Source organism: Canis lupus, chromosome 8, assembly GCF_003254725.2.
Source record: "Canis lupus dingo isolate Sandy chromosome 8, ASM325472v2, whole genome shotgun sequence".
NCBI lineage: Eukaryota > Metazoa > Chordata > Mammalia > Carnivora > Canidae > Canis > Canis lupus.
The window spans coordinates 72392106-72514001 of NC_064250.1; the positions used below are offsets into that span (position 1 = coordinate 72392106).

Genomic DNA, 121896 nt, shown 5'->3' on the forward strand with positions numbered 1-121896 from the left:
TCCGCCCTGCTGCACACCTGCTGCTCCTGCAGCACACACCCCGCACAGGTCCCCTCAAATGCCAGCCTGACCCCGGCACCACCCTGCTCAAAGCTCACCTGAGCCTCCCAGGTCTCCAAAGAGACAGCAAGGCCGCCCGGCCCGGCCTGGCCGCCTACTGTCCCCTCCTCCCCTCTGAAGGCTCCTGGAAGCAGGCACATCTCGGGCCTCAGAGCTTCCTGACTTGTTCCCTGCCTGGAACCGCGCTCCCGTCCCTTCACCTAGGTTCCACTAGCTTTGGTTTTAGAGCTAAGTCGCTTCCTCCAGCAGGGGACGGCCCTGGGGAGGCCAGAGGTCCTGAGCCCCGTCCGGTGAGACACGACACGAGGGCTGCAGGACACAGGAGCACGTGCTGTGGGCAGCCAGGCTCCGGGCACAGAGGGGGCCACGGGCACACCAGGCAGGCCTTGCTTCGGGCCCAGGCCCTGTGCTTACAGGCAGCAACAACTACGTGCACCTGCCGGGACCCTGGTCCTGTTTGCTGCCCAGGGCCAGGCCATGATTCTGGGAGGGCCGGAGGGAGCCCACGCGGCAGCCGTACCCGTGATGCCGTTAGCGATCAATTCTGACCAATCTAGTCCTTTACTTACTAATACAGAGGGCAGCGCGGAGACGGGCTGCAGGCGCTGTCCCCACGGTCACCAGTTCCTTTCTCCCTGCCCACCTCCCACTCTAGAGCCTAAGAGCGTCAGCAGTTCATTTCCCCAGTCTCTCTGGAAGCAACGGTTGCCACGTGACGTGCGGACATCTGCCGAGGGGCTCCTGGCCAAGAGCTTCCCTCTCCCATGAAAGACATAAGGCTCCCAAGGAATCTTCTACACCTCACTGGCGTCCCCTGCTTCCTGCCTTCAAACACAGTGTGCGTGGACCTGCAGCCACTTTGTGACCAAGAGGCAACAAGTCTACACACAGGATGGCAGGGCAGAAGGATACAAAAGCCACGGATACAAGCCACTGAACCCACGCTGGGGCCACTGTCCTTTGGCTTCTTCGTAAATAAGTGGCAGGTGTCCACAGGGTAGTGTGGCACGTGTCCATATGGCTAAGGCCACTTACACTCGAGGCTTATTTCCTGTTGCTGGGCAAACTGTTCCGGAAAGAGTAAGATAAGCTACAGCAAGAGAAGGTCCAGCAGCTGTGCAATAGATGCGCTAGGAGGACAAAATCGGGAAGACGAGACCGAGAAATAGGGAAGAAAGGTTGTTAAAACCAGTTTTCCTTGTAGCATGATTCTGTCCCGAGCTCATTTTACAGCTTGGTGACTACACTTAATGGGCCTGTGCTGAGTACTTCAGGTGCCCTCGATGTGACAGCGTGAGGAGCTCAACCACAGTCATCACTTCCTGGGTTACACACATCGGGTCATCATGTTGCTCACTTTACATATAATTTTTTAAAGACTTTATTTATTCATTTGAGAGAGAGAGAGAGAGAGAGCGCACAAGCCGGGGGGAAGGCCGAGGGACAGAGAGAGGCAGACTCTCCGCTGAGCAGGAGGCCCGACTCGGGGCTTGATCCCAGGACCCTGAGATCATGACCTGAGCCAAAGGCAGATGCTTAACTGAGCCACCCAGGTGCCCCACGTATGTATTATTTCGTTTTAAAATAAAATACATTTTACCCTTTAAAATGTCTTATTTTTAAAATTACACATTTAAAATAAATTACATATTTAAAAAATAACAAAAAAGACAAAAAATAACAGAAAAAGAAAAAATAAAATAAAATAAATTACACATTTAAAATAAATGTTTTAATTTTTTAGATCAGAACATTTTTCTGATCTGAACAAAGACTTAAGGTCTTGCTCTGCCAACCAAAGGCCTGGTCGCAAACCACAGAACGTCAGGCAGGAAACAGTTAAAAGAAACAAAAGGTCACATACCCCACACGTGCGGGTGACAACTCTCAACTCCAGAGTTGAAAAAGACAAGCTGCCGCTGGGAACAGGCAGGTGCTGTGACGTGCCGGACGTCAGGTGGGCGTAGGTGTCTCCCTCACAGACGGTGCCGGCTCTCGGGGGAGACTCTGAAGCTCCGTGGCCAAGCCGGTCACCGTTCAGACGTGAAGGGGACACGTGTTGTCCGATATGCGGAGACAAACGAGCCCCCCGGACCCTCTCCGGGAAAAGGAAGCCATCAGGTGCGCACAGCAGCAAAGACGAGGTGTAAACTGAAGAAAGGGGGTGGGGGGAGAAATGAAAATCAAGAAATCATGATGAACAAAGAAGCCATATAACATCTTTTTAAAAAGGGGGGTGGCACCTGGGTGGCTGAGCGGTTGAGCACCTGCCTTTGGCTCAGCTCGTGACCCCGGGGTCCTGGGATCGAGTCCCACGTCAGGGTCCCTGCAGGGAGCCTGCTTCTCCCTCTGCCTGTGTCTCTGCCTCTCTCTGTTTGTCTCTCATGAACAAATAAATAAAATCTTTAAAAAAAAATATGTAGGGCTGACCACGAGTAAAATACACTGGGGATGCCGAACTCCCCGCCAGGTGGGGTCTGTCCCGACTCTACCCCTCACCCGCCCTGTGACCCTGGGAACTCACTTCATTTCTCCAAGCTGGGAATAGGAACCTGTGGCTGCAGGATGGTCGCCAGGAGGGGACGCATCGCGGGGCGCTCGCCGCAGTGTCAGGGGGCCCACGGCGAGGCCCGCGGAGCCACAGGCTGGGATCAGATACCCGCCTACGCGGCCGGTGCCATCAGCGTCCTGTGCGGGGAGCTCCCGGGGAAAAGACAAAAGCTCTCGGGGCGCCTGGGTGGCTCAGTCAGTCTAAGCGCCTGCCTCTGGCTGGGGCGCAATCCCAGGGTCCTGGATCAAACCCCGCATCGGGCGCTCTGCTTCTCCCTCTCCCTCTGCCCCTCCCCCTGCTGCTGCGCTCGCTCTCTCCCTCTCTCTCTAATAAATACATAAAATCTTTAAAACAAACAAAAGCTCTCAACATGGATCATTTTTTAAGTCCTGCTGTGTTGTTGACGAGAGACACACCAAACACAAAATGACACAGCTTGAAAACATTCCGAGGAACGAGATGTACCAGGTGAAGGGGGTTTTTTTGTTGTTGTTGTTGTTGTTTTTTTTTAAAGGAAGGCAGAACCAGCGGCGGTATCATTATCAGACAAGGTAGGATTTCAGGGCAAAAGTACTCGATGAACTAAGGAGAGCATATTTGGATGAAGATCGCCCTCCTACCTGCTGCCGAGTCCGGAGGGTGTCGGCCTCTCGGGAGGCAGAAGCCCCCGGGACCCTTGTGACTGAGCAGCCGTGCCCTGCACTTGCACACACGTCGTCGCGAGGTCCTTCTCAAGAGGGATGGGGTCCGGGTGCCGCGCACCAGGCTGGGCGTCTCAAAAAATAAATAAATAAATAAATAAAAATAAATAAATAAATAAATAAATAAATAAATAAAAAAGAACAGGAAGACGAGCTGAGGGGGACCAGCGGGTCAGAATGCAAGTGGCGCGTGTAGGTAGAGTAGAAGTAGTTCTCCGGAGGGTTCTCCAATACAGGGTGTGTGTGTGCAGAGTGACTTACCCGCAGTTACAGAGGATGACAGGTCCCGAGGCTGGCAGTCGGCAAGCTGGACACCAGGAGAGCCAAGAGCGAGTTCCCAGGTCGGAAGGCCTGACGACCGGGGGAGCTGACGGTGAAGTCCCGGTGTGAGTCCAAGTGCAAAAGCAGGAGAAGACGGAGGTCCCAGATGGAAGACAGGCAGGCAGAGGGAGAGTTCAGGCCCTTCGACTGATTGGGTGAGGCCCACCCACGTGGGGAGGCCCGGGCTTCCCTGCGTCTGCCAGTTCCGATGTTAATCTCATCCAGAAGCACCTGCATAGACATGCCCAGAATCCCACTGACCCCGGAGCCCAGTCACACACGAGCTAACCGTCACAGGTAACCGGCCCGCCGTCCACCCCAGAACACACCTGGGGACAGCCTCACAGCTTCTGAGCTCCTGGCATCTCATCCCCGAGCCTGTGACCCCTGAGTGACACAGAGGCAAAGCTGCACGTCACGGCTGTGGCCCACGGATTCCCCCATCACAACGTCAGAGCCACCCCAGCAGATACCGCGTGCTCTGGAGGCCCCCAAGGCCCAGCCCACGGCGGCCTGTGCCGTCTCGGGGGGGACACGTGCCACCTGGCTCGGCCGCAGCGAGCACCCCGGTCATCACATCAAGAGTCCCAGCCCAAGAAGGAGTCCCGGCTGATGACCTGTGAGCCGTGAGCCTACCTCTCTGCCCGCCCCGCGGCTCCCGGGAGGGGCCAGGGGACCCCCACGTCGGCTCAGCCATCCCTCTGTGCCCCGTTGCTTCCTGGTCTTCGTGTTTCCGTCCACTGGTCCGGGTCTGGGATGGTTGATTTCGTCCCCCGGAACCCCTCTGGAGCAGAGCCCTGCAGGCTCGCAGGAAGTCAGATTTGGAAATGAGGTTCCAGGGTTGGCAGAGAGCATCGCAAGCCCCCAGCGGAGCCAGACTGACACGTCCACGGAGCCCACATCACAGTTATTAACCTTTTGCTCCCGAGCATATGGAGAAAAGCTGCCAGAAAGCCAAGGAGAATCTGCCCGGATGGCGTCTCGGCGGGAGGCCGACGTACCTTGCGCAGCAGGTGCCAGAGAAAATGAGTGAAGGAAAGAGGGAGAGTCACAGAAGGTGAGTTAGTAGGTGTGCAGGACTTGGCATTCAACAAAGACTGCGTTCCTTTCAATGCCAACCAAAGAAGCGCAGGTGAGGGAACCCCCAGGAAATCTCCGTGGGTTCCCCAAAGGGGAGGTGGCACCGGCGGTGGTCCCTGACCGGCGCAGCAAAGCCCGAGGCCAACAGCACAGATGTGGGTGTGAAGGTGCTAACCTCCCGGCCTCCTGGACCGGCAGCGAGCACCCGGGGGTCCTGGACGTGCACCTGGGGGTTCTACACGTGCACCTGGGGGTCCTGCGCATGCACCCGGGGGTACCTGTGCGTGCAACTGGAGGTTCTACACGTGCACCCGGGGGTCCTGTGTGTGCACCCAGGGGTTCTGCGTATGCACCTAGAGATCCTGAGTGTGCACCTGGGGGTCCCGTGCATGTACCCTGGGATCCTGCATGTGCACCTGGGGGTCCTGTGCATGCACCCGGGGGTCCTGGGTGTGTGCACCTGGGGGTTCTGGGTGTGCACCTGGGGATCCTGTGTGTGCACCTGGGGGACCTGCATATGCACCTGGAGGTCCTGAGCACACACCTGGGGGTCCTACACGTGCAGCTAGGGGTCCTGCACATGCACCCAGGGATTCTGCACATGCACCCGGGGGTCCTGAGTGTGCACCTGGGGGTCCAACACGTGCACCTGGTGGTCTTGCACGTGCACCCAGGGGTCCTGTGCATGCACCCGGGAGTCCTGAGCATGCACCAAGTGGTCTGCACATGTACCCGGGGGTCCTGCGCGTGTACCTGGGGGTCCTGCACGTGCATTGGGCAGTGCTGCTGCTGCTGCGGGGGTGGGGGGAACCACGCACCTGTGACCTGAGGTTAAAGTCCCTGAAGCATCCGCAGACGTCGCCCTGGACAGCTCGGCTGCCATGACTCGTGCCCACGCGAATCCGAGGTCTTCGAGTTGCAGGGGCAAGGAACTGTGGGATCCCAGAGCCTGATGAGCTTGGTGTCGAGGACTCTGGTGCCACAGACCGCGGTGCGGCCGCAAGCGCTTCCGGCAGAGGTAAAGTGTGAGGCTACGCTCTCCCTCACGAGGCTGGACGAGGAAGGAACACGAGATCCACAGCCAGGCCCCGGACCCCCGCCTTGTGCGACATTTGAGTGACACTTGTTGTCTTGCCGTCTGGGTTTTCACAGGGAGCACATGACTTCGAAACCACGCTCCACGTGCTGGGGGTCACGCCAGGTCTCCACGGCCCGAGTGTCCAGCCACGTCACCGTCCACCCTCACGGGGGTCCCGGGGCCCAGGCAGCAGGTCCTCGAGGTCGGGGGCGAGGGGGGACAGCCGGCCTGTGCCTGCAGCGCGGGGCTCCTTCCCCAGGACCCTTCAAACACTGCCCCACACAGCAGGCGGGCACCCCACGCCCTCCCCGCCGGGTGGGCCGCCCGCGGTGCCCGGATCTCTCCCCACCAGCTGTCCACCCCTCAGCTGCCTCACGGTGGAACACATTTCCAAACAAGCTGCAGACACCTGCCCACCCTCTGGGAGCTCCTCAGCAGACAGATGCTTCACTAACTAGACTTGGGGATTTGTTTACGGTTCCTTTTTCTCTTGAGGAAAGATGTGTGCTACGTGCGCATTGCTCAGCCGCGGAAGGGACCAGGGCACCCTCCCTCAAAAGCACGATGCTCAGGGGCAGAAGCCAGTCACAAAGGGCCACCTGCTATGAGATCCTGTTCATATGAAATGTCCAGACCCGGGAAATCCGCACAGACAGCAGCTCGGGGGTGCGGGGGCTCGGGCACGCGGGCAGGGAGGGGGTGACCGTCATCCTAGGGTACCTACCGTGGATTCTTTTTTTTTAAGATTTTATTTATTTATTCACAAGAGACACTGAGTGAGAGAGAGAGAGAGAGAGAGAGAGAGGCAGAGACACAGGCAGAGGGAGAAGCAGGCTCCATGCAGGGGCCCGACGCGGGACTCGATCCCAGGACCCCAGGACCACACCGAAGGCAGATGCTCACCCGCTGAGCCCCCCAGGCGTCCCTGTCCCCCTACCGAGGATTCTAACCAAAGCAGTCACCGTGTGAGCCACCCCGGCCAAGACACAGAGCAGCACTGTCACTCCAGAACATTCCATCCGCACCCGCAGGTGCAAATGCTGATGGACCTCTGGCCAGCTGTCCTAGAACCCGGCGCAGCGCGGTCACGCAGCAGCGACTCCACCGCATCTTCCGTCAGCATGTTTGGGTTTCACCCACGTCGCCTTGGACCTCCTCCATATATCCACACGACCCAGCTCTCCCGATGCCCACCGTCATCAACGCAAGAAAGACAACGTCACCTGTACTAGCAGCGCGCTCTGCCCGCGGACTGTCGCCTAACGTGATGCGTGGCGCCCGGAAGGCCCGCCGGTCACCGTCACCAACCCCGCAGCTAAAGTACCTGTGTGATCCGCAGCGTCGCTTTTCCTCCTGCACTTTGGAAGGCCCTTTGTTCTCTCCGGATTTATTTTTACAGCTGTTAGCTCACAAAACCACTGAGAAATAATTTATGTTATACTTTTTGATAAGCTTTTCGGCAGCAAACGGATACTGGGATTGGAAATGCATCGCTGGAGGAAATGGGGGGGGTCCCACGTAATCCCTGTTTCCACTCCAAATATTACTGATTGTGAAAAAGATAGTGTCCTTGGGGCCCCTGGGTGGCTCAGTGGTGGAGCACCTGCCTTGGGCTCAGGGCGTGACCCCGGGGTCCTGGGATCGAGTCCTGCGTTGGGCTCTCCGCAGGAACCTGCTTCCCCTCTGTCTCTGTCTCTGCGTCTCTCTGCATGTCTCTCATGAATAAATAAATAGAATCGAAAGAAGAAAGAAAGAAAGAAAGAAGAAAGAAAGAAAGAAAGAAAGAAGAAAGAAAGAAAGAAAGAAAGAAAGAAAGAAAGAAAGAAAGAAAGAAAGAAAGAAAGAAAGAAAGAAAGAAAGAAAGAAAGAAGGAGGGAGGGGGTGAGGGAGGGAGGGAGGGAGGGAGGGTCCAGAGCCCAACTTCCCCTACTTGGGGTTTCAAAGATGTCAGCTCTGAGCCCCTCTGTCCACCTCAGCACCCTGGGGGACAAGAGGCGCTTTGATCCCGCGGGCACAGCAGCCCGTTTGCATCCTCAGAGGCGGGAGCAGCCAGGTGCCTGCAGGCCAGCGGCCCAGGGGTGGCGTCACCCGCCTGCACAAAGGCAGGGGAGGGCGGGGGAGAAGCGGCCCCTCCATCGCGGGCGCCCCTGCAAGTCAGGGCGCTGGACCTCACTCCCCCAACCTGCGTGCCCCCCCACCGCTGGGCCCTCTGACCCGCCCCCGCCCCCGCCCCATGCGGGACCACCAGTCAGCCAAGACAACGGAGGGTGGTGCCGCCTGTCGACACCAGAGGGCGCGCCTCGCTCCCAAACGGACAGGGGTGGGGCGGGGGCTCCCAGGCCTGCCGAGGTGGCTGGTGGCAGAGGGGGCGGTGGAGGGTCCTAGCTCAGCGCCCCCCCCCCCCGCCAGCTCCCCATCCGCGCCTTGAGGGGCTTGGCTGGAGGCACTGACCGCCCCCCTTCACTGGCCCCCACCCTCGGCAGATGGACTGGGGACGTGACGATGTCATGGGGCTCTGGCACCAGTGAAGGCTCCTCGCAGCTGGGGGACCCCCAGCACCTGCGCCCGAGCTCCAGGGAAGGTGGTGCCGGGCACCCTCGGGGATGCCTGGGCTGCCGGCGTGGTGGAGGGAGGACCCGGGCCCAGCGGTCACCCAGCGCCGGTCCTGATTGGCCAGCCGAGAGCTGCATGACCTGCCCGTGGTCACGGCCTGCGAGGGTGTGCTTGGCACAGCCCGAGTCCCCTTGGGTGCCCCGTCCCTCCCACGTCAGGCTGGTAGACGGAGCCTCAGCCTCAAAGCCCAGAACGAGGAGGGCACACGGGGGGTCCAAGGCTGGGTGGGTGCGGCCATGGCCGTCGGCTGGTGTGGGTGCTCAGGTCAGGGCAGGGGACACCTGAGGGCCATCCTTTCCTCCACGTGGCAGGTCTGGCCTCCACGGCGCTCACCTCCTGGCTCCCAAGGCCCGGGCCCTCCTGGAGCCACCTCGCCTCCCTGGGCCTCAGGTCTCCCCCTGCAAAGCAGGGGTGTGGCTGGCTCCTGCCTGGTGCGTTCTGAGTGTCCTCGTGGTGCCAGCACACAGTAGGGCCACAGGACAGGACATTTCCCGCCCTGCCCTCCCCTCCACTAGCCGGGGACACCATCCGGCAGGCAGCAGCAATGCTGGCCGCCCGTGGCAGCAACGACAGGCTGTTGGTCCCCTGAGCAGGCCGGACCCCACAGGGCAGGCCCCGCGTGCAGCCCCCATGGAGCCAAGGCCCCCCTCAGCGGTCTTCAGGGGTTGACCTTGAGGACCCCCTCTGCCCCGAGCTTGTGCTGTGCAAAGGCAGCCCGGCGTCCTTCCTTCCTGGTCGGGGTGGGGAACCGGCACAGAAGGGTCTCCGGCAGGACTGCGGGGCCCTTAGCAGAGGCCCCCCAGGCGGGAGGCGCCTGCTCACCACGGAGCTCACCTGGCCGAGACAGGAAGCCTCTAAGAGGCCGCAGGGCCAGGAATGAGCTCCCCGTCCTGCGCGGGTGAGCAGGGACGTGCTCAGAGGGGCTGCGGAGGGCCCGGTCCTGGAAGGGGCCTACCCGAACCTCCAAAGGCCCCTTGGGCCAGGGAGGCGGCTTCCCTGTCCCCAGAGGCCTCTCCCGGCGGTCCCGGGACCTCGAGCTTGGGAGCACCCCTCGGCGCGCGCACCTGCACGGCCTCCGCAGACACCACCTCCCACCACCTCTGGGAGAGCAGCAGCCCGGCCAGGATGGTGACTCGGTCAGCGACCTAAGTCGCCGCGGGCAGCCCCAGCCCCGTCTGCCTTCTGGGAGGAGCCTGTCATGTTGCGAGAAGGAGTCCTTTCAGCCCCAGAGCCTGCAGGGCCCCTGGCCCTGTGTGCGCGGTGTCCTCTGCCCGCACGTGTCGCGGTCCCATCCCCCTGCGCGCCTGTTTTCCACACTTTTCCTTATGTATTTTAAGGCCTAAGAGTCCCAGGATTTAATAATTTTACAAAACTATGTCTCAGGATTAGTCATCCGGGGTCAGTTTCCCCGAGTGCGTGACGCGTCCTTTCAATATATTAGCTTCCGAGGTGTTGGCTCCGGGGAAGCTGTCTTGATCTTGGCTCCGTGTCTGCTCTGTGCCAGCGCTTTGGGCTTTTCCCCAGGAAGTCCTATTCCATGGCTCTTGGCTCCTTTTCTTTCTTGTTTAAACACCTTGGTGCAGACACAGTTTGCATATTACAAAATTCACCCGTTTCAACTGCACAGTGCGGTGGTTTCTAGCGTCTCTGCAAAGTTGTGCAACCGAATCGTAGCCTCCATCCACTCTCAGGACATTTCATCCCCCCTGAACCGAAAGAAACCTCACACCCCTTAGCAGTCCCAGGTCCTGGCCACCCAAATGCTCCATCTGAGTCTACAGACTCCCCTACTCTGGACATTTCCCATAAATGGGCCGTACAGTTCGCGGCCCTGCTCGACTGGCTTCTCACAGCTAGCGTAGTGGGCTTTTTTTTTTTTTGACTCTTTCTTTTAAAAGATTTTATTTATCGATTTGAGAGAGACCCAGAGAGAGCGCGAGTTCACAAGGGGGGAAGGAGCAGAGGGAGAGGAAGAAGGGATCTCAAGCAGACTCCCCACCGGGCGCAGAGTCCCACGCGGGCTCGATCCCTCGACCCTGAGGTCATGACCTGAGCTGAAAGCAAGAGCCAGAGGCTGGGCGACTCCGCCACGCAGGCGCCCCGCTAGCGCTGTTTCTAACTTCCACTCCTGTCCCCGTGTCACGCTTCAGTCCTGGTTACAGTTGAACATCATTATACGGGCACCCCGCGTTTTGTTATCGCGTGACGCGTATCTGGGCTGCTTCTCCTTTCGGCTGTTGTAAATAATGCTATCAACGGTCACGGACAAGTTCTTGTGCGGACAGAGCCTTCAATTCTCTCTGTTCTCTTGGGTGTGTGCCAAAGGGCGCAAGTGCCGGCCATTCGGGAGCTCCATGTTTCACAGTTTGAGGAACTGCCAGACTGTTTACCCAGGAGGCCACACTCTGTCCCTTGTCCCCAGCAAGTCCCGTGGGTCCAGTCCCCTCCGTCCCCATCACGGTGCCCGAGGGTCCAGCCTCACCTCCTCGCCAGCTCGGCTGCTCACCCCTCTCAGTGTGACCATCCTCGTGGGCATGAAGTGACCCCTCCCTGCAGTTCCCACTGGCCCTTCCCAAGTGCTGATCGTGTGTTTCTGTGCTAGTGACCCCTGTACCTTCTCTCCGAGAAACATCCACCAGGTCTTTACGCCTTCTCCGTATTTGGCACGTTCTCTCGAAATCTTTTCACGTGTCCGTACTTCCTTTTCTCTTTCTCAAAATATTTACCTCTGTGTTTATGTGTATCGCCTCTGGTTTCATCTGCATTTCCAAAATAATTTTCAGTTTTTCTCTAATTCTGATATGGGTCATATCTTACTGTCTCTAAGCTTGTTTTGAAGCGATAGCCAACCTCCAAGAGGGCCTGGGTGTCCTTGGCGCCAGCACCCCTGCCCCTGTGTGCTCCCACCCATGTCACATCATGCTCATGGGGCTCGCAGAGGCAGCGGGGGACCTCGCAATGTTGATTTCTGGGCTGAGGTCATAAATGGGATTCCAGCCTCCACCTTGATTTCCTGGAGCACTTGCACTGGGGGAGTCAGCCACCACGTGGTGAGGATGCTCAAGCATCGGGCACACATGGGGAGGCGAATGGGAGGGGCGCACGGAAAGGCATGCACGGGGGAGGGGTGCACAGGGGGGCACACGGGGTGGTGCACGAGGAAGGCAAGCACAGGGGAGGCAGGCACGGGAAGGTGCGCACAAGGAGCACGCATGGGGAGGCACACACGAGGAGGGGTGCACGGGGGAGGCAGGCCTGAGGGGGGCAGGCATGGGGAGGGGCACACGGGGAGGCGCGCACAGGGGACATGGCTTGCTCACCATGTGAATCTGTCTCTGTGGAAACCAACCCAGAGCCCCAGTCGCACCTTCAGATGACAGTAACCCAAGCAACACCTGAGCCCAAGTGAAAGCCAAGCCCAAGCTCGCAGAGTGTGTCAGAAAGCAACTGGTGGTTGTGTTTTGCACCACTAAGTGCTGGGGTGCTCTGTTGTGCAGCCTCCAGTACCTGACACGGGGAGGGGTTCGTGGGCCTCTGCCTGGGCGCCCCCGTGCCCGCAGGGACGCTACACTCCGCTCTCTTCCTTCCAGCGTCTCTGTACAGCATCCGACTGTAACTCATCTCTCCTGCTCCCTCTAGGGTGAAGTCCAGCTCCTGTGCCGACTTGCACAGCTCTTTCCGCCTGTTCCTTACGGCACCTGCCCCTCTGCCCACCCCCTGCTGTCCAGAGGGTTTTCCTGGACTCTGCTGACCCCACACTTCCCAGGTGGGTTCTATCCCCGCTGAGAGATCTGGGGGCCTGACTGCAACCCTGGTGCTCCCCCTTGTGAGTGTGGCACCCTCCCGGCCCCCCGCACAGCCAGGGCTCATGGCACTGGCACCTTCCCCTGCCCTCGGGGGCTCCTGTGTCCAGGGCCACCTCCACTTTGTCCTCTGCGTCTTTCAGCTTCTCTTCTGCATCTCCAGCCTCATCTCGCTGTGGTTTCCTCCTGCCCCTCCAGTGCTCCCTCTGCCCTCACAACTTGCCCCCGGTCCAGCTGTCCCCGTCCTGCTATTTCTCATCTATGGTCATGCTTATCAAACCTAATGTTTCCACTAGGTCCCTTTTTCTTATTATTTCTTTCTTGTTCTTTTTTTTTTTTTTTAAGATTTTTATTTATTTATTTGAGAGAAAGTACGAGAGAGCAAAAGCAGGGAGTAGGAACAAAGGAACAGCAGACTCCCCGCTAAACAGGCAGCTGGACTCTGGGCTCCTTCCCAGGACCCCAGGATCCTGACCTGAGCCGAAGTCAGACACCTAACCCACTGAGCCACCCAGGCGCCCCTCTTCTTTCTTATCAATAATGTACTCCTGCACCTACTTAAATAGATCTAACCCATTTGCTGTATTTGATTTTATGTCTTCTTGCTTGTTTACATGCTCGGGCCGTCCGCTCCCGGGATGGTGCTTCACATGCTGCGCTTAGAAGTAGCTGTCCTCCTTCCCCAGGCTCTGGTCCAGCGCCTCCGGCTACTCTGGCCTGAGGAAGTGTCTTCTGGTCCTGGCTCTGGTCCTGGCTTTGGCTCTGGTTCCGGTTCTGGTTCCAGTTCTGAATCTGGTCCTGGCCCTGGTCCTGGTCCTGGTCCTGGCTCTGGTCCTGGCTCTAGCCCTGGCTCTGGCCCTGGTTCCGGCTCTAGTTCCAGTTCTGGATCTGGTCCTGGCCCTGGTCCTGGTCCTGGTCCTGGCTCTGGTCCTGGCTCTGGCTCTGGCTCTGGATCTGGTCCTGGCCCTGGTCCTGGTCCTGGTCCTGGCTCTGGTCCTGGCTCTGGCTCTGGCTCTGGATCTGGTCCTGGCCCTGGTCCTGGTCCTGGTCCTGGCTCTGGTCCTGGCTCTGGCTCTGGCTCTGGCTCTGGATCTGGTCCTGGCCCTGGTTCTGGCTCTGGTCCTGGCTCTGGCTCTGGTTCCGGCTCTGGTTCCAATTCTGGATCTGGTTCTAGCTCTGGTTCTGGCTCTGGCTCTGGTCCTAGCCCTGGTCCTGGCTCTGGCTCTGGTTCTGGCTCTGGTTCCAGTTCTGAATCTAGACCTGGCCCTGGTCCTGGCCCTGGTCCTGGCTTTGGTTCTGGCTCTGGCCCTGGTCCTGGCCCTGGTTCTGGCTCTGGCTCCTGTGAGCTGCCCAGCCTGGTGGTATTTCCTCAGAGTCCGAGGAGGACAGGTCACCCCACCTGGTGATGACAGGTGCTCTCACCTGAGTTCTGGCACAGGGTTCCTAAAAACCCCGGGGATTTTCTAAGTGCTGAGAGCCTTTAGGGTGTCTTTTGTATGATAATGAGGTGATGTTGGAAAGCCCCTAGGTTGGGACTGCTTGCTCAGGAGTCCCACCCCTGACCTCTGGGGAGGGGCAATGGGTGGGGATGGGGGGGTTGTATCAATCACCAATGGCCGATGATTTAGTCCATCACAGCTGTGCAAAGCCTCCATAAGAAGCTGAAAAGGATGAGGTTGGGGTCGGAGAGCTCCTGGTGGTTGAAGTCTTGGAGGTTCCGGGAGAGCCCTGAGCTCAGGGGCCTGACGAAGGCCCGCCCCTTCCCTTCCCTCGCCCTCCGCACCTCTTCAGTCGGCTGCTCCTGAGTCATACCATAAATAAACCGGTGATCTAGTAAGTAAAATGTTTCTCCAGCTTCTGTGAGCAAATTAATGGAACCCACAAAGGGGGTCCCTGAAATCTCTGACCTACAGCCAGTTGGTCAGAAGCACAGGTGACAACTGGCCATTGGCATCTTGAGGGTGGGAGGGGCAGTCTTGTGGGACTGAGCCTTAACCTGCAGGGTCTCTCTCTCTTTTTTTTTTTTTCATTCGATTTGCCAACATACAGCATAACACCCGGTGCTCATCCCACAAGTGCCCCCCTCAGGGCCCGTCACCCAGTCACCCTCACCCCCCGCCCACCTCCCCTTCCACTACCCCTAGTTCATTTCCCAGAGTTAGGAGTCTTTATGTTCTGTCTCCCTCTGATATTTCCCACTCATTTTTTCTCCTTTCCCCTTTATTCCCTTTCACTACTTTTTATATTCCCCAAATGAATGAGACCATATAATGTTTGTCCTTCTCTGATTGACTTACTTCACTCAGCATAATACCCTCCAGTTCCATCCACGTCGAAGCAAATGGTGGGTATTGGTCGTTTCTAATGGCTGAGGAATATTCTATTGCATACATAGACCACATCTTCTTTATCCACTCATCTTCCGATGGACACCGAGGCTCCTTCCACAGTTTGGCTATTGTGGACATTGCTGCTAGAAACATCGGGGTGCAGGTGTCCCGGCGTTTCACTGCATCTGTATCTTTGGGGTAAATCCCCAGCAGTGCGATTGCTGGGTCGTAGGGCAGATCTATTTTTAACTCTTTGAGGAACCTCCACACAGTTTTCCAGAGTGGCTGCACCAGGTCACATTCCCACCAACAGTGTAAGAGGGTTCCCTTTTCTCCGCAACAACAACATTTGTTGTTTCCTGCCTTGTTCATTTTCCCCATTCTCACTGGTGTGAAGTGGGATCTCATTGTGGTTTGGATTTGTATTTCCCTGATGGCAAGTGATGAGGAGCATTTTCTCATGTGCATGTTGGCCATGTCTATGTCTTCCTCTGTGAGATTTCTCTTCATGTGTTTTGCCCATTTCATGATTGGATTGTTTGTCTCTTTGGTGTTGATTTTAAGATGTTCTTTATAGATCTTGGAAACTAGCCCTTTATCTGATTCGTCATCTCCAAATAGCTTCTCCCATCTGTAGGTTGTCTTTTAGGTTTGTTGACTGTGCCCTTTGCTGTGCAGAAGCTTTTTATCTTGATGAAGTCACAATAGTTCATTTTTGCTTTTGTTTCTCTTGCCTTCATGGATCTTGCAAGAAGTTGCTGTGGCCAAGTTCAAAAAGGGTGTTGCCTGTGTGTGTGTCTCACATTTAGATCTTTCATCCGTTTTGAGTTTATCTTTGTGTCTGGTGTGAGAGAATGGTCTAGTTTCATTCTTCTGCACGTGGCTGTCCAATGTTCCCGGCACCATTTATTGAAGACACTGTCCTTTTTCCAGTGGGCAGTCTTTCCTGCTCTGTCGAATATTCATTGACCATAGATAGAGTTGAGGGTCTACTTCTGGATTCTCTAATCTGTTCCATTGATCTGTGTGTCTGTTTTTGTGCCAGGACCACACTGTCTTGATGACCACAGCTCTGTCGTACAACCTGAAATCCGGCATTGTGATGCCCCCAGCCTGCAGGTTCTTGATGTCATTTTGGAATGTGGGTGAGGTCCAGAGCCGATGGCCAAGAAAGAATTCTTGAGATGTCTTTGGTGCAAAAAGGTGGTTTTATTAAAGCACAGGGACGGACCATGGGCAGGAAGAGCTGCAGCCCCGGGGCTGTGAGGTGAGCTGATAACATACTTAGGAGTTGGGAGAGATCAGGACAGAGGGGGGTGTCCAAGAGGTCTTTGATATGCTAAAGAGGACTCTCAGGATCCTGGGGGCCTGGCCGTGGGCAGGCTCCGGTGGTTTTCCCTCTAGTAAAGCATTAACACTGAGACAGTGGGGAGCTTCCTGGAGGAATGTTCTACTAGGCCTGCCTCCTGTGTTTGTCAATGGGCTGCAGGTCATAAGGAAATTTTATTTTATTGACATTCCCTTCCACCTTTGTTTTCCCACCTCACCGTGGAGGGGAGGGTGATGTTAGGGCTCCAGGAAGTTCGGCTATCTGCTATTGATAAGAGTGTTTTTCCTTGTAAACCCCTAAGACACTGGTGCACTGAGGGAGGCTCCTGTCCTGCTGGGCTGTGGTCTCTGACCATTCCCCTAGCCTCAGGGCAGGCAGGAGCACCTGCGGGGTGGGGGGGACCCCCTCCTGTGCCCTGCCTTCGCTCCCCCATCAATCTGAGGCCGGCTCCAGGGGGACAGTGTGGGACAGAGGTGAGCGAAGAAGGCCTGGCCGGTGCGCAGGAACTGGCATCAGAAGCACATCCCGTCAGAAGTGCCCTTAGCAAGCCCCCCCACCGTCAGAGCTTCACCTTCAACCTCCCCCCATCCACCAAGGGCTTCCCAACTACTGATCACTCACCCACCCAGCATAGAGGCTGAGGGGGGAGGTGGGTGCCAGGGCAGCCATCCTTCTGTTCTCAACAACCCCTCATCCCGGCAGGTGCACCACCCCTGCAGCCTCCCCTGGGGGCCAACCCCCCACCTCCTAGTGTCCCCTTCCCGCCTCCCTGCAGGCCCTCTCCTCCCACGACACCCCACTCCTGTCAGGACAATCTCAGTGCCCGGGCTTTCCCACCGGGGTCTTGTTTGGTTTTTCTAGTTCCCTAAATCCAACCTTGCCTGCACCTGTGGCTTCCCCAGGTTGAATGGGGAAGAGCTCGTGTAGCCACCAACGGGGACAGGACAGAGAAAACAGGCCCTGGAGGTGCCCTGGTGGGAAGCCGGCCACCGAAAAGCTCTGCTCTCCTCTCTGCCACCTGAAAGTCACTGTGTGATGAGGTCTTTGTCTCGGAGAGTGGGGGCTGTTCCAGGGGCGCTGGGAGACCTGCCCACACCTGGATGAGGTCACTCCTTCATCTCTGGGCAGGGCCTGGGCGGGGGGACTGGGGAGGCTGGGACCACCCTCTCCCAGGGCACATGTGCGTGCGCGCACACACACGCGCACACACACTCTTCACCATCTTCTCCAGGGGCATTGCGAGCTGGGCAGGAATCCAGGCACAGGAAGTGTTTGATTTCTCTTGGACCAGAGGAGTAAGCATCGCGCTGGGCAGGTGTGCTGCTTTCCAGTCCTCCAGCGGCCCGCATGCCTCACGTCCCCACGTCCCCGCCGAGGCCCCCCGAGGTCCCGCTGGTGCAGGAGAAAAGAAGCCGGGGCATTCCTGGAGTGGAGCCAGGGGCCCGGGAGGGCGGACCTGGGGCCACCTGCGGAGGAAGTGACAAGGAGGGTGGGGAGCACCTGGTGGGGTAGCTGTTGCTGGGGCTGAATTGTGTCACCCCCAAAACTCCCCCGTTGAAGTCCTAATTCCAGGGTGACTGGACCTGGGGACAGGCCAGGTGGGGTGGTGTTGGTGGTGACAAAGGTTAAGTGAGGTCGTGAGGTCCTGACCCAACTGGGCTGGTGCCCCTGTAAGAGGACAAGGCCCGGGTCTCGCTCGCCCTGGACGGCCCCACAGGGAGGCGGCCTCTGCCTGGTCCCCGGAACCGGCCCTGCGGCGCCGCGATCTTGAGCCTCAGCTTCCAGAAGTGAACGAGCTCCTCCCCGGGCCCTGCGGCACTGGGCCCCACCCTCGCCCGCCACTGCCTGGGCCGCTGGTTAGAGGTGTCACCCCACGGCCGCTGAGGCCCCAGCTCCGTCCTGAGAATGGTTGACAGGTGCGCGCGGCTGAGAAGGGAGGACCTCGAGTCCTCACCCTGGAATGCGGCCGGTTCTCCCTCCCTCCTGTGGGTCACAGGGCAGGTGACAGCCCAGTCAGGACAAAGGCCTTCTGTGCCTCGGGCCAGGTGACCGCGGGGTCACAGCTGCAGGACTGGCAGCCCGGGTCCCTCCTCGGCACCTGCGGGGCGCCCGCCCGGCGCCGCCTCCGTGACCCGGGCCCGCCATGCAGGACGGCGGCCGACTTCTAGCTCGAAACACGCTCCTCGGATTAGTGTGTTGGCCCCACACCCCGGGGAGCAGCAGGAGGCGGGGAGCTCCCTGAAGGAGACATTCTCCCCATCCTGTTCTGGGTGTGGGTCGCGCTGGCTGTCAGAGCTCGCCAAGCTGCACACCTGCGCGGATGCATTTTACTGCACATACGTCGTACCTCAAAACACGGCCCAAAAAATAGTCATTCTCTTAGAAAGTCAGAGAATAGGAACAACCTAAAGGTAGCGAATACTCAGAGTGTGACGTGGACACAGACGCCGTCAACACCGCTGCTTTGGGTTTTGCTGACTTCCATCAACCACAGAACATGATCCCATTTCCGCCAAATGTGCCGCAATGTTTTTTTTTAAGATTTTATTTATTTATTTATGAGGGACACAGAGAGAGGCAGAGACGCAGGCAGAGGGAGAAGCAGGGTCCACGCAGGGAGCCCGACGCGGGACTCGATCCCTGGATCCAGGATCACACCCTGGGCTGAAGGCAGGCGCTCAACTGCTGAGTCACCCAGGTGCCCCTGCTGCAATATTTTTAACAACCGTGTGACTTAATACCGTTTGCAAAAACCCAAATGTTTTCTTCAACCTACTGTGGGGAAATCATTCTTTCTAGGGTTTTCCTTTCAACATTGTAAACAGCACTGCTATCAACCTCCTGGAGCTCGTTCTTTTTTTTTTTTTTTTAAGATTTTTATTTATTTATTCATGATAGACACAGAGTGAGAGGCAGAGACACAGGCAGAGGGAGAAGCAGGCTCCATGCAGGGAGCCCGACGTGGGACTCGATCCTGGGACCCGGGGATCACACCCTGGGCCAAAGGCAGGTGCTAAACCACTGAGCCACCCAGGGATCCCCTGGAGCTCATTCTTCACGCACATTCTAAATCATCATCTTGGGATCTCTGGGTGGCTCAGTGGTTTAGCACCTGCCTTCGGCTCAGGGCGTGATCCTGGAGGCCCTGGGATCAAGTCCCCACATCAGGCTCCCCGCAGGGAGCCTGCTTCTCCCTCTGCCTATGTCTCTGCCTCTCTCTCTCTCTCTCTCTCTCTCTCTCTCTCAGGAATAAATAAACAAAAATCTTTAAAAAATAAAAAGATAAAAAAAATAAATCATCATCTTGCAGTAAGTCCCAGGATTGGTATTACTGGGGCCAAAGGCTCTCATGTTTTAAAAGTTTGGGCTTTTTCTTGTTGTTGTTTAATGTCATATGGAAAACGGTGATTTCAACAGACTTTCAGGTCCTGCCTCTCATCTGATCTTTATTACCTGGGAAGGCTGATGGTGCTGGGCCTGAAGGGGCAGGAATGGGTGGGTCTCCCGTGGAAGGTGTCACTCCTGATGGAGATGAGAGGGCCCACGCACACTAGAGCCTCACGGCTGAGTCTCAGAGAGCAGTGGGGCCGTGGAGACCCATCCCCAGAGGGGAGAGCCCACTCAGCCAATGATCCCGGGCATCCTGCTCACCAGGAGTGTTTGTGGGTTACAGGCACGGGGCCGAGGACAGGGCTGGGCCCAGGCAGGGAGCCCCCATGACAGAAAGAGAACCCAGAGAACCTTCCCACACCCACGGGGGTAACAGTGACAAAACTAGAGGCTTCAGGGTCCTCAGAAACACCGTTGGTCCCACACACTCCAAAACACTTGTGAGATGTTGGTGCTGTGTCCAGCAGGAGGCTGGGCTTTAACCCAGGCTCCTGGTTAAATCTCTGATGAGAAAAGCCCCCGAACCAAGGCTACCCAGAGCAAGAGCGAGTCTCACCAAGTGACACCCCCATCCTGCCCCGGTCCACCCCGACTGGGCCTGGGACCCAGCCCTACTCTGTCCTAACTGCCCCAGCATTGCTCAATGGCCAAGTGGCTCCAATTGGACCAGCTCTGGTGCAGCAAAGTCCACGATTGCTGGACAGAGACAACTATCCAACAGCGTGGAGAGCAGCCACAACCAGACAGAGGCCGTCGTGCTCAGAGGCTCAGGAGACGGGACTGGCTGGGTCAGCGTCCCACGCCGTGCCTCTACATCTGAGGGCAGGCCAAAACCCTGAGGGAACCCACGGTCCTGCTGGCTTCAAGAACCAGAGGACGGGTGGCTCAGCGGTTTAGCACCACCTGCAGCTCAGGGCGTGATCCTGGAGTCCCAGGATGGAGTCCCGCGTCGGGCTCCCTGCATGGAGCCTGCTTCTCCCTCTCCCTCTGCCTGTGTCTCTGCCTCTTTCTCTCTCTGTCTCTGTCTCCCATGAATAAATAAATAAAATCTTTAAAAAAAAAAAAAGAACCAGAGGACAGAGTTGGGGTGACCACAGCAGATGGAAAGTGAGGGGCGACCCCAGAAAGGGAGCCTGGAATCCTCCCTGATGAATTCCGCTCAAGCCCCTGGCTGCTCCGTGAGCTCTGTTTGCACGGGACAGATTCTAAGCAGCTCAGCTAACAGCACAGAGATTTACACAGAGGGCGCAGTGTTTACAGCTTGAGTCCAGTTCAGTTAACCCCTCAATAAACAAACAACAACATAAAAAAAAAAAAAGAATGCTCTGAAAGAGAACCCCACAGAGCCCCAAGCCCCTGCAACATACCAGCCACGATGTGCAGGACACAGCCCCAAATCACTAGACGTGCAAAGTGCAGGAAATGTGACTGACACCCAGGAGAAGCGGGAGACAAGGAGGAGCTCCTCGGAGTGCAGGCGGTGGGGAAAGGTCAGCCCAAAACAGCGATCCGAGGAGAAGGTGAGACAAACACAGAGTCCGTCATCTCCCCGGCCCTGCGCTCAGACCAAACGCCAGAGGAAAAGGAGCCCGGGTGTAGGCGTGAAAATGTAGGAAAAGGTGAAGAAGTCCTGAAAGGATGACGTTTGTGGACAAATTCAAGCAAAGATACAGCGCACGACAGTGCCTTGGCACCTCGCGGAGTTTAAAACACCAGTAAAACTATGCGCGTCACAGCCGGTGGGGCATTTGCAATACGATGTGCAGCAAAGCATCAAGGACTTATGTCCAGGACGCATAAATATGTAAAGAACTCCTGCAAATCAACAGGAAAAAGATCAACTCCACAGGGAAGTGGGCAGACTACATCACAAAGTGGGAGTGTCCAGAGGTCAGTAAACATGTAAAAAGGCGCCCATTTCACTAACCAGGAGGAAAATGCAGATTAAAATCACAGCATGAGGGGCGCCTGGGGGGCGCAGGGGTTGAGCGTCTGCCTTCCCCTCAGGGCGTCATCCTGGGGATCCCGGGATCGAGTCCACATCGGGCTCCCTGCATGGAGCCTGCTTCTCCCTCTGCCTGTGTCTCTGCCTCCTTCTCTGTGTCTCTCAGGAATAAATAAAATCTTAAACAAAAATCACAAGGTCATACCACAAACCCACAGGAGGGTCAACACGAAGACAAAACCTTCCAATTATTGGCAAAGATGTGGATTAACCGGAGCTCTCGCGCATCTCCGGGACAGCGAAAGCTGGCACAACCAACCGCTTTGGCAAACGTGTTTGGCGCGATCTGTGAAAGCTAAACGTACGCAGACACGCAGCTAAGAGTCACGCAGCAGAAACGGGCACACGCGTGTCCCACAACACGTACTAGAGTGCTCAGGGCAACACAGAGGCCAAAAGCTGGAAGCCTCTCCATCAGTGGCAACACCGGTGAATAAATGGGGGCCGGCCGCCCACTGGGATGGCGCAGACGACGCAGGAGCCCCCGGACCTCGTGCTGGACTGAGCAAGCAGACGCCAGGGAGCTCACGCTGGAGGCCCCCCTTGTAGGAAGACCAAAGCCCAGGAGACAAACGGGACGAATAGCACTCGGGTATCCTTGGGTAGGGGTGCGGGCAGGAGGGGAAATGAGGGGAGCTCAGGGGCAGGGCGGGGGGACGGTCGCCTCCCCCGGCATGTTGGTCACAGCGCGGTTCAGGTGGTGCCATCAGATGCTCCACTTCGGTGACCCTGTCCCGGGAGGAACCACAGGTGCCGTGCATTCGGGAAGCAGAGGAGGAAGCCGGGGACGGTGCCGGGCCCGCGTCCACAAGGGCATCAGTGGGCGCCCACCGCGGCAGCAGAGACAGGACCGCCGTCCCTGCGCGCTCTCGTGTCCGTGCCTTTCAGTCTAGGGAGACGATCTGAGAACCAGGCTCCTTTGTGGTCATAAGACATTTCCCTGAAATTCAGCAATTCCTTCTGTTTAAATCCAAATGAGACAAATTTGATGTTTGATTTTAGGGTAAAAGCATTCCAGGATTATCCCATTCTGCGTTTCAGTGACTTCCAACCTCCTTCAGTCTACATTGTATTTGCAAAGCACGATGTCTGGAATAAAGCTCAGCAACTGAACAATGGTGGTCAGATTTAAAATGACTTCCACAGACTCTTTTTGTAACTTCTTTTTGCCTGGCTTGATATTTTAGTAACAAATACTTTTCAAAAAAACCCAAAACATCTCTTTTGTGTTTCTGGCTTAGCCATCACCCACTGGGCAACTCTCTTAACCTCTCTGAGCCTCTGTATTCACAATTTTAAAATGGACATAATATCCCCAAGTTCATAGATTTTGAAAAGGATTAAGTTAGATCCTTCACGTGGAATGCGGATGTGTGTTATCACCCCATTGTTTCATGAGCCGCCCAGGGCAGGGCTACCAGATAACGCAGAATGCCCAGTTAAATCTGAATCTCAGACAAACAACAAGTAAGTTTCAGCCTAAGTATGCCCCGTGTAATACGTGGGACACAGTTATATACTTATATCAAAACAGGATTCATTGTTCATCTGAAATTGAAATTTAACTGGATGTCCTGTATTTTATTTATTTATTTATTTATTTATTTATTGTCCTGTATTGTTATTTGCCAAATTTGGCAACCCAACTCAAGGGTGTTGCTGTGCCTTTGCTTACCTGGTTGAACAAGTACCAACCCTGCGCCCAGCACACAGTAGGCTCTCAATAAATATTGGATGGATGGTGGGTAGGTGGGTGGGTGGATGGATGGATGGATGGATGAGTGGATGGATGGATAAGTGGATGGTGGGTGGGTAGGCAGATGGATGGATAGATGAATGATGGGTGGGTAGGTGGGTGGATGGATGGATGGATGGATGGATGGGTGAATGGATGGTGGGTGGGTAGATAGATGGTTGAATAGATGAGTGGATGGATAGATGGATGAGTGGGTGGGTGGGTGGGTAGGCAAATGATGGATGGATGGATGGATGGATGGATAGTGGATAGATGGATGGATGCATGGTGGGTGGGTGGGTCGATGGCTGAATGGCTGAATGGGTAGATGGTGGGTGGGTAGGTGGATGGCTGGATGGATGAGTGGATGGATAAATGGTAGGTGGTAAGTGAGTGGATGGGTCGATGAGTGGATGGATGGGTAAAAGGATGGTGGGTAGGTAGGTAGATGGTTGGATAGATGAGTGGATGGATAGATGGATGGATGGATGGATGGATGGATGAGTGGGTCGGGGGTAGACGGATGGATGGATGGATGGATGGAGGATTGACAGTGGGTGGGTAGGTAGATGGATGAATGGTGGTGGGTGGGTAGGTAGATGAGTGGATGGATGGATGCATGGATGGATGAGTGGGTCGGGGGTAAACAAATGGATGGATGGAGGATTGACAGTGGGTGGGTAGGTAGATGGATGAATGGTGGTGGGTGGGTAGGTGGGTGGATGGATGGATGGGTGAATGGATGGTGGGTGGGTGGGTGCATGGATGGATGGATACCGGATACTGTAATGGTTTTAACACCAAGCAGCCTTAAGTATCCCATGACAGAGCCAGGGCAAAGCAAAAGAAGTGCCTGCTGACAGGAAACCCCCAGCTCAGACACATCTTACCACCCCTGGGGTTAATCTGCTCAGACTCTATCTATAAAATGGAAATGCTCTGCTGTGCCCCGGGCAAGAGGAAGCCCCGTGTGCCGCCCTGTAGGCCTGACATGGGAAGGAGGGAACCTGACTACCGGCTTCTAAGTCTTCCAGCCTCTTCCTGATTTCACATGAAAGGTGACCTCTCAATACCCAGCACCAAGGAGCCGCTGCCAGATAGCTGACCACCCCTGTGGCCAAGGCCAAGCTTGCCAGCCTCTCCCGGCAGCCCTCCAGAGGCTTCCTCAGTGCGGATGTCCAGTCCGGGTGGATACGTCTCTCCCACCTGGGGTCCTGAGCCCTGGGAGCCACATCTTTCCAGGGAGGCCACCTCCATCTGTAGGGAAGGGGATCTTACCAGTCGGGCCCACAGCCCCTGCAGACGTCTTACTAACCGGCCCTCCTCTTTCGGAGAGCCGCCCCCTTGTTGAACCGAGGCCTTGTAGAAAGCAGCCCACACTCCTCGCCCCCAGAATGTGGGCTGAGAATGTCCGAGGGTGGGGGTCGTCCTCAGAATTCTCCCGGGGGTGGGGCCCCTCATGACCAGCATGGCCTTCCTGCAAGGGCCCCAGGCAATGAGCCGTAGGCCGTGAGCAACAGGCAGGCATGGCCAGAGCAGGGCCGCGGGGAGGGAGAGACAAAGCTGACGCCAACGCTGAGACAGGCGCCGGGAAGAGGAGACTTTGGTGGGACAATCCCTCTTTCTCTCCTGGCCTCCATCGGGTTGGGTTTCTTGCAACCAAAAGACCCCTGCCTACTTCCGCATCTCTGAACCAGAACCCTGGTCGCGGGGCTGGCCCTTACCAGGACTGGGCGTACCCCTGTGGGCACCCCCACCAGCACCAGGGGCCAGGGCGCCGTCCCCCACCATCCGGTGGCTTCCTGCTGGCTCTGACAGGTCAGGAGCAGTGCGCCATCACCCTGAACACCCCTGTCCCGCCAGCCCCAAGAAGCCTGAAACCCAGAGAGGCAAAGCACGAGTGTAGGAAGCCGGAGGAGGGGCAGGGAGCACACCCGCTCGTTGGCTCGGGGGCATGCGGGGAGGGCAGCCGGCCAGCTCCCAGCAGGTAGTGTTTGCACGAGCCTTCATCCGAGCACATGGCACTGCCGGGATATGCCCCATATTCCACACTCCGGAACCCACGGACGTGGCCCAGCTCCAGGTTTGCAGCCTGGGGGGGATCCTCGCTGAGACTAGGGGTCCAGGACCCCCTTTGCTCTGGGGCCTCAGTTGTCCCATCTGCACGTAACGTGATGGAAACTAACATAACTCCAGAGGAGCAGGGAGGCAGCCAGCCTGGGGGTGGCCCCAGCCAGAGGGAGCACCCCCCCATGCCGTGGGGAGCAGGAAGGTGGGGGACAGGGGAAGGCCTGAGCCCCGTCAGAGCCCCCGCAGGGTTCTTCCCAGGGCTGCAGCTGGTCTCCCAGGCCCGCCCACAGCTGCCCGCGGTGGGGGTGCCAAGGTTCCCAGAGCCCCAGGGCACATCTGGGCCACTACAAGGCTTGGGGGAGGGGTTTGGTACTTGATCCCCATGCTGTGCTAAGCTCAGGACCGGCTTGCAGGTTCTGGGGTTCCTGAACTGGGGGAGTCCCCGGGGGGAATCCTGAGAAGCTCCTTGGCAGGAGCCCCTGCTGTGACCTGCTTGGTTGTGCAGAGCATGGGACCCCCCCACCTCCGCCCCTTGATTCAAGGGCCCTGTGGGGGCTGAAGTGAGAGCTGCTTTGGGAAAGACCCCACACCCCCCACATGCCCACCGCAGTCAGGCCCAGGGACCGGGTAGGAAAGGCCCAAGGTGAGAAGCAGCCCCTCCTCCCCCCCAGCCCTCCACCCTTTCCTCCTCCTCCTCTTCCCAAGGAGACAGATGGTGATGGAAGCGGCCTCCTTCGTTTTCCGGAGGATGACTCAGACCGCAGCTGCTTCCTCAGCCCCACACAGCAGCCGCAGCCTGCCCTCCCCCGCCCGGGAGCCCCCTCCCCCCACCTGCCCCTCCAGTCCCCAGTCCCTGGGGACAAGGCTGGGCTGGGCGGAGGGGCCGGGACACCCCCTTCCCAGGCCTGGCCGAAGAAGGGCTGCCGGTCCCCCAGCCTGGGCTGACCCCAGGCGGCCCCAGCTGCACGCCCTCTGCCCTAGGGGAGACCCCTCCAAAGCCCCTCACTTCCTGCCCACCTGCTGACGTCAGCACCCCTGAGCAGCAGGGAGGACCCTGTGTTCTGGGCTCCCCCTTGGTGTCCAGGGAAGGGCAAGGGCTGGGCAGCCCCGGCTGAGTCCTGGTTCTCAGGGACACTGGGAAAGGGCCGAGCAGAGGGGGAGGGGAGGGCTAGGAGGAAGTCCTCAGGGAGAAGAACGAGAGAAGTTTCCAGAAGGAGATGCGGAGTCACTGTGGAATGCTGCAGGAACCAGACAGACCAGCCTCCTCCAGGGAAAGTGTGAGCCAGAGCCCAGCAGGGCAGACCCACCCGGGATCACCAGGCCCCTCAGCCCAGAGACGCTCTCCCTGCCCCCAACCCTCCCCTGGGAGTCCCCAAGGGCCCTTCGGGGGGGCCCCCACCAGCTCCTCTCTGCCTCCCCAGCTTCCCTTCCTATCCCCCTCCTCCCTGGCCTTGCCGCAGAGCCGCCCCAAGACCAGGGCACACACGGGCACACACTTGCGTGCACACCTGTCAGAGGGCCGCGTGAGAGCCCCCCGCCCTGCCCCCGAGAGAGCGGCAGGTACCCCACGCCCACCCCGTCTCGTCCCGCCCGCCCCCCCACACACCAGGACTGCTGCAGACACTGAGCTCGGGGAGCCTCCGGGGCCAGGGATTGGGGCTGTCCAGGACCCTAGACCCCGGGCCACCCCAGGGAGCTCCCTCGGCCGCACACCCGCTCGAGCCAGGCCCCGGGCTCCTGCTGCCTGACCGAGGGCCAGGGAAGTCCGAGCAGGGGCTCCCGAAGGCCCTGACCCCCACGCAGACACTAGCGCCCTCCTGGCTTCCTCCTGTGGGCCTGCAGGTCCTCGGAATAACCAAAGCTCCCTGGCCTCCTACCAGGTGAAGGGGAGAGGAGGAGTGGGGGGCCGTGGGTGGAGGGGGCTGCGGTGCTGAACGGCTGCTTTTCTCCGGGGTGGAGCCTTGCTCCAGCAGGGGACCCCCATGTGAGCTTCGAGCCGGGCCATGGCTCCTGCCCTCTGTGTGGCCTCAAACGAGCTCTTAGCCCCTGGGACACGGGGCGCCCATCTGTCGACAGGTGGTAACGCCTGCTGCTCGAGCCCCCGCTGTGTGCACCTGCTGCTCTGAGCGCCCTCCCCAGGTGGGGCCTGGGGCTCCTCCCACACTCTGCCACTGGGCTGCCCACTGCACGTTCTGGAGCGTGGGCACTGACCCACATCCACACGACGAGCCGCCCGGAGGGCCAGGGGCACAGCCAGGCTCCCAGGTCCCAGGCCTGGCGGGCCCGGCCAAGGGCTGCGGGGCGCCCAGCCACCCCCGGAGAGATCCGGCTGTCCATCTTTCTCTTGGGGTCCCCGCAGAGCAGAGCTGAGGCCCCAGAGGGAGGCAGCGCGGTGCTCAGGAGGGGCTCCTGAGCTTCCCCAGCGTTCGCAAGCACCGCGTGCCCCACCGGCCTCAGCTCACCTCGTCCGCAGCAAATACGGGGGAACCTGGCTGGCTTCCCTGTCGGGCACCCACGTCTCCCACGGCCTAACCGACAGATGGCCCAGGGGTGGCCCATGCTCCCAGCGGCAGAAACCGGAAGCTGACTTCTGATGCAGTCACACACGTGCAGGCTCACACTCACACTTGCACTCCTGGCTGCTGCGACCAGCTCCTGCCAGCCTGGCCCTGCCCCCGGCTTCCCCCCTGACCTCGGGGCTGTCCCCCATCCTGGGTCAAGCCCACTCTACCCCTTCCCCTGCCCTCCTTGCCCTGCTCCGCGGCTTGTCTGGAGGAGCCTTCCGGACCCCCAGCCCCGCCCCTCAGCCCCCAGCCTACAGTGGCCGGCTGTCCCCCCGGGTCACCGAAGGGCTGCTTACCCCTGGGCCTCACCTCCCACCGCTGCATCTACAGCCCGGCTCTCATCTTCACACACAGTGGAGGCCACTGCTCAGAGGAGTTCGCACAACTCACACTACTCGACCCTCGGGGCAGCCCCGGTGGGACCCGAACCTCCACTGGGGCACCAAGGGGGCCCTCTGGCTCCAAGCGGGCAGGGTGCCTGCCCAGGACTTGGCAGCAGACAAGCACAGAGCCAGGATCTGGGCCCGGGGCTGACCATTGGGCCACACGGCCCACTGTCCCCAGGCCATAACTGGCCTCCGGGGGACCCTCGCCCGGCCTGTCAGGCCCTACCAGGCCTGCTTGCGGAATGCGTCTCACATGGCTTCACTCCCTGCCTGCACAGGGCCACTGGGGAGGTGGTCAGACGGCCCCTGCCCCCCCCACGCCCAGCCCGCCCAGCCCCCTCCGGTCCACTCCCCCCACCGGCAGCCACTCCAGGGAAGCGCGTGATGATTCAGGCCTGAATCAGCAGCTTTGGGAGAAGGACTTGGCCGCCTCTTCCCTGGCACAAGGGGGGAGGGGGAGAGAAGAGTCCAGGCTCTGCTGGCTGGGGTCAGCAGGGTCCCCTGGCCGGGACGAACCAGCCACAACCCCGCTGGGGTGCTGGAGCCCTGGAGCTCTTCCTGCGGGAAATGTAGACACACAAACCCATCGTGTGGGAGGTGGGCCCGAGAGAGGGCCTGCCCTCGGCCAGGTGGGGTCTGGCTGGAGGATGCAGGAGCTGTTTTCTGGGCTCACTCGGACTGCAGCCCACCCACGGCCCCCCCCACTGGAAACTGAGCTCAGGCTGACGCACTCACTCAGCAAACCTCCCTGGGCCCCCTCCCCAGCCGGGTCCAGTGCCCGAGGAGCAAACGCTGGGGGTGTGGGGTGGGGACCAGGCGCTGGGGCCGTTCACAGCCTGGACCGTGCAAAGAAATAGCTCTGGCTCCCGCGGGAGGGGTGTGAAGGGCTCCCGAGAAGCTAAGGCAGGGAGGGGGCCCCTCGCCGTCCCCCTTGCACGGGCTTTGAATCGGGATCCTATGATGCATCTGTGCTTGGTACATAAACAACGGACACGATTTAAAATGGGAAAAAGACAAAGGACATCCTCGTGACAGCCATGGGCAGAAAGTCTGGCGCCACGCTTGTCCCTCGCCTCCGTGGCCTCCGCGTGCGTTGGTCGCTCCCAGAGGGGCTGGTAGGGCTGGGGACCGACTCTAGAAGGGCCCTGGCGGGCGCTCCCACAACACTCAGCTGCCCCACCTGGCAAAGGGCGCGGCCGTGCACACAGTCGAGTGACCACCCGCCAGCGGCCGAGCCCTGCCACCGCTCTGCTCATCGAATTAGAGCTGGATTTCCAGTTCAGTTTTAAAATATGACCAAACTGGGACCCCCGGGTGGCTCAGCAGTTGAGCATCTCCCTTTGGCTCAGGGTGTGATCCCGGGGTCCGGGGATCGAGTCCCACATCGGGCTCCCCGCAGGGAGCCTGCCTCTCCCTCGGCCTGTGTCTCTGCCTCTCTCTGTGTCTCTCATCGATGAATTAAAAAACATATATGTGGCCAAAGTCATAAGGAATCGATGCATGAAAGGAAAGAAGGGTGCCACCCGGGGGGGAGGGGGGCCCAAAGGGGAGAGCCTGGTGGGACAGCCCGGGGTTCGTGCTGAGCCATCCCTGTAGAGCTGGGGCGGGGGAGCTCGCTCCTGGTGCACCCCCTGGGCCACACCTGGCCAGGAAACCACAGGCTAATCACACACAAGCCGTGTGGTGCCTGAGAGACAGGTCAAAGTTCAGCCGGAGAGCAGGGCCCACTGGTGGGGAGGGGCAGAGACTTCCCCTGGAGGGAGGGCCTGGGCGTGCCAGAGGGAGGGGGCGGGGCCACCCCGCAGAGCCAGCACCCTGCACAGAGGTCTCAGGCTAGCGACTGGCGTGACCAGTGTCTGCGGAACAACCACATTTGGGCTTGAACTTTCTGGTTATCTGGAACTCCTAAACGTCAGCAGCTGTTCAGGATACAAACAGGCCCACTGGGCACTGGGGCGGAGGGCACACGAGGGGCGGGGAGGCCCGGGAGGGGCTGGGAGCAGAGACCTGGGCTGGCCTTTTTGTTTTTTTTCTAAAGATTTTATTTATTTATTCATGAGAGACACACAGAGAGAGGTAGAGACACAGGCAGAGGGAGAAGCAGGCTCCATGGGACTCCGTGGGACTCGATCCCGGGTCTCCAGGATTGCCCCCTGGGCTGAAGGCCGCGCTAAACCGCTGGGCCCCCCTGGGATCCCCTTCGGCCGGCTTTGAGGGTGGAGCAGGCCAGCGGGGACGCACAACCGAGTCTCCACCTTGTTGTGAATCTGTCAACGCTCTCCACGGACGGCGGAGGTGCACGAGTGGATTCTTGTCTGTAAAGGCCAAGAGGCTCAGCGCCCAGTTCAGGGACGACAGGGGCAAAACGGAGGCCAGACCCCAACTCGGGTTACTCTGGGACACTGGGGTCCCTGGGGCAGGGTGAAGGCCAGTGGCTGGGCCCCAGTGAGGGGGCGCCGGGCCACCAGCCGCGACTCCATTCATCAGTGCCTCTGTCAGCAGGCTTCGTCCCTGGAATGAAACCGTGGAGACCTGAGACGCCCGGGCGAGGCGCCGTGTCTCCAAGGAACACGGTCCAGGAGCCAGAAACCACCAGCGAGGGATTCCCGACCCGGTTCCCGACTCTCCAAGAACGCCAGGGAGAGTCGGACCCATCGACCCCCTGCCTGGACGCACTTGGCCCTGAGCCCCGTCCCCTCTCCCCGCCCCAGCCCTGCCTCTCTAGAGGGAAGAGAAGTCCCACCCTTTTTTTTTTTTTTAATTTTTATTTACTTATGATAGTCACACACAGAGAGAGAGAGAGAGGCAGAGACATAGGCAGAGGGAGAAGCAGGCTCCATGCACCGGGAGCCCAACGTGGAATTCGATCCCGGGTCTCCAGGATCGCGCCCTGGGCCAAAGGCAGGCGCTAAACCGCTGCGCCACCCAGGGATCCCTGAGAAGTCCCACCCTTGATGTGCAACGGCAGACCCTGGGCTGGGGGCACAGTGGGCCCCAGGCGCCTCCTCACGCTCGAAGCCCTAAGGAACCCCCCTGGAGGGACTCCATCTGGTGCGCCCCCAATGACTCCCTTCCCCACTTCCCAGGACCGAGGCTGTTCATCCCAGGGGTGCCCCCTCGTCGACTGCAGAAGCCTTTCTTTGGACAAAGGGGCACAGCCCCCCAGTATACAAACCAGTCAGGGCTCAGCTGCTCTCTGCCCCCATCACACTGAGCTATCTGTGCAGAACCATGGAGAAAACCGCTTGCCCGTCTACACCTTCTGGGGCAGCTGTGGCCACCAAGAGAAGGGGAGGCAAGGGGCATCCTGTCCCCCTGGGGGTCTGCAGAAGCCCCAGGCTGCTCCCTGCTTGGCAGGCTGCATCTCCAGCCATGACCCTGGGCACCCCGGCCCTCAGGGCAGGCCACAACTGCCTGAGACCCAGGGATCACTGGCCTGTCCAGCTCAGAGAGGGGCCGGAGGGAAGCAGGCCGGGGACAGAGGGACCACAGACCCGGACACTGGCCAGCTCCACCAACATGCCAGTGTCCCTGGCCTGCGGGTGCAGAGGACAGTGAAGGAGCAGGTGCCGTCCGCACAGTCTCAGCAGCCTGGGCCTTGGTGGTGGTTGTCCCCGGTCACCACGAACGCCGAATTTGCTCCTAGGGGACGCAGGGTCAGGGTCCACCAGCCTCTGGCTGATCACTGGCTGATCAACACACAACCCGGTTCCGTGTGTGTTTCTGGCTACAAACACCTTATTTAGTGTAGAGTTGACCCCTGGACCTGCGCTAAGCCCCACGCGGTCAAAAATCCCCCATGCATGGGATCCCTGGGTGGCACAGTGGTTTAGCGCCTGCCCTTGGCCCAGGGCACGATCCTGGAGACCCGGGATCGCATCCCACGTCAGGCTCCCTGCATGGAGCCTGCTTCTCCCTCTGCCTGTGTCTCTGCCTCTCTCTCTCTCTCTCTGTGACTATCATAAATAAATAAAAATTAAAAAAAAAAAGATATTGTGTTTAAAAAAAAATGCCCCATGCAGCTCTTAACTCCCCCAAAACTTCACTGGTAACATAAACTGCCAGTTCATACGTGTCTTGTGTGCTACGTGGATCATCCGCTGTGTTCTTACAGGAAGCCGGAGAAGGGAACACGTTACCGGGAAAATCATAAGGAAAGTACAGTCACGCACCGGCCGGATCTACTGAACAACAGCCCCCGTCTAAGCAGACCTGCCAGCCAAGGGTCATCCGTACACGCTCACGGGCTCCCTCTGAGCTCCGGGCCGGCTGCTTGGTAACCGGCACCTGACGGAAGTCTCCCCACACAGGTGTGTGCGCGGGAGGCGCATCCCCACACTGGATAGCCATTTCAACAGCGAAATCTCCAACAAAAGGACAAAAATGCGGAAAATGCGTTACTGGATAGGCCCGAGAAGGACCCCCACTCACGGGGTGGAGTGAAACCAGGAGGCAGGGCGTCGCCTCCTTGGACCTCCGCTGGGGGGCCTGCTCCTGGGGGACTCAAAGTCGTTGCCACCCTGGGGATGCTCCCAAATGGCTGCGGTTTTAAGGGCCCAGATGCGTGTTAAGCAGTGGACAAGGTCGCAGATACAGGCTCTGCGAACCACGAGCGTGTCCTATGAGTGTGTGCGTGGGTGTTCAAACGAAGAAGGGAGAGGCCCCTGCCTGGCCCAAGCCTCCACTGACCCGCCCAGCCACTGTCCCTCCTGGGAGCCCCTGTCTGGTCCCACCTCCTGGACCCTGATCCTCCACCAGGGGTGGGCCCCGACCCACGCCGACCTCCTGCCACCAGGCACAACGGGCAGGCACCCGGGGGCTCCCTGCAGCTTGAGCTGGGAAACTCTGAGAGGCTGCTGTGAGTGGGCGCTCAGGGAGAGACGGGCCCACAGCCACCCCCCACTGCAGCTCCCCCGTTTGGAGGTGCTCAGAGGTGCTGTGTCCTTATGAGCAAGCACAGATGCAGAGCGGCTGCCCGAGGAGTCACAGCTGTTCTGTGGCAGCGCTGGGTACCCAGCTTCTCACTCACCAGGTAGAATGAGCCCTGAAGTGGATGGCTGGATGGACGGGCGGGCGGGTGAGTGGGTGCATGGGTGGGTGGACGAGTGGACACGGAGATGAATGGAAGGGTGGGTGGATGGATGGGTGCATAATGAGCAGATGGACAGGTGGGTGGACAGGTGGGTGGGTGTTTGGGAGTGTGTGTGGGGTGGGTGGGTGGGGAGATGGACAGATGGTGGGTGAGAGGAAGGGTGGGAGGGTGCGGGGGTAGACAGGTGGGTGGAAGGGTGGGTGGGTTGCCATGCTTTTGCTGACTCCATCCTGTGGCAGTGTCAGAGGTCATCTCAGGGCATCCCACTAAGGAAGCAGGTTCCAAAATGAAAGCGATAAAAAGCACTCGGGTGCCTGTGCAGGGAAATGAAACCGAGGGCCAGGCTGCTGCTCGGGGTCTCTGGGCCCTTGGGCGTCCACCCCCCACACTCAGGGCTGTCCTGGCTTTCACCTCCGCGTCACGTGTCAGGCCGGGAGACTGCTCTCTGAGAAATGCCCACGCCTGCCTTCCTGCTCCCAGCAGAGCTCACGCTGGCAGAACCAAAGCCTGTTCATCCCAACCTCCGAATTCTGCTTCCTGACAAGGGGTGGCGGCCAGCTCTGTGCAGGCCCGGGGCGGCGGGGCACCGTGCTATGCCCGAGCGTGTGCAGGGGGCGCGTGCTCCCGCAGCGTCAGGCTCAGGTGGCACACGAACTCCGGCCCACGTGTTAGTCGGTTGACCACGGGTTAGAGCTCCAGCGTGTTTCTTGGCCTCAGGCATCCGGGTATCCAGAGCTGGGAGTGTGCACGGGGGCACCCCCAGCTTCAAAACAGCCCCAGCCCCAGGAAGGGCCGCCGGGTAGACACAGCTTCCAGAGAGAACGTCCATCATCAGTGTGCTGGACGGTGTGGCTGCAGGAAGTTTCTGAGGTGGGACAGGAAACCAGGGCGGAATGGGGCCTGGACGGGGGCATGCTTGGGGGTCAGAGGCACTAAAAGAAGTGGGGAGCAGGATTGAGGGGGCCCTTATATGTCCCAAGGCTAGGCTGAGGCCTGGTGGGTCGGAGCCCAAGGCCAGGGGAAAGGCATCCTGAGGCCAGTGTCCGCAGCCACAGCCTGCCCGACCCCGGGCCTCGGCCACCCACCGCACACGGACACACTCCCTGCCTTCTTCATCCTGCTGGCCGGTTACCCATTGGCCTGCGGTGACCGACTCAGGCCTCGGTGGTGGGTGGGGGGCATGACGCCCCTGCCCTGGGGCCCACCTGCACCAGGCAGGTGTAGCGGGGAGAGCCCTGGGCAGGAGTCCACCTTGCAAACTCCCTCTGCTCCACCGGGGCAGGGGACCCGACGGCTGAGTGGGCCTCAGAAGGGCCGGCACGGTGGCTGCGGCGCAGACCGAGGCCAGGTCAGGCCTCCGTTCCAGTCTCTGGGTGAGGCTCCGGATTTCTGCGCACGCCCCAGGCCGCAGGGGTGAGGGGTGCAGAGAAGCTGCTCAGCTCCGGTCCGGCTAGGCCATCCTCCCCAGCCCAGGCTCAAGGCTAGAAGGTTGCTCTTTCCTCCACTGCCTCCTTCCATCCACGAGGTCAACAAGCACCCCCACTGACCGCAGCCGGTAGCCGCCAGGTGCCAGGCGCCAGCTCGGGGTGGCAATGAGTCAGCCGGCCCGTGTCTTACCCCACCTCCAGGCGCCTCCAGAGCCGGGCATCGGGCTCCGGATCCAGGAGAGCATCCAGGCCTGACACCCCGCTCTGGGGAGGGCGGGGAGGCTTCCCGGAGGAAGCCCCAAAGCTCAGAGGGGCAGGGAGAGGCGCAGGGGGTGGGGAGGAGTGGCCTGGTCAGCCTTCCAGGCAGAGGCACACTTGCCCGTGCAAGGACTCGCTGCATTCCAGGAATCGCTGGGTCCCCATCCAGGGGTGGCCATCACATCCCCGAGTCTCCCGGCTGGAGAGGGTCCAAGCGTCGGCAGGCACCTTTCCTGGCTGGCTCCCCTGGGTACTCAGGGGCCCTCATCTGGCAATGGCCTGTTGCCAGGAGCCACCCCTGCACGGGGGGCGGACCCAAGACGGCTTCCTGGGCTGAGCAGGGGTGCACACGCCCCTGGGAGCGGGTATTTACAGGCCAGCCCTTGTCCCCACCGAACGGGCACGCGGTCCTGGGCAGAAGCAGGAGTGAGCCTGAGAAAGCCCGTGGGCCCGGCCCTGGCACCTGCACCGGTGCCCTGCCCTCTGCCCACCGTGCCCTCCCGCGGTAAGTCCTGCCCACCCCGCCTGCCTCCCCGGGGCCTGAGCACCGCAGGTCTGGGGAAAGGCTTGTCAGGCAAGACCGGGGACGGGGCTGCTCGGTCCGCATCTTCTCCTCTTGCCCTAATTACGAGCTTTAGAGGCTGCCGTCCTTCTCCTTCACAGGTGGGACCTGGCAGTTCAAGCAAGTCCCGGCCTGACTCACACTGAGCGTGCTGGGGCCGGGCGTCAGGGCTCTGCCCCCACCTGCCCCTGACGCACCTGTGCCACCCCCTCCCCCAGCCCGCAGGCCTGGGGCCATCGGCTCCCTGTGAGCTCCAATGAGGGTCAGATATCAGAAGGGACTTCCAGGGCTGGGGGCCGCCTCTCCCTAGCGACTCAGCCAGGTTTCCGAGCCTGCTACGGGCGGGGGCGGGTCGGGGTCGCCGTCAGGGTGCAGCAGTCTGGAGGGCCTGATGAGGCAGGGCAAGAGGAGGGGGCGCTCCCGGAGGCGGCCGCGGGTTGGAGGGGGGGGGGCAGGCGGTGCTCTCCATGCAGGGGCGGGGAAGGTCTCCCACAGGGGTCCTCGGACGTGGTGGGGGGCAGATGCGCGTCTGCAGGGCCCCCCCCGCCCCGAGCCCTGTGGCTGGGCCGTCAGCTCGCTGCAGGGGTGCTGGGGGGGGACACGCGCGCGGGCGGGGCCGGGCGGCCACGGGGAGGTCTGGGGCGCCCCGCTCCGCGGCTCCAGCAGCGCCATCCCCGCGCCAGGAGCCAGACCCGCAGGGCGCGGGCGGGGCCGGGGAGCCCCGGACCCCCCGGCCCCGCCCCGGGCCGCGCCCGCCCCCCACGTGGCCGCCGGCGGGCGGGGCGGCCCCTCCTCTTCCGCGCGCCCCGCGGAGGGAGCCCAGCCCAGCCCAGCCCGGCCCGCAGCGCGCCCAGCCGAGCCGAGCGGAGCCCGGGGGCCCGGCAGCCGCGACCCGGCCCGACCCCAGCGAGCGCCGCGCCCCCGCCCGGTGAGTCCACGCCTCCGCGCCCCGCGGGAGCCGCCGGGGAAACTGAGTCCCAGCGCGGGGCTCTGGGGCCGGGGAGGGCCTGGGGCGGCGCGGGGTGCGTGCTGGCCGCGGCCCCCCCGGTCGCCCCCACCCCGGGACCCCCCCACCCCCCTCCCCGGGCCGCCCACCCGCGCGCAGACGCCGCCCGCGCGCCCTGGCCCGCGCCCCGCCCGGTGGGGGCTGGATTCCGCGTCCCCGCGGCCGCCACCTCCATCCCCTGACCGCGGATCAGCCACAGTTGGGAAAATAAACTTCGGCTCCGGGTCGGCGGCCCGATCCCGCCCGCGCCCTGGTGTCCGTGGTGTCCGCGGGGCCGGGCGCGGGCCCCCATCGCTGCCCCGGGGCCCCCGGGTGGGGCTGGAGGGCTGCTGTGCGCTCCCCCACCCCGGAACCCGCTTCCCGAGGAGGGACCCCGGGATGAGCATGACCTCAGGAAGGAAGGGGGGTTACCCGCGGTGCCTGCATCAGCCTCCAGCTGTTCCTGGGGAGCTCAGGGGGCGCAGGGGGGCTGCTGTCTGCCTGCCCTGGAGGCTCTGTAACCCAGGGCCCCGGGCTGCACGGTGACTGACGTCCGTTGGTGACCACGGCGTTAGTGCCCTGTCCTGGCTGGCCACGCAGGAGTCATTGTGGCCGAGAGGGCGGTGGCCCTGCCTGGGTCCGGCACACACACCCTCGGGGGAGCTGGAGTTGGGAACTTCCCTTCTTCCCACCAGCCCCACCCCTGCTTCCCCAGGCTGTGGGACCTGGGCAGGACGCTTGCCTGCTCTGGGCCTCAGTTTCCCCATCTGCACCTGAAGGATGGGGACAGGGTTCAGGCATGGCAGGGAAGACACCCAGAGCAAATGCCTCAAAGCCCCGCCACGGGGCTGCCCGGGACAGGGGGCCTGCGGGGAGAGGGTGCCGGGTCTGGGGTCCGGGGCCCCAGACTCCCTCACCAGGACGGCATCAACTCTCGATTTAAAAAGCCAAGTCGGGGCAATAACCGCCCGCTGATCGCTGCCCCGGCCCCATCCTCGTCTCGGCCCAGGAGCAACGGGCCCTGCTGGGGGGGACCGAGGGGACCGGGGGCGGCCCTGCTGGGATGCACCCAGGCAGCCTCTCTGCCGGGGTTCCGCTGCTTTCCCGCAGAGAGTTAACTCTCAGGTGAAGCCCCCCCATTTTGTGGAGGTGCTGACAGCTGTCGGAGCTAATTGCACACACCTCACATGCCGGCCCCCGGGCGCTCCTAACCTCACGTACACCCTGTTCGCCTTTCATCAAAGTGCAGTGATTTTCCAGGCTGGAAAAGTTAGCGGGTTCCTAGGGCTGCTGTGAAGAGGGGCGCTGCTGTGGGTGCGGGGGGCGCCGGCCTGGTTCTGCACTGGGGCGGAGGGTTCTCCGGGGCACCCAGAGGAACCGGAAAGCAGAGCCCCCCCCAGTCGGAGGGATGCGGCCTGACTCGGCTGCCTGGCTCCCTCCCGCACTGTGGGCTTGCATACAGCAGGTGTCTAGTAGTTGCATGGGTCAAGGCCCAGTGGACACAGCGGATTGGGAAAGGCATGTCCGCTTCGATTTCGGGACAGTGAACAGGAGTGAGTCTAGGGGAGAAAGGCCAGGACTGGAAGGTTGAGGCCAGGCAGGAGCCGGTCTCTTCCGGGCTGTCCCCAGACAGAGCCACCACGCCTGGGAGCCCCTGGACGTCCGAGACCAGGACGCTGGTTTCAACCCACTGGGGAGGAAGGAGTGCATGTGAGGGGATGAGCTCCCCATCACTGGAGGTGTGAGAGCAGGCTCTGACACGTGGCCGCCTACCAGCCTCACCCTAGTCAGGAGGGTCCTGCCCGCCCACCTCTGAACACCGGACAGCCGGGTCCTGAGCTGGTGTGGGGTCTGTCCACACAGCTGCCCCGTCTACCCCGCCCGCAGAGGTAACTGTGAGGTGGAGGGAAGCTCTCATGGTGCCCGCCAGCCGCCTCCCCAGCCAGGCAGGGAGAGGGGGGCGGGGGGCCTGTCCTCCCAGGAGGGGCCGCTGCTGCTTGTCCTCCCGAGGGGTGCTCAAGGAAGGGAGTGGGTGGGTGCGCGGGCTCTCCGGGCCTCCTGAGCGGCGTCCTGAGCGGGGTCCGTGTGCAGAGGAGCGAAGGACTGAGCCAGCCTGTCACACCTTCCCGCCCCACGGCTTCCGACCCTGGCGCCTACCCAGCCAGGCCTGGGTCCTATGGTCATCATCTGTTTCAGGAAGAGGAAACTGAGGCACAGAGCTGCTGGGTTGTAGTGGTGCCGTTTTGGCAGGATGCATTTATAAAGCCCCTACTGTGTGCATCTGCTTCGATGCTCCCCTCACTGCTCCGGTGGGCCAGAGGGCGGGCGTACAGGGGTCAGGGTGAGCACTGGTGGCTCCAGGGGAGCACATGGCAACCGAGGCTGTCCCCGTGTCGCTCGGCACCATCACAGGACCCTCGGGGTCGCGGCGCTGGACCAGTCTGGGAATAGGAGAGCGTGGTCCAGGCCTGGGAGCACCCCCGGGGCTCCAAACAGGGGAGGGGGCAGGCACCGGGGCACCCGGTGGCTGCCATAGGCCTGCTGAGCTGGACCCCTGGGCCGGCGGCCCTTCCGGCAGTGTGGGGTGGTCACAGAGGTCTCGGGTGCCCAGATGACGAGACCACACAGAGGCCACTCCCCTGGGGCCACCTGAGGACAGAGTGCCGTCTCCTGCCCGCCCCCCTCATGGCCACTCTCCCACCCAGCCCCACCTCATGCCTGGCGCCCAGGTCGGGGTCCCCTCCCACCCGTGTGCTGCTGCAGCACCCTCCACCGCCCCCCTTCCCGTGAGCTGGGCCCGAGCCAGAAGAGGGGCTGGGAGGTGGGAGGGTGGACCGGGGCCCCCTGCTCCCACAGGGGTGGCCCGGGCCGACTGAGCAGGGTGGGTGGCCAGGGCTGCTGAGGGCTGCAGGCTGGAGCCCTCCGTGGGTGGGAGACCAGTCGGGAAACACTTGGGGAGGTGGAGGCAGACCCACTGAGGCCTGACCTTCGAGGCTAGCCCAGGGCGCAGTGGGTCAGGGCGGAGGAGGCCGGTTCCGGACACACACGCGGCCCTGGGTGATGGCTTCCCTGCACTGGCCCCGCGCCCAGTCTGCCCTACACGCTCACTCACGCACACTCACGCACACACGCAGCCCGTGGGGCAGGGGTCTCTGAGCTCCACCTCGGCCCTGCTGAGTGCTGGTGGACGTGGGTGTGGATGCCCGCGTGGGCTGGCCACCTATGTCAGAGGACCTCGGTCTCCCCATCTGCGCCTGGTCCTGGGTCCTCTTGGGCCCTGGGTGTGGCCTCAGTGTGCAGCCTGCTTCCCCCGCCACCCGGGTCCCCACTTCTGCTCCCAAGTACGGCTTGGCTCGGCGGCCTGCACGCAACAGCAGGGAGGCCGGCGTCTGCTCTTCACCCCGCAGAGGTGGGAGGGCACGCCCCCTCCCCTGCCCGTCCGTGTCTACCTTCCCACGTGTGCAGACGTGAGCGCCGGAGAACAGGAGCCCCACGTGCCCAGATGGGCTCCTGCCCTCTTGGAGGCACCTAGGGCCCTGCCTGGTGCTCCCAGGCTGCTGTGGGGGTAGGGGCGCAGCCCGGGAGGGACCCTGCAGGCCAGGCAGGCCCTGTAGCCGGCAGGTGCACCCCTGGAGAACGTCCTGGCCACTCCAGAGATGAGAAAACCAGGTCCTCGATGGGCCTGGCGGAGGCAACTGGCCAGGAATGGCTCGGGGCGTCCCCTGCTGCACGCCGAGGTCTTGCTCACCTGGCGGGTCAGGCTGCCGAGCCAGGGGGTCCAGGGACGGAGCGGGCCTGCGTCCCAGCTCAGTGTGGGCCCCCGGCAGCCTGGCTGAGGAGGAGGAGGCGCGGCGGCGGGCACAGGGGACAGGGGGCAGTGGGCACAGTACTTGCTGGCATTTCCAGGGCCCGGTTGACCGATGGCGCTCCGTGGATGGGTTGGGTTGGCGCTGAGCAGCTCATCCCCACTTGGGGACTGGAACCCGGGCCCTGGGAAGTCCAGGGGACAGAGCCAGCCAGCGGCAGAGCCTGATGTCACCCAGAACCTGAGCTGTGCCCTGCCCCCTGCCCCCCACGGCCCCTGGCACAGCCGGGCGGCCCCTCCCCCCTCAATCCACTGCTTTGTTCACCCGCCGGCCTCCAGCTGGGATGTGGGACGGGGCCAGGGGCAAGGACTGCTGGGGCAGGCAGGGGGCAGACTTCAGCCCCACCCCAAAGCCTGAGGCCTACGCGAGCAGGCATCAGGGTCCTCCCAGGCCCAAGAGGCCTCCTCCCAGGACAGCAGGGAGACACGGAGAGAGACACAGAGGGACACCGGAGGGCCTCCCGGAGGAGGCGTCTCTACGCTGCCTCTGATCTGGGGGCCGGAACCCGGGGAGGAGGGATTGGGGCGGCCAGCCCGAGGTTTTCCGCGGCCACTGGAGGCCCTGCGGGTGGAAGCCGCGGCCAGGTGCCTGCGGTAGAGCAGCACCCGATTCAGCCGCCGCCCCGCCACCTTCCTCGCGCTCCCCCACACCCGACCACAGGTCTGCAGCCATCGCTCCCCTCAAGCATCCGGCCGCGACTGGCTCAGCCCCCCGTGCCACTCTCCTGTGCGCAGGGTGGGCGGCCCCTGCCCGCCGCCGGCCGCCAGACTCAGGACCAGAACCCTGCAGATGCCCCCAGACCCCCAGGGAGGCCCGCGGGCCGTGCCCCTCGGCGGCGGGGAGGCGGAGGCCGGGCCGCAGCAGGTGGAAGCGAAAGCTCAGCTTCCTGGCGCGGGCGCCGCCGCCCTTCCTGTCCTCCCCGTCAGCAGCCCTGACTCCCAGACCACCCCCAGCCCTCCCGGGAGGTGCAGCCCGCAGCGCCCAGCCCGGGATGTGCCCTGGGGCGGGGGTTCCTGTTTGCCCAGGTGTGTCCTCCTCACCAGGGCAGCCCCCTCCGCCGCTTCTCGTCCTCAGCCTGGAGGGTGGGACCGTGGAGGACCAGACAGGCCGTGCGGGCGCCCCAGGTCTGCCATCACCCCACCCGCCCCTGGACCCTGGAGCCAGTGGCCCAAGCCCAGGCCTGGCCTCCCAGCGCTCAGCACCCGCCAGCCCAGACCCCCCTCCACTCCCCGTCGCTGCGGGAGGGAGCCCAGCGCCGGCTCTGCCCTGCCCCCCGGCGCCCTGGGCTGGTGGCCGGCTCCCCCACCCGAGCCCAGGTCCCCTAGGGACGGTGGGCCTTTTCTGTCTCTGCTCTTTTTCTCTTTCTAATGATGAAAATGACCACATTCACCCCAGACGCAACTTGTGCTGGCGTCTGGGCGTGTGTCCTGCGTGGCGTGTCGCTGCATGGCTGAAGTCCCACACGGTACGGCGCCGTGTCCTACTTCCCGTCTCTGTTTTTAATTCAGCGCTGCTGTGGAAGTCTTGATGCCCCCCCGCCCCCAGGCAGCCCCTCTGTTTGCTGCCCGATGCCGCAGTGGCCTGGCCGGCCTCCTCCACGGGGTGGGGGTGCGGGGCCAGGTGAGGCCTCGGGACACACAGGCCCTGCTGGCCGTCCTGGGACCTGCGACGGCAGGCAACAGGGGGCCGGGTACCCCTAGGTAACCAGGACAGCGCCCTCAGCCGAGGCCCTGTGCTCCGTGCCTGTGGGTGAGTGGGCGGCGGGGAGGCACTGGGTGGTTGGTCCTTACCCAAGGCCCACTGTGCACAGCACCCCGACCTGGGAGGCGCCCACGGCGGGCGAGCCCCACGAGTCCTTGGAGGGTTTACAGCCTGGTGGGGAAGGTGGTTCGAGCCCTGGACGCCCAGGGGAGCCGGGGCTGGGGAGCCAGAGGAGGACTCGGCTCCAGGGGCTTCCCCCAGTCACGCAGGGCCCTGGCTGCCCCTGAGCTCCAGGGAATTGCTGCTGGAAATACAATACAAGGGTTGCCAGGCAGTGGAAAAATTTGGAGCTAAAAATACAGTGTGGCAGCCCCGGAACCCCGCTCCTGCCATTTTACCCGCCTTCCCCAAGGAAGACAAGCTCCCTCTTTGCACCCCGCCCCCGCGCCCTCGCTGGCTCTGGGCCCAGAAGCACCCCAGCCCCTGTGTGATGCTGGCAGGGCCACCGGGAAGCCGCCTCCCCACAGCAGCCCACCCCCCTCCGGGGGCCCAGGTCCCCAGCCTGTGTCTTCCTGACGCCTCACTCCCACCCCTAGGCCCAGTCCCCCCAGCAGCCCTCGCGGGGGTCTAGGAGAAGGCCAAAGCCCTTCCTCGCCGGAGCCGAGCGGTGGCACTTAGTGTGGGAGTCTGCACCCGACCACACGGTTCAGAGCCCAGGGGGCCCAGGGGACCTAGGCCGGGGCCGCCCAGCAGCCATGCCCAGGACCCGCGCTCCCTCTCTGGCTGTTTCCCCATCTGCATAGCAGAGGTTGGACTCTGAGGTCGGGGTGGGGGGGCAGCTTCGCCCGTGCCCCTGTGCCCCCCGTCCCCCTGTGAATACACTCAGAGCACTGCCAGGCAGGGGCGGCGGTTTCCCATGAGTCAGCACAGCACAGCTGCCTGGGCGTGTGGTGCCCGGATGGAGCGGCCGGTGCTGCTGTGCGGGGCCGGCCGCGCGTGGGCAGGAAGCAGATGGGTGACCAGCGCAGGGTCTCCTCCGGTCCTCGGGGCAGCCCCGACGTGGGCTGGCTGAGCATGGGCCAGCAGCACACCCCGGCCAGTGGGCTGACCCCGGAGAGCTCTCGGGGTGGGGGGGGAGGCATGACCCCCTGCAGCGGGAGCCCCACTTTAGTGCAGAAAAGATTGACCCCTGAGAAGCATCGGGGGACGGACGTGCCGCTCATGTCTGAGCCCCAGCATCTTCGTCTGCAGAGACCCCTGCCCATCCGAGTTCCACGGGTGCAGGGGGAGGCACGGTCTGCCTGCGGGGCACGTGGGGGGTGCTGAAGCTCCCCCAGGGTCGGGGTAGGGTCTGAGTCTCCGGATACTCGGACCCTGGGAGACAGTCCGTGCTTTTCAGCAGGTGGTGCCCACTGCAAGAAAGGCTCTGGAAATGCGGAATCCTGCGCAGGCCCCGCCCCCGGCAGGCCGGCCCCGCCCCCGCGTGGGGTGGGGAGCCCCGAGGTCACATTCCTGAGCTTGCGGCCCGCCCCGCCAGGCCGGCTCTGGGAGGGTCCCTGCCACCGCGCCCTGTCTGGGCGCCAGGCCTGGCCTGCAGCCCGGCGCTCTGGCCCCGGGAGGCGGTGGACGGTATTACAGCAGCGCGGGGTGCTCCGGGGTGCTCCTGGGTGCTCACTGCCTGCTCCCGGGTCCCGTTCGTCCACTGGGAACCCACAGCAGCTGTCCCTTTGCCGCCGGGGAGCCCAGGGCAGCGTGACTTCCCCGCGAGCACAAGCAAGCCCAGGAGTCTGGCTCCTGCCTCCCACGCGGGTCCCGGGTGTCGCCGGGAAGGCTTGTTCCCCACGCTGTTCTCCCGACAGCAGCAAATGCCTGATTCCCTCGGGGGCTCCTGGCAGGAACGTTCAAACGCCCCCCCATGGGAACAGGCAAGGGCTGTTTACCCGCGGAGCCGCTTGGATCCGGCACCAGCACTTGCCTTTGGCAGCGACTGCAGGCCGCGGGAGGGGGCGCCGGCTGCCTTCTCGTCCCGTCCCCGAGCGGGGATTGTTCCTGCGGTCACACGGTGTCGTACGCGGGCGTGCGGTGTGCGCACGTGGTGCCTCTGTGCATCCTGCGATGCACGTGTAACGCCATGTGCGTGTGTGTGGGGCGGTCACGTCCGTGTGTACGTGTTACATGATGTGTGTTCACACGCACGTGCATGGGTATGTGCACGTGTGCAATGTGTACAAGGAGGGGCATGACCAGCTTGGGAGAGTCAGGGCGCACAGCTCAGGATCCCTGGCGGACGAGCAGCTGGAGGGGGCTGGTCTCCGCCTGCCCTGGTCCCAGCCCCCAGTGCACCGAGGGGGCCCTGGGGGCTGGGGTGCGCAGAGAGGACCTGGCAGTGTCAGGTCGGGGCGCTCTAGCCCACGCACGCTGTGCCCAGGAGCTTGTCTTCTGCAGCCAGGGACCCCTGGGGCTCTTGGCCAGAGAAGGCCCGGAGGATGCTGGGGGCCCGGCCTGGGAGAGTTCTAGTTCCAGCTGCTCAGCCTGTGCCAAGGCAACAGGGACTTGGGCCAGTGGGGCGGGGGCGGGGCGGGGAGGGCAGGGTCAGTCCTGGCTGCGTCTTTAAGCGGCAGCACCCACGGCGGGTGGCAGTGTGAGCAGAGGCCCCTCCGCTGTGCTCCTCATGCTGGTGGGAGCGGCCCTCTCCCCGGGCAGCGTCCCCGTGCGGAGCCACCGCTGGCAGCCGGGCGGCTCAGCGGTCAGCGGTGATGAGAAGCCAGGACAGCGCGCCGGGCAGCCCGAGGCAGGGCCTGGAATGGGTGGGCAGAGGCAGCCGGAAGGTCTTGCGCATCTGGGTGAGTGGGTGGTGGGGCAGGGGGCAAGAGGGTCAAGGCCTGAGAGGGACAGGGGAGGCCATGGGGTCACAGGGAGGGCTGACGGGCACCCGGCACGCCGCTGCAGCGATGCCCACACCCACTGCCTCTCCGGGTGCTCCCAGAGGCCCCGGTGAGGACAGTGGGGCCCTCGCGGGACCCGCAGCCTGCTGAGCCGCTTCCCCGGGGGGCTGGGTGGGGGCTGGGCTCCTGGCCTGCACCTACTGCGAACAGAGGAGGGGCTGCTGGAGTGCCAGGGCATCGCATGCCTGGGGTATGGGGAGCCCGGAGAGCACAGGGGACGATACCCAAGAGCTCCCCAAGGCACAGGGGGTGCGGGGCCTCCAGGAGAGCCGACCGTGGGCGCTGGGGACCCCGGGCCGGGCCAGCGATGGGCATCTGGGCTCTTGTCCACACTCAGAGATGCCCCCTAACTTGATGGGTCGGGCAGCCCCGAGAGCGGGGCCGGGCTGGACAGCCTCCCCCTGACTGGGGTCCAGGCTGGCTCCGTTCTGCGCTTCCCAGCGCTGGGGGTGGGCTCGTGACCTGGCTGCTGTAGGTGCCACGGCCCTTTCTCTCCTGTATCCCTGGGGTGCTGGGGTGCTGGGGTGCCGGGGTGCCGGGGAGCTGGTGGCGGGCCGGGCCCGGGGCACGAGGCAGTGGTCCTCCGGGCTCTGTCTCAGCAGCTCCGAGCTGCCCTCCTCACGGTAAGTACGAGACCCGAGCCATACATGGTTGCAGGAGAGCCTGGGCTGCCCCTGACCGTGAGGCCAGGCCCCAGGGGCTGTGGCTGAGGACAGCGTCACTGCCGAGGGCCCTGCGGGGGGGGGGGGGGCACTCGGTGGGTGTGGCGAGGGCACAGAGGCTCAGCGGCCTGTCCTCCTTGGGGAAAGGCCTGTGCTCAGGGGCATGCAGGGTAGGGGTCACACCTGTTGAGGCTGCACATGCTCGGCCTAGGGGGACGCCCGGTCCTCCGGCCCAGAGGGATGCTGAGGGCCCCAGAGGCCACCGCCTGTCCGGGCTGCTTCCCCACGGGGCCCGGGCCTTGCTCGCGATCGGGGTGGGCACTGGTCAGCCCCCTCCCCGGCCACGCGCCCGATGCCTGGGCAGCCCAGAAGTGCCCAGGGTCTGGACCTGCCGCACCCTGTTGTCCCTATCTGACCCTGTCCCTTGGGCAGGGGAAGTGCTCTGGGACGAGATAAGGGAGGGAGCCCCAGAGACACCACTTTTGTTGCATCGTCACCGTCACCGCTGGGTCAGTGGTGTTCCTAGTACCCAGGGGGGACGGGGGGGGGGGAGGGGGCGGTGGCCGCTGTGGCGGCCGTCGGGGGTGGGGAGGAGCGCCTGGCCGGCACAGGGGAAGCCCGTGGGCAGTGGTGGCCCTGACTGGACCAGGGCACAGCGTCCCCCCCTGCCCCCAGGGCAGGCCTGGGGTGAGCGGGAAGCAGGGCCACCCCGTGCGGCGGGGGGCGGGAGACACCGAGGACACTGCCCCGCTGGCGCCCCGGCCTCTCCCCGTCCCTCCACCGGCGGGGCGCCCCCGTCACCCCCCCGACCCGGGACTCACGCCCGCCTCCCCCGCCCTGCAGTTCGGCAGGATGTCGGTGAAGGAAGGTGCGCAGCGCAAGTGGGCGGCGCTGAAAGAGAAGCTGGGGCCGCAGGACTCGGACCCCACGGAGGCCAACCTGGAGAGCGCGGACCCCGAGCTGTGCATCCGGCTGCTGCAGATGCCCTCTGTGGTCAACTACTCGGGTCTGCGCAAGCGGCTGGAGGGCAGCGACGGCGGCTGGATGGTGCAGTTCCTGGAGCAGAGCGGCCTGGACCTGCTGCTCGAGGCGCTGGCGCGCCTGTCCGGCCGCGGGGTGGCCCGCATCGCCGACGCCCTGCTGCAGCTCACCTGCATCAGCTGCGTGCGCGCCGTCATGAACTCGCAGCAGGGCATCGAGTACATCCTGAGCAACCAGGCCTACGTGCGCCAGCTGTCCCTGGGTGAGCCGCGGCCCGCCGCGGGGGGGGGGGGGGGGGCTGGCGCGGTCGCCCCCTTGGTCGGTCAGGGTGAGGCTCCGGGCCGGGGAGGGCCGAGGGAGGGCCGGGGTCACAGAGAGGACTCACGGGCCAGGCAGGGAGGGCTTCCTGGAGGAAGAAGACCTCCGGGTCAGCTCAGCCGTGGTCGTCCAGCCGCTGCACCTGGTTGCCCCCTCTGCTCTGTGGCCTCGCCTGGCCTTGCCCCACCCTGCCCCCCTCTCCGGCCTACACCCCTCCCTCCGCCCCGGAACCTGCCACCCTGGTCAGGCCCTGGCAGCCAGGCTCACCTGAGTCCACCTGAGGAGCCCCGCTTACATTCCCCTGGCCCCAAGCGCCTTGAGCTTCGCGGGCCGCAGCCCTGCAGTTCTGGCCAGCACTGGCGGCTGGCGGCGTCCTCTTCCCCCTTTCCCCACACCCCTACCCTGCCCGTGCCCTGCTCCCACCCCCGGGGGGCTTCGCCTTCCAGCACCCATCCGCCACTCTGGCTCAGGCTGCTCTCTGCCTTCGTGCACCTGTTGACTGCTTAAGTTCTGAGTCACGGTCACCTCCTCCAGGAAGTCTCCCCAGGCTGCTCTGTCTTCTACCTGTGGGAGTGACCTCAGGCGGCCCTGAGTGAACAGAGGTCACTGTGCGTCCCTTGCCTGCCAGGCTGTGCCGCTCTCTGGCAGCAACCGCATCTCCTTGATGCTTGGTGCTTTGTTGGGGAGCGCGGGTGGGTCGGCCCGTGGGTGGGCGAGTGCCCGTGTGGGTAAGCAAGGCAGAGGCTACCTCGGGCCTGTCCTATGCAGCCCGGGCCTGGCTGTGCCCATGTAGACTCCTCTGTGGCCTCTCAGCAAGGCCCATAAAGGACACCCCCAAAACTTGCCCAGCTCAGGGGATGAGGTGGGAGGCAGGAGCTCAGCCCGGGGAGCTGTGCCAGTGTGGGCCTTGGGGCCAGGGCCAGCAGGGGCCACTCTGAGTGCGGCCCAGCCCAAGAGACCCCCGCCTCCGAGCCCCTCCCTGTGGCACCTGCCTCTCTGGTCCCCTAGTAGAGGCAGGTCAGCACCCCAGAGGCCAGCCCACCTGAGGCCAGTCCACCCCAAGGCCAGCCCACCTGAGGCCAGCTCACCCCAGGGCCCAGTCCACCCCGAGGCCAGCCCACCCCAGGGCCCAGTCCACAACCCCCACCCGAGGCCAGCCCATCCCAGAGCCCAGCCCACCTGAGGCCAGCCCACCCCAGGGCCCAGTCCACCCCGAGGCCAGCCCACCCCAGGGCCCAGTCCACCCCGAGGCCAGCCCACCTGAGGCCAGCCCACCCCAGGGCCCAGTCCACACCCCCTCCCAGGCCAGCCCATCCCCAGAGGCCAGCCCACCCCAGAGGCCAGCCCACCTGAGGCCAGCCCACCCTAGAGGCCAGGCCAGCCCACCCCGAGGCCAGCCCACCAAGGCCAGCTCACCTGAGGCCAGTCCACCTGAGGCCAGCTCACCCCCGAGGCCAGCCCACCCCTGAGGCCAGCCCACCCCCAGAGCCCAGCTACCCGAGGCCAGCCCACCCTAGAAGCCAGGCCAGACCCTGACATGGCCAGTGGGCTGGTGCAGAGCGCCCCCTGGAGCCCAGCTGCAGGCCCTGCCCTTCCTGGTGAAGTGTGAGTCAGGTCAGCCAGGCACAGGGTTGGGGGGGACAGAAGAAGGAGGAGCCCAGGCCTGGGATCGAAGGATCCCCCTGAGACTCGCCTGCCCTTGACAGCTCTGGACACGTCCAACGTGATGGTCAAGAAGCAGGTGTTCGAGCTGCTGGCTGCCTTGTGCATCTACTCACCCGAGGGCCACATGCTGACCCTGGACGCCCTAGACCACTACAAGGTGAGCCTCGGGGGCGCCTGGGGCCGTGGTGGGCCTGCGGCGCACGCTGACCCCTGCCCACCCCGCAGACGGTGTGCAACCAGCAGTACCGCTTTAGCGTCATCATGAACGAGCTCTCTGACAGCGACAACGTGCCCTATGTCGTCACCCTGCTCAGTGTGATCAATGCCATCATCCTGGGCCCTGAGGACCTCCGCACCCGCACCCAGCTGCGCGGGGAGTTCACTGGTGACCGCACACGCCCCCCGGAGGCCCCGCTGTGCCTCTGCCTCTGCTGCCCCCTGGCTGACCCGGCCCACGCGCTCCCCTCCAGGACCCCAGGGGAGGTCTCTGGGAAGCTGCCCCCGCCTGCTCCCTTTGGTGGACTCGGGGCCTTTGGGGGTGGCTCTCAATGTGACGCTGACCCCCCAGTGCTGTCCTGCCAGGGGTGGCAGTGACCACTGAGTGGGTACAACTGCGTGTCCCCTCCAGAGTGTTGCTGGTACCTGTAGGAATGGCAGGGTCCCCTCCTGCCCCCTGGGCTGGGTATCCTGGGGGTGGCAGTAAGCCCAGGGCAAGAGCAGAGAGGAAGGCAGGAGCAGGTGCAAGCGGCCCGGGGTGGGAGCTGACCAGAGCAGCCCAAGGCCACTCACCCCACTGTCCCTTCCCAGGGTTGCAGCTGCTGGACATTCTGACGCGGCTACGGTGAGTCGGCATCACTGTTCTCTGAAGCCAGGCTCACCTTGAGACCCTTGGGTCCCAAGCAGTACCCCCAGACGGGCAGGAGGGGACTTGCAGCAGTAGCCCCAGTGGGCCCAGCCTGTGGACCCAGGTCCCAGTGACGACGATTTGCCTGATGGGTCACTCCGCAGAACCAGGGGCTTGGCAGCTGCCCCTAGGGACCGGGCTTGCCAGGTGCAACACAGGACGGCCCGCTAAGTGGGAGTTAGGTGGACAGCAGAGCCCTCCTGTAGTGCAAGTATATCCCAGATGTCATATAGGACACACTTAGGCTAAAAATCATTTGCTGTTTGTCTGAAACTCAAACTTGGTGGTGCCTGGGAGCCCACGTAGCCGTGAAACCCCATCCTGGGCCCCATGAGGTGCACTCTCCTGGGTGGGGGCGGTCAGCTGGGCCGTGGGGGGCCCAGAGGAGGAGCCTGGGTGTGAGGTTGCTAGATGCCGAGAGGGGCCCGCCCTGCCGCCAGGGGCGCCGCTCACCGGCCAGGCCAAGGTGAGCGGCAGGTGCAGGGCCCCGTGCATGCTGCAGCTCCCACTGCCCAGGCCGGAAGGCCTGCCCCTCACAGAGGCCAGAGCGGACCCCTCCATGTGGTGTGGGTGCTGCCCTCCCAGCACCCCTGCATGCTGGGAAGCTGCCAGCCTGCCCCCCCAGGTGTGAGAACTTTCTCTCCCCTTCTCAAGGGCCTTGGGGCACTGGTGACCTCCAGCCACGCCCATCCTGGCCACAGTGGCCGCGTGCCCAGCACAGCCCTGCCCGGGTCGTCTGCACGTGTGCCAGGTTGGGGGGCGGCTGGTGGGGCACAGCCTCAGCTTGTGCCCCCCACCCCACCCCAGGGACCTGGAGGACGCCGACCTGCTGATCCAGCTGGAGGCCTTCGAGGAGGCCAAGGCGGAGGATGAGGAGGAGCTCCTGCGGGTCTGTGGCGGCGTCAACATGAACAGCCACCAGGAGGTGTTCGCTTCTGTGTTCCACAAGGTGAGCCGGGGCCTGTCTCCCGGCCGGGGTCAGAGGCTGTGACCCCGGCAGACCCACCGCGGCCGGAGCACTGAGGCCAGATCGGGAGCCACGTCAGGGAGCTGCAGGGGCCGGGGGGCGGCGTCTGGTCCAGCTGGTCCTCCGTGGCTGGCACCTCCTGTCCCTCAGAGCCAGGGGGCACGTGTCCCCGAGGGGCGTCCAGGGACACCTGGAGACATCTGGGGTGGGCAGGGGTACTGCTGGCTTCGGGTGGGCAGAGACCAGGGATGCTGGGCGGCGTCCCTCCAAGCACAGGGCAGCGCCCGGCACGGACAGTTGTCCAACCCCAGCTGGCCGCAGCGTGGCCGTCAGGGAACCCGGGCTCCGGCCCCTCACCAGGCCCAGGACGGCGACAGCGGGGACGGTCCCGGCCTCGGAAGCCCACCGTTGTCAGCCCGCCGGGCAAGGGCACGGCCGCTGACCCCCGCTCTTCCGCCGCGCCCAGGTGAGCTGCTCCCCGGCCTCCGCCCAGCTGCTGTCCGTGCTGCAGGGCCTGCTCTACCTGGAGCCCGGCCTCCCCTCCAGCCAGCTGCTCTGGGAGGCTCTGGAGAGCCTGGTGAACCGGGCCGTGCTCCTGGCCAGCGATGGTGAGCGGGCGGGGCACGGGGGGGCTCCCGGCCTCGGCCCGGGGGCAGTGAGCAGGCCTTTCCGCCGCCCCGCACCCACGTCTCTGACCTGGGCCCTGACCCCGACCCCCCACAGTCCAGGAGTGTACCCTAGAGGAGATGGTGGAGCGGCTCCTGGCTGTCAAGGGGCGGCCACGCCCAAGTCCCCTGAACAAGGCCCACAAGAGTGTCCAGGCCGACCTCGGCCAGAGTCGGAGGGGCAGCGTGCCCCAAAACAGCGGCGCCCCGAAGCCGGGCGTGGAGGACCAGCAGCCCGAGGCGGACCTCACCAGCCGGCACGTGGTCGACGTCCAGAGCACAAGCAGCGTGACTGCCCCAGAGCCGAAGGGCCTGGAGCCGCAGGCGCCCACCCCAATCCCCCCTGCACCCCCACTGCCTGGCTTGGGAGCAGGGCCTCCTCCCCCTCCCCCTCCCCCTCCACCACCCCCACTGCCAGGCCTGGGGGCCCCAGCCCCCCCACCCCCTCCACCACCCCCACTGCCTGTCTCTGGTGGGGCCCAGCCTCCCCCACCTCCGCCGCTCCCGGGGTGCCCACCCCCACCTCCACCGCCTGGCATGGGCGCCCCTCCACCCCCACCCCTGCCGGGTACCTCTGGCTCCTCTGCGGTGGGTGGCGGCGAGGAGGAGATCATCGTGCCCCACAGGGACCCGGGCCTGGGCTCTGCCTGGGTCCCCAGCCACCGGCGAGTAAACCCTCCCACTGTGCGCATGAAGAAGCTCAACTGGCAGAAGCTGCCGTCCAACGTGGCGCAAGGTGAGGGCGCCCCAGGCTCCGCGGGGGGCAGGGGCCCGGCCCTGTGTGTCTGTGTCCCCCTGCTACCAGCCAGGGCGGCAGTTCAGTCCCTGCTCCCGACGTAGCCCTGGGTACTGGGGAGAACAGGTCAGAGGTCACGCTGGAAGGACCCTGTGGGGTCCCCCCGCCCCCGTGCACACCGCTGTAAGCCGGGGTGTGCCTCCGATGCCGCCCCTGCGCTGCCCAGGCCCTGGGCGCAGATGCTCGGAGCGGGTCACGGCCAGGGCCGCTGGAAGGCCTGGATGGCACCTGCACATGCCACGGGGGACGGCGGCCGGGGGCTCTCGGGCCCCGGGGTGGCCGTGAGCCTGACGGGGACACCTGGTCCGCAGAGCACAGCTCCATGTGGGCCTCGCTGAGCTGCCCGGGCGCCCTGGTGCTGGAGCCTGACTTCTGCAGCATCGAGCGGCTCTTCTGCTTCCCCGAGGCCAAGGCCAAGGAGCGGGCGGCCGCCGCCGCCAGGAAGGAGCCCAAGGAGGTGGGGCCGGGCTGGGGCCGGGCTGGGGCCGGGGCCTGGCCGCCCTGCACGTCCCAACGCCGGCGGGCTGTCTTCCAGGTCACCTTTCTGGACTCCAAGAAGAGCCTGCATCTCAACATCTTCCTGAAGCAGTTTAAGTGGTGAGAGGCCCCGCCCCCCGCCCCGGCCACGCCCCTGACCACGCCCCCGGCCACGCCCCCGGCGTCCTGGGCTCCACGGTGCCCTCTGCAGGCCGCCCTGGGAAGTACACACCCCCTCGCGGGCGGGCCTTGGAGACCAGCCGTCCCACCCGCACCCCGCACCCCGCACCCCGACCCCGGGAAGCCGAGGCCCCAGGCGGGCGGGGCTCCCAGCCCCCGAGTCCTTCCCTGCAGCTCTCGGGCATGCGTGAGCCGGCGTGCCCCGGTCCTGAGCAGCCCCCTGGGAGGAGGAGGCAGAGGGTGCAGACTGGGAGTGTGGTGCTCAGCCCCCAGCCTGGTTCCTGCGTGCCCCCGGCAGCTGGGCCCCTGCAGCCTCACGGGTGTGAGCAGCAGAGGGGTCCTGGGCTGAGGGCAGTCCCGACGGGCGGGGTCCCCGGGAGCCCACAGGAGGCCGCTGCACTCCCTCTGCCCCCACCCCCACCGCGCCCCCTCTCCTGCAGCTCCAACGAGGACGTCGCTGCAATGATCCAGGCTGGGGACACCAGCAAATTCGACGTGGAGGTTCTCAAGCAGCTCCTCAAGCTCCTTCCTGAGAAGCACGAGGTGAGTGGGGGGGAGTGCCCTGGGGGCTCCCCGGCAAGGGCAGGAGCAGGGGCGCTGGGAGCTGGGAGCTCGGCCCGCCTGGGGCCTCAGTGGGCAGACACCGGGAGCTGTCATGCCGCACATGAGGGGACGGTGGTGACAGCAGGTAGATGCAGGTGCTGGGCAGTGGGGGACTCCCTGGGACGGGCTGGGAGCTGGAACCCCACGAGTGGCCTCCTCCCCGCAGATTGAAAACCTGCGCTCCTTCACAGAGGAGCGGACCAAGCTGGCCAACGCCGACCAGTTCTACCTCCTTCTGCTGGCCATTCCCTGGTGAGCGGGCAGGCCTGGGCCCCGGGGCCTGTGGTGGGGAAGGGGCAGGGGGAGCGGGCCCAGACCCGGGGACAGAGTGGGGCCGTGCACCCCGTTCCGTGGGGGCTCCACTCAGCGCTCACGCACCCGCAGCTCTGGCAGGGAGGGGCGCCCCGCTGGGAGGCCACAGCCCTGCCTGGTGCTCTTCCGGGGCCCCACCCAGGCCTGCTGAGTGCGCCCTGGGACCCGGCCCGGGACCCGGCCTGTGAGCAGCCCCCGAGCCGCGGGCCCAGAGCAGGTGGGGGCCCAGCCGCTGACGTCCCGCTGTGTCCCCAGCTACCAGCTGCGGGTGGAGTGCATGCTGCTGTGCGAGGGCACGGCCGTCGTGCTGGACATGGTGCAGCCCAAGGCCCAGCTGGTACTTGCTGCCTGCAACAGTGAGTGGGGGGCAAGCCTGGGGCCCCAGGACAGGGAGGGGGCCCGTGGCTGCTGGCCTCCCCCCGCATAGATACGTCCCTGCTCTAAGACACACACCGAGCTTGTGCACTTACATGCGCATCCAGACACACGGTGCACACACGCGGCTGCATGTGCACAGATATACACGCGTGCACACGCATACGCAGCCACATGGGCGTGCGCAGATACAGGCGTGCATACACAGATATGTGCTCAGGGACACCTGTACTCACCGCTTTCTCCAAATGAGAGATGAGCAGGAAAATACCACAGCCCCAGGGCAGGGACACACGTCTGCTCCCATCTCGGCGGCGGAGCCAGGAGGACCACCCTCCCCGAAGCCCCAAGGACAGTTAGCTGAGAACCCGGGAGGCCACAGCTATGACCTTCAGGAAGGCTGCTCTCAGCAGCGTCACCCAGAGGAAGGGGCAGGGGTCGTCTGCCCCCGGGTGGTGAGGGGTCAGTGAGTGCTAAGAGTGGCACACCTGGTTCCAGAGCCCCTGAACCAGGAGGGGGTTCCAGCCCTCCTGCCCAGCCCTGGACCAAGCTCGGAGGGGTTTGGGGGAAGCGCCTAGGGGAGGGGAGTGAAGAACGCTGAGACCCCCGGGCCACAGCCTCAGACACCCGCAGCACCCTCCCCCCTCAGCCCTGGCGCCCTCCCACAGGCCTGCTCAACAGCCACCGGCTGCCCGTCTTTTGCCAGCTGATCCTCAAAATTGGAAACTTCCTCAACTATGTAAGTGGGCCCGCCCCAGCTCGTCCCATCCCCTCCTGCTTCCCACCCCCCACTTCCCTCTCCCGAAGCCTCAATGGCACTCACTGCCCACCCTGCCCCTCGCAGGGCAGCCACACGGGGGACGCCGATGGCTTCAAGATCCAAACACTGCTGAAGCTCACGGAGACCAAGTCCCAGCAGAGCCGTGTGACGCTGCTGCACCACGTGTTGGAGGTGGGTCCTCAGGGTGGCCCCTGAGGCTCGGGCATCCCTGGGCCAGGGTGTGGCCACAGCAGCGCTCAGGGGACACGTCCTGTTGCAGGAGGCGGAGAAGAGCCACCCGGACCTCCTGCAGCTGCCGCGGGACCTGGAGCAGCCCTCCCAGGCCGCAGGGTAGGTACCCCGCCCTGCCCCCCTCTGGTCCTGGCCTGGGAGGTGGCTGGGCCAGGATGGGCCTCATGGCCGCAGCACAACCCTGGGCCCCCGGGAGCCCCTGCCCCAGAGAATGCTGTCACCTCGGGATAGACCTTGGGTGGACACCGAGGCCCAGGAGACGTAGGGCGTGACCTGGTCACAGTCACACCAGGAGCTAGGCCGACACTGCCTCTGTTCACGGTGGATCTTCACAGCAGCCCACGGGGAAGGCTGTGCCACTCCCCTTGTACGGATGGGGAAACAGGCCGGGGCAGGTGGGGCTGCGTCCGTGGGGTCACTGAGCCCGGGGGGCACAACTCAGGGAGGGTGGCCTAGACCTTCCAACTGCAGGTACATGCTGCTACAGAGGGTTCTCAGGCCTGAGAGCCAAAGTCAGGCTGAAGCATTGGGTCATTGTCCCGGCTTGTCCGTCGCCGGCACCACGTGGCCCTCTCCAGAGCTCTGACTGCTTCTGGTGACCTGCAGGGGTGCAGTCTAGTGTCCCCTACTGTCCCCATAGGTGTGCGGGCTGAGGACGCCCATGGGCCCCACAAGACCGGATATCGGCTGTTCCTGACCCCACCTGGTTCTGGGATATGTTTTAGGATCAATCTTGAGATCATCCGTTCTGAGTCCAGCAGCAACCTGAAGAAGCTTCTGGAGATGGAGCGGAAGGTGTCCTCCTCTGTTCCAGAGGTGCAGGAGCAGTACAGCCAGCGCCTGCAGGCAAGCTCGAGCAGGGTTCTGGGCTGGGAGAGGCAGTGCCCGGTGACCTGTGGGGGGTGGTCTGGGTCGGGGGAGACAGTGCCCGACGACCTCGGGGTGGGGGTCTGGGCCAGGGGAGGCAGTGCCCAATGATGTCTGGGGGTTCGGGGGCCCCGCAGGGTTTGTGCCAGGCTAGGCTAGTGAACAAGGCAGGGCCAGGTGAGCGTGGGAGAAGACCACCCCAGGGTTGGGGTGCTGCAGGAGGGTAGCATTGCTGTCCTCGGTCCCCAGAGTAGGTCCCATAAGTGCGGGGCTTCCCTGATCCCAGGGACCCCAGTATCCAGACCTCCTGGTCCCAGCCAGACGCCGCTGCCTGTGGGGGCCAGTGCAGGTGGCCCATCACCCTCCTGCAGCCCGGCCTCATCCCCGTGATGGCAGGTGGCACCACTGTGGGCTCCCGCAGGGCTGTGACCGTGCCCCCCCGCCCCCAGACCATCATCAAGGCCTCCCGGGCGCTAGATGAGGTTTTCCAGGCCATCGAGCAGAAGAAGCTAGAGCTGGCCAGTTACCTGTGTGAGGACGCCCAGCAGCTGTCCCTGGAGGACATGTTTGGCATCATGAAGACTTTCCGCGACCTCTTCATCCGCGCCCTGAAGGTGGGCCGGCCGCAGCCCCTCGCCGACCTCAGGCGTTGCAGGTGGCATGGCCCCGCGGCGCCAGGCCCGGCCGTCCCTCGGGGGCTGGGGGTCACGGGCTCCGTGTGTCCCCCTCGCAGGAGAACAAGGAGCGGAAGGAGCAGGCGGCGAAGGCCGAGAGGAGGAAGCAGCAGCTGGCGGAGGAGGAGGCGCGGAGGCCGCGGGGCGAGGATGGGAAGCCTGGTGAGGCCAGGCCCGGGAGGCCGGGGGGCGGGGGGGCTCGTGGGGCCGGGTCTGCACGTGGGCCGCTCCCCCGACCCCGACCCCAGGCTCCGGTGGCCCCCACCCCCCCAGGTCACCTTCAGGGTCAGCCGGGTGGGCTCCAGGGACCACGGCATCTCTGAGGGTCTCGGGCTTCTCAGTCAGGAGGGGCGTCGGGAAGCAGGAGGAGGTGTGTGTCATCGACGCCCTGCTGGCCGACATCAGGAAGGGCTTCCAGCTGCGGAAGACGGCCCGCGGCCGAGGGGACGCGGAGGGGGGCAGCAAGGCGGCCGCCGCAGACCCCCCGAGGGACAGGGCGCCTGGTGAGACCCTCTCCCGCCTCCCGCGCTGCCCGAGGGGTGGGGCCGGGGGGCGGGGGCCTCTGACACGGGTCCCCGGGGCTCCGGGCTGCGGTGGCGGGAGAGGCCGGCCCGGGCCTGCGGGAGGGGTGCTCCGCTCTGCGTGGCTGCCCCGGGGGAAGCAGGCCCCGCGGCCCCGGCTCGGCCGCGCCGTGGGCAGACCCTGGACGCCGAGGCCCGCTCTCCGGAGCCCCCCCCTTGGAGGCCCCCGGGAAGGCCCGGGCCAGGCGGCTCTGCGGGGCTGGGATGGACGGAGCCCCCGGGGGCGCACCCCGAGTCGGGGCCTGGGAGCCGGGCCCGCCCACGCCGGTCCTGCCCTGTGTCCACAGCGGCCGCCAGAGGCCCGGCGGGAGGCGGCGGCCCCACCTCCGATCCCCGGGGCTTGGACCTCGCGGACGCCGTCGCCCCCAGCCCGCAGCCCGCCGTGGACGCACCCGAGGACGGCGGGCCCGGGCCCCAGGAGAGACGCTCTTCCTGGTACACCGATGCCAGCGAGTTCCTGGCCCCCGAGGACCCCCAGGGGCCCCCGCCTCCTCAGGGCGCCTGGCCAGTGGTGCTGGGAGGGGCCCAGGCCCTGAAGCCTCTCAGGATCTCGGGTGACAAGCCCTCCGGGGCCCAAGACGCTGAAGAGCCCACAGCCCCTCGGGGCGTCTGCCTGGCCGAGGCCGACAGCACCGTCCGGGCCCCGCAGGAGGCCGCCGCCCGCGGCCGCAGCGCCGACCCCCCCGCCACAGGCCCTGTCGGGGACGGGGACAGGGATGGGGACCAGGAGGACACAGCCCCAGACTCTGCGCTGGACACATCCCTGGACAGGTCGTTCTCTGAGGACGCAGTCACGGACTCCTCGGGGTCCGGCACTCTCCCCAGCGCCCGGGGACAGGCCTCGAAGCGGATGGGCAGACGAAGGAAGAAGCGCCCCTCCAGGAGCCAGGAAGGTAACTCGGGGCTCCCCTGCCATCATTCCTTGTCCCCCCGAAGCAGGGCCCTGCTGGGAGGCGTTGACGTGTGGTCGGGGCTCATCCGTCCCACGGTGGGGCCCTGAGCCTCGTGCTGCAGCCCAGACGTTCCCTCCCCTGCCCCCCAAGAGCGGGTGATTCCCGGGACGTGCCCACAGCCTGCAGGAGAGGAGGTGGCCACCCTTACGCACCTGGGAGGGGCAGCTCTGGGGGGGGCCGCTGGCCTCGTCCCCACGCCCCTAAGCCACTAACCCCCGTTTTGCGCCGCCTCCAGCAGGGAGTGGCAGCCGGGCGTGGAGCCAGGGGCTGCCTGAGGCCCAGCCGCGTTTGGCTCCTCGTCCACGCAGCCCGAGTGCCAGGTCGCCGGCCCCAGCTCTGAGTTCAGGGTAGTCTAGGAGTAGGCCGTTGAGTGCATTTCTCTTATTTGAAAGCAGAGGTTGTCCCTGACCCTGATGATAATAAAACAAAAAGATCGTGTGTGATTCAGTAAGGTACGTACTCGAGCTGGCGCTGCGCACTAACGGTGGCCGCAGAGGCAGGGGCCGCGCCCAGCCCCTCCCGGGCACTAACCTGGCTTCCTCCAGCCTGCCTGGGCCTGTCAGCAAGCCCTGCCCTCCTCTGCCGCTGGTGGTGGGACCCGCCTGGCCCCCTGTCGTCCCTTCCCTGTCTGCAAGGGCGGGAGCCTTGCTTAGCTGGTGTCTGCGCGGTGGCAAGGTGCGACCTCAGAGATGTGCCAGGCAGATGGGCCTTGAGAGGGCGGGGCGGGCAAGACCACCTGGGGCGCCCTCCAGGGAGCAGGATGCGGGGTCCGTGAGGGCAGGGGCAGCTTGGCCTCCCAGGCCCAGCAGGACAGGCTGCCCCTGTCCCACGCAGTCTGGCTGACCTGTAGCTTTCCTGACTCCGAGCCCCCGGGGAGGAGTGAGGAACAGGGACAGTCCCAGGGCCAGCTGCCAGGGAGAAGCGGGCCACCAGCCCTCTCCCTGGCAGCCGGGACCACAAATGGATCTGTAGGCACGTCCTGGGCAACAGTGCCAGGCCCCCCAGGCCCTCCGAGTATGGGCAGGACCATCAGTGCCCCCTGACGTGGCCCGAGAGGCTCACAGATGCAGACGGAGGCCTGGGGTCCCTACTGTGTTCTGGACTGTGCTGCTGGAGCGCAGATCCCGTTCTGGGGGGCCGCCTGGTTCTCCACCCACCTGCATCCGGCTGGGTGCCACCGCGCTGTGCTGACCCCCTGGACCCAGAGGACAGGTCCAGCGGTGCCCCGAGGAGGCAAGGGCAGGGGTGAAGTCGGGGGCGCTGCTGGGTATAGTCTTTAACCTCAGCTCCAGAGTTTGCTTCTGGGGTTGCTTTCTGAGCATAAAACACAGCCGTGCACTTGCCGGAATGGCGCTGGTGGGTCCCTTAGGAGCCGGGATCGGGGCTGGTCCTGGGTGGGTGTGGGGGACGCTGGGCCGTGTGGTCTGGGGGTCTGGGGGGCCGGCAGCCACATGTGGCTGCTGCCCAGTGAACCATCCGTGTGCCCAGCACGGGTCTGTGCTCCCAAAGGGATCAGCCCCGGGGGGCGGTGGCTCCCAGTCCCCCGGCACGGGGTCTGCTGCTGCACGCTCGCCCCCCTGCCCCGGCCCACCGTCCCGGCAGCTGGGGGCAGGAGGAAGGAATCCCAGCCTCCTTATCGCCTCAACTTTTTTTTTTTGGAAAAACTTCACCCTGACACCTGACAGGGAACTTGTAAGATCATAGTGAACACCACGTACCCTTCATCCTGAAGCAGCCACAACTAGCAAAACATAGCAAAGTGACGATCAGCATTTGCTGCATTGCTCTCAACTTCCCTGAAGGAGTTCAAAGCCAGGGACTCATGCCCTTTGGCCCCTGAGCCCACCTGGGGTCTCCTCCTAGGAAGGGGGCTGCTCTCCCCGCCCCTCCCCCTCCCCCAGGACGGGCCCAGGCCTGTCAGGTGCAGCCCCAGGCCCCAGCAGGGCCCAGGCAGGCGTCCTCAGGCAGGCCTGTCACCCTTTGTGGGTTGGGGAACTGAATCCTAGCCGGGACCACACCTCCAGCCTCTGTCCCATGTGCGCTGGAACCGTGGAAGGCACGTTCACTTCGGGTGGATCCCACGCCCCCACCCACGGGTTCCGGACTGTGTTGGGGCAGAAATTGCACACACATGACACCTCAGGAGGCGCTCGGGCCATTTATCCCACAGCCAGTGACCTGGCCCTGCCTTGCCCTGGATCCTGGCACAGTGGCGGGGCGGGGGGTGGGGGGTGTGCAGACAAAAACCCTGCTCTGGATGATGAGTGACCTTTGTGCCTGCTCGAGACCCACAGGGGGCATGTGGGGGAAAGAGCTGAGCCCTGGGCCACAGGGCTTGGCGGGGGAGGGCTGCGGGTGGAGGGAACTGTGGGGGTGGGCTCTGGTGCCCTCAGGACCGAGCTGGGAAAAGACCAGTCAGGAGGCCTCCAGTGTAAGGGGCTGCTCAGGACGCAGCTGAGGATGCTGTGGGGAGACGCAGCAGTGGGGATTGATGAGGGGAGGTGGTGTGGCCTGGGCCTGGGGGGAGAGAATGGGGGGAGGAGGGAGAGCTGAGCTGGGGAGAGAACGGGGTGGTGGGAGAGCTGAGCTGGGGGGGAGTGGAGGGGGGAGAAAACGGGAGGGGGAACGTTGAGCGGGGAGAGGGGGAGAGAGCAGGGGAGAATAGGGAGAGAATAAGGGGGAGGGAGGAGAGCTGAGCCTGTGGGGGAGAGAACGGGGAGGGGGAGAGCTGAGCTGGAGGAGAGAGAACAGGGGCGAGGTAGGGGAGGGGCAGGGGGGCGGGAACAGAGCAGGCATGAATCCAGCCCGGGCAGGTGCAGGTGGACAGGAGCCAGCTGGCTGGGGGTCGTCCCCACACCTTCCACCTGGAAGGGTCTTGCTGCCCGAGGGCAAGGCCTGGGGTCGGGGGGAACCTGTGCGGCCACGGGGCAGTGGTGGTGACGATGATGATGACGACGTCCAGAGCCCGCCCTGCGCACCTGCTAACGCTGCCGTTTCCTCTCGCTCCCGCAGGCCTCAGCCTTAAGCCCAAAGCCAAGTGAGCGTGCCCGCGGCTGGCCCCCCAGCACTGGGTCACCGGATGTGCCGCTGAGTGGGGCTCCCCCGGGCCAGGCTGGAACCGGGCCCCTGGGAAACCAAAACTCTGTGCCTTACCCTCCAGGGACATGGGGCTCCCCCAGCTTCTTGGGGCATTTTGGCCGAGACCCCAACAGGCCCAGGGCCCGGCCCCGGCCCCTCCCAGACAGCCTGCACGCCCCCAGCGCCCCGGTCTGCTTCCTGAATGCCGTGGCCGCGCCTGCACCCGCATGCACCACAGCGCTGCCCGCGGGCTGAGTCCCCAGGGCAGGGGCCTGTCCCCAGGGCGCCAGCTTACAGGCCTCCAGCCGCGCGGCCCCGGATGCTTCTGGAGACCGGCCCTCGAGCCCTCTCCCCACAAAGCCACGGGAGCCCCCGACCCTGCCGCCGCCCCGTCCCAGGCCCCAGCCCCCGGCCCCCTGCTCCCGCTCTGCCCCTCCACCTGTTCAGCTGCGCTGGAGCAGAGCGGGTTTTAACTGAAATAGGATTGCGTATGCACTTCTGCTCTTCTGTGGTAGCTGAGTTGTGCGTGGGTGCGTGGGAGGGGGGGAGGGAGGACCCTAGGGCCTTGGGTAGGGGCGGGCTGGCCAGCATCCGCACAAACAGGCCACGGCCCCCCTGCTCCGCAGACCGGCGGGCGATCCCACGGAGTTGGCCCCCATCCCGGTACATCCAGCCCTGAGGTAGCCGGGCGTCCACCCTCGCTGCCACGGCCAGGGCCTGGCCACCTTGTCAACGGAGTGACCCACCCTGCCCCCGCCGCCTCCTCCGGGGAGCCGGCCACGACCCCCCCGGGCTGAGAGGTAGCCCAAGGCGTCTGGAGAGGCTCAGACCAATAAAGGAGAGCTGGCCCAGGGAGTGGCTGCGTGGCGTTCAGAGCGGCGGGCGAACGTGGGGGGGGGGGGGGCAGTGCCGTGTATGGGGAGTGGGGGGGGGCTGCCTGCCTCACAGAGCACCCGGGGCCGAGTGGGTGCTGAGCAGACCCCGGTGCGGGAGGTGAGCACACCCCTTACAGGAGGCTCGGCCCCCATTGGTGTATAGGGAGTGACTCTTCAGATTTACGAGGTGTCCAAGCACCATGGTCCAGTTCTAGAATATTCCATCATCCCCTGAAAGTCCGCTTAGCAGTCACTCCCCATGCTGCTTCTGCCGGCCCCCAAATCTGCTCTCTGTTTCGATACATTGGCTTCCTTTTTTTTTTTTTTAAGATTTTATTTATTTATTCATGAGAGACACAGAGAGAGAGGCAGAGACACAGGCAGAGGGAGAAGCCGGCCCCACGCGGGGAGCCCGATGTGGGACTTGATCCCACAACCCCAGGATCACGCCCTGGGCCGAAGGCAGGCGCTAAACCGCTGAGCCACCCGGGCTGCCCCATAGATTGGTTTTCTGTGGACGTTTCCTGCAAAGGGTCACACCACGTGCCGGTGACTCCCACGTAGCGTGTCTTCGAGATCCGTGGTGTGGTGGCGTGTGTGGACGCTCCATTCCTCTTCGTGGCTGAGTAACACCCGGCCGTCTGGGTCGGCCTGGCTCTGCCTCCTCGGGTGCGCCCCCGGCCCCCCACCCCGGGGGTGTTTCCCAGTGAAACTGCTGTGGACGTGGGCTTTCCTTTCTCATAGGCTGAGGTTTTGACTCTTTACAAGACCACAAAGCGGCGGCCCGGTGTGTCGTCCCCGCCAGGCCCTATTTGGCGCTCCGGGCGCGGGCGGCCGTGCGGGTGCGCATGAGGGCTGTGTCGGGACCACCGCGTGCCCTGTGGTCCTGGGGTGCGCTCTGCCCCCGGAGCGGGGGGGGGCCCAGAGGTCACGCGGTGAGCCCCCCAAGGTCGGCGACCTGTACTGCCACTGCCCTGGGGACGACGGGCCCACGGTGCACAGGCCGCCGCAGGGGGGCCCGTTCTAATTCAGGCCGGGCCGTGTGACTGGCGGGGCCCCAGCTGCTGGGCCGGGACGGGCTGTTTATAGAAAAGCCTGACTCCCCCCCCCGGGCCCCGGGCTATTTATAGGCCCCCGCGTAGGGGAGCTGCGCCCCTGCCGGCCGGCCTTGGCCCTGCAGATCCCGCGGGACCTGCGGGTGCCCCCCCAAGGGCCCCGAGCCCGCACCCCCTGCAGCAGAGGGAGACACCCGCATGTGACGGGACTCCGGCTCGGCGCCCGCCCCTCCACGGGCCCCACGGGCCTCCAGGAGCCTCAGCTGCCTTCTGGAAACAAGCAAACAGCCCTTCTTCCCACGTTGGTGGTCCCTTCGGCGACAATCCTGCCTTTTCCCGGTCCACACTGCAGGCTTCCGAGCTCCAGCTCCTGTCCCGCTGCTCGCTCTCGCCGGCCGAGCCCTCGGGGCTCACCCTGGCCTGCCTTCGGAGCATGCAGACCCAGAGTCCGGGCGGCCCCCCTGGCCCCGCTCAGCCCCTCCCGCGGGCGGGGAGCAGTGTCGCGGGCGGGGGCAGGTGCTGCCACCCAGGAAGGCAAGGAGGTGAAGCCTGCCCCTCACACCCCACTTGTCGCTTGCATTGTGGTGTTTGTCCCCCCGTCTCCCCCTCGCAGTGCTGGGAGAAAGAAATTGTTGGTGTCCCCATGTGAGAGAACAGGGCCCAGGACCCGGAGGGGTCAGAGCCAGGGCCCCAGCGGGAGGACCGAGGGGGGTGGCCGGCAGCACCGGCCTCTGCGGGGACCGTCCGTGAGTGACCTCGGTGTGACCACTCTCCCTCCATGGGAGCTTCTGGTCCCCTGGGTGCCCACGGAGCCCAACGGCTCTGAGCCCTGGCCACAGGTTAACGTCTGGGCGGCAGGTCCCTGTGTCCTGAGATGCCGTCCCCCACCCCCCAGAGAGAGGCGCACTGGCTCCTGGCCCTGGGGGGACGGGCTAATCGAGCGCTCCGGCCCCAGGGCTCCATCGCTGGCCCCTGCTCCCAGAGGGGCTGGCCATGTCCCAAGCCCGGTCCACATGGGGTGTCGGGGCTCCAGGTGGGCCAGGGGGTGGAGCAGATGGTGGGAACACGGGCGCCCCGCAGACTGTCGCAAATGGTCTCTGGAAGCCCAGTCCCTTGGTAGGCGGGCCAGGACAGGGGTCTGATGTGGCCTCTTGGAGACCCCGGCCGCGTGGGGCCGGGGAGCATCCCTGGCTGTCTCTGTCCCGGCCAGGTGGCCCTGCCATCACGGGGCCCGTCTCCCTGGGCTCTGGGTCCTGCAGACCAGAGGCTGCGCCGCCTGGTGGAGCCCGCCGCTGCCCCTGTTGCTGCCGCCACCGCATGCCTGTGCTGGACGCTGAGCCCCTGAGAGAATGGGTGGGTGTGTTGGGGGAGGGGACACACTGTCCTCTCTCTCCTTGGCCGCCAGAGCACATGCATCAGTCCAGGGGACCCAGGGTCACCTTAGGGCAGGTGCGGGCCCCGAGCGCCCAAGGATGCAGACTCTCCAGGTGGAGTGAGAGGACACGGCTCCCCTTTTACGAGTGGCACTCCTGACCTGGAGAGAGCCCCGCACCCCGAGTTTCTAAAACCCTGAGGTCCTAGGCCTGACGGGGACGCGGTGGAGTGGGCAGGTCTGGGAGCAGGACAGCACAGGTGCCCCGTTAGCGCTCACGCAGGCGAAGCCTGGGTCTCGGGGCCCACGGTCTGTCCTTGGGCCCCCAGCTCCAGAAGGAGGTGCCCGCAGCCCCACACGGCGCCCCGTGGTGGCTGGGCGGGCGGGGGCGGGACCCAGCGGCCTGGAGGTCACCGAGAGGCGCCAGTGCGCCCGCCAGGCCCGCCCCCGGCCCGCCCCCTGCCCCGGGCCGGCTCCTTTTAGTGGCGCGGCTGCGGGGCGTCCTGTGGCCCAGCGCAGCAGAGGAGCCAGACCGACATGTCGGGGACCCGCGCCTCCAACGACCGGCCCCCCGGCACGGGCGGCGTCAAGCGGGGGCGGCTGCAGCAGGAGGCGGCGGCGACGGGCTCCCGGGTGACCGTGGTGCTGGGCGCGCAGTGGGGGGACGAGGGCAAAGGCAAGGTGGTGGACCTGCTGGCCACGGACGCCGACATCGTCAGCCGCTGCCAGGTGCGGGCCCCCCCCAGCGAGCCCCCTCCTCCCCCGGGCCCGGGGACCCTGTCCTCCCTGTCCTCCCCGCCCCGGCCTGGACACGCCTCTTGGATGCCTCCCCTTCCTGGACGCCCTGCCCGCCGCCGACCCTCCGCCCGCGCACTCCCCTCCCCCGCCCTGGTCCCGGACCGCCTTCCCCGCCAGCCCCACCCGCGGGCCGCGGCCAGGGAGGAGCTATAAATACCTGTGCTGAGCTGGGGACACCCGATCTTCAGGGGGTGGGGTGGGGTGCTCCCGGGGTGTGACACCGGCCCTCGGTTGGGGGCGGGGTGGGCCCCCCAGCTCCTGGCTGGTTTGAGACGCCCTCCCTCCCCGCTCTGTCTGGGTCTGGCCACGGGGTGTCCCCCGGGGGCCTGCCAAGAGGAGGCAGAGGCAAGGGCAGGACAGTGGGCCGGGACCCAGACAGGCCAGGGGCAAGGAGGGTCCCGGCCAGCCTCGGAGCGGGAGGGGCCGGGGACGGCTGGCCAGGGTGACCGCGGGGGGGGTGGGGGGGGCAGACACAGGCTGTGTCCCCAGGAGCCCAGGGTGGCCCCTGCCAGCTGCGGGCCACTCTCACAGGGCTCCCTTGGGGCCCCTGCCCCCGCGCCAGGGCCCAGAGCCACGCTTGCTGCCTGGGCAGACAGAGCTGGGCACAGAGGGGCCAGCGTGGGTGCAGGCTTCGGCCGGGCTGGGGTTCAGAGCCAGGCCCAGGAGGGCTGCCCCGAGGGGAAGGCCCCACCCAGCTGCTCGCCCGGTCTGTGGCCTCATTCCCGAGCTCCTGCCAGGAGGGCTGGGGCTGGGGCACACCCGCCGGGGAAGGACCTGGGCCCAGCGCTTGGCGCAGGGAACGCCTCAGCTGCCGCCTGGCCTCGCCTGCCCCGGGCAGACAGCACATTCCTGGAAGGTGCTTCCTGGGACCAGGACAGACCCCCACACACCCCCTCCGCCCCGGGCCAGGCCAGCACGCCCGCCCCGGCCCCGGAGAGCCTCCGGGTGCCAGGGAGGCCTCGGGGTGCCCTGCTGCGTGGGCCGGTGGCCCTTGTCCCTCCGCGGCCAGGCACGTGGTACCAGCGCCCGCCCTGGGACCTGCTGGCTCCGGGGAGCCTCTCAAGTCTACCGGTGGCCCGTCTCCGTCCTGAAGAGACTGGGGCGCTTTGCAGGCCCTCCTGGCCATGGAGTGGGGCCTCCCCGCGCTGCCACCTGGGCCAGCAGGCCAGGCCCCGCCGTCCCCCATCTGTCACTGGGCAGAGTCTTGCTCGGCCGCAGAGCAGGCTGGAGCGCCGTCAGCTGACCTGGGGGCCCAGGGGCAGCGCCCCCTCACCCCCTCTGACTTCTCAGACCGAGATTAGATGCGTGTCCCCCTGCAGGAGCCCCGGCTGACTCACAGGGGGTAGCTGGGGGCCGCCCCAGGAGCCCGCAGCACCTTGGCCCCCTCCCCGGCCGCCTGACCCGCTGGTGAGGCAGGGAACAGTTGAGGAGTGAGAACCAGCGGCGCGTGTGGGTCCCCGGAGACCTGGGGCCGTCGTTGGGCCGCACAGACGAGGCCCAGCCCTGGCCCTGGGGAAGGCTGCCTCTTACTAGGCGTGTGCGCAGGACGCCCACAGTCGTGGCCACAGGTGCACGGAGCCAAACCCGCCCTGACCCCGGGAGCCGGGCGGCACGTGGGAGCAAGGGGCCCCGGGAAGCAGGCGGCAGGGCACCTGCGGTGGGCACGAGTCCCGTCTGGGTGGCTGCCTGGAAGGGCTGAAGCCGGCCAGCCCCAGTGACCAGAGGGTCACCTGGCCTGTCGCTTGGGCCCGGGGCCGTCCCGAGTGGCAGCTCCATCCCCCACAGCTGCCCAGCTCCACTCTGCCTCCGCCTCTGTGACCCTCGCCGCCCGCGGGCCTGTGTCTCCCCTTCTCCGACTCGGCACACGTCCGCGGTCTGGGGCCAGACCCACCTGCACCCCCACAGCCGTCCCGGCTTCTTTGCTGCCCATCACGTGGGGCCTGTGGTCAGCACTACAGTCCTGGCCTCGGGCCTGGGTCCCTGCTGCTGTTTCCTTCTCCAGGTGGGGGACAGCCTCCCCTTCTCACTGCACAGATCCCACATGTCCCACGGCTGATGCCGTCCCCGTGGCACCCCAGCAGCCCCTCGTGCACCCCGAGCATCCTGGGTCTGTGGGGCTGCCCTGGGGCGCTGGGGTCGGGGCACGACCTCCCTTTTCTGGTTGGGGTGCAGGCTCCCCTGGGGACCGCTGCTGGCCTCCAGTGGCTCTGGCACCCCCTGTTCTCTGCACTGTCTTTGCATGGTATTGGGTGCCCCGTGGGGTCCCCACACCTCCACCGGGCTCACTTTCCGTGTCGGCCGGCGTCCTTCCCCTGCTCGGCCCTCTCCCCGGCCTGGAGTCGGCCCCAGGCCCACGCGGCCAGCTGCTCACGCCCAGCCCTTCCTCCGTTTCTGACGTTACTTTGCCCAGGACCACCAGGGTAGAGGTTTAAAATTCCCTCCGTCCCAGCTGCCCTGTAAGTGGCACTGGGGCTTCACGCGTGACCGGGCACCATACAGGGTGCGGTGGTGGGTTTCTCTCGGTTTCCACCGCAGTCTATGCCACCACCCCATCCTGAAGGGGCTGGGGCCAGCCAGGTCACCCCTCCACGTCCCGCGGCTTGTGGGTGTCCTGGGAACTCTTTCCCCAGGTGGGGATCACCTCGAACCCCAGACTGCTCAGGGCCCTCCATGGGGAGCGGGGCCGGGAGTGCCTGGTGTCACTGCCAGAAGCAGGCCTGCCCTGCGTGTCTGCACCCTCTGATGGCATCAGTCACGCAGCGGGGGCTCTAGAGGGAGGGTTCCCCGGCTTACACAGCCCCTTGTGTCCTTGGGCACGTCCGCCCCGGGCAGGTGAAACCCGCATACCCACCTGGAGCCCGCGACCTCTAGCTCCCCCGACCTGCCCCAGTGCCTCACTGTGCAGAGGGCAACTTTGTGTTTGGGTTGGATGCTTGAGTGAGACGAGGTCAAGCGCTGCAAGGTGGGTGGACTTCAGGTTTACCCTGACGGGCAGGAGGCCGGGGGTTGGTCACCGGTGTCTCCACCCTGGGAGCCGGCTCCTTGCTGTGTGCCGCGCAGGATCCTGATAAAACAGGCTGCTCCAGCGGCCCAGGACCCAGACTCAGCCGGACCCCAACCTCACGCAGGGCTGGCCAGGAGCGGCTCCAGGGCCTCAGGGAAGCTCCCCGCTCCCCTCCTCACCTCCTTGCTCCCTTTGTCCACTTGTCTGGCATTCGGAGCAGAGCTGGGGATGGACGATGGACACAGGTGGCCGAGCTGGTCCCTCTCCAGTGAGCTGGGCTGGGGAGGCCGGCAGGGATGGGGCCGGGGCTGTCAGGGACACAAGATCAGCAATGTCGGGGAGACGGGGAGTCTGGGGCTCAAAGGTCTGAGCCCTCAAAGCTGACAGGATGGGGGTGGGGGGCAGGGGGCTGCATCACGGGACCCCCAGCCAGGCTGGTGCGTCCCCGGGGACCAGGGCCAAGGGGACACTGTGGCCAACGGAGCCGTCCAGAGCAGCATGGAGACCCGTGTCGTCGGGGGTCCAGAGAGAACGGGAGGGGGGCGGTGCTGGCTGAGTGGGTCCTGAGGGTGGGGGCAGGTCGGAGGTCAGCAGAAGGCCATCCAAGCTGACGACAGGGTGCTCAGGATGAGGGCCGGAACGGGACAGATGCTGGGGAGCAGGGGTATGTGTGTGGGTGACACGTAAGCAGGATGTGCTCACGGGGGAGCCTCACGGAGCCGCGGGTGTGCAGAGGGGGAGTGGGCGCCCCAGGGGCAGCCCTGAGCCCCTTCGCAGCGCCCCTACCCGGTGCACACTCACAGCCCCCCACACACACCGTTGCCTCCCAGGAGGTGGCAGCCTCTCTGGGCCAGCTGAGCCCACCCCGTTCCCGTTACCGGGCCTGCACCTGCGGAGCCAGAGCAGATGTGGGGCCCGAAGCTCTGGCCTTCACGGGGCGCCGCTGCCTCCCAGCGGGGCTGCAGGAGCCGGTCCCTCGGGCCTGGGAGTGGCCCCAGGAGACGCGCTGCGCGAGACTCAGGGACCTGGTGGGGTGGGGCTGAGGGGCGCAGAGAAGGGGTGCCGGGAGGATGCTCTCGGGGCTCTCTGTTCTCCAGGTTTTGGGGCCTGGTGGGGACGAGGACGAGGTACCAAGGAGGGCAGCAGAGGCCACACTCTCTAGATGTGGGGGGTGGGCTGGGGGGGTGTCTGCACTGAACGGCCCATGGGCACCGCTCTGGCGACAGGCCCTGTGGGTGTCCGGGGGCTCCCTGCCGGGCCTGGTGCCGACCCCCTGGTGCCAAGGAGGGTGGGCCCACTGGACTCCTGCAGGGGCAGGAAGGGTCAGAGCTGGCCAGGTTCCCCTTCTCAGATCCCTGCGTCCCGGAGGCATCGGGCAGGGGTGTCCTCGGGGGACTGTGAGTGACTGGGCGGGTCGGGCAGGGGCAGTGGGTCTGGAGCTGAGCCACACGTCCTCACCTGTCTCTCCCCGGGACCCTGGACAAGCTCCTCCCTCCAGCTGGTTTTCCCCACCGGGTGGGAGCTGGCCGAGCGGCGACCCCAGCCCCAGCCCCAGCCCCAGCCCCTGGCCCGGCTCTCCTTGGGCCTGCAGACGACCCTTAGCAATCAGCTAAAGCCTAAAGACGGCAGGGAGGTGTTCCTGCCCCAAACTTGCCACCCGGGGGAGGGCAGACCGGGGTCTCTCCAGGACGGTCCCCCAGGGCCTCCGCAGAGCTGCTGGGACGGCCCTCCCGGCGGTCAGCAGGCCCCAGGCTCGGCATCCTGGGGCGGGCCCGTGGCCCTGGGCGTGGATCGTGGTCTGACGTCTGGGCCCTGGGGCTGCCCGGGGCCATCTGACGCCCACTGGCCCACGATGGCCCCTGCCTGTTCCTAGGTGCCCGTGTTTACCCCCAACAAAGGTGCGGCTGTGCCGACAGTGCTCGTCTGTGTGTGTCCTCGGGCCAGCTGACGTTGGCACTGGGCGTGGGGAGAGCGCGGGGCGGGGGGTGTCTGGCCCCGGGTGCGGCAGGCGGGGAGTGGCCGTGGGGGGAGCGTCTGCAGAGGCAGAGGGCCTGCGTCCCCGCCAGCCCGGATCCCGCTGCCACCTCCCTTCTCTGGGGACCCAGGTCCCGGGTGAGCTGATGGAGGCCACGGCCCCAGCGCCCCCACCCTGTGGTGGTGGCAGTGGTCATATAGGATGCCCGTGCTAGGGGCGTCAGCGCCAGGGTCTGCCTGAGGCTGGGCCCGCTGCCCCCGCCCCGTGGCCTCACCCCGTCAGCTCCTGCTGTCTTCCTCTCGCTCCCCTCCAGCCGCCCCCCTCCGCGGCAGCCCACCTGGCTCACCCCCAGCGCCGCCTCCATCCTGAGTCCCGAGCCCACGCCCCTGGCTCCCAGGCCCCCCCGCCCCCTTCGTCCTTCCCGTCTGCCCCCCACAGGGCGCCCGTCGTGTCCACCGTCATTCCCCCAGAGCCTGTGGTCACTTCGACAGCAACACTGGAGGTGCCAGGGAACCCGGCCCTGCTGGCCACGGGGCGCCGGGGAAGGTGGCCCGGTTGTGCTGCGGGGCCGTCGGGCGGCACACCCGCGCTGCAGTGACCCCGGGAGTCCGTGGGACAGGCCCTCCACGCCGTGCAGGGCGGCGGGAGCAGGCCGCACACCCCGTCCTCGTGCGCCTCAAACACGGGCTGCCGGGGTGTGTGGGCGCCCCCGGGAGTGGCTCCTGGCAGGGCCGTCTGGGCGGCTGGCACAGCGCGGGGCGAGCCCGGGGAGGGGTGTTAGGGCCCCAGCCCCTCGCCTTCATTTACGGATGCGTGATGTGAGGCCCGGGAAGGAAAGCCCATGTCCTGGGGTCTGTGGTCTGCGTCTCACTGTCCCCAGGTGCCGGGCCAGCCCCCTGCCTGGGCTGTCTGGGTGGAGGGATGGGCCTCCCTCCCGGCTGGACCTTCTGGGCTCCCCTCACGCCCCCCAGCCAGCCCCAGCCGCCGTCAGCAGCAGGAGGGTGTCCCCCAGAACACAGGTGGACTCAGAGCCGTGTTTTCCTTTTTATTTTTAGATGGGGGGCACGGGCCCCAAGGGAGGGCCCCTGCTATGGGGACTGGGGGTGCGGGCCCTGCTGGCCAGTGCCTGCCCCCGTCCCTCACCCCACCCCACCCCAGACAACGGTGCCACCTCACCCACTGTCTGCCACCATGGAGCTCGGGTGGTGGGGGCCTGGGCTTGTGCTTCCTGGAAGGGTTGGCCCTCATTCCTGCATCAGAGGAGGGACCTCCAGAGCGGCTCGCAGGTGCCACCTGTACCCAGCCCGCCTCCTTGGGGCGTCAGCGTGTGCCCAGGAGATGGTCCCGGGCAGGGTACGGGGTTGGGACGGTGGGACCAGCCCAGGCCAGGTCCCCTCCAAGCCAGTCCCCCGGTCAGGCCCCTACTCCTCGTCCGTGGATGGGGTCACTAACCTGGCGTACCCAGACATCCGTCAGAGCCAACCCCCGCGTGGACAGCATCCTGGGGCCCCGGGGGACAGACCCACTGCCCTCAGCCTCCCAGACGTGGCTCCTGACGTGATTGGGGCTGGTCCAGGGTGAGGCTGTGCAGGCCCACCCAGGGGAGGTCCACGCCCGCAGGTGCCTGCACACTCAGCCAGGTTTCTGTTCCCAGGGGGGCAACAACGCTGGCCACACCGTAGTGGTGGACGGCAGGGAGTACGACTTCCACCTGTTGCCCAGCGGCATCATCAACACCAAGGCCGTGTCCTTCATCGGTGAGTGCCCCCGGCCCCGGGTGTGTCGGCGGGGTGGGCCTGGGTGCCATCCAGCCTGGCCGGAGGGAGAGAGGGCAGGAGGCCCCGCTGAGCGGCGTGCGAGTGACCGCGAGGGCTGCACACCTGTGCGGGGGTGTGGGTGTGAGGACGTGAGCAAGTGTGCCGTGCGGAGGGGTACGCGCAGGGGTGCAGCAAGCAGGTGCGTGTGTGCGAGCAGTGGCCAGACCCTGCTGCAGGGGCGGAGGCCCGGCCGGCTAGCACCCCTGGCCTCTAGGACTGTGGGGTCTCTTGCTCTGTCTGCCCCCCACCCCCCTCTGGCCACCAGGCCTGACCGCCTGTCCTGAGGTCAGCTCTTAGCCTGAGCCTCCCCCGCAGGCGGCCCCCAGTACCGCCCGACCCCGGCCAGGCCGCCGGGATGGCCTCCCACCGCGTCCCGGACCTTTCCTCTGGCCCCGTCCACGACGCAGCAAGGCCACGCTGGGGACTCCTGTGCCCCCACCCCCACCCCCCAGTGGGGAAGCGGGGGCCGCAGCTGCGGGTGTGGGCCCGGTGAGGACTCGGGGCAAGTGCTGGCCGAGGAGCTGCGTGTGGACAGGCCGAGCTGAGGGCGCCGCGAGCCTCCCCCACCTGGGTGCAGTCTCGGGCCCACTGCAGTGGGCGAGTTCACCTCGGGGCCCAGCCGGTGCCCTGGGGAGGCGGGGGGCTCGGGGGGGCTCTGACCCAGCCTTCTCCAGGGCCACGTGGTGGGAAACGAGGCCACAGAGGCCGTGCTTGATGAGAGGTGCTGCGCCCGGTGTCGGAGCCCAGGCTGGGTGGTCACTAGGGAGCGTCGAGGGGGCTCGGTTCGGCCACCCGCGTGCTCTGCAGGGGGCGAACGTGCCGGCACTCACGCTCCGCTTGCGACATTCGCCGGGCCTGCCCCACTGTCATCTCAGGACACCGTGGCATTTAGGTGACCTTTTGTACTTGGCGTGGCTTGCAGTCTGCGCCACTCCCACCTGGACCCATGTCTGGTCTCCTCGGGCCCAGGCGGTGCCACCGGCAGGCTTGGCGGGGCCGGGGGTGGACGCCGGGGGCTCCTCCTGGGAAGGCAGCAGGTGGCCCGGCCCGGTTGCCTTCGCTCTAAGACAAGAGGGCTAGCATTTCGCTCTAGCCTGGACCCCACGCTATCGTGCGGTGTGACCTGGGCGCGTCCCCGTCCTTCTCTGGGCCTCAGGCTCTGCCCGCGTGAAACATGTATGTGGACCCCAGCTCTGGTGAATGTGGACAGAGAAGACGCGGCTCCCCAGAGCCCCTGCCTGGCTCCCGGGAAGGGCTGGGGGCTGCATTTCTCCTGCCTTCCCACCTTCGTGCTGTGCCAGTAAACTGCACCAGCCCCACCAAGGTACAATCTATGTGCCATGGGACGCAACACAATCCAGCCTTGGAGCCTTGTGGCCACTGCAGGAAGTGCCCCGAGCCGTTTGCTGGAGGCCCTCCCACCGCGGCGTCCGCACCCGCCCCGCTCCTCCAGCCTCGGGCTCTGCAGATGCTTCACCAGGCCTCCTCTTTTGTTGTGATGAATACACACAACACAAATTTGCCATCTTAGCCATTGCTAGGCACAGAGCTCGCTGGCGTGAAGCAGGTTCACACTGTTTCACACCCACCACCACTGTCGTCTCCAGAACCTTCCATCTCGCCAACCTAAGGCTCCGTCCCCTTTATACACTAACCCCCCTGGCGCATCCTCGGCTTCCTGTCCCTGTGCATCGACTCCCCCAGGGACCTCCTGTGAGTGGAATCACACAGGGCTGTGTCCTTCAGTGACCTGCCTTGTCACTCGGCACCATGTCCTCAAGGCCCATCCGTGCCATGGCAGGTGCCAGAATTTCCTTCCTTTTTAGGCTGAGCAGGGTTCCGGTGTGTGCTGGAGCCCCTGTGCTTCACCTGTCCGCGCGCGGGTTGGAGGCCTGGGTCGCCACGGCCTGGGGACAGGGCTGCTGTGAGCGAGGGGGCACACGCTTTGTGCGGCCTTGAAGCTAAGCGGCTGGCGGCCACCATTCGCTCCAGCCCCCTGTGGTGTGTTGCAGGCAACGGGGTGGTCGTCCACTTACCGGGCTTGTTCGAAGAAGCAGAAAAGAACGAGAAGAAAGGTAGGTCCGAGTCCCCGCCCGTGCTCCCTGGCCCGAGCCAGGCCCCAGCGGCGTGTTGGGGAGCGCCCCCGGGGTGGGTTCTGGGGGGCAGGGGTGGGGTCAGCTTCCCCAGCTCTCCGGGCCCCACCCGCCTCCCGCGGGCTTTCGCTGTGCAGAAAGCTGGTCTTGGCCCAGGGTGCGGAGAGCAGGGCAGCCCAAGGCCCCAGACCCTGGCTGTGGGGCTCAGTGTTTGCGGGAGCTCGCAGGACAGGTGTGGCACCAGGCGGTTCACAGTCAGCAAGCCCTGGAATTTGATGAAGCTCCCCAGGAAACCCTGATGTCCGGCCAGGACTGGGGACAGGCAGTGGCCGAGGCCACCGGCCAGGGCATCACGGCAAGCTGCTCCCCCTGAAGGCCGTCGAGAGGCAGCAGCCCTGACGCCCTGACACCCTGACGGGGTCCGAGGAGGAAGCGGGCCTCGGCCTCGGGGCCGGAGTGCTCAGGGCAGGAGCGAGAGGAGCCTGGGGAGCCTGAGCCTGGACACGAGCCCGGGACGTGCCAGGACAGAGGCCCCGGGGCAGAGGTGGGGTGGCCCTGGGACAGACTCCGGGCCCTCTGCAGGGGGAGATAGCCTGGGCGACCTCCGTGCTCTCTTGCCTGGGGGTGGCGGGGAGCGGGGCCAGCCTGGCCCTCTTGCCGTGACGGCTGACCGCGTGCCGCGTGACCGCAGGTCTGAAGGACTGGGAGAAGAGGCTGGTCATCTCGGACCGCGCCCACCTCGGTAAGCACGCCCGGGCCGGGGGCAGGCCGGGTGCCACCACCTGCCGTGCGACTCCCCCACCGCGGCCCCGCCACCTGCGGAGCCCACGCAGCTCCACGGGGCCTTCTCCAGGACCTTCAGAGCGGGCAGGGGGTCGGGATCACGGTCCCCTCGGCAGAGGGAGAACAGGCCCAAGGGGCTCACGGTCCCCTGTGAGACTGCGCTGGGCACAGGCGGTTCTAGGCCCCTTTCAAATGGGGCCACCTGGCCGGGCGGCCCGGGCGAGCGCAGGGGAGCCCCATAACCCTGTGTCTGTCTCCCGCTCGGGGACCCTCGCCTGGCCGCGCAGTGTTTGACTTTCACCAGGCGGTGGACGGGCTGCAGGAAGTGCAGCGGCAAGCCCAGGAGGGGAAGAAGTGAGTATCTCGGTGGCTTTCCAGTCTGGGAGCTCTGGGGTGTGCCCAGAGGGGAGCGGGGTCCACCCGAAGCCAGCACGACCGCGGGCATCCCAGCCCAGCCTGACCACACACACACCCACACACACACCCACACACACACACACACACACACACACACACACACGGGCCACAGCGCCACCAGGGCACCCGAACCCCTGCCCCACCAGCACCCACGCCCATTCCTTTGTCCTCCAAAGATATGCATGAGAACGTGCGTGGGACTGGTTCTCCACGCCAGGGCAGGGAGAGGCTGTGGCCGTCCTGCCCCATCAAGTGACACACTCACTGGCTGCACGTGTGCACGCACTCACACCCGTGTGCACACAGGTACGCACACACACTCGTACACAGGACGGCCGGGGGCAGTCCTGAGCGGCCACTCCCTGAGCCAGGGCGGTGACGGGCAGTGGGTACGGTGGGCACGGCCAGCACACCCAGCCCCCGGGAGGCAGCCCGGGCAGAGAGCATCGTCACCGCCCGGCCAGGGGGCAGGGGGCCTGATGCAGACCAGAGGTCTCAGAGCCCCAGGTCCCGAAAGACGGCAGGATCAGGGCTGGCCCACAACCACCTGGGGGGCCCCAGCCCCCGATCCCTGACAGCCAGTCACTGGAGGGGCCAGTGGGCTCTCACAGCACCCCCAGACTGCCGGGGTACTGCCGGGGAGGGCCCCTCCAGCTCAACCCCATTTTCGAGGGCTGCAAACAGGCGCCGGGGTGCTAGCCCAGGGCCCTGAGCGACCGGCTCCTTCCCAGCCCCGTCTTGCATATCAGCCCCCCAGACCCCCCCAGGCTCACGGCCGCCCCGTCTTGCAGTATCGGCACCACCAGGAAGGGGATCGGACCCGCCTACTCCTCCAAAGCTGCCCGCACGGGCCTCCGCGTCTGCGACCTCCTGTCGGACTTTGATGAATTTTCCGCCAGGTACCTGAGCCGGCCACAGCCCCAGGGGGGACCGTGGCTAGTGCTGAGGGCGCGGACACCCAGGCGGGGCGAGGGGTCGCAGTCACTGTCGCCCCCGCAGATTCAAGAACCTGGCCCGCCAGCACCAGTCCATGTTCCCCAGCCTGGAAGTGGACGTCGAGGGGCAACTCAAAAAGCTCAAGGTAGATAGGGGCGCTATCTAGGGATGTGGGGGGAGGGCATGGCGTGGTGCGGGGGGGCATGGCGGGGGTACAGCAGCCCAGGGAACACTCGGGGAGTGCACTGTCCCGGGCACTGCTATGGAGTGGCCGGCCCTCTCGGCAACCACAGGCCCCCTGTGCAAGCTCATGCCAGTGAGGGCAGGAGGGTGCCTCCCCAGAGGCAGGGGACCCTCAGGCCCCCCACTTTCCCACAGGGGACGTTTCCCAGGATGTGCTGGGGAAAGAGGCTGGGGCCTGGCTGACTCACACAGGGGCAGCACTGGGTCAGGGCCACGATGAGGAGAGCACAGAGCCCTTCCGGAAGTTTCCAAAGCTGGGCTCCTGGCTCTTGGGCGCTGTGAACAAGGCCAGTGAAGATGCCAGCCACACCGGATGGGGGCCCACGTAGTGACCTCAGTGTAACCCCCTTGTTATAAAGGCCTGTCTCCAAACAGTCACGTTCTGAGGTGCGGGGGGGTGGGCGGTCAGGACTTCTACAGATCGGGGCGGGGGGGGGGGGGAGGGATGCAGTTCAGCCCTTGGCTGCAGGACGGGCCGGTGCAGGCATCACGGACGACGCCCAGACGGGTTTGCAGGCCAGGCCCCTTACGGGAAGGGAATGTGCCGGGCGTCCTGCCGTCAGGAGGGCCCAGAGTGGGGGGCCGTGGCCTGGCCCCACCGCGGCCTCCTCTGCCTCCCCACAGGGCTTTGCAGAGCGGATCCGCCCCATGGTCCGAGACGGTGTCTACTTTATGTATGAGGCGCTCCACGGCACCCCCAAAAAAATCCTGGTGGAAGGGGCCAACGCAGCCCTCCTTGATATTGACTTCGGTAGGTGCCCGGCCCGGCTGCTCCCACGATCCCCCCTTTGCTGCCTGCCGGGGACCAGGCTGGCCGCGGAGCGGGTGTGCAGGGCTGCCTTCCGGGGCCACGCTGCTGCCCGTCGTCCTCATGCTTCAGCTGGGAGGGGGCAAGCGACAGAGCTGGCCTAGACGGGAGGGGAGCGGCCAGAGCTGTGGGCCCTCAGCACGTCCCGTCCTGACCCCACGACCACATCAGCCCCAAGGCCACCTCGTACAGGCAGGGGAAGCGCCCACCCTCCGAGCCGGGGGCAACCTTCTGTCTCTATTCCCCCGCAGACTCCTACGTGGGCCACCGCGGCCCGACGCACAGTGCCCACACAGGTCACTCCCCCGGGAGGGTCCCTTGGCCACTCGCCCTGGAGACCCGCCGAGGGGACGTGCAGGAGGCCGACCCAGACGCTGCCTCTGCCAAGCCGGAGCCCTGGGCCGGGCTGCTCTGCAGGGGTGGGAGGCGCCCCTGACGGCTCTGTCTTGCAGGGACGTACCCCTTTGTGACGTCATCCAACTGCACCGTGGGCGGCGTGTGCACGGGCCTGGGCATCCCCCCCCAGAACATAGGCGAGGTCTACGGCGTGGTGAAGGCCTACACCACACGCGTGGGCATTGGCGCCTTCCCCACCGAGCAGATCAACGTGAGTCCCCAGCGCCGGCGGGGCCACAGCAGGGGCCACAGAGGCAGAGCCCGGCCCCGTGCTGGGCAGAGCAGGGACACAGGCGAGGGCAGAGGCGGGCATCCGCCGGGTCGTGCGCCACAGAAGCTCCCGGGAAGCCCCGGGGACCAGCCCTTCAGAGCACCCCATGCGGGCAGCTGGGGGAGCCCTCAGGGTGCCGCTGGCCGCCTTTCCTCAGCAAGGGCCCAAGGTCACGTCCTGAGCGGGGGCTGTGAGGCCATCGTGGGAGGGAAGGGCGCCGCATCCAGAACACCCCGTGGCTGTCGGGGCAGGGCAGCAGGCGTAGGGACGGGGCCTCACCCAGAAACAAGCACACACCTGCCCCCCCCATCCTCACGTACCTGCACGTGGGCCATAGCGGGGGAGGCAGGAGGCGGCCGTCCCCAGGGCCCGGTCCTCCACGTGTCCAGGAGGAGGCGCTCAAGGACACGGACCCCGCTGGTCAGCACGGCCTCACCAGTGGGAGCCTCGGCTGAGGGCACACCTGCCAGGGACGTGGGGACGGGGGAGGCCAGGCACGAGGAAGGACTTGTCAGGGGGTACAGCATCCAACAGTCCCCAGGGGGCAGCAGGGAGAGGGAAGAGGGGGAAGAGGGTTAGACAGCAGGAGGAGGAGAAGGGAGAGGGGGAGGGAAGGGGGGAGGGAGGAGGAGGAGGAGGAGGGGAGGGGGAGGCACAGAGAGAAATGCCAGGCGCAGGCCCCCCCTCATGCCGCGGCGGACCTCACTGCTCTGCCGTCTCACGCAGGAAATCGGGGACCTGCTGCAGAGCCGTGGCCACGAGTGGGGGGTGACCACCGGCAGGAAGAGGCGCTGCGGCTGGTTGGACCTGATGATTCTCAGATACGCTCACATGGTCAACGGCTTTACCGCGTAAGCAGCCCTCCCAGCACGGGCTATGTCGGGGGGGGGGGGGGGGGGGCGGCACGGTGGGGCTGACGGGTGACATCGGAGCTGGCCTGCCATCTGCTCCTGAGCACCTGTGGGGAGGGCGACAGCAGGCGGCCAGAGGGCGTCCTGGCACCTGCAGGAGGTTAACGCCGGCCATCGCGGGAGGGAGAGGAACCTGGCGTGACGGCCTACGCAGCTGTCCTCACGGACACGACGTCCTCTAAGTGGGATGTCGCCGGGCTTGGCCGGACCCGACTGCCAAGACCTCCCTTAGGTCTGCCCGGGTTGGGCGCTGGGCGGCCAGAGGGAGACACTGTCCCCACACCGTGAGCAGGTGCCAGAGAGGCTGCGCTCTGAGCGCCGAGGCCACGGCAAAGCGGAGGACGGGGTGGCATCGCCCCCATGGGCTCAGGCAGCACAGAGACCCACCTGTGAGGCTTTCAGGCCTGGCCTGGACAGGAGGAAGGACAGCATAAGGCCCTGGGCTCAGAGCCCGGGCCAGGAAGAACCGGCGGAGGCGGCCACTGTCGCTGCCACCAGGGGCTGGACACAGTCCCTGCGCGTCCCTGGGGGTGCTGGCCGCAGAGGAGCTGAACGCAGCCCCATCGCAGGGCCCACAGGGTCAGGGGGGCGGGAGCAGGGTCCCGTGGGGGCACCCGAGGTGAGGGCCCCCTCTGCCCACCTGTCACCGGGGCTGCTGTCTGCGTTTCCTGGTGGCCGTAAACAGCAGGGGAGACGCAAGGGTGGAAGGCCAGCCCGCCCCCAGCTTCTCCAGTGGGTGGCCGTCTGCTGGTTGGGGACAGGCTGGCCTTAACGAAACTGGACATCCTGGATGCCCTGGACGAGGTGAAGGTCGGCGTCTCGTACAAGCTGAACGGGAAGAGGATCCCCTATTTCCCAGGTACGGGGTATGGGGTATGGTGGCTTTTCTGAGAAGGGACTGGTCTGCACGTGAAGTACGCAGAGTGCCTGTGGGGAGCCCCCTTCTTCCCTCCCATGGGGATGGAGTGGGGACAGGGAGGGGACAGGTGGGGACCGGACCGGCTGGCTGCGGGGCAGCCCAGGGAAGGGGCTCAGAGGGACGGACACACCTGGGGTGGCAGGTGGGAGCCAGCCCCCTGCTAACCCCAGGCCCCAGGGACGCTTATGTGCTACCAAGGCCCACCTCCGGGGCACGCTGGAAGCTCCCTGGACAGGGGTGGGCTACCGCACGTCCCCTCTTTAAAAGCAGGCAGGTCATGTTTTCTTGGATGGCCCAGTTCCTTATGCACCTCGACGCCCGCCCCAGCGACTTCCTACCCACGGCCACGGGGCAGCCGCGCTCACGCTCCCCGAGTGCACGCATATAACCACCAGTGCTGCTTGGCTGCAGGACCTGCATGTGTCCTGTCCACCCGTGTCCCCGGCCCTGCTGACCCCTGGCCTTTGAGAAGGCACAGCAGGGGGGTGGTGTGACCCCAGGGATCCGGGGCCCAGGGAGCACACAGTGAGGACGCTGGCAGTAGGACCGCTTGTCCCAGCGCCTTCCATCAGTAAGGGATGGGTGGCATCCACTGGGAGCCACATGCCGGGAGCCACGGAGTCCTGGCTGCAGCAGGGTCCTTGCCCTGGGAACAGGACACACAGATCCCTTCACGCTTCAGGACCCTCAGAATTTCCAAGGGGGGCGGACCCGGGTGGCTCAGCCCATTAGGCATCCAACTCTTGATTTTGGCTTGGGTCATGATCTCGGGTCCGAAGATCGTGCCCTGCATCGGGCTCGGTGCTCAGGGCAGGGTCTGCAGGAGATTCTCTCTCTCTGCTCCTTGCTCTGCATGCTCATGAGCGAGAGATCTCTAAATAAATGGATAAATAAAATGTTAAAAAAAAAAAAAAAAAAGAATTTCCAAGTGGGGTCCATGGAATTCCGCAGCTGAGCCAGCACTTGGCAGATCCGTGTCTGGGGTGGACGAGTCCCCTGGTCTGGAAGGGGTACAGCCAATGTCCGAGAACCACCTCACCCACCCCCCTGAAGACCAAACAGGGCCGCTTGGCCAAATAGGGTGAGCAGCTACCCCCACCCCTGCCGAATGGGCACCAGGTCTTCAGGACATGGGTCCCCCCCGCCCCCCTCTGTCTCCAGCGAACCAGGAGATACTACAGAAGGTCGAAGTCGAATACGAAACGCTGCCTGGGTGGAAGGCGGACACCACGGGCGCCAGGAAGTGGGAGGACCTCCCCCCGCAGGCCCAGAACTACATCCGGTTCGTGGAGAATCACATCGGAGTGGCAGGTGGGTGCCCGTGCCCCTGCCACCACCCCGCCCTCGGCCCCCACGCCCGGGGCTGAGCCTCCCTTTCCCTTCCAGTGAAATGGGTTGGTGTCGGCAAATCAAGAGACTCGATGATCCAGCTGTTTTAGGCAAAGGCAGGGCTGGCCGGCAGCCGCGGCCCCATCCGCATCCACAGCCACCAAGTCAACGCCCGAAAGGAGGAAGGAGAAGTATTTTCTGTACTTTATGTTCCTAAGCCTTCAGCTCAGCTGATTTCCACGGTGACCCAAACATCTGACAGCCAGCGTTGTGTACATTTTTATTTTTTAAATCCTGCTATTTAAAATGAGCCAAAGTACTCAGAACAGAGAACTTCTACGGCACGTGCATTGTCCCACGGTGGTGTGGCCGGCTGGAGCAGTTTAGTAATAAACATATCCAGTAGCCACCGAACGGTGGTGACCAGTACGTGTCTGGCTCTGACCATCCTTTTGTTTTGACTTCTGAACACTAACGCTTGGCGTGACCAGTCGGGGTGACACAGGTTTCCGGGATCACACAGCCAAGCCCTGTGCTTGTCTGGAGGGCAAGCGGGAGCGAGCCCGGTGGGCAGACCGCAAGCATTCAGTGCGTCCCAGAGGGGAACCCTGCAGCACCGCCGCCTGAGCTCTGAGCCCGTGGGGGTGCAGGCAGCGCCCAGCAGCCCCCTTCATGTCAGCCGTGTGCACCTGCCCTCTGCCCTCCAAAGGTCACCGGCTGGAGCAGGTCACTTGTTAACTGGCCACAGCTGCCACGAGCTTCCTGAGGTCTTCGCTGGGAGCTGAGGAGTCCCCTTGAGCAGCTCTTCGGAGCCTGGGGTAAATGGAGAAAAATAACTGTCCTGGGGAGATCACTTTGGTGAGGAAAGGAGTTAGACGGGGAGACCGGCTTTGTAACCCGGCACTGGCAGCTGGGCTCATGGAAGTGGGTCGGTGCCCACGGGGCTGGCTTTCCCGGGGACCTCGCGGGGCCCGAAGGTTCGGTGGTCCAGCCTGGCTGGCTCACACCAAGGACACCTAACCGCGGGACAGCATCCTTGGTGAGCAGGCCCGATTCTGAGCCTCCTGGGCCTTCATGCACACTAGCAAACGGCTCCAAACAGTGTCCAGAACAGTCTTGGGCGACGTGAAACAAGCCAGGAACACGGGCCGCAGCCGCTTCCTTGGCCTTCCAGTCGCCGAGAGCACAGCTACCCGGAGGCCACGGGAGAAGCACCAGCCAGACACAGTCCTTTCCATTTCCCGAGGCAGACAGGAGCCGCCCTCAGGTCTCGGTGCCCCCAGGGGGACACGCTTCTCCGGGCGAGCGGGCTGTCTGGCCACAGCAGAGGGATGCGCGCCTCTGACAGTCACCCAGGGTAGGCATTTTTCAAAAGAAAGAGAAACCATTTCATTCTGTATAAAAAGCTACAAGCCTGGCTTTGGAAGGTTGACCTGCATATTTAAATTAGCTGCCAAATTTTCAATTCTCTACCTTGTAGTGGCCGCTAAATCCTTCGCTTCAAGATTTTGTTCCACCTCCAGACAAAATCTTGCAGAGGCAGCCTCGGGCGATGCCCTCACGTGGCTGTAGCGTTTTGCAGGCTGAAAAGATCAATTTACGGGGGTGATGATTCCTGCGTGGCGCCAACTTCCTTACTCCCAGGGATGGGAGGCTGTCCTGAGGGGTGGGCGGGGGCACGCAGCCCCCCTTTGCAGCAGGTGTCGGAGGGTCTGAGCGATGGTAAGGTGCTCTCTCTTTTGCACCTGTAACAGCCCCAGCATGGAGGGGCTCGCAGTGGTCTCAGCTCAACGCGCAAGGGAGACAAATCCCTAATCGATCCAGGTTGCTGGGCTCTTCCAAGTGCCCTGAAAAGCGGCCAGTTCTCTGGACGTTCACTTACCTGCACTCGGCCACCCCGCTCCGAGGCGCTGACCGGTGAGGGGAGCCGGACGGCCAGAGACATCCTTAGAGGGGATCCAGGGGAGCTGCCTTCGCCAGAGCCCAGACCAGGCGCCAGCCCAGGTCGGTCAGCAAGTGAGCGAGCGGTGGTGCAGCACACACCCAACTCACTCAGCAACGAAGGAACCTCACCGAGGGGCTCAAAGTCGGCGCGCTGAGGGGCCCAACACGAACGCGTCTGCAGAGTGAGCTGCCCGTGTGCTGCGAGGCTCTAGGACAGCGGCTGCACTGCAGGGAGGGGAGCGGAGCCAAGGCCTCCTGTGGCCACACAGGTGTATGCGCTTGTTGTCACGGACGCCACCGTCCCTCGCTCATCCGGGCACTGCTCTGGGCGCACATCCGTTCGACTTCGCCGTAACTAAATTACGCTGCAACTTAAGTTACTCACAGGGATGCAAGCGCAGCGACTGCCCAGCCCTGGGATGGCTGAGATGGTCATTGCTCAAAATCTTAGGGCCCCGAGGCCACCCTGACCAGACACGGGCGAGAATGCACCTCCTGCCAGCCGTGCCCGCGGTGTGTCTCTCGGGAGGGGGAAGCGTGTTCCCTCCTCAACCTGGTGAACGTTCATTTCCACAACGTCCCACTTTCTGAGGTTATGCTGCTCGGCACCTGCTTCACACACAGCCTGACCCTGGGCGGCAAGTGTTCTCGGAGCATCCTCTGGCCTGGGCAGGGCAGGTGTCCTTACCTTGTCCCTCCACAGGCCCCTGTACTTCCCTTTCGGTGACATCTGTCCCAGCCGGGGGGAGGGACCCCGCTGGCTGTCCTCAAGGCCGCTCCGAGAGCCCAGCGCAGAGCCCGGCATGTTACAGGCTGAACCGTGTCCGCCCTGGGGATTCCTGGATCACCCGATTCCCTGCACCTCCCTGCACCTCCTGTCGGGACTGTAGCTGGAGAGAAGCTTCCTTCCTAGCGTTGAGACAGAACTGACGTCTAGCACAGGCCCTACTGGCGCACGTACCACCGTGTGGGCGCGGGGTGTTCGGGGCGACCAGCCGATGCGCACACAGTAGGAGCTTTACCACCCGAGCTCGGCTAACACGTGGCAGCCCATCTTCCTGTTGCCGCGGCTGCAGGGACAGCAGCTGACATCTGCTCTCAGTACCTTCCAAGCTGCACAGGTGGCCTCCGGCCAGCACCTCCCCGATTCCCGCCCCATCCCACCGCCACCCCCTCTGCTGTTTCTGGGAGCCCGACGACGTGAGGTGCCGCGGGTGAGCGGCACAGTCCAGCATTTGTCCTCCTGGCTTACCCCACGTAGCATCATGCCCTCCGGCTTCCCGCGGGTTCCTGCAAATGCCGCGCTCCCCGGAGTCGGCGGCCGCCCCGTAGGGCCGCAGGGTCCTTCGCAGCCCTCTGGACAGGGCCGCGCTGACCCGCTCGGTGCATTCGAGCCCCGGGCCGGGGCCGCGCTGACCCCGCGGTGCGGACGCTCCCTCCCTCCCTCCCTCCGAGTCGCCAGCCTCAGTCCCCCCCCTCCGCGACCCCCGCCGTGACCTCGGTCGTGACCCCGGCCGTGACCCCGGCCCGGGCGCTGCCGGCAGGTGGGCATGAGGCGCGCCGGCCCCCCGACACCCACTCGGCCCCGCGTGCGTCCTCGGAGGCCCCGAAGCGGCTCCAAGCGCGGCCACGCGCCCGCAGAGAACGTCCCGAGCCCCGCACCACGAGGCCCACACCCCGCAGGGGCCGCCCTCCGCCGGCCGGAAGTGACGTCGCTGCCCCGGAAACGCGGCCGACCGGCACGCCCACTTCCGTGACGACGAGGAGCTCCTCCGACCTCGCATCTCGGAGAGCGCGAATCCTCCTCCGGCGCCGGCGGCTTGGACGACGGCGGGGAACCAGTGTCAACCCTCGCGTCGGCTCCGCCCCGCGCCAAACCCCGAGCAGCCCCGCCCCTCCCGCGCGGCCCGCCGCGGCCCCGCCCACTCCACCGCGGCCTATCCCGCGGCGCGCTTTACGCAAGGCCCGCCCTCGGCGCGTAGGCCCCGCCTCCAACCTACGCTGGGCCAATCCCGCGCCGCGGCCCGCCCCCGCCCTGGCCCCGCCCATTCCACCGCGGCCTATCCCGCGGCGCGCTTTACACAAGGCCCGCCCCCGGCTCGCCGGCCCCGCCTCCAAGCTACGCTCGGCCTATCCGGCGCCGCGCTCGAGCCCCGCCCCCGGCCTGCCAGTGCGGCGCACCCTCCGAGCCTCTCTCCCCACGCCGCTGCCTTCCGTGCGTCCCGCGCCGCCGTCGGACCCCCCCCCCGCCCTGGCCTTCGGCGTTTCCCGCGCAGCCGGGCCCCGCCCCCGTCCTCTCCCCCAGCCTATCCCGCGCCGCGCCGCCGCCGAGCTCCGCCCCCTTCCTCGCCGCCGGCCTATCCCGCGCCGCGCCGCGTTGGCGCGCGGCTGTGACGTCACGGGTGGCGGCGAGGCGCGCGGCGGAGCTGCGCCGCTCCGGGCCGGCGGCCATGCCCAAGCGGGGCTGTCCGTTCGCGGACGCGGCCCCCCTGCAGCTGAAGGTCCGCGTGGGTCAGAGGGAGCTGAGCCGCGGCGTGTGCGGCGACCAGCACTCGCGGGAGGTCTTCGGTGAGTGCGGGGCGCCCTCCCGCCCGCGGGGGCCCGAGCCGGCGGCGTCGCCCCGGCCCCGCGTCGGCCCCGCTGCAGGCCCCGGGGAGGGGGAGGAGGGGGCCCGGCTGCGGGGGCTGCGGGCGCCGGGCCGCGCCGGCGAGTACCCGGAGCTGCCGAGGTGAGGCTCCGGGGTCGCCCTCTCCCGCTGTCCCCGGCCCTCCCGAGCAGCCCTGGGTCGCAGACGAGGCTTTCTGAGCCCTCGAGTGATAAAGCTGAGCGCAGCCTGGGGCCGACCCGGTCAGGGCAGGCAGGCAGGCAGGCAGCTTACCTGCAAGCGGGGGACAGTCCGGCAGCTCTTTCCCGCTGCCTTGAGGTCCTGGGCGTTCCAGCCGGGCAGTCACCCCAGGCCACCTCCGGGCCGCGGGATCCCGGGACAAGGTGAGGAGGAGCTGCGTGGGGCAGGGCTCACCAGCCGCCCATTTGAGTCACCGTCCACGTCACACGGAGCCAACGGCTTCCAGGGCCTGTTGGGCCTGGCCCCGTGGGGACGAGGCAGGAATCACAGAGCATCTGGGGGCTGGAGTTGGGCGTTTGATCTTGCGAAAGCCCCCGATGACGGACGTGTGGCGCGCGGAGAGCCTCTGCTGCTGGTGCCGAGCCACCACTTCGGCTCTCAGGTGGGAGTGTCCCGGGCCCACAGGCGTCTGCGGAGCTCCAGGAGCGCTTTGTCAGGAGCCGGTTTCTGTCGTGCTCTGTAGTAGGTGAAGGGGGTGCACGCTGGCCGGGGCTGTCGGCCCAGCTCTGAGCCGCTGGGTGTGAATGAGTGATCTGAAGCCCAGAGCGTCCTCTGTGCTATACACCAGCCGGCTTGCAGGGTGCCGGGCAGGAGAGAAACAGCAGTGACATGAGGCCACTTGTGGGGAAAGCCGCATGGAAGGTCATGAGAGGGAGCCTGGGTTGGGCTGCGTGGTGCAGGATCATCCTGGCGGAGGTGGCCGCTGAGCCCTGGTAAGGAAGGGCGAGCGGACCCAGTGGTCCCCAGCTCACCAGGGAGCATCCTGGGCCGGGGCGGCTGGATGACAGCACAAAGGAGGCCTGGCCACGGCAGCTGGCAGGATGAGGGGGCAGTGCCAGGGCTTCCAGCGTTGCAGGGCTGTGAACACTGGGACTGATTTCTCTTCCTCAGAGAAAACCAAGCAACTCCTTTTTCGAGGGGCCCAGGCCTACATGGACCACTTGTGGGAGGAAGGCTGTGCCATTGTTGACCTGCCGGAGTCCCCAAAGCCCGGCCCCACAGAGGCCCTTCGGGCAGCCCGTGGGCAGATGCTGATTGGACCAGATGGCCGACTGACCAGGAGCCAAGCCCAGGCCTCTGAAGCTGGTGAGTGAGGCCAACAGCAGGCACTTGCCCAGCCATGCGCTAAGGGTGGATCTGAGCACTTGACTCCTGACACTGTCTGCCTGGGAGCTTCTCCTCCCCTCCCTGCAGGGGCAAGAGCTGGCCCTGGGGTCTGAGGAGCTGGTGAGCACCAGGAGGCTCCCGACCTTAGGAGGTTCTAACCCCCATCCACTCCCGGCTGATATGCAAGCCTGCAGGTTGTGAAGCAGCTTTTAGCTGGGGGATCAGGATCCACTTGCAGCAAGACCCAGAGTCTCAGCTGGGTGGCTCCGCCGGTCCGGCGCCTGTGTGGTGTGCAGCTCAGACGACCACCTTTGTTGCTGGTTAAGAGCCATAGTCCCTGCTGCCCCCCTCCCCAAGGCCTGGACTCGGGCCCAGGAGCTCTGTTAACCAGTGATGCAGGGCCACACTTTGAGACACGGGTGCTGGACACACGAGACGGGGGCCACAAGAGTTCTCATACAAGCCACAGTGGGGAAGAACCGATCCTTCCAGTACTGACATTTGAATAGCGAGAATGGAAGGAGCACTCAACCCAGAGTCATGGAACCAGCCCTGTAACATGCTCCCGGGCACTTGGGGTCTCCCTAGTGAACAAGGGTCTGTGGGCCGTGCTTTCTCGTGGGGTGTCAGGAGGACCCGCTTGCAGGGAGTCCGGTCAGGGGTTGTCGGTGGCCCCACAGCCTCCAGCACTTCAGATCCCTGCAGGGCTGACGGATGGCGTTTCATTCTTACAGACCCCTCCGGGGCAGCGACCAGAGCCTGCTCCTCGTGCGTGCGAGCCGTGGACGGGAAGGCAGCGTGTGGCCAGTGTGAGCGTGCCCTCTGCGGGCGGTGTGTGCACAGTCTGCTCCAGCTGCGGGGGCGTGGCCTGCGCCCTGTGTGCCCTTGTGGAGTAAGTGGTTGACCGTGGGGTGCCCGCACAGGCACTTGAGCACCCCCGTGACGTTGAGGCCTGGAGGTTGGGAGAGCGGCCGTCTGGCACTGCCCCTGGGGACGCGGTGGTGCCGATAACTGCTTTGCCTGGTTTTTTAAGTTTTTCTGAAGACTGAGCTTTTGTCACGGAACTGCAGATCACATAGGCTGCCACTTCTGCTTTGCTCATAGTCTTCTGTCTCAGTAACTTCGTGATCTGATCTTTCAGGCTCTGACGTAAGGACTGCGTCACATGGTTTTTCCTGTTGGTCTGCTCGCCAGTGCAGGAAGCAGGGGTGGGGGTGGGGGTGGGGAGCAGGCGCAGGCCTGTATGTGTGTGGCTGGGTGTGGGCTGTCTCGAGCCAGAACGGACCGTCTGCTTAGTGTGTTACTTGAGTGCGCGTGTCTGCCTCCGCTGTCTGGATCCCGCGCCTGCTTGAGAGGCACCAGGTACCATTCCCACCCCAGTGGCCACTTTTGGTGCCGGCTGGGAGTGCAAGACGAGGCCCCCACGCAGACTTGGAGCTGGTTGTGCGGACCTCACACTAGCTTAGTCACAGCAGCCTAAAGCCAAGCGTGGAAGGCAGAAGCCCACCTCAGGTGGGCCAGCCGGCGGAGCCTGGGAAAGCCAGGGGCGGGGTGGGTCCTGGGAACCCCTGCTGTCCTGTTTGGGTTGTATGTTGGCCAGTTATGCATGTGGAATACTCTTCCCTTTGCTTCTGCGAGCTTATTTTTACCTTCCTGTCTCTGTGCAGACTGAAGAGGGCTGGGCCCCCGCGCCTCCAGGCCATTTCCCTGGGGAGGGACCCAGTTGGGCAGCGTTCAGGTTTAGGGAGGAGTTCCTGGAGCCCTCCCCCTACCCCTCCATGTGTGGCAGCCTTCCTCCTGTCCTGACGGTGTCCTCCTGGCCTTTATCTCCTGCTTCCTCTTCCCCAGCTACCTACGGAGTTCACCCTGTGATGGGGGAGGGAGTGTCCATTTCTTAGAGCTACGGCCAGGGGACGGGCTCCCTGCTCCAGGCTCCAGGTCCCAGGGCTGAGGTGGCATCCCAGGTTTAGAAGGCGGCCTGGGCCTGCTGCTCCCTCCCTTTCAGGGGCAGCCCCTTTGGGTCCTGGTATCCGGGGCCACGGAGCTGGGAGCTGTGCCAGGCTCTGCTTCCACTAAAAAGTAGCCCTGCGGCCATCGGCGTCCTGCCCACAGCTGGTCACCTGTGGCACGTCCGGTGCTGCGGTGCTGTGGGCCACAGGCTTACCGTCTCCCCTCCCCTCCTGGTGGCAAGCTGCGCTGCCTTCTTGATGGCGCATCTCAGACTGAGGCCTCTTTCCAATTTTCTTGTCTTTTCGTGGTCTCTCCTAAGGACCCTCCTCTGTGATTTGCTAAACTACTGTGGTCCAGTAAATTCTAACTGGATGCCGGGAGGTTCCCGTGTGGGGGGCCACAGGTGGGCCGTCGGCTCTCAGTCCAGTAGGGCTGCTGTGACAGACAGCAGTGGGCGGTAACTTCGCGTGTGGGGTTAGGGCCCACCCGCCTGCGGTGTGGCCCTGGCTTAGCTAGATCTGCCTGCGGCTCACGGCTCCGTCCCCAGATACAGTCAAGGGACTGGGGTCAGCACCACAACATACCAATCCCGGCGGACACAACTGAGCCCCTAAAAGCTGTTTTCTCTCTTCCCTGTGACATTGCAGCTGTGGTGACGTTCACGAGTCGGTGCTCTGTGCCAGCTGCGCCATGTTCGAGGCCTGAGGGCTGGCCTTCCCGGACGGACTGCACCGGTGTCGATGCCGTAGAACTGTGGGGGGTGGGGGTCTGTTTTATATTTTGTACCGAGGGCAGAAGTGAATAAACCTTTTATATTTGGACGAGAGGACTCAGTTACCGGTTTGGGGGCGTGGCCTCCTGGAGCAGCGCCCCACAGGTGGTGTGCTGGCCCCCTGGGCTTCCTGTGGGGTGTATAGATGGGAAATGGAAACGGGCATCCACAGTCAAGCTACTGCAGCCCCTCCAGCCAGTGATGACGAGAGAGCATTTGGATCCAGGCTTTCTGACACCAGAGTGCAGAACCATGGTGCCAGAGCAGCTGGGGCGGGACGGGATGTGATGTCCCACACTGCCCCTGAAATGCCACCACTACGTGCCCCCATCTGGGTGTCCACTTGGTTTTTCAGATGCCTGCGTGGCCTGGCTCCAGGTGACCGGACGGTCCCTGTTCTCCAGGGAGGGGTAGCCAGCTGCACCATGTCCTCAATGCATTTGGGGCAGTGGCCTGAAGGGAGGGGAGTTGACAGGAGCAGCAGTAGGGTGGCCAGGAAGACAGGAGAGGAAGCCAGGGGAGGTCACACAAGCAGCCTGTGGGTCTCCCTCTCCTGGTCCCTCCATCCTGGTCCCCACACATGGGGTCCCCTGCAGGGCAGATATGTCCAGGGATAGTGGGGTATGATTCTTAGAGGACACAGGGTGGCAGGCTGGAGCAGGACCCAGGCTGTGACTTGCTACTGTGGGTGAAGCATCAAAACCACCAAAGTTCAGATGGGAAGGGCCACACACAGAAGAGGCTGATGTGCCATCGGGGCAAGGGGAACAGCTGTCCATCAGTCCTCATCATGGGACCACCTCCTCTCGTCTGGCTTCCTGCAGAAGCCCTGAGACCTCTCTCCAGGCGTCACCTACAGGCCATGGCCCAAATAAAGCACATCACGCTGGTCATTTGGGAAATGCAAATCAAAAGCGCAAGGAGACACCACCTCCCACCCATCAGGATGGCCATTAGTAAGAAAACAAGGGTTGGCGAGGATGCCGAGAAACTGGAAGCCTTGTGCACTGTTGGGAGCGTAAGATGGTCTGACCACTGTGGAAAACAGTGTGGTGGTTCCTCAAAAAGTTAAAAATAGCAATCTTGTATGATGCAGCCAGCCCTCCACTGTGTGTTTACCCAAAAGAACTGAGAAGGAACACGAAAGATGTGTACACTCCCGTGCTCACTGCGGTGTGAGTCCCCGTGGCCAGAAGAGGGGAACAGCCTGTGTGTCCATCGACAGGCCAGGGGGTCAGCAGACCGGCCTGTCTGGGCCGCAGGGGGGTATCTAGCCTCAGGGAAGGAGGCCCTGACCCCTGCTGTGGCCTGGATGGACTGTGAGCATGTGGGGCCCATGACATGACCCGGGCATGGGAGGACCAATCCTGTGATCCCTCATGCTGTCCCTCGTAGAGTCCGATTCATGGACACAGTAGGATGGGGGTGCACCAGGGGCTGCGGTGGGAGGTGGGGGGTGGTCAGGGCTTCACTGGGACAGTTTGGGAAGGTGGGTGGTGGTGGTGAGAGCCGTACAACAGCAACTTGCTGCATGTAGAGCCACTGAGCTGCACACTTAGAAATGGTTAAAGTCAGGTCAGGGGCACAGTGGGTTATGTGGCTGATTCTTGGTTTGGCTCAGATCGTGACCTCAGGGTCCTGGGATTGATTCCCATATAAGGGTCCACATTCAGCAGGGGGTCTGCTGGAGAGTCACTCTCTGCCCTGCCCCCTGCTCACACATATGCATAGTCTCGCTCTCTAGAATAGCAAATAAGAAAATTTTTAAAAATTGCTTCTAAATTTTTTTAATTTTTTAAAAATTGCTTCTAAAGAGGCATGTGGTGTCATTCTGCATAGTGACACATGTACCTATATTAAAGAAACAAACAGTAGACTCTTGAAAGCAGAAGTAATAGGAGTTTAGTTTTGACATCTGTGGACACAGAGCTTGGAAATGGGAGTGTGCCCTGCCCTGTTGCTGTGCATGGGGCCCCAACGGCACTTGGAAGGCAGATGGAGAAATACGGGGTGTGCGCTGGCCATCCCAAAGCCACGGGGCTTGGGGGCCCTCGGAGCTGCTCAGCCGGAGGGGCTGGATCCTTCCATGGACACGGAACGTCCGTGGGAAAACTGGTAAGCAAGCCAATAAAGGAGATAAGACAGATGTTTGGAAAAAGTCCTTTAATCCAAAGTCAGGCAGGAAAGATGAAAGGAGTGAGAACAAATGGGACCCAGAAGAGCAGCAAGAGGGTTCTTAGGCTCCGTCCCACCTCAGCCGCCTGCAGTGCGAGCAGCAGACCCAGCACCTTGGTCAACGACCTGAGGGCTGGTCAACTCCGTCTGTGCGCACGCATCCCCGGGCTGGCCGCTCCCGGAGAGCAGGCCCAGCCCGACGCCCCCAGCTCTGCAGGGCATGCCCGCGGCAGCGCACCCCACATCGCCCGCAGCCCCCAGCTAGCTCTCACGCCTGCGGCAGTGGGTGAGGGGCAGCCCCGGGGCCGAGCACTGCTTCCCACCCCCACCCACGTCCCTCCTGAGGCTGCCCTGGGCCGGCAAGGCAGGTGGGGGGTGGGCCAGGAGAGGTGGTGCGGCCTCACTGCCCCCACCAGAGGCCCCCACCCACTTGCCGCCTGCACAGGCCTTGCCTGCTGGGACAAGCTGGGCTCCCAGGAGTTCCCTGAGGTGCCCATCTCCTTGCACCCTCTACTGCTCCCCCCCGCAAGTTCAGGGCGTTCATTCGTTCCTCAGCACCCCCCATGGGGTGCCATGGCCATGCCCTCGACCTTGACACCTGTCCTGGGACCAACGGCACCCCGCATCCCCTGTGGGAAGAGGTGAGCCGCCTGGCAGCGGCTCCAGGCACCTCCCTCATCCCCCCACACCCGCCACTTGCAGTCACTGTTTGCTCCAAGCTTGAGGCCAATGGAAGCATCTCACTGGATTTCCTATTATTTCCGATAATGGACTTTTGCCTTTCCTCTTCACGGTGTGAAGTGTACCTAAAGTGCAACGACCTTAATTGTGTCTAATGTCTTGAGGAACCGCCGTAGTTTGCTCCCAGCGGCCGCACCACTTCACATCGCAGCGACGGTGCGCGGGGTTCAGATGGGATGCCCGTTTCTCTTACCTCTAAAGCTCCCTATACTATGTAACGTTTGTGTGTTTGTGGTTCTAAAAAAGCTGTGTACTCCTGTGACTGGGGGCTACGCCAGATGTGCCCCCCATGCGGCGCTCCCTCCAGCAGGAGGGGCAGCCACCCCACCTGGGATCACCTTGGAGTCCAGAGACGGAGGGGCCCTCACCCCCACCTCCAGGCCTATGCACCAGGACCTATAAACGTCCGGGCGTCCCGGCCACACCTGCAGGGGTGCGTCCCCGGGCGAGGAAGCCAAGGCTCGCAGGCACTTGGTGGACAGTTGGCTCTGCTCTGAGCAAGCGACCACCGGGCATCCACCAGGTGGCGCCTGCAGCGCGTCCCACTGGGTTCCTGGGCCGCATCTGGGCCACCTGCACCCCTCTACCTGGCAGTCCCAGACCTGCTGCGTGGCCTCCCCCAGGCCTCCTGGACTGTACGGGGGTGACACGGCTGGGCGTGTGGACTGCCGGGGCATGTCCCCGCTGCGTGAGCCCTGCCACGGAGGGCCGTCTTCCCTCAGAGGGTAGGCTGATCTGGGGGCGCCCCCCCGATGCACCGGCCGCCTCACTCTTTACCCGCCACCCACCAAAACCAGCCACAAAGTTGAAAAGCAGTGTTTATTGAAGAATTCGGAGGGAAAGTTTCATAATAGTAAAAATAGTAAAGTTGAATGTAAAAAGCGCCCCCGTGCAGCACAACGTCGGGCCGCGAGGCGCGGAGGGTGCTCCGAAGGCCCCTCCGAAGGGCACTGGGCGCACGGCGGGCCAGTGAAGCTGCTCCGGAGGACACGTGATACCTGGGACACCACCGAAGTGGGATGGCCCCAAAGGGACAAAAGGGGGGGAGGGAGGGGCTTTCTTGTCACTAAGATTAACAAAACCCCAAGATGCACGTGAATAGCATGATACACAGCAACGGATTGCAACGTCGTTCCTCTGCCTCTCGGGCGAGCCCGGCCTGGCCTGCCCCGGGAGGGGACCAGGCCAGCGTGCCACGGCCAGGCTGGGCCAGGACAGCCGGCGGGAGGGACGGGGGCCGCAGGCGCGTGGCTGCGCGAGGTCCTCAGCCTTTTCCTATGTGAGGCTAATCGTTCTGAAGGCCAAGGCCGTGTCTGGAGACCCGGATGAAATAAATTAGAGAAGCGCGCAGGACCCCTTCCTCGGGGCCGCCGGTCTTCCCATCCCCGGAGCAGGGCGCGGCTCCTCCCAGTGCATCCAGAACTAAACACGAAATCCTAACGGTCCTGCCAGGCTTCCTCCCCGACCCGGGGCCGGCGCGGTGGGCGGCGCGGTGGGCGGCGCGGTGGGCAGCGCGGCGCGGCCAGCCGGCCTTCGTCACGCCGTGCCGCTGGCCGAGTAGGAGAACTGCGGGAAGTGGGGCCTCCGCTCGCTGTCCTCCCCCTCCATGTTGTCACCTGCAGCCGGTGGGCGGGAGGTGCGCTCAGACCCCGGAGCACGGCTGCCGTGCCCGAAGGCCGGCCTCGCAGGCCCTCCCGCCAGGGAGCTGGGCGGGCTGCCCTCCTCACCTTGGTCGGGCGGCGTGATGGTGATCATCTGGGCCGTGAACTCCTCATCAAAATACCTGGTGTCTGTCTCCGACGTGACCTGAGGCTTGAAGGGCGGACTGAGCTGTGGGGGGCAGTTAGGGGCGGCAGGTTAGGGGCTGAACTCTGCCCTGCCCCTGGGGCCTGAGCTCTCCCCCTCCAGGAACCCCCGGGAACGGGGCTCTGGCACGGAGACGCACAGAGGGGGCGGCCCGGGCCCTGCACACGCGGCCCCGCCACTAGGGCCCACCGGGCCAGGCTCCCGGCCACCCCACAGCTGGCCCCGCAGCTGGCTGGCTCTGCAGGCCCAGGCCCCCGCGCAGAAGGCCACAAGTCCGTTCTCTTTTCTAGCTTTCATGACTTTCTGGTTCTCTGACGAGGTAGGAAGGAGATGAAGAGGGACTCCACAGGCCAGGATGGGCTCCCAGCCCCATCCTTGGGTGCCGTGCACACCCCTTCCTGACCAGAGAGCCACTGGCCCAGCTGCCAGGGGCTTCCACTCTGATCATTCATGATAAAGGGCCAGGCCCATCCCCACGGCCCCCGGACCCCCCACCAGGGCCAGTGAGTAGTATTCCCATGCAGTGCCTCAGGGGGACCCAAGAAGCAGCCAGTGCTGGGGTATGAGGTGCACGTGACATGCCCCAGATCCACACAGGGCTCCCAGGGCCCTCCCTGCCCAACCTCCCACCAGGAGAGGAGGCCAGGCCTTCCTCTGCATGAGCTCTCTGGGGCCTCGCCTGGCACAACGGGGAAGGGACAGTCCTGAGTGCACGGCCTGGCTGGCCTCATTGGTGGCTCCAGGACAACAGCGCAGCTGGCTGAGTTAGGCCGCGGAGGTTGCGGGGGGAACTGTAGGGGACGTGCCCGTGGGAGGGCCCCCCAAGCAAGCACTGCCCTGCAGTACTCCAGGGCTGCCCCTCGTGAGCTAGCAGGGGTCAAGGTTGGGCAGCAGCTGGGCTGTCGGAGGGCAGAGCCCGGTGGTGGCAGACCTCAGGGCAGGGTAGTGGCTGGGAGCTGAGCAGGGTGGGGGCGCCCCGTCTCGCAGACAGGGCGGAGGCCCACCCGGTGTGTGCGGCCTGCAGGGGAGGGGAGAATGGAAACCAGGTGGGAGTCTATTTGGTGACAGGTGTGCAGCACGCCCTGGTCCAGGCTTCCTGACCTGCTGGGCCACTGCGCCCCTCAAGTCCCTCAGAGGGCAAAGGACAGAGGAATGGGGGCAAGCGGCAGCTGCCTCGCTCCTGGGAGGCCTCCTGCATGCGCTAGGCAAGCGGGTGCTGTGCCCCGATCCCACGTGCTCAGGGCGGCAGGACGGACTATGGACAAGTGGAGAGAGTGGGAGGGCAGGGTTAGGGCCCCCGCTCCACTGCCAGGCTTCACGGGCAGCCTCAGGGACGGGGAAGCCTGAGGCCCAAAGCTGACAGGGCGCCGGGTTCGGGGAGTCCACGCCCCCACACTCCCTCTGGGGGTTGGACCGAGGGAGGACCCTGCGGGAGGACCCTGTTCGGGGCTTGGGAGGAAATCCCGCAGTGCAGACCCTGTAAGCCTGGAGAAGGGGTGGGAAGGGGGGAGATGCGCCAGGCCACCCACACACCTTCTTCTCGTACACGTCCTGCCACACGATGCTAGCGAAGAAGCGGTGCTGCATGATCTCCTTGGCGTCCTCTGAGCCCCCTCCGAGCCTGCGGAGGGACACGTCAGGGGCTGCCATGCCTGGCTCAGGGCTCGGGCCCCTCACCGGGCCCTCCTCCTGCTGGGGTCTCGGGGCAGCAGGGAGGACGGTGCAGGGGGCACAGCCTGGGGCTGGGGGGCACGGGAGAGGGGAGCCGGTTTGAGGGTGATGGTCCTGGGGCGGGGGATGGCACTGCCTCCCTGGGGGCAGTGGACAACACCAGGCCATGGGCCAGGCTCCTGCACGAGGAGGACGTCGGGGAGGCAGGTGCTGCCGGCAGGGCAGGGTCTTCCTGAGCAGGTGTGAGAGGCTGCGAGGTCCCCATCGGCCCTGGCCGAGGACGTCACACATCAGCCACCAGCGTGGCCCGGAGGCTGGCCCGCTGTCCCTGGGGGGCACGGGCACGGGGGTGGGGTGGCCCACCAGCCCCCTGCTGGCTCAGGGCCGCGGGCTCACCTCTGCTTGGGGTCCTTTTTGAGCAGCCCTGAGAGCAGGGACTTGGCCTCAGGGCTGAGCGTGCGCGGGAAGCGCAGCTCCTCCATGAGGATGAGCTCGAAGAGCTTCTCGTGGTCCTGGTTGTAGAAGGGCAGGCGGCCGCACAGCATCTCGTACATGACCACGCCCAGCCCCCACCAGTCCACCGCCCGGCCGTAGTCGTTGTCCTCCAGCACCTGGGGACGCAGGGGCGCGGGTCACAGGCCGCCCGGGGGACGCGGGGGCCCAGGCCCCCTGGGGACGCGGCAGGTGCGCACCTCGGGGGCCAGGTACTCGGGCGTCCCGCAGAAGGTCTTCATGGTGGCTCCGTCCTTGATGCCTTCCTTGCACAGCCCGAAGTCCGTGATCTTGATGTGCCCGTCCTTGTCCAGCATGAGGTTCTCCAGCTGTGGGGGGGCGGGTCAGTGCCAGCCCCACCCCCTGCAGCGCACCCCCCAGGCCGCTCCCGCCCGCCCACCTTGAGGTCGCGGTAGACCACGTTCTTCTCTGAGTGCAGGTAGTCCAGGGCCGACACGATCTCGGCGCCGTAGAAGCGCGCCCGGTCCTCGGGGAACACCCGCTCCCGGGACAGGTGGAAGAAGAGCTGCGGGACAAGGGCGTGACGGTGTGGGGACTGCGGGCCGAGACCCTGCCTCCCGGGCGGGACCCCAGGGCTCAGGGCCAGCCCCACGCACGCCGCGGCCACCCTACCTCGCCCCCGTTGGCGTACTCCATGACGAAGCAGAGGCGGTCGTGGGTCTGGAAGGAGTACTTCAGGGCCTGCGAGGGAAGCAGAGCTGGTACGCGGCCCCCGGGCCCCGCAGGACGCCCGACGCCCACGGGCCGGTCTTGAATCTCAGGCAGGTAGGGTCCCGGAAGCTGGCGATCCTGGTGACCGCGTGGAGGCTTCCCCCGGGCTCGGGGCACAGCGCGGGACGGGGTACGGTCGGCAAGGGGAGGACACGCCTGGGCAGAGCTTCCCGGCCGCCCTCCCGCCCCACACCACCAGCGGCCTGGCCGTACACGGACCAAGTCGTCCCCACAAGTGACTGACCCCGGGTCTAGCCCAGCCGCCGGGGAGGAGCCCCATCCACGGAAAACACAGGACAGGCTGGTCTCTACCGGCCACAGACTCGGGCAGCGGGGATAAGCTGTGCCCCGTGAGCCCTGTCCCCTTAGAGAACCTGCAGAGGGGGTGCCACCGCCAGGGCCGGGGGGGGGGGGGGCAGCGTGCACGGACCCCGGAGGCCCTGTCGAGCGCGGCAGGGTGCTGTGGTCATGGGGGTGCGCTGAGGGGGAGGGAAGGACACAGAGCCTGGACACGAGCAGCAGGAGCAAGGTGACACAAATCTCAGGCAAAGCCAGCATAAAGAATGAGTCTGGGCTAAAAAATGAGACCTTCTTTAAAAATGTCGGTCACTTCTCCTAAGAAAACGTTTTAAGGAACAGAAACTTTAGAGAAGTACAGCCCCTTCCCTACTTTGCTCCTGCTTTGGATCAGGCGGTCCCCTGGGCTGAGGACACCCTGAGTAGGTGACGCAGCCTGGGGGTGGGGGGGAGTCCCAGGGAGAGCCCGGGTGGGGGCAGCGCCCGGCCAGACCCTGCAGGTGAGCGCGGGCCCATCCACACCTCCCAGGAGCTGGCCGAGCCCGGGACGGCGCTAAGGCTAACGGCTTTCCGGACGCTCCTCCTGGGCCAAGGGCCCCGCAGGATGAGACCCTCCTGGCTCCAGCCTCAAGGGGGGAGTAGCCGGAAGGGGGCGTGCAGGGCAGGCACAGGGGCTTGGGGTCCTCCCAGGGCCTCGGGCAGCGCGGGGGGAGGAAGACCCCATTCCGTGCACGGGGGCACAAACCACCCCCGCCTCCCGGCATCCTCGCAGGTGTGCCCACCCTCGGCCAGGCACGCGGGGCTTCCGCGGACAGGCTGGTGGCAGGGAGCCCCCGGCCCAGAGCCTCACCCCCGCAGGCAGCCCGGCGCCTCCAGGACTCACCGTCAGGAAGGGATGCCGAGAGTTCTGGAGAACACGGTTCTCCGTGAGCGTGTGGGCAACCTCGTCCTGGAAGACAGAGCCCGGTGAGCCCCCGCCTGCCCCTGCCCGCCCCCACACCCCGGCCAGGCCCCGGCCCCGTGCCCCACCTTGGCCACAATGACCTCCTTCTTCAGGATCTTCATGGCGTAGTAGCGGCCCGTGGCCTTCTCCTTGACCAGGATCACCTTCCCAAACGTGCCCTTCCCCAGCAGCTTCAGGTACTCAAACTCGTTCATGGTCTGTGGGGCGGCGGGCAGGCACCTGGGGTCAGGGCGGCCCGGACCACCCCGCAATCCCGCATCCCAGCCCTACTCCTCCCACAGGGCTCCCGGTGGCCACAATGGGGCGGCCAGGCCCCTCCGAGCTGGGGGAGCGCCTCACCACACGGTGCTTGGGCTTGGCCAGGGACACCTCCATCTCCTCAGCCCCCGAGTTGTCACTGGGCGAGCCCGACCGGAAGTCCATCATCTCTTCCTCCTGCCTCTTGAGCCCGTCGGCCACTGTCTGGATGGCAGTCGTCCACTCCTCCCTGCAGGGCCGGCACGTGAGGCCCCGTGACCCCGGCCTGGACACGGGGGACAGCGAGGCCTGGCTCCCCACAGGGCGTGTGCCCTCCCCACCAGGGAGCAGAGGCCCCGGCACCCAGCCGCCCCGTGCATCCATCTCATACCGCTCCTCGGGTGTCTCCACGTGGAAGGTGCGCTCGATGACCGTGGTCCACTGCAGGCAACGGATGATGAAGGTGTTGGGCCTGGGCCGCTCAGTCTTCATCAGCTGACATTCTGGGGGCAGGGCTGGCAGGTGAGTCTGCACCCCCGCACACAGGGCCCACCTGCCCCCGGCCCCGGGACCCCACCACCAGGTCATGCAAAGCCCTATCCCATTCCCATTCCACGCCTTGGCTCCCCTGCTTGTAAAACCAGGGGTGGGACCCCTATTCCAGTCCTGACACTGTGCTGGCAGGCAGTGAGGTGCCCCTGCAGGGCTGGCTGAGGCCGGGTCACCTCGGCCCCATGTCATCCTCTCCCCTGGTCCTTCAGTCTCTGAGCCCGTGCTGCATGCCAGGCAGCTCAACTGGCCGGAGGGAGGAGGAGGAGGGATGCCCCAGGGGCGGGGCAGAGGAGGGAAAGCAGCTGGCCCCCGAGCAGGAACCCCCTGCCATTTACCCAGCCCACCCCCCCCCAGCAGGGCCAGTCCCAGGGCAAAGGCCGGTGGGGACTCACCCTTCAGAGACGCCGCCTGTCCTGGGCAGGCAGCTGGAGGACATGACCCTCCCTGGAGGCTGCTCGGGCTGTACCCACCCCACACGATGGCATTCCCCCACCACCACCCGAGGCTGGGGATTCCAGGCGCATGGCAGGAACACGGAGACACATATCCAGAGCACGCACACACCTGGAGCATGCACAAACCTGGAATGTGTGCACACCGGGAGCTCCTACACAGCTGAAACACACGCACACTAAGAAGCTCAGAAGCATGCTCATGGCCGGAACAGGCACACACTTGGAGCAGGCACACAGCTGGGATGCGTGCACACCGGGAGCTCACACAGCTGGAACATGCACGTGCCTGGAGCAGACACACAGCTGGATTGTATGCACACTAGGAGCTCATACACAGCTGAAACGCGGGCACACCTGGAACACACGCACACTAGGAGTTCCCACACACTGGAAGCTCACACACAGTTGGAACACACACACACCAGGGGCACGCTCATGGCTGGAGCACGCACACACCAGGACTGCACACACCTGAAGCGGGCACACAGCTGGACCAGACACACAGCAAGAGCAAAACACACCAGGAGAATGCACACGCCTGGAACAGGTACACAGCTGGAGCACGCACACACCTGGAGCAGGCACACAGCTGGAGCACACACACACCTGGTGCAGCCACACAGCTGGAGCAGGCACACAGCTGGAGCACGCACACACCTGGTGCAGCCACACAGCTGGAGCACGCACACAGCTGGAGCACGCACACAGCTGGAGCACACACACACCTGGAGCAGCACACACCTGGAGCACGCACACAGCTGGAACACGCACACAGCTGGAGCACGCACACACCTGGAGCAGGCACACACCTGGAGCAGGCACACAGCTAGAGCACACACACACCAGTAATGCATGCACACCAGCAGCACAGGGGCTGTGGGGATGCACGAGGCCCCAAGAGGGGTGTGAGCCAGTCTGGGGTACCGCTGAGAAATTCTAGGGCGACGCTGGCCCAGTGTGTGTGAGGGCCCTAGCAACCTCAGGGGGGCCTGGCCGGGCTCGGCAGAGGTAAGGAGTGGTCTACCGGGGCTGGGCCTGGCCTATGTCAACATGGGGATGGGGGACAGAAAGCCTTGTGGCCTGTGTTCTCCGTCCCGCACACCTACCTCCCACTGGCTCATCAGAGACCACCAGCTTTTCCCAGGACCTAGGCGCCTGGTGTCCGTCCCACCCTGGCTTCCTGTGCCCCCACCCCTGGAATCCATCCCCAAGGAGAAGCCCGTAGCCACAGAGGCCCCCACCCAGCCACCTCCCCGGCTTCAGGGCCCCAGCCCCAGCCCCTCTGCATGGCGCCTGCCTCCCGAGAGCCTCTGTAGTGTTGCCCCCATCCCCCCTGCACTCTGCCCGCAGGGAACATTCCCCAGGGCCCCCACAGCCCTGCCAGCAAGGTGGCACCCACCCCAGCCAAGGAGGCACTGGGCGGAGCCCAGCCAGCCACCAGGCTGCAGGGACAGGGGTGCCTACCTCCTTGGTCTCCTGTCACCCTGGAGCCCCTACTCTATGGCTGCTCCGAGGAAACCTGAAGACGCGGATGGGGTCAGGACTCAGTGGACCCGGGTCATGGTAAAGGTCCCCTGGGAGACCCCCAGGCAGGAGACTTACAGGGCAGGGGCTATGCTCCCCCCCGGACAGAAGCCCTCGGTGGGGGGCTACGCTGGCCATGCCCCTTGCCCCTACAGCACAGCGCTGGCTACACCGAGAGGGTGGGCAGGACAGCCAAGGTCCAGGACCGCCCAGCTCTATGTCCCTGCCGCCCACACGGAAGCCGTGAGTCCCTCCCCATCACCCCTGCCACCTCCCCGAGACTCTGGAGCAGAACCTGGGCCAGACGTGGGGGAGCTACAGGACCCCAGGCTCCCAGGCTGAATGGCAGGGAAGGCAGAGGGACCCAGAGCGTGGAGATGTATAAAGGAGACTAGGGTGGAGGCCGGACCCCCACAGCAGGCACCTCGTACCCTGGACGGCATCCCAAGACGGACCCAGGAGGTCGGTCAGTTCAGGAGCCCATCACTCATCCTCCCCCCCCACCGCCCTGGGCCGTGTCCCGGGTCAGCCCCGGGCGGCCCAGCTCCATGCCCAGGTCACCCGAGCCCCACAGGTGGGGTCGCACCAGCTGTCCCCACCCCTTGCAGGTACAGAGTAAGGCCACCGGAACACGGAGTTTAGAGAAAGCACCAGGCTTTCCAGCTTTGCAGGCTGCCCCAGGCCCCCTGCGTGGCACTGCCCCCCACAAACCACCACAGGGCCCAGGCCTCTGGGGGCTCCTCCTGGGGGGACAGAGGCTCCCGGAAGCCGAGTGCCCCTCTCGCACTCTCGTCCTGCCTCCACACCCAGACCGCCGTGAGCTCCAGGTGGCGTCCAGCCCACTTGCTGTGCCCCTCAGCCAGGCCCTCGGACGCCAGAGCAAGCGGCCCCGGGACAGGTCCGGGGTGGCCCGCCTCGGAGCTCCCGGCAGCCAGAACCAGCCGCACGCTAGTTCCCATGGGGACTCAAAGCCAGCCCCGCCGCCCTGCCCTCCTGTCCAGCCAGGGTGGCCCCCGCGCCCAGCGGTGCCCAGCCGCGGCCCGGGGAGGCCGCACGCACTTACGTGCCACGGAGAAGTTGTTGAGGGGGGACTCTCGCTGCTCCACATCCTGGGGCCGCTCCTTGTAGCCGATGAACGTGCCGTCGTTCTTGAGGAGGAAGTACCGGGGCCGCCAGGTTTTGATGTACTCCCCTGAGGACACGGCGCGGTGAGGGGACGCGGCCGCCGGACCCTGCCCCATCCGCCCACGGAAACCCCGCTCCTAGCACACGCACCCAGGACACGCTAACCCGAGGACGCTGCCCTCGCTCCCAGCAGGGCGGACGGGGGTGCCAGCGTGGCAGGGCTAAGGGCTCCCCCCACCCACCTGGGTCCGGCCAGGCGGCGGCCGCCAGTTACTGCAGGGACAGCGGCCCCCGGCCTGCAGGATGGAGCCTGGCGTGTGGCATCGAGGGGACAGCGAGTGGGACTCAGGGCGCCGTCTGCAGCAGCCCCCCGCCCCCGGGCCGGGCACTGGGACACTTGCCTCCCCGCACCCCCCACCGTGCACATCGCGGGCATCAGGGCAAAGCCAGGCCCAGGTGTCCGCGTGCTCCCCGGGCTGCGACCTGCCACCCCTGACCCGCACGCCCACGGATGGGCTACCCAGGTACACGGGGAAGCGTTCCCCAAGTTTCGCCACATCAGCCATAAACAGGCGTTCGCACTTAAGAACCAGAGCAGATGTCCTCTGCGATGTTCGAGCGACTGTCATTTTTCATACTGACACCCCGAAAAAAAATGTTTCATTTCCATTTTGCCGAGCAAGGAGTTTGCACAGCGACGAAGAACTTACTAATTAGACAACTGCTTTATCGCAGGAGCCACTGGGCAGCAGGTGGGGGGAGGCCGGGTCCCCACGCTCTGGGCCGGGCCCTCCCTCCCGCAGGGCCCCGCGGCAGGGGCACCGGCACAGGCCTGCTCAGGGCCAGGCACCGGGGGTGGGGGGGCTCCCCGCCTCACTGCCCAGCGCCTCCACCAACCCAGCGGCCTCTGAGACCCAGCCCTGGCTCCACGACACCTGGTGGGGGCTGGGGGGTCACCCCGGCCCTACGCGGCTGGCACAGAGGGACCCGAGTGAGGGCAGCGGCCCGCCCGGTACCCCAACCGCACTCAGCGGGCCCTCCACCCCGATCCGCCGAGCCCCCAAGCCCGCGAAGACGGTCGGCTGGGAAGGCTGGGGGGACCTCGGGGCCCGGGACCCGCCCGGCGCCCCCACACCCCTTCCCCGCCGGTGCAGCGGGTGGGCCCGAGCGAGGCGGCCCCGGGCCGTGTGCAGCCCACCACCCGCGCGGGCCCGGGCGCGCGCTCCCACCCGCCTGCGCGCCAGTCTGGAGCTGTCGGCCCCTGATGGAGTGGCTCCCACCCCGCCAGCTGCCGCTCCCCGGGACGCTAACTGAGCGGGAGAGCGATGAGCGCCTCGCCCGCGCCGCCCCGGAAATCCATCTTGATTCACCAACTGCCGCCGGCCCCCACCGCGCCCAGCACCGCGCCCCGTGCGTGCAGCCGGCACGTGTGCGCCTGCTCAGCCACACCCACACGCCGGCCGGGGCCTCAGTTTCCCCACGGGGTCCAGGATCCCTGGAACGGGGGTGCCGGTGCTGCAGTACCCAGGACTCACCGGGCCACTTGGCTGTGCACCTGCGGCACTCCAGCAGCCTTCACCCCACCCCGCTCCAGGGCCAGGAAGGTTCTGGAACCCAGAACTGGGGGAGGGGGGGCCGGGAGCAACGCTGGCAGGGACGAGGCTGAGCCCTCCACCAGCCCCAGACCCAGGGCACCAAGGGCGGCCACGGTCGGCCCCCAGCTGTCCCCCCGCCGTGCCCCACACAGCTGGGGAGCAGGGACCCCGGGAGGCTGGAGCCAAGGCTCCGAGACTCGCAGAGCCCCTTCTGCCGGGCGGGGGGCCGAGGCGGTGCCAGATGCGCCCCGGGCTGGGGCTGCGTGGGAATGCATTCAGCCACACGTCGGGGCCCCGGAGCCCTCCCCCCAGCGCTGGGCTGACAAGGACGGAGGGAGTGGGGGACGCAGCTGCCCTGTGCCTGCCCACCGCTGTCCTCGGGGGCTGGGGCCGTGGGGTCGGGGCGGGGACACACACTCCAGCCTTCACTGCGGCAGCTGACGACCACGGACGCCCGAGTGCCGTCAGGGCGCTGCTCCCGACGGGGCCCCCGCCACTGCCTCGGGGAGACGCCTGCCCGCAGCCAGGCCACGACCCCCGAGGGCTCTCCGTCCACCGCGTCCACCCCACACGGGGTCTCAGCACAGCCCCAGGACCAGCCTCAGGGGCGCTTGGCACGGCTCACCCTGCACCCCCGCCACGAGCGAGGCGCCCCTGCCCGGACGGTCTGCCCCTCGCCCCCGGTGGGCAGGCAGGGCGGGCGGCGTCTGGCTCCCCGCCCGGACTCGGCCCTCGGCCCTGCAGCCCCACGCCCGCCCTCGGAGGCCACGTCCTGCCCGGCCGGCAGAGGGGACTCGGCGCCCCAGCTTCACCCCACGCCCGTCCACCCGCAGTAAGGGCTCCAGCTGCCCTGGTGGCACGGAGTGGGGCACACACAGACCAGGGCTCCCCACGTCCTCCTGCCCCCTTCAGGGCCCCACAGCCCCCGGCACGTGCCCCGCGCGTCCTCCACTACAGGGGCCCTTCGGACACTGCTCATCTCGGAGCCAGCTCGTCCCCAGGGAGAGGCTGGGGACCCCCAGAGGGAGGGGCTTCCTCGTAGGCAGCCCCGGCCCCCCGCAGCCCAAGTCACACTGACAGGACTTGGGGACGGCACAGGCAGGGGCTGCGGGCCTGCGCCCTCCGGGCCACCCGGGCATGGGTCCCGAGCCGCACTACACCGAGGGCCGGCACCCACGCGGGGGGCAGTCGGGGGTCGCGCCGCACGCTCAGCCCAGGCCTGACGCCCGAGAGTCCTCCACGCCGTGACCCGGCCCGTCACCCCCGGGCCCCGGCCCACTCAGCCGCCACGCCCCGAGCCCCACGAACGTTCCCTCCCAATCCCCAGTTTTTGGGGAAAGTGCTAGATAAACACTTTGCCGCAGCAGCGGTGGCGGTGGCAGGCGGCGGCTGGCGGGGTGCCAGGCGGCGCCGAGCTGTTTCTCCACAGCAAAGCGAGCCCCAGCAGGCCCGGGGAGCGGGCGCCAGCTGACAGCGGCGACCGTGCGGTCCCCTGCCGCCAACACATCCATCGCGGGCCGACAGCTGCCGGGCGCCCATTTACCTTCTCCAGCACAGTGAGCAAACGGCCCCGCTGACGGCAGCCCATCCATCGCCGCCCGCCAGGAAGGGGCGGGCACGGGTCATCCCGGGGGGCCCGGCCTGCCAGGCCTCTGCCGGTGCAGCAGCCCACACACCCCCACTCACGCGGCCCCGGGCCTGGCGGGGCGAATCACACCAACCCGCCCTGTGACCCTGAGCCGTCCCGAGGGCAGCGTTTGTGGGGCCGGCCCCCGGCAGGGCACGAGCGGCCGCTGGAGGAGGGCATACGCTGCCCTCCCGGAAGGCCCGCCTGGCGGGGGGGGCTCCTTGTGCCCCCTGGCTCCCTGGGGAAACTGAGGACTCTCACGGTCACCGATGCTGAGCAGAGACCCTGCGGGCCAGGCTGAGCTGCTCACGGGGCTTCGGCTCTGCCCCCACGCAGGCAGGCCCCCGAGTCACGGCCCGGCAGACACAGGCAGCCTCAGGAACACGGGAAGGCATTGGGGGCCGCCGGGCGCTCCCTCCTGCCCAGGACGGTGCCCCCCACCAAACTCCGCGTCGTCCAGGCCCACTCCCGGGCGCGGCCACCCGCCCATCACCCCAGCCGAGACGCCCCTCCAGCCGCCGTGCTCCCCGCGCACCCACCTCCTCCGTGGGCACCACCTACCATCGGCCAGAGGAGGGGCCGCCCTGAGTCCCAGCCCCTGGGACATGCCCACGAGGCGTGGTCCCTGAGCCTGCGCCCTGGTCCGGGGGCCCCCGCCCACACCTCGGGCTCACTGCTGGTGTCCTGCCCCGGCAGCCCGGAGACCCTCACCCACATCACGGCTCTTTCGGCGCCCCTCGGAGAGGCCACAGCCCCACTGCCCTGCGGCCAGCTGCTAGGCCCCTGCTCATCTCCCTGCGCGCCCCCGCCCCCTCCCAGTGTCCCCCATCGAGCCAGCCACCGGGTCACCCGCCTCACCCTCACCTGCCCGCTCCAACGGACGTGCACCTGGCCCCACCGCAGAGGGGCTCGGCGAGGCTGGGTTGGGTGGGGGGTTCGGGGGCAGCCGCAGCCACTCCTCCGCCTCAACGAGCATCCTGGGGGCTGGGAGGGGAGTGGGCAGCCGCCAGGCTGTGGGTCCACCAGCTTCCCCCGTGTATGCCGGCCTCTTGGGCCACAGGCCTGGGGACGGGGACTGCGGTCATGGGGCCCCCCTGGGGATCTGGGAACCACATCCAGAGTCCGGAGACGCCACCTCAAGCCCCTGGGGTTGGCAGAAGCAGCATGGAGGAACCCCTCCCCTACAGGGCATCAAGTCTAACGCCCCGAAACACAGGCCAACTCCTGAAGGCTGGGGACGACACCTGACGGCGGGAGCAAGCGCGGGCCCGGCCACAGGGGATGCGCAGCTCCCGGAGCTGGCCCGGGGCTCGCCGCCCTCCCACCGCGGCCTGGGACCCCAGGGACCTGCGCCAGCCGAGCACAGGAGCCCCGGGCCGGGGCCGTCCGTGCCGAGCGACAGGAGCGGCGGGCACCGGGCCGCTGTGGGGAGCGGGCGCAGAGCCACCGCCACGGGCTCCGGTTACGGGGGGGGGCCTCGGGGGGGGGGGGGGCGCTGGCCCCGAGCCCGGCCGGGTGTGCCTGGGCAGGAGGGACGCCAGGGGCGGCCGAGCCAGGGCCCACCCCACAGCGCTCCTCAGCACTTCTAGGAACCCGGCTGCTGCAGCCCCGGCTCGCCTCCCCCGAGAGCTGGCGGCAGGTGGGGGTCTGGGCGCGGCGCTCGGGGCCGCCCCCCCGCATCCCCCCCGCCCCCAGCCCAGGCCTCGCGCCCCTCCTGCATCAAGTGCGCGGTGCTGCCCAGGGCCCGCTGCAGGGAGCACGGCCCACCAGCACCCAGGCCCCTGCCCCGCCCCTGCTTGTGACCCCCCCGGCCCACCCCCTGCATGGAGCCCGGCCCCCGCAGGGCAGCCCTGCTCAGACAGCACACCACAGCACGGGCCCAGGCACCCAGGGCCGGCAGGCGGTGACCCCTCACCCCCCGAGCGAGTCACCCCAGCTTCCTCTTCTGTTGTTTGTTCTGCACGGAGAAGCCAACATGTTCACAAAACAGGAAACAGCCCCCAGTGGTGGTGGCCACGGCCACGGCCACACGCCAGGGCCAGCAGGCCCTGGAGCCCGGCTCCCGCCCCCAGGCCTGGCCCCCCTGCACTGAGCTGCCCTGGGGGCAGCCCCGGGCCCCCCACCCCACCCCGCACGGCACCAGCTGCCTCACGGACCGGGGGCTGCCGGGACCGAAGCCACAGCCACCTCGCCAGAGAAGCCGAGGAGGGGCAGCCCTGCCCTCCAGCCCAGGCCACGGGGCCAGGGGAGTGGATCCCCGCTTGCTTCGGTGTCCTGCCGAGCCCCTCACCCCGGGGGGCGGCCAGCCCCACCCCCTCCAACAAACAACAGCTGACCCCAGGGCAGGATGTGCTCTAGTGTGTTCAACAGGCCCATCCGCTGGCGAGGGCTCGGCAAAGCTGCCACCCCCTCCGAGGGGAGCCAGGCTGCACCCTCCACGGTCCCCCGCACCCACACGGGGCCCGCAGGACCAGGGACGGGGTAACGGACGGCGTCACCACTGTCCCCCACCTCAGAGCCACGTGGGGCACACAGGTAATGCCAGGGCCCCGGCAGGAAACAGGACCAGCCACAGCTGAGGGAGGGGCGGTGGGAGAAACACGGCCCGGGGAGCCCAGGCCCCACCGGGGCGCCCGTGCCTGGAAAGGGCTCGGGGCACCGCAGGGCGGGGACAGGCCAGGGCCAGGCCTGCTGACCCCCAGCCACACAGGTCCCGGGAGCAGCGGCACCCGCACCCCCAGCGCAGCTCTCCCCCACCCCCCCCACCCCGCCACCCTCAAGCCCAGCTCCCAGACCGGGGGCCGCAGGCCAGCCGAGCGCGCTCCCCGCGGGTCCCTCCTGGCCGATGGCCAGCCAGGGTCCGCGCGGGGGTGCCCGGGGCTCCCCGCCCAGGCCCAGAGCCCCCCCTCCATCCGCCCAGCTCCTCACTGCCTTCCTCCCCTCTCCTGGTCCCCCAGGTCCTGCTGGCCTGACCCCCAGGAGAACCACAAGGCGGCTGGGCGGACGGTGCCCACGCCGTCCTGGGCTCTGAGACTGGGCCCGGGGGACAGGGGAGCCCCAGAGCAGCTGCAGACACGCAGGCCGCGACCTTCGCGCAGGGTGGTCGGAAGACAAAACTGGACGCCGCAGGCCGCTGGCTAGACCTACACCCTGGAGCACGCGTGGGTTTTTAATTGTTAACCTTTAGAAATCAGGAGAATGCACATAAGGGAGCTTTGAAAATGCACATTTTTTGAGCAAAACACCAAGCCCACCAGCCTCCAGCAGCCAGGCCTGGGCTCAGGTATCTGCTTATCACTCAGCTAACGTGCGTCAGAACAGCCGCCTCTGCTCAGGAAGCCCACCCGCCCCTGGGGTCCCCGTCGGCCCAGCCTGCCGCCCAGCCACCCAAGCCTTCAGCAGCTTGGGCTCACTCTCCCGGGGACCCGCTGCCCACTGGACACACGGGGACACTGAGGCCCAGAGGGCTTGCCTGGCCCCCGGAACGGGTCAGTGCAGGGCTCAAGCCCCGGCGTCCCCACCCAGGCCGGCCTCCCCGCTACCCACCACGAGCGCTCCGGCCTCGGCATGCGGCATCAGGTCACCCGGGAACAGCCCCAAAGTCACTCCCCACGGATGGACACCTGCCTCCCCACGGGGAGCTGGGACCCCCTCTCCTGGCCTGAGGCTGGGGCCTAGAGGCCTCTGAGGCTGGCTGCACCCTGACTGGAGGCCCCCCACAAGCCACGTGACAAATGTCAGCAGGCCGTGCCCTGCCACCATTCCTATCATTTACTGGGGGAGACCAAGGCCCCGCGAGCTCAACAGATTTGCCCTGGGTGGGGAGGGGTCACAAAGCGACCAAATCAGATTCAAACTCAGCTCTCCGGATGCCCCCTGGCCCGACACCCCACAGCCCCTTCAGGAGGCACACGCCCTGAGTAGCAACCGAAAAGGCACCCCTGCCCCAGCCCGGCTGGCAGGGGACGTCCCCGTGCCTGGGTCAGGGGCCCTGGACAGCCCCGAGGCCCAGGACCTCCTGGGTCAGCCCTTCATCTAATAGTCGGTCAGCAAACGCTTGTCAAGGATGAAGAGGCACCGGTCCCACGAAGGGGACTGTGGACGCGTGCTGCTGCCAGGCCCGAGGCGGGTGAGGGGGAGGGCTGGCCAGGGGTCCTGGGGGGCCGAGGAGGACGGAAGCGGGGGGGCCGGGTTCTTAGGGGAAGCTAGGCGGAAGGGCTCCCCCGGACCGCAGGGCCCTGAGCGTCCTGGCCTGTCTGCAGTCCCCGTGCAGCGGCCTCCCTGCAGCGGCCACACAAGCTCTAGAAACACAGCTGACCACATCCCTGACCCTGCGCCTCGAGCGCTCGGCAGCCCCAGCCCCTCCTCCCTGCCCCTCCGCGCCTCCCCCCGCCGCTCCTCCGGCTCCCCGGCCTGCTCCGCTGGGGAGCCCCTGTGCACCCTCCAAAACCCAGACACCTGCTTTTGCCACGCCCCCTGGCTGCTCCCCATGTCTGAGGATCCCCCTCCCCACAGCCCGTGGGACGCTGCAGTGGGACGGGGCACCCCCCTGCCATCTGCTGCAGGACGCGCACGAGGAGTGGCTGACTAGCCAGCTGGGGTCACCAGAGCCTGGGCAGGAACAGGTCCGGAGGAAGAGGAAGTGGGGTGGGGGCAGCTAATTCCCGCTCTGGGCCAGGAGACAGTCACTCGCCAGGGGCACCTGGACGGGAGGCCAGTCCGTCCACCGCTACCCATCCCGGAGCAACAGAGGGCCGTGGGCCCGGGGCCCCGTGGGTGCGGACAGGGCAGGCCGGGCGGGCGCGGGCCAGGCGGCTCGCTGCTCCAGCACATGCACGCCCCGTGCCGGGCCCCGGGGTGGTGCGGAGCCCCCCCAGCCCAGGCCCGAGGCGGGCAGCAGGCCAGGCACAGCACCTCAGCCCTGGCCTCAGGAGCCCTCGGGCAGTGCCCCGGGCCGCCAGCGAGCCAGGCCTTGGACGCGCCCCAGTGGCCTCCCTGCCTTCCAGGAAAGCGGGCAGGGAGGTGGCGGTGGCTCTCCCGCCCTAGGGACCCGGCCAGGCGGCCACTCACCCGAGGGGAGCCGGCCCCGGGACCCCTGCCCCAGCCCCAAGCCCCGCGGGCACTGACCTCTCTTGTGCAGCCAACCCTCCTTCACGATGGCCACGTCGTTCATGGCGCCCTGCTCCAGCGGGCCGGGGCCACCCCAGCGCCCCTCGCTGGCCCCTCTCAGCAGGGTCTCCCCGAGGCCAGCCGGCGTACCCAGCCTCTGGAAAAATCAAGGGGCAGCGTGTGAGGTTGTGTCCACCCCTCCAGCCCCACGGTGAGGCCAGGAGGCCCTGCGCACCCAGGATCCCCTGCGGGGTCCTCCCACCCCCTCACAGCCCTGAGCCACAGCCACTCCCCATGGCTCCCACCACGGCCCCCGACAGAGTCCAGGTTACCAGCCCTGCTCCCTGGGGCCGAGGCTGCAATCCCCCTGCCACCCCTCTCTGACCCCCAGGTCCCCAGGGTCTGCTGGCCCTCCTACATTCCCACTTCCCCCCGCCTGGCCACAGACCATTCCCCACCCCAGAGGCCCTCCGGGTATATCCCAGCCTCCCTAACCTGCCACCTCCTCCAGGCAGCCCCTCTGACTGCTCTGGTCTATGCTGCTTGGCCTCTCCAGGGCCCTGGTGAGTGCCCCTGAGCTCCCTGCCCACAGGCCGGGGTTCCTCCTTCTCGCCCCAGACTAGGAAAGAGGAGAAATTCAAACAGAACAAAGTAGGGCCAGGAGACCAGGCGGCTGGCGCAAATGAGAGCCCGGAGCCCTCCAGGGTGACATAAAATACCTCCCCCCAAGAAACCCCAAGCCCCTCCTAAACCACAGCACCCCTGCCGGTCTGAATCTGGTTCATTCATCCGGCCAGCACGGACCAGGCATCTCTGGTTTCGCCAGGCTCGGCCCCGGGGACAAAGAGAGGTTCACATGGTCCCATCTGAGAAGCACCCAGTCCAGGCTGGTCACAGACCCATAATTACAGCATTCAGGAGGCAACAAATGGGGGGGTGCTCTAGACAAATGCAGAGGCCCTGGCACCCGCCCTGGCCCACCAGCAGCCTTCCCTGGAGCAGACACTCTGGCCATTGAACCTGAGGGGCCCTCCCCGTCGCTCCCTGCTGGATGAACTCCTAGGCATCCCTCAAAACCCAGTTCACACCTTCACCCACTCTGTGCGTCCTGGGAGAGAGCACTCTTCCTGGGCGCAGTCCTCTGCGAGCCCTCCACGGGAGCACTGCCGAGGGCAGCCCGGGAGCCTCTTGACTCGGGGACCTCGGGCCCAGGACGCCAGGGGACCTCCGCAGCGAGCCCAGCTCGGCTCTTCCTACAGCTGCCTAGGCACCCTCTGGCCACGCACCTTACCGGCCTCCTGGGGCAGGGTGGGGACCCAGGGGAGGCTGCTCTGAACCTGCGGTCTTAGGCTAAATTTAGAAGAGCGAGAAGCCCCCGCTGGCTGTGTGTACCGCCAGGCCAGGGAACACACTTTGCCCAGGGAGAAAGTGCCCAACGGGCCCCGCAGGCCACCGGCAGCCGAGCTCGGGGAGCAAGACCTCCAAGGACAGGGCTCCGAGCCCCGAGCCCCGGGGCAGGCCGGGGCCCCTCTGGGGACACAAGTGGGCGTGGCCTGGAGGCAGAGGGCTGGCCTCGGAGACCTCTGGATGTCCCCCGCCCCCACCCTGGCCTACGTGGGGCCGCGGCTGACAGAGTCAGACAGCTGTCGAGCCCCGCGTGTAAAAATATATCTGTGCACACACACAGGCTGGTGTGCATCTGCAGAGAAACGCACGCAGCAGGCCAGCGCGGCAGCCTCGGGGCGCACTCGGGGCGCACGGCCGCAGGGACGGGGTCCCCGTTTCCCACGGCTTCCGGACCCCAGGGCCTCCACCCCGAGGGCTGCTAGCGTCGTTATTATTTAGGGGATGGCTCAGGAGGCGCTGCCTGCGCTCACAGGGCCCCTTCCTCTGCCTCCAAAGGCCGCCGTGGGGCCGCGGGCTCAGCTCCCGCAGGGCAGGGGACCCAGGCCCGCCAGGCGCCCCCGCCCTCCCGTTGCACCGGGCTCGGGGCACACCCGGGCCCCCGCCCCCCGACAGCGCGCAGGAACCCCCGGCCGGGTGGGCGGCGCCCCCGGGCCCACCGCTCAGGCGCAGGCTGCAGGCCCGCAGCGGGCGCGGCCCACAAAGGCCGCCGGGCACCTCGCCATCACGTACAACTTTCCGTCTCGCGGCCGCGGAGGGCTCCGCCGCGGGGCCCCCCGCAAACTCGCCGCGGCCGCCGCACCCCGCGAGCGCCCCGCGCCCCGCGCCCCGCGGCCGCCGCCTCCAAGGTCAGGAGGGAGGCCGGGCGCACCCCGCACCCCGCCGCCCGCCGCCCGCCGCCCCGGCCCGGCCCGGCCCGCGCCCTCCCCGCCCAGGCCGCGCTCGGCCACTTCCTGCTCCGCTCCCCGCCCCCGCCGCGCCCGGGCCGCCGCCGCCAACAAAGCGCCCGCGGGAGGAAGTCGGGCCGGGGCGCGGGCGGGGCACTCACCGGGCGCCTCCGGGCCGAGCGCGGGCCTAGCCGGGCCGCGGCCTCCGGCGCCCGCCGCTCCGCATCCCCGCGCGCCCGCCGGGCGGGGCCGGGCTGGAGGCCGCGGCGGGCGGGCGCTGGGCGGGCGGGGCTCCGCGCCGCCGGGCCCGGTGCTCGTGGCGGCCGCCGGCTCGCGTCCCCCGGCTGCGCTGCTGCGCTGGCTGCGCTGGGCCGCCCGCCCGCCGCGCTCGTCCCGCCGCCGCCGCCTCCGCCTCCGCCGCCGCCGCCGGCCCGCCCTCTCCCCGCCCCGCGCCGCCCCGCCCGGCCGCCCGCCCACATCCGCCTCCGCCGCCCGGGGCGCCCCCGGCGCGGCCGGGGCGAGGGCGCGGCGCCGGGAGCGCGCGGCAGGCGGCAGGCGGCGGCCCAGGCTCCCCGCGGCCGCGTGCTGCCCGGCCTCAGTTTCCCGGCGCGGCCCGGTTCCGCCGCGGCCGGTGGGGCCTTCCCGGGGCTCCTGCCCCCGTGCGCGGGGGGAGGATGCCCGGGGGGGGGGCGCAGCCGAGGTGACCCTCAAAGGCCCGAGGCACGACCCGGCCCCCCCATGGGGCCTGGGACCCCGGCTGCAATGCGCGCTCGGGACACGGGGGCTGCGGAGGGAGGGGTCCCAGGCCCCCGGGCTGCAGAGCCACCTTGCCCTGGGCACGACCCTCCATCCCTGGCCGCCCCTTCCCAGAGCTGCCCGTGGCCCCGAAGCAAGACACCGACAGCTCTACAGGAGCAGATTGGGGGCTTCCCACGGTGACAGCGGGACAAGCCGGCCCCAGGGACTGTGGCGGCTTCCAGCGCACACCTGGCGGGCGGTGCCTGTCCTGGGCTGGGACAGACACCCAGAGAAGGGCTGTCAGAGGGCAGCTCAGGCCCCTGCCCGCCACCCAGTGGGGCCCCGGCCTCCCACAGTCCACCAGGCAGGGGTGGGCAGCGAGGCGCGGGCGAGGCGGGAGGACACTGCAGATGACCCCTCCCCGGGCCCTGCACTCGGCTAGAGCCAGAGATTTCTCCAACAGCTGCCCCTCCCCCCACCCCTGAGGCCTCCAAGTCTTAGCGATCCTTTTGTGAAAGGAAAACTCCGCGAGTTACGCTCCAGGAGCGTGTGTGTTCTGTGGGGGAGAGGGCCACTTCGGTTCCTTATCCAGGGTCAGAGTTCCGCCCGGGGGTATAGATACTTCATCTGGGTCAGAGGCAGGTGCAGCCCAGCTGAGCGGCCAGCAAAGCACCTACACCCAAAACTGGGGCTCCTGCCAGACTCCTTGGGGCTGAGGGACAGTCATAGTCCTTAGAAGACTCTCCCCTGCTCGGGGGGACGCTCACCCCTCATTCCTCCTCCTCGATCCCCACCAGATGTCCCACATCTGTCCTTCCCTTACCCTGCAAACCTTCCCCCTGACCCCTGGGACTCCCACCTACCCACTGCTGCCCCAGGAAGGGTGTCCGTACCCGCCCCCCCCCCCCCCCGGCCACGCACGCTGTGGAGAACAGGGTGGGGGTCAGTGGTGTCCGGCAGCCCCTGGGGAGGGGGGTCTGGGAGGGCGCCCTCTCATGGAAGATGTGGCGACTCCCCAGCCGCTCCGGGGCCCAGTGGCCGCGAGAGGACAGGCGTCCTGGCCGGGAGGCCGCACCGCCGTAGTGCTACTGTCCTAAACCTCCGGCTCGTTGGCCGCCGGCCCATCTCCAGGAGGCCCCCCTGCCGGCTCCGCACGGAGCTCCGGTGCCCACCAAGGGCCCAAGACGTGCCGGGAGCCCCACGCCCTTTTCTGCACCCCATGTGAGCCTGTCCTCAGACCTCCCGGAGGGAGAGCAGAGCGCTCCCCCCCAGGACACCCCCTCTGCACCTCAGGTGGAATGGCAAGACGAGGCCCCACTCCTGTCTGCCCGCCCCGGCCCACGCTGGGGCCCCTGGGGATCCCTCGGCCAGATGTTTCCAACAAGAAGTGCTGCAGCAGGGCCCCGAGGAGGGTGGCTGCCTGCCCCGCCAGAGCTCCGCGGCCTCGGGCCTGTCACCTTCTGCAGCTGCCAGCCGTCGGGCTGCCTGGTCTCAGCAGCAGCTGGAGGGCGGGGCCCGAGGGCAGCTCCCAGGCCAGATGGCCGCCCGGCCAGCTGCGTCCAGGGAGGCTCCGCCTGCGGTGGCCTCCTGTCGTCCTCACGCCCGGGGACCTCGCGGGGCCAGAGAGGGGATCCAAGGGCTGCGGAGGGGGGCACCTCCCGGTGCCATCTCCCCGGGGCTGCCTGGGACGGCTCCTCCTGGGCAGTGGGGGGTGGGACAGGGGCACCCAACTCAGACCTTCCCACCTAGAGGCACAGGGGCCCCCTCTCCCTGTAGGGATGCCCCTCCTCTAGCTCACGCCCAGCTGGGCTGGCCTCTCAGCTCCCACAGGCAGCGTCCGAACCTGCTGCGGCCCCTCTCCACGCCCCACAGCCTCGGTCAGGGCCCCAAGGAGCACTTTGTCCCACTGGCCAGGCAGGACAGGCCAGGACACCCTGCCCGCCCCGGGGCCTCCCTCTGGGCTGCCTGGGGAGCTGTGCACCCAGAGCCCCAGGAGGGCCGGCCTCCCTCCTCGCCTCCGCGGCCTCGGGGGCCCCACTGGGGAAGCAACCCTGGACAGGTAGGGCCGAGAAGCAGCCAGGATTTGGTGGGCCGTCCCTCACGGAAGCCGCCACACTCACTCCAGAGACCTGTTCTGAACCCCTGTTTTGCGCCGAGCCGCCTCGTCAGCGTCAAGGATACGGCGGGAAAGCCGCGAGGTGGCGCGGTCACTGGACGCGGGGAGCGCTCTGGAGAAGGCCAAGGCCGCGGAAGGAGAAGGTGGGCTGGGGCGGCGCTCAGCTGGGGTGGTCGGGGAAGGCCACTGTCTGGGGGGACCCATGGGAACGCCGGGGACTGGGTGCCGGCCCCGACAGCTCTTCCTCCCACTTTGCAGATGAGGATCTCAAGGTTCCAGAGGGTCGAGAGCGGTATGCAAGGCCGAGGGGGGGCAGGGGGCAGGCTGAGAGCCAGACAGGACCCCAGGGGCCAGTCCCACCAGGGTTCACCTGACCTCCTGTGAATTCGGCTCCTCCTGCTGGGAGCCTGCTCCAGGGGGGCCGGGAGGGGGGCTGGCCCTCCTTGAGGTGGGGGGAGGGGTCAGGGGTCGGGGTGGCCAGAGTGGATGCACCTTGGGAGCCAGGGCAGTCTCCATGGCCGAGCGCCCTGTGGGTTCAGGGTTCCAAGGGTGCTTGCCAGATTTAGGAAAAGAAAACTGCAGGATGTCCAGTCAGATTTCAACTTCAAATGAATACGGAGTAATTTTTTAGTGTAAAAATGTGGCTTTCCTTGCCATAGACTTGAGATACTAGCTGCGCTGCCCTAGTCCTCAGGTCTCCCACCCTAGGATTTGAATAGGACCCCTGGGTGGCTCTGTCCCTCCCACCCCACAGGTGCCACTCCCTCCTCCTGAGGAGCGGGCTGGAGGCCTCCCCACTGATCCACAACCTGGGGTCCCAGCCTTCGCAGTCCAGCCCCTCCGCCAGCACCTCCTCCACCCTAGTCCAGGCCTCTGTTCCACCTGCCACCCACCCCTGGCTGGGTTTCCTCTTCCCCAGCCCATTCTCCATCTGTGGGGCTGCGGGGCAGTGCCGGTGGGATCTCAGGAGACCATCGGGATTCAAATCCTGATTCAGGGACTTACTGCCCGCTGGTGGCCGCTGACCTAACTAACCTCCCCCGTCACACCAGTGCCATCACGAGAGCACCTAGCTAGCCGGGTCGCAGTGAAGGGGAGCTGCGCAGCGGGGCGAGGTGCTCCATCAGGGCAGCCCCTTTAGATCATTCCCCCGGGGAAGAGACCGCCAGAGACTACCGGCGGGCCACAGTACGTCCCACCCCTGGGCCCCAACTTCTTCAAAATCTTTGCTTTCTATTTCGCTCAGGTTATTTCCGTCTCCCCGCAGACCAGGTGTACCCTGACACCTTTGGGGTGCTCTTGCACCTTGTCCCCAGGATGCCAACTCTGCAGTCCACAGGGTCTCCCCCTTCCTAAACACTTTTGTGCCTGTGCTGGACCCTCGGGCTCTCGGGACTCCTCCGTCCAGGCGTGTGGCACCCTCTCCGCCGGGTCTGCTGACAGGTACCCTGTGCCCGAGGCCCTGGGACACGCAGCTCAGGGCGCCTGCCCCCCCCCCCCGCCCCGCAGACCTTGCACTAGGGCTCCCCTGATAGGGTGGGGACCCCAGTTCTGGATGCCGCCGTGGAAGAAGGTACGAAATCAACCGCATTCAAAAACAGGCTTTGAAAGAAGAAGGGGTGTCACGTTTGCAAAATTTACGCCCCGCTCCGAGTGTCCCCCCCTTCGTCCCACGGCCAGCGCCCCGCGAGGTGCGCCCTCGGGTCACAGCCCCGGGGGGCCCGCAGAGGAGCGGGCCTCGGACGCGGTTCCTTCGCCGAGGGGCGCCGCGGGGTCCCGTGGGGGGCCCGACACCCGGCGCAGGCGGCAAACATCGCGAGAGGCCCCCTCCCCTCCCCGCCGCGCCCCTCGCCCCTCCCGGCCCGGTGCCCCAGCTGGCGGCGGCCGGGCCCCGCTGGGCGGGGCGGGGCGGGGCGGGGCGGGGCGGGCCGGGAAGGGGCGGCGAGGGTGACCTCAGCGGTTCCGCCGCTCCGGGAAGGCGCTCGGCCCGCCCCCTCCAGCCCCCGCCCCGAGTTTCGCTCTCTCCGGGGCGGGGCGCGCGGCGGGCGCTGTCTGGCCGGCCAAGTTGCAGCGCGCCCCGCCCGCGCCCTCCCCGCCGGGGCTCGCCGCCCGGAGCCCGGCGCACCGGGGCGGCTGCGGGGAGGGCGCGCACCGGGGCGGCTGCGGCGGCGAGGTGAGCGCGGGGGGCGGGCGCCGGCTCCTCCCGCCCCGCTCCCCGCTCCCCGCTCCCCGCGGCCGCGCTGCCATAAATGGGGCCGGCGGCGGCGGCGGCGGCGGCGCGGCGGCGGCGGGCGGGCGTCGGGGGGCGCGGCGGGCGGGCCCCGGGGTGAAGTTCAGCGGCCGCCCGGGGGGCGCGCGCACTTGGCGCCCCGCCCCGCGGCCAGCGGCGTCCGTTGGCTGCGGGTCGAGGCCTCCCCGCCGCGGGGCAGGTGCCGGGGGCGCGCGGCGGGGCGCGCGGGCTGCGCGGACGCCCCGTCTGCGCGCGCCGAGGCGGCGGCATGGAGGTCCCGGGGCACGGCGCGCGGCTGCTCGGCCGCCTGCGGCAGCAGCGCCAGCAGGGCTTCCTGTGCGACTGCACCGTGCTGGTGGGCGCCGCGCGCTTCCCGGCCCACCGCGCCGTGCTGGCCGCCTGCAGCGTCCACTTCCATCTCTTCTACAGGGACCGGCCCGCCGGCAGCCGCGACGCGGTGCGGCTCAACGGCGACGTGGTCACGGCGCCCGCCTTCGGCCGCCTGCTGGACTTCATGTACGAGGGCCGCCTGGACCTGCGCGGCCTGCCGGTGGAGGACGTCCTGGCCGCCGCCAGCTACCTGCACATGTACGACGTCGTCAAGGTCTGCCGGGGCCGGCTCCGGGCCGAGGGGCGCGCGCCGCCGCGGGGGGAGCCGGAGCCGCCAGCCCGCGCCCCGCGCCCCCAGCCCGCGCGCTCCCCGCAGCCCCGCGCCGCCGCCGCCGCCGCCGCCGCCGCCGGGGCGCGCGCCCTCCCTCCGCGAGCGCCGGGGCGCCCCCCCTGGCCGGCCCCCGGGGACCCGGACGCGGCCCTGGACCTGTCGCTGAAGCCCGGCCCGCGGCGGGAGCCCGGCCGCCCCCCGCGCGCCCTCCAGGCCCCCGCGTGCGGCCCGCTGCCCCGGGGCAAGGAGTCGCGGGGCTCGCGGTCGGACGCGGAGGACGGCGGCGGCCCCCCGCAGCCCCCCTGCGTGCGCGCGGCCGAGCGCGGGGCAGGGGCCCCGGGGGCGCGGCGGGGCGGCGCGGCGGGCGGCGCGGAGGCGGCGGCGGCGGCGGCGGGGCGCGGGGCCCTGTGCGTGTGCCCGCTGTGCAGCAAGCTGTTGCCCGGCGCGCACGTGCTGCAGGGGCACCTGAGCGCCCACTTCCGCGAGCGGGAGGGCCCCCGGGCGCGGCTGTCCCCCGACGGCCCGGCGCCCACCTGCCCGCTCTGCGGCAAGACCTTCTCCTGCGCCTACACGCTCAAGAGGCACGAGCGCACGCACTCGGGCGAGAAGCCCTACACGTGCGTGCAGTGCGGCAAGGGCTTCCAGTACTCGCACAACCTGAGCCGCCACGCCGTGGTGCACACGCGCGAGAAGCCGCACGCCTGCCGCTGGTGCGAGCGCCGCTTCACGCAGTCCGGGGACCTCTACCGCCACGTCCGGAAGTTCCACTGCGGCCTGGTCAAGTCCCTGCTGCTGTGACCTGTCCCCAGGCAGGGCGGGGCCTCGCAGGCGGACCCTTGGGGTGGAGGCCGCGGGAGGGGAGCTGGGGAGCGGGAGGCGCCCCTGTGCCGCGCTCCCAGCAGAGGGACCGCTGCTGCCCCCACCGCGGGCGGCTCAGAGCTGGGGTCACCCTCCTGCTGCCTCGCTCCTCCCCCACCCTCGGGCGGACTCCTGCTCCCAGCTGTGCCCTGACCTTGAGCACTGTCTTCCTCTCCATCCCTCCAGCCAGTGTCCCCTCTGTCACCTCCAGGGGGTGTCCCGAGGGCCCTGAGCCCCGGCCCAGGCTCCTTGGCTTCAGATTCAGAACGCGCTGTCGTCCTCCCACGGGGGGGCTTTCCTGACCACCTCCCTGACTCACTCGGGCCTTCCCTTGTGAGCCTGGCACCGTGCTTGGTAGGGAAGGCACACATCGCAGAAGCTGTCAGCGTGTCCCAAAAAGGGCACTCGGGTGGAACAGGCCGCTCCTGGTGGGTGGCAGCAGGAGCCTCCCGGGGAGGCGGGCGGCAGGGCGCAGAGGCAGAACCAGAACCAGCCGGAAGCTGAGTGGCTCTTGAGTTCCAGGTGCTGGCGTGGGACGTGGGTCCCCCAGGGCTCGGATCCTGACCACACTTCAATTCCGTCCGTGAGAGGAAGTCGCAATTTGGAAATGATTCTCTTCAGACGCGGAGAGCTTCCCCTCCCCGAGGTTGCCAGATGTCTGCCCGCAGGCGTCGGGCCGATGGGCCGTGCTGCCTCCCTGCCTGAGCACAGGGTCCGGGTGCCTCTGAGCACCCCCGGCGGCAGGGGGGGGGGGGCTTGGGTCTCGCAGGCTGCTACTGGGCTGCTGTGGGCCTCACCCTGACGTCGCTGGTTTGCCTGCCTCCCTGCTGCGGGTCATTTCCAAATGCTGCTCTCTACTCGGGCGATGTTTGCGGGCTTTCCCTTCCCTCCAGCGGGGCTGGGTGACAGCAGCCATCCAGCAAGGAGGCGATCAGCTCCTGCCGGCCTGGGGTCACAGCCCCCCGCTATCACCCACAGCTTCTGGAAGGGAGTGACCTCTGCATTTGCAGTTGGTGGCGGTCACCCAGCAGATCTTGCTGCCACAATCTCTGTGATTAAGACAAGGGGAGAGGGCAGGCGGGGGCTTGTCCCAGCTCCTGGGGGTCTTGCCGGCGACAGAGCGCCCCTGGACTCCTGGTATCCACCAACTGGAGGCACTGAGGACAGAGTCCAGCCCAGTTTAAGTTATTTTCTCGTCTCCTGGCAACACTTGATGTCATATTTATTTGTCTGCCTGGTCTGGAGTGGAATGACCGGCGGCCTCACAGCAGGTGCACAGAAGGGGCTGGCTCCCTGCGCGCCCTCGGCTCCCCTGCTGTGTGGGCAGCCCACCCTGCGTGGCAGGGCCTCTCCTGGTGCGTGGGGCTCAGAGGCCCTGGACCGGCTGCAGACCAGAGAGCGCCGGGCAGGGGATGCCCTGGCGCTCAGCCCACACCTCTGGAAGGGCTGCTGGTACCTCACACTCTGTCCTGTACTCCGTGGCCAGGTGTTCCTGTGTGTGCGTGTGTGTGTGTGTGTGTGTGTGTCCAGCGAATGCCGAGGCCGAGCCATGCCCACCGCCCCAGCGGGCAGCAGGGAGACGTGGCGGCGGCCCTGGTTTTCCCCGGGGGTTCCATGGGGAACTCTCCCGTCCTGACTTATCAACACTGGATTCATTGTCTTCTGCAGTTACTGTGAAGTTAATGTAAAGGGAAGTGGTTAGTTTTTAACTTGAGAACCCACACAGTCCAGACGAAATCTCTATTTATGTATTTAACGCACACAGTGCGTGGGCACGCGTGGTAGAGGCGCGCGGAGATGCAGCCCGAGGAGAGCCTGCCGTGCGGGGGCCTCGGGGCCGGCCCGCCCTGTGCCCACGGCCTGGGCTGGGCAGCTCCCAGGGACCCGGGGACACTTGCTTGTGCTTAGCGCTCGGCGGGCGGTTTTGTTTGCACGCGCCCGCCTGCCACGGCAGTCTGGAAGGGAGTGCTGTCTTCCTGTGTTCACATCATCGTCTTCATGACAGTGCTAATAAAGTCCGCCCCAGGTGGAGGTGGCCGGGATTATTCCTGGGGACAGGAGTGTGTGCCTCTCCAAGCGTGTGTGGGAAGTGTGGGCACCACTGGGGGCAGAGGAGGCCCCGGGGGCAGGGGAGGGTCCCAGGTGGGAGGCAGCCACTCTGGGGCCCATGTCTCAGGTGGCATCGCCTGCTGTGCCCTGTGGGGGGGTGGGTAGGGCAGGGCTTTGGACAGGTGACACACCCCCTTTCCTCAGGCTGCCCTCCCTGCCCTGGGGGAGTGCAGGATGCAGGCTGAGACCTGGTGAGGTGGGCAAGGCTCAGAGGGGACGTGTCCCTCCTGGCCCAGCCCTCGCATGGG

At 66.0% G+C, this 121896-nt stretch overlaps 5 protein-coding genes and 7 long non-coding RNA genes across 17 annotated transcripts; 6 read left to right on the top strand and 6 right to left on the bottom strand.

The window, feature by feature from the left end:
- Positions 1-15588: 15588 nt before the first annotated feature.
- On the top strand, positions 15589-17224 carry LOC118355426 (uncharacterized). The gene is made up of 3 exons (XR_004817829.2): positions 15589-15804; positions 16770-16972; positions 17099-17224. It is a non-coding gene; the product is annotated as an uncharacterized LOC118355426 (long non-coding RNA).
- On the bottom strand, positions 15727-23160 carry LOC118355425 (uncharacterized). The gene is made up of 2 exons (XR_004817828.2): positions 20625-23160; positions 15727-17333 (listed from the first exon to the last, which is right to left on the bottom strand). It is a non-coding gene; the product is annotated as an uncharacterized LOC118355425 (long non-coding RNA).
- Positions 23161-30035: 6875 nt separating this feature from the next.
- On the bottom strand, positions 30036-33230 carry LOC125755628 (uncharacterized). The gene is made up of 2 exons (XR_007412599.1): positions 32090-33230; positions 30036-30528 (listed from the first exon to the last, which is right to left on the bottom strand). It is a non-coding gene; the product is annotated as an uncharacterized LOC125755628 (long non-coding RNA).
- A 1912-nt stretch (positions 33231-35142) lies between these two features.
- INF2 (inverted formin 2) lies at positions 35143-61778 on the top strand. Of its 4 annotated transcripts, none has more exons than XM_035719627.2 (23): positions 35143-35299; positions 46359-46758; positions 48521-48636; positions 48705-48864; positions 49287-49320; positions 50191-50332; positions 50817-50958; positions 51074-51751; positions 52123-52268; positions 52347-52408; positions 52909-53011; positions 53238-53323; positions 53639-53739; positions 54427-54497; positions 54603-54710; positions 54799-54869; positions 55496-55616; positions 56087-56251; positions 56371-56473; positions 56653-56814; positions 57180-57785; positions 58241-58297; positions 60858-61778. In XM_035719627.2, the coding sequence occupies exons 2-22, from the start codon at positions 46368-46370 to the stop codon at positions 58294-58296; spliced, it is 3624 nt and encodes a 1207-aa protein (XP_035575520.1). In that variant the 5' UTR covers positions 35143-35299; positions 46359-46367; the 3' UTR covers position 58297; positions 60858-61778. The 4 variants fall into 4 exon arrangements, with proteins under 4 accessions (XP_035575520.1, XP_025298789.2, XP_025298787.2 ...); XM_025443004.3 differs by lacking the exon at positions 35143-35299 and adding an exon at positions 36150-36284; XM_025443002.3 differs by lacking the exon at positions 35143-35299 and adding an exon at positions 44537-44751.
- A 329-nt stretch (positions 61779-62107) lies between these two features.
- Positions 62108-86436, bottom strand: LOC125755629 (uncharacterized). The gene is made up of 3 exons (XR_007412600.1): positions 85748-86436; positions 68207-68335; positions 62108-64194 (listed from the first exon to the last, which is right to left on the bottom strand). It is a non-coding gene; the product is annotated as an uncharacterized LOC125755629 (long non-coding RNA).
- On the top strand, positions 64626-81354 carry ADSS1 (adenylosuccinate synthase 1). The gene is made up of 13 exons (XM_025444167.3): positions 64626-64954; positions 71657-71759; positions 73832-73894; positions 74604-74654; positions 74983-75049; positions 75904-76011; positions 76112-76193; positions 76916-77042; positions 77552-77706; positions 78493-78617; positions 79439-79536; positions 80758-80907; positions 80983-81354. The coding sequence occupies exons 1-13, from the start codon at positions 64763-64765 to the stop codon at positions 81033-81035; spliced, it is 1374 nt and encodes a 457-aa protein (XP_025299952.1). The 5' UTR covers positions 64626-64762; the 3' UTR covers positions 81036-81354.
- LOC125755627 (uncharacterized) lies at positions 71028-78494 on the bottom strand. Its single transcript, XR_007412598.1, has 2 exons — positions 78087-78494; positions 71028-77199 (listed from the first exon to the last, which is right to left on the bottom strand). It is a non-coding gene; the product is annotated as an uncharacterized LOC125755627 (long non-coding RNA).
- LOC125755625 (uncharacterized) lies at positions 81182-84308 on the bottom strand. Its single transcript, XR_007412596.1, has 2 exons — positions 82399-84308; positions 81182-81738 (listed from the first exon to the last, which is right to left on the bottom strand). It is a non-coding gene; the product is annotated as an uncharacterized LOC125755625 (long non-coding RNA).
- On the top strand, positions 85251-89592 carry SIVA1 (SIVA1 apoptosis inducing factor). The gene is given in 5 exon segments (XM_025444168.3): positions 85251-85437; positions 86606-86800; positions 87556-87665; positions 87667-87713; positions 89419-89592. Coding segments are annotated over 5 exon segments (528 nt in total). The 5' UTR covers positions 85251-85319; the 3' UTR covers positions 89477-89592.
- A 3672-nt stretch (positions 89593-93264) lies between these two features.
- Positions 93265-113288, bottom strand: AKT1 (AKT serine/threonine kinase 1). Of its 3 annotated transcripts, none has more exons than XM_049113546.1 (15): positions 113098-113288; positions 111141-111264; positions 110664-110802; positions 102253-102381; positions 99050-99161; positions 98761-98908; positions 98487-98618; positions 98341-98406; positions 97062-97130; positions 96829-96954; positions 96629-96757; positions 96333-96547; positions 95799-95886; positions 94187-94289; positions 93265-94075 (listed from the first exon to the last, which is right to left on the bottom strand). In XM_049113546.1, exons 3-15 carry the CDS (start codon positions 110707-110709, stop codon positions 93996-93998), a joined length of 1443 nt encoding a protein of 480 aa, XP_048969503.1. In that variant the 5' UTR covers positions 110710-110802; positions 111141-111264; positions 113098-113288; the 3' UTR covers positions 93265-93995. The 3 variants fall into 3 exon arrangements, with proteins under 3 accessions (XP_048969503.1, XP_035575522.1, XP_025299951.1); XM_035719629.2 differs by lacking the exon at positions 113098-113288 and adding an exon at positions 111734-112147; XM_025444166.3 differs by lacking the exon at positions 111141-111264.
- On the top strand, positions 99041-102992 carry LOC125755626 (uncharacterized). Its single transcript, XR_007412597.1, has 2 exons — positions 99041-99180; positions 101345-102992. It is a non-coding gene; the product is annotated as an uncharacterized LOC125755626 (long non-coding RNA).
- A 5000-nt stretch (positions 113289-118288) lies between the features above and the next one.
- Positions 118289-121568, top strand: ZBTB42 (zinc finger and BTB domain containing 42). Its single transcript, XM_049113547.1, has one exon. It carries the CDS (start codon positions 118289-118291, stop codon positions 119477-119479), a length of 1191 nt encoding a protein of 396 aa, XP_048969504.1. The 3' UTR covers positions 119480-121568.
- Positions 121569-121896: the final 328 nt, after the last annotated feature.

Bases quoted from the DNA above. Each gene is read 5' to 3' on its own strand.
- INF2 (XM_025443002.3), top strand. From the start codon at position 44,665: ATGAGAAGCCAGGACAGCGCGCCGGGCAGCCCGAGGCAGGGCCTGGAA. The intron at 48,865-49,286 runs GTGACCGCACAC...GTCCCTTCCCAG, and splicing joins GCTGCGCGGGGAGTTCACTG to GGTTGCAGCTGCTGGACATT. The intron at 56,815-57,179 runs GTGAGACCCTCT...CTGTGTCCACAG, and splicing joins CCCGAGGGACAGGGCGCCTG to CGGCCGCCAGAGGCCCGGCG.
- ADSS1 (XM_025444167.3), top strand. From the start codon at position 64,763: ATGTCGGGGACCCGCGCCTCCAACGACCGGCCCCCCGGCACGGGCGGC. The intron at 78,618-79,438 runs GTAAGCAGCCCT...GGTTGGGGACAG, and splicing joins ATGGTCAACGGCTTTACCGC to GCTGGCCTTAACGAAACTGG. The intron at 80,908-80,982 runs GTGGGTGCCCGT...TTTCCCTTCCAG, and splicing joins GAATCACATCGGAGTGGCAG to TGAAATGGGTTGGTGTCGGC.
- AKT1 (XM_025444166.3), bottom strand. From the start codon at position 110,709: ATGAACGACGTGGCCATCGTGAAGGAGGGTTGGCTGCACAAGAGAG. The intron at 102,382-110,663 runs GTCAGTGCCCGC...CCGTGTCCTCAG, and splicing joins GGGTTGGCTGCACAAGAGAG to GGGAGTACATCAAAACCTGG. The intron at 95,887-96,332 runs GTGAGCCCGCGG...GTCCCTCCGCAG, and splicing joins AAAAAGGACCCCAAGCAGAG to GCTCGGAGGGGGCTCAGAGG.
- ZBTB42 (XM_049113547.1), top strand. From the start codon at position 118,289: ATGGAGGTCCCGGGGCACGGCGCGCGGCTGCTCGGCCGCCTGCGGCAG.